We start from the raw sequence: 144179 nt of genomic DNA, 5'->3' as shown, positions 1-144179 counted from the left end.
GACACGGGGTTTCCTTGTGTCCAAATTTTGAACATGCCTTTGGATATCCAATTTCTTTGGTGGTTGGTCCTTAGCATTGGTATGTTATTGAGTATATTTTTCTGCATAAGACTTCTATAATGGTCTGTGAAGGTGAATATCATATGCTTGACCATGTGTATGTGGGACCTCCGGTTTTTGAAACAAGGATGATGGTGATTCAAGCACCATATGTGGTCCTCTATTGCCTCCACTATTAGGCCTCCTTTGATCCATGTTGAGGTGAGGTTGTTGCAAAGGTTTGTTTTCCACTATTTGAGACATGTCAAAATCATGAGGGATCTTGGCTCCACTTTGTGCCATCACTTGTAAGAAGTATTGTCTATCTCTCCTCATTATTTCCTCAACCAATTGATTCAAATGGGGATCCATAATGGAGTCTTCCACTTCTATTGAATGTACAGAAAAGTTTTCCATACTTTCATTGTGTGTATCATTGTTGTTTGTAGTGTCCATGCTCTCAACATTTAGAATGTTTCTATAGGCATCCATGTCAGGTAATGTAGTATGATCAGAATTGAAAAAGACATCATTGTCATACTCATAGGCACTCATGTTTGTGGACTCTTGAATCTCTTTAGCTTCTCTCCTAGATTTTTGAGAACGGGTTTCAACCATGAATTAGGTATTGACCAAAATGTGTGAGACTCGATGAAAATAGAAAAGAGTATGAAAGACCAAGAGTTGGATGGAATGTAAATGAATCTGAGGTGTACTTGCAATGTCCAAAGTGTAAGACCAAGTATGTATGTAGTAGAGTAGGTATGGCTTCCAAAGAGATGATAGCTTCTCTTGATGAGGTAAGTTGACCTTGACTTTAAGACCAAATGAGACCCAAAGGTGATAGACCTTGATGAGGGACCACTTAGCAAAATGTTGTTGTATGTAGTGTGTTGACAAAGTAAGATGAGGACAAGCAAGTGACCTTTTGACTCAAGTTTAGAAAAATGTGAATGTAATGCAAGGTGTAAAGCAATGATGGACTTTGTGAGACCCAAAATAGGTTGAATTCTAGATGAAAATCCAAAGAGATAACCTAGGAAGCTCAAGAATTCTGAAACTGATTGCTCTTGTTTGTTGGACTATAAATTTTTCCAATTTTGAACACAAACGTGCTTGTATACTTCACAGACGTGGCTAAATGATACAAATGCGGTTGACCACTACACAGACGCGTTTCTGAGATTTTGTGAATGTAATTTTTCTTAAGAGAACACAGACGTGTTTCTACCCTTCACAAACATGGTTAAATGACACAGACGCGATTCTATCCAACACAGACGCATTTCTTGAATTTAGTGCAATTTTTCCAATTTGTGAAGTTGTTTTTTGTGACCAATTCTGAATTTTTGACTATTTTTCTGTGACAAGAGGACACAATGTTAATGAAGACTCAATGTTTGCAAGTGTTTAGACTCAAAATGACTCAAAGAAAAGTGTGTTGTTTGATGTAAAATTGTTTTTCACACACTTGAAGACACAAAAGACACAATGTTATGATGTTTGGTCTTGAATGTTTGAATGTTCAAAATAAGACAAGCACAATTTTTATGGTTGGTCAGGACAATAGTTGTTGATCCCACATGGGGTTTCCCCCAAGGCTACTCTATTCAGAGTGGATACTTAGATGCTTGACCCCATTGGCTCCACTCTCGGTACTCACTCCTCTGGGGCAGCCAAGCATCAATCCCCATGAAAACTCCCCGTGATGAACTTTGTATCTCTACTAAGAATCGTATGTGTGTGGGTCGCTCCAGAGGTTCGACCTCCTGACCCAACAACTAGAAGGATTTTGGCCTTCTAAAACAAAAATGTGCTAGTAAGGGCATTCGCTCGTGTGGCCATACATGCAGCACTTTTAGCTCTGTAAATACAGAAGGCTCCCAGCCAGTAGGGGTTACGCCCTACAAATGATCAAATAAATTTGATCAAACAGGTTTATGGGGAGACATAGTGTTGGTATGAACTAATCAGCACACTTTAACCATGGTTTTCACCATGGATACAGTTGTTTATAGTGGTTCAGAAGAGGTGGGTTTTCCTCGCTACCACTTGGGTCGTTCTCTCCTCACTATTAGTCCTAATGACCACATAGGGAGATAGGCCCTCTAGAGATTAAACAAAAAGAGCCTATTGCTCAAGACACTAGTTCAATTTTAGTGCACCAATTGAAGTGTTTGATAATATATGAAAATAAGGCACACAAATGAAGATCAAAAAACCCTTGCTAAGGTCCTGCAACAAAGATTCATTAGTAGTTTGGATTGTTTCAAATGATCACCCCTTCCTACAAGCACACAAGTTAGGTAAATTTTAGATCCAAAAAGACTGTGAAATAGGGTCCTTCAACAAAACGATTTGCTTTCAAGACATGTTGCACCAATTTTGTTAGCTAGATCACAATATGTTAGCTAGAAATAAACTAGATCTGAAATCCAAATGATGAAATAAAGCCTCAAAACTGGATCAAAAATTGAAATGCCAAAATCTGAGACACAAACGCAGTTAAACCTAACGGAGACGCGACAGAAAATCGCAAACCCACCTAAATCTGTCACAGACGTGACTTCTGAACACAAACGTGATTCCCGAACACAGACGCATCCAAAAGCTACATAGACGCAATTTGCCAACAGAGATGCAACCCTGGAATCTGCAAAACAGGATAAAATAATGGTGAACACAGACGTGATTACAAAGGTCACATATGCGGTAGAAAAGCAAAAACGTAGTTCCAGGATGAGCAGACGTGGAAATGTTGAAAGTTTGTTGGAAATGTCAGATCTGCAACTTCAAAAACATAAAATCTACAACAAAAGATGTTAAATTCAAAAAGGGACAAGAGTCCCACCGGGCGTGCCAAAATTTATATGGTGAAAATGGAAACAACAATATTGAAAGACTAAATGGATTCAACCACAAAACCCTAGCCTAACAACAACAAAGATCCACCATAACATATGAAGATTACCTAAGACAATGCAAATCAAATGAAATCACAAAGATTATACCATCACATGTCCAATGGGATTTGGATCTCCATTCTTCCTATCTCCATTGATCTTGCTTGATATATTTTCTCTCAGATTTCATGTGTGCACAAGAGCTCAACAAAGAACGGAAATGTGGTTGCAAGTAGACTTGATCGCATATGAAATTTTGAATGCTAGAGTAGTTGAGGGTTGATAATGAAGGAAGCATCTCCTTATATAGAAGACACTATAAGAAATGGAGGGATAAGATTGAGAGGTGTAAGAGATAAATGGTCGGCTATGATTAGAGGGTAGGTAGAGAAAATAAGAAAATAATGAGAGGGTAGGTAGTGTATGAATTAAGAGATGAATGACATGTGTCATAGGTGGAAAAGGCTAATGAATTAATTAAATAAATAAAGATTTATTTAATTAATAGAGGAAGTGGGATAATTAAATAAATAAGATATTTATTTAATTTAAGAAAAGGATAATTTAAATAAATAAATGTATTTACCTAAATGAGAAATAAGGATAGAAGAGGATAAATGAATTAATTAAATAAATAAAGATTTTTTTTTAATTAATAGAAGAATTAGGCTTAAAATAATTAAATAAATAAAATATTTATTTAATTAGACAGGGCAATTTTAGGTGTCTACAGGTCTAACTTACATTTTTACCATCACATTTTGGATCATATTTTGCACATCTTCCCTTCATTATAGCAAAGGAATAGAAACTCTAAGAGGTATTCCTTGACTCTCTCTTTTCTCTCACAAGAAGCAGTCAAAGTGAAGTATCTCCCTAGTCTCTTTCATATTCCAATGTGTACATGAGAGTGGGATTAGCTCTTAGTCACCCGATTCCCATTTTATGCATCACAATCCTTTGATTTATCCTCTCTTAGGGGCTAAATTATTGTGATAATGTTCTTGTCTTCTTTCGGTGTATCTTACCTTAAAGCAATTTCTCCCGATAAGGCGTACACAATCACTTTAACGTGGGGGCATACACTCCACTCATGATTCTCTCTTTTGATACTTAAAATTACTTAGCAAACTTTGTCTTTGATTTGTAATTTTTGGTGCTTCTTTTCATGAATCATAGTAAGAGAACCTTACTAGTTGTAGTCGTGGTTCTCTCTTTCTCTCATGATCTTCACTTTTACCTTATCATTGAAGTCGTAAGATCCTAAAGTCCATTGGGGGCTTGGTGAATCTTGTCTCCTTGATGTGGTGAAAGTCTTTCAATCTGAATTCCTTGTACTTTACTGGCAGTATTTGTGTAAGCTCATACTCCCGCTAAAGTGGGGGCTAAATGTAACATCCTAAAATTGCACCCCATACAATTTTCAACTGCATTTGGGTCTTCACCTTAGTATTTGTGCCTCTCGGCCTGATCAGAGACCTAAATATGCTCATGCACAACAAAAATAAATTGCAATTCAACATAGCACTTCGCCTGCACCTTGATCCTGCCCCAAAATAGGGTAGGACCAATGCGTGGTGCCCTAGGATAACCTATTGGGAACCTATTTCGGGGTCCCTCCCTTTGTCTCGTCTCAAATTAGAGCGGGAAAATCCCCCCTATGTCGACCCAAGTCAGAAAATCAATCAATTAAACCCACTAGCAAGTATATAAGAGGGATTTCCCCTCTCATTTGACATAACACACAATCATTATCAAGCATCCAAGTATTCAAGAGATCAAGCATTCAAGCATTCAAGAGCAATTGAGCATTTTCAGTCTTCCTTCAAGCACTAGAGAAGCAATAGAGACAATATTTCAAGCATTGAAGAGGAGATCAACATTCTACTTCATGAAACCCTAATTCCATGTGGAGGCAACCAAAACTTCACAAGGAGGTATAAGAATTTCAATTTTATTCAATTCAACATCCCCTCAAGGAGGAGGATTACTACTTTCATTCATTTCATTTACATTACTTCAACCACTTGGTTAATTCCAAAACCAAGGTTTGATCTGAAGACAAACCCTTATTCCCAACGCATTTCCCTTTCTTTCTATGTGCAAGAAATAGGTACGCAGGTGTACTTTTGGAATTAAGATTTATTCACAGAGACGGAAAAACCCTTTTTGACACGTGAAAAGTTCAGAGGACCGATAGGAGGGCGCCCCTGTCCAGACACACGGTCCTTGCAACTTTTGTCGAATTTCCCATAGCAGCTTCGAATCATCTCAAACTTCTCAAATCTAGGTGCACAATTGAATCTCGAATCTGTAGCTCGCCTTTTTCCATATTCTTTCTTCATGTCCAACATTTAGTCTTAATTCAACTTGACAACTTACAAAAGAGGGTTAATTATATTCCAATCTCCTTAGTATTCAATCATTGCATCCTTTGGGATTGGATCTAGTATATTCATCTCCCTCTTTTGAGTGTAAAGTTTCCCCAAGTGAAAAATGAACCTTAGTTAAGTTCCCACCTTTCTCCCAAGTGGCGAATTTGGCTAAGGTTCCCAATTTTCTACTTTACAGTATGTAGAAGCTGAGAGAACAAATCCGGAAGTTCAAGTTTAGACATAAGGAAGTTAATAATCAATTGAAGTAGGCGAATGAAACCATTAAGGATATAATGTTAAAAAATGAGGAGAAAAACAAGATAGAAAAAACCTTGAAGAAAGATTTAATTAAGCTAAAGACTAGAGAATGTGAGAAGCCAGAACAAGAAGTGAAGAAGTTGAAGGCAAAAAGTAAAGTTCTTGAAAGTAGCCAACTTTTGGAAGATTTGATTAACATATAAAAATCTCATTTAGACAAGACTAGACTAGGATTTCAAACCGGTGAATGTTCAAATTAAAATGATAAAGATAAAGGCAAGGAAATCAATGTAAAAGCAAAGAAGAAATCTGAAGATGCAAGCAATACCCAAAATCAGAAATATACTACAAGAAGACTACCAGTTCGTCAATCGAATTCACATAGTTACTCAACATTTAACGGTTATTGTTTTCAATGCAATAAATTTGGTCATAAGGCTACTGATTGTAGAAGCTTTAAATATTACAATTGCAAGAAGTTTGGTCACAAAGTGAATTACTGTAAAGATCATGTTGTGAGTCAGAATTATAATCTTGTTGGAATGAATAGGATGAATATGAACTTTCATGGATATTGTCATCTATAGAATGATTATGGTCACAAAGCTAATCAGTTTAGATTTAGAACACATTTAGCAAATTCAATGCAGAGAAACATCAAATGTTATAAGTGTAAGCAATCCAGACATTATGCTAATCCGTGCAGAAATGAAGTTGGTGTGGAGAAGTCTGGAGAGAAGAATGTAGTGAGGTCTAGTGAATCGAAGAAGAAGGAAATCATGGTATGGATAAAGGAGGTGAACAATGAGAGAAAGCCTGGTGTACCAGAATCTAATGCAAGCACCTCTTCCTCTGGTAACTGAGCTTATTGCTTTGGCTCGGGGGGAGCTTTTCAAAGAAAATCTTTTGTCCCCACTTTTCGAAGTCATTCATGTCGTGGGTTTGACATGACTATGTTTGATATGGAATCTAATAATTCAATGAATATATCGACATCATTGATAAGACACTTTTTGGTGGCAAAACCCTAGAAGGTATTGGCAAGATAAATTTGATTTTTTGAGATCATTTTTCTACTTTATGTAAAGAAAAGAGTCTAAGGAGTGGAGCAGTTCTAATGTCCCCTACCTGATTAACATAATTAATCTATTTCGATATACTAAAATTGATTGAGAGACCAATCATGAAGCCAATCATTGATATTTTGTAATTTATTAGTTATTAACAAGTGCTTATTTATTTTCTTCATTAGCTTATTAATTTCATTACTCATAGTTTTTAATATAGATATTAGACCTGCTACTAGTTCAGTTTTAAGGGAGAAGGGTCTATGTATGTTACCAAAGTCCTTAGAGACGGAATACAATAGGTTCCCTCAAAGTTTACAGATCCAAGCCCTTACCTATCTTGGGTCTATACCCTCAAGGCTTATGGGTCGTTGATCCCCACCCTATCTTGGGACTTAACCTATTGCTTGGATTTAGACTGCCCTCCTTTGGAACATCTCATCCCCATCTTCTTAAACATTGAGAGTAATAACATGATTTAGACTATAAGTATACTAACTTCTCATATGTTATGAATATATATAAAATTAAATATGATTGTCATACATATTGCAATCTATATTAATATTACTATTAAATTTTGCATAAGAACATTATCAGGCATCATATGTTAAGCATACATATTAAGCACATCCTCATGCATACCACCAAGAGCAAGGATGTTATTGCATGTAACTTAATAACAGTTTTGATTTGATTTGATCTGATCTAATCGATGGTGATCTCATTGGATCCTTTTGATTCATTTCCTTTATATCTCTCAATGTGAGGGAGAGGTCACACCGCTTCATCATGTATGCCCTTTGGCAAGAGACACACCCTTTCACCATTAGCACCCTTTGAAAGAGTGCAACTCTTCAATATTTCTGCCTTTTGAAAGGGACACAACCTTTCATAATCAGATTTGCACTTATGATTTTCAAATTGTCCCCCTCTAAAATGAAGTTCTCTTCTCCCTTTTATATCTCATTATTGAGGGAGGCACAACTTTTCCTTCCATGTCTTTTTACCATTCATTAACTTAATTAAATTTAATTAATTATATTTAATTATATTTAATTATATTCTTTTATATCTTAATTTTATTTATTTATTTTTATTATTTTGTATTTTAATTTTACAATTATTATTATTATTAAATTATATTTCAAAGTAGGGACATTGCAGTCCGCCCCTCCCAAATTTGCTTGTCCTCAAGTAATGTCAATTTTAATTTTCTCAAACTAAGTCATCTACCAATATGAATAAAAAACACAAAGCATACACATGAAAAACACAAAGCATACACGTGAATATACATATTGTCAAATTTCTTCTTATTGACTAGAATGATTCATTAATTCATCTTTAGCCTGCAAGATGGCAGGATCATAGCTCTAATACCATTTGTAATGTCCCCTACCTGATTAACATAATTAATATATTTTGATATAGTAAAATTGATTGAGAGACCAATCATGAAGCCAGTCATTGATATTTTTTAATTTATTAGTTATTAACAAGTGCTTATTTATTTTTCTCATTAGCTTATTAATTTCATTATTCATAGTTTTTAATATAGATATCAGACTTGCTACTACTTCAGTTTTAAGGGACAAGGGTCTATGTATGTTACCAAAGTGCTTAGAGACCAAATACAATAGGTTCCCTCAAAGTTTAAAGATCCAAGCCCTTACCTATCTTGGGTCTAGACCCTCAAAGCTTATGGGTCACTGATCCCCACCCTATCTTAGGACTTAACCTATTGCTTGGATTTAGACTACCCCTCTTTGGAACATCTCATCCCCATGTTCTTAAACACTCACAGTAATAACATGATTTAGACTATAAGTATACTAACTTCTCATATGTTATGAATATATATAAAATTAAGTATGATTGTCATACATATTCCAGCCTATATTAATATTACTATTAAATTCTGCATAAGAACATTATCAGGCATCATATGTTAAGCATGCTATATTAAGCACATCCTCATGCATACCACCAAGAGCAAGGATGATACTGCATGTAACTTAATAACAATTTTGGTCTGATTTGATCTGATTTAATTGATGGTGATCGCATTGGATCCTTTTGATTCCTTTCCTTTATATCTCTCAAAGTGAGGGAGAGGTCACACCTCTTCATCATGTATGCCCTTTGGCAAGAGACACACCCTTTCACCATTAGCACCCTTTGAAAGAGTGCAACTATTCAATATTTTTGCCTTTTGAAACGAACACAACCTTTCATAATCAGATCTGCACTTATGATTTTCAAATTGTCCCCCTCTCAAATGAAGTCCTCTGCTCCCTTTTATATCTCATTGTTGAGGGAGGCACAAATTTTCCTTCCATGTCTTTTGACCATTCATTAACTTAATTAAATTTAATTAATTATATTTAATTATATTCTTTTATATCTTAATTTTATTTATTTATTTTTATTATTTTGTATTTTAATTTTACTATTATTATTATTAAATTATATTTCAAAGTAGGGACATTACAGCGGCAGTTAAAGAGTGAGAGCAGAGAAGCAAAGAAAGTAATCATGGAATTGAAGATGATCATCGGAGAATCGAGCAGCAAAGGATTTCAATATTTGGAAAAGGTGGGTTACATGAATTTGACACTAAAAAGATCATAAAGATGGAGAGAATTTTAAATGAAGTAGATTTGCAGAAGGTCAAGGAGTTAGGTCATAAAAGATTGGATTTGTGGAGTGAATTCCCATGGTTTGACAATGAGGATGTGATCAAATTAATCCTAAGTCGAGTGCAGAATGATTGTATCATGTTGGATAAACCCTATCTGATTACAAAGGACATCACTTAAGTTGTCACTAGTCTATGTAAAAAAGAATGCCTGCCTCTGCGAAGCCTGCAGTCGTTGCCCTAGGGCCGCCTGTGTATGCCAACGTCGTGAATGCTGCCTCTGCGAAGCCTGCCACCGCGAAACCTGTCGTCGCGAAGCCTGTAGCTGTTGCCCTAGGGCCGCCTGTGTATGCCACCGCCGTGAAGCCTACTGTCGTTGCCCTTAGGTCGCCTGAGTTTGTCGCCGCCGCTGCCCTAAGGCAGTCTACTGCAGCGAAATCGGCTATCCAGCTCCCTGTACCCCCTTTAACGGCTGGTGAGACTGCTCTACCTAGCTTTGTAGCTATGAATGGGGGCTCTGCGGGGTTCTTGCCTGGTGTTGGGAATGGGGGTTCTACGGGGGTCTCCTCTAAGGTTGGAGATACGGTGCTTTCAACGCCCGCTATTGTTGATCGGGATGCCTGTGGCTTGAGGCCTGTGGCTGCTACTGTATGAAAACCTTTGGTTTGCAAGGTGTTTGAAGATACTGATATGGAGATCATCCACACTTCCTCGGTGTTTGAAGCGCATGGTCTGATTTGCAGGTTTTGGGGTTTCTGCCCAAGCCTTCCTCAACTGCACACTTGGATTTCTCAAAGCTGGGAACTGATCATAAAAGGTTCAGTTGACATCTTTCCTTCTGCCAAGGGTTTTTTCATTGCCAAATTTGAATATGAAGAGGATAGATCAAAAATCTTAGGTATTAATCCTTTCAGCTGGGAAGACAAATTTATTTTGATGGTTAAACCCTGGTTCCCGGGCTTTAACCCATCCATAGATTCATTTAATGAGATTATTATTTGGGTTAGGCTCCCTAACCTTCCCCTTCATCTATGGACGGACTCTCTGCTAGAGGAATTGGGGGATGCTTTAGGTGAATTCTTAACGATTGATAAGGAATATTTCCAGATTTATCACTCTACTTATGCTCGGATTTTGGTTAACATTGATGTCTCTAAAGGGCTTCCAGCTGAGTTAGAAATTGAATCTTCTTTGGGATCTTGGGTCCAACCGCTCGACTTTAAAGGTATCCCCTTTAGATGTCGAAAGTGCTTCCAGACCGAACATGTTGCTGCACGGTGTGAAACAAATAAAAAGAAAAAAGATCTGCTACTTGGTGGAAGGGGGCATCCTCTAAACACTATTTTGTTAAAAAGAAAAGCTTCTCCCAGGTGGTGGCACAGGTTCCTCAGGCTGATGAGCCTTTGGTTGCTGCCTCTGTTCCTCAGGAATGTGTGGATGCTTGCACCCCAGGTTCTTCTTCAGACCCTCCCGCGTCCCAAATTGTTGCTGGATCTTCTGCTATCCCTGCCTCTGTTGTTCCTGCATCTTGGGTTGCTGGATCTTCTGATGTCCCTGCCTCTGTTGTTCCTACATCTCGGGCTGCTGGATCTTTTGCTGTCCCTGCCTCTGTTGTTCCTACCTCTCTGGATGCTGGTTTTGTTCCTCTTGACAATGGGGGATCCTCTCTTCTGGTTCCATCCTCTTGGCAAAAGGCTACTGCTAGGGTTGAGGAGGGATGGATTACTGTTAAAAGTAAAAAATCTAAATTGTCCCAGTCCTCTTTTGATATGACCCTTAGATCCCACAAGGGTAGGACAAATTCTTGATCCTTCTTGGTTGGGTGAGGGCTGCTGGTTTTTTGCAGCCTGTTGGGTTTTGGTGGGGGTATTGTTGTTCTCCTTCTTTTGTTTGGTTATGATGAGTCTTTATTATGTACTGTTTCTCTGAGAGAACTTTCAAGATTATCTTTCAGTTCGGGTTACAGGTCCTTCTAAAACTTGTCTTGTAAAGGGTTTCTAGTCCCTTAAAAACTTGTTTTTCCTTAATCAAAAACAAAGGGAGTGTATTGGTTAAGACAACTATAAAGAACAAGGAAGTTGAAATCCTAATCGACGTGATGAGAGATCAAAGAGTGTTATTGGTCGAAAAAATCATCAATCCTATGGTGAGGCATGTTGTATATGGTATATCTTACAAGATTTATTTTAGGAATAGGGAAGGTTCTACTTCATCTATTGTTGTATATGTTTCACACATGATTGCTATGGAAGATGCAGTATTCGATTTGTGTGAATTATTGAAAAAGCAGTTGTTAGAGAATATCATAATGACAAAAGATCAAGGTTATCCCTTCCAGTTTGGATAGTTGCTTGTATGTTTAGTAATGTATCTTCTAGGATCTTTACCGACAAAAGGAAATGTGTTGCATGGGAATCTCAAGTCTCAATTGCTATACAAATCTATTGGTATCTAAATGGTTTGGAAAGGAGAGAATAAGTTTGTGATGATTACTTTAAGTCATTTCTAGACATGTGATGTATTTGCCCAATATCCCCTGCTACCAGTTTTACTATGGAGGGTATGACCTTAGAAAAGAGGAAGTTGAAGGAGATTGTGTTATCTAGTTCTCCAGATCCTGAGAAGAAGAAGAGTTGAAAAAGGAAGATATAATTGAGTTAGATGATCCGAAGTCCCCAATGGCTAAAGAAGAATTTGAGGTTGCAAATCAAGACAAAGATAATTCAGAGGAAGAAGCAGATAATTTGCAAGATATGATGGAGAAATGTGATGATGCACAGAGAGATCTATCTGAATGCATAAATGAAATGAGAGATTGTATCAATAGTGCCGACAAAGTTTATCGATATTGTTTAAATGGTCAGTTTCTATGGTGAAATTCAAAGAAAAAGTTGAATCTGTTGAAGAAGACTTGAATTATACTAGTAAGTCATTTGATTTTCTAAGCGACAAAGATGGTGATCAAAGGAAGAAGGTGAATTCCTTGCAGTTTGAGTTATTATCCTTGCAAAGGCAAAAGGAAGATTATGTGAGTGTTTTTTGGAAGTTAAGAAAATTGTTGAAGCTACACTAGAACATTTTTCAGTATTGCTTAATGATGTAGTTGAGTATGAACAGAATCCATCTACTCCAAATAGTTTATCTCATGCTACTGATGCGTTGGTTGAATACAGATGTTTATCTGTTAGTACCAAACTAGTTGTGCATTCATGGAAGGTTCTCCTTCCTGAGCTTAAGGAGAAATACAAGCACATCTTTCAGAGGAAAAGAAGTTAAGGAATCTCTTTTTGATACACATTTTTTGTTGGTGTTGGAAATAAGCCACACTCGGACCGATGATGGACTGGTCCTAGAGGGGCCAGTAGCTCAGTGGTAGAGCACTTCAGTAGTGTATGGAAGGTCCTAGATTCGAGTCCTAGCTAGTCCATGTCTCAACATGGCATCAGAGCCAGGTCCAGGCTAGGAGCCCCAAGCACATGAGAGGTGTGGCTTAAGGGGGCGTGTTGGTGTTGGAAATAAGCCACACCCGGAATGATGATGTATTGGTCCAAGAGGGGCTAGTAGCTCAGTGGTAGAGCACTCCAGTAGCGTATGGAAGGTCCTAGGTTCGAGTCCTAGTTGGTCCATGTCTCAACATTTTTGACATTCTTTTGTTGTTTTGATTAAGTAAAAACGGGTTTTTGAAAGGAACCCGAACCTTAATACATATCAAGAGAAAGATAAAGCTTTAAAGAAGAAGAAAATTGTGCCTGATCACCCAAACAAAAAAATTTCCCAACCACAACAAAAAGGGAACTCAAAACACAGAAAGTCGCACAAAGAAAGCTAAAGGATAGCAAAAGGACAGCACAAAGACAAAGACAGAGACAGAGACAGCTAAATATTTTTCATAATATCTTCTGCATAAACTGCCATTTGCTTCATGTTGTCCACAGAGTTTTTCAATTCATCCAGCTCTCGTCCCTTGATATCACCATGATTCTTGGTGTTGGCCCTAGTTCTCTTCTCATGACCCTTTTTCTCCATCTAGTCCTTGTCGCCCTCCTTGTCTTTAATGTTATCAAATATGTTGATCAGAATATTCATATTATCCACAAAGGCCTTAAGAATCTGGAAATTTTGTTCGACAATCCTCTTCATAGTTATGTCGACTCTATTGACCAGGTTGTTCATGGTAGTTTCCAACCCATTCGCCTCTCTATTCCCTTCCATTTCCTTAACCTTCTTTTATGTTTCAATAATTTTACCGACCATGGCCTCAATAGCTTCAGCATTGTTGATAGCAACCACTAATTCTTTAACATTTTCAAAAAGAGGCTTCTCGCCTATCGTAGCTTTTTTTATAACATTAATATCATTCTTCAGTTTGCTGATATCTTTCACAATTTTACTGATAGTTTCACAAAATCCCTTAATACTATCATTATCCCCATGACAGTTGCTAGGATTTCCCATTTTATTCTCTTGGTTCTCATTCTGCAATCCTTGAGTACTCATGTCCTCACCACGATCCACATCTGGAATCTCATCCTCCTCCTTACCTTTCATATTGTCATTTTTATCCTCCTTTGCATCCTCATCGGAAGCAATCAATATCTGCCTTTTTATCTTGTTAGTCCCCCTACAGGTATTCTTGTTCCTCTGGGTTTGTTTTCCCATTCCCTTTCCTTTCTTTTGTTGTTGAATGTATTCTTCTTCTTTTTTTCATCAAAGGCACCCTCTATCCTTGATGTCAAAGAAGGAGAATTAGTAAATGGAGAAATGTGGAGAAAACATAAATAGAGAAATATATGAGTGATATCAGTAAGGGGGAGTTACATGTAGATATGCATGTGGACATGTTTTTGAGATGTTTTGCCATCAATGACAAAGGGGGAGATTGTTAGATTTGTGTTAATAATGTCGTCGATGTCAAACCCGATGATCCGGTTGGACCAGATGTAGTATATTGAGCAGAGCAATGATAATGAATAGATAATGTATGTATTAAGCAGAGCAATGATATTGAATAGATACGGAGCAGTAAGGTATGTATGATCTACTGGAGTTATTTTCGAAAGATCCTTTTCCTCGGAATCTTGTGTTTTGCTTATCATGATTTCTATCTAATTTTCATATCAATTCTGTCAGTTGTGTTTGTTGCTATTTGAATGTTTGTGTTGTATTATGGTTTATGTTTTGGAATCTGTGGCACTTGTATCTTGAAGATAGGAGTTGATGTGCTTGGAGTTTATGCTTATGGGTTTGTATCTATGCGTCCAATAGACCCTTGTTTTGTCTTGATGATTGAGGTGTATGTTTCGGTAATTGAAGTGTGTAAAGGAAGCGTGTAGAAGATTAGTAAAGTTTGACTTGGTTACCTATTTTGATCAGAACGTATTTTGGTAACATGTTGATCCGAGCAATGTATTATTGTATAAATCATTTGTACTTTGCCGACATATTATCTTGGTGTATGTGCTTATCGGTATATATATAGAAGATGTGTGTGTATGTGTGTGGTATTCATCAGAGTGGGTGTATAACAATGTGTCGATTAGAAGAATAAGAAGTGTGTGAGTGACAGAGTTGTGGACAGGAGAGCAGTAGTAGTGCGTGAGTGGTGTGCAGTGTGAATAGTGGAGTATGATGCATGTGTAATAGAGAAGGTGTATGTGTCAAGTCAAAGTGTAGATAGAGTTGTGATAATCCCTTGTCAGATCTGCAGCAAGCAATTGAATTGACAGAGTGTAGACAGTATTGCAGTAATCCCTTACAGGATATACTACAAGCAGTTGAATTGACAAAGTGCAAATAGTGTTGCAATTATCCCTTACTAGATCTACTGCACGCAGTTATAGATAGTGTGGTAAGATCCTTTACCAAATCTGTTGTGAGTTTTTGTAAGTTAATATTTGAGCTTATCTTGGAACTGACTCCATGCATTTGGAGATGTAGAATTCCTTAGTTCACTTGTTTGTATTGCAATGAGCATTCTGGCTGTAAGTCATTTTTGCATTCCAACAGTAAGCCACCCCTTTTGTAAACATCGTGTAACTAGTTATATTATCTTAAGAGTTAATCCTCTTTGTGGTTTTTCCTCTTTGTGTTTTCCACATATAAAAATGTATTGTTCTTTTTGTGGTTATGTTGTTTACTTATTCTACATTTGATGATTCATGTTGATGAGATTAATTGCTACTGTCAAAACATCACTAAAAGTTTTAAAAGTGTGGGAATATTGGTTCCCCCCCTCCCCTCTCAGTATTCTGGTCCATTCAACCATTCAACATCTAGCAATCTCATGAAAAATTTAGTAGCATATTGTATTCTTACTTTCATTGTTATTACCAAGTTTGGGGAGGTGAATTATATTATGATTTTTCTACAAATTATCTTCATAGTTTTTGTTTTCATCATTGTAGAGTCCTAGTTGTCATTGTCTTTGGCACTTGGAATTTCATTTCCCTCTATATCATTTTCATTTACATTTTAGTGAGCTTTCTTTACATTTAGAAATTCTCTTTAATCCTAGACACAATGAGGATAAGAGAAAACACAATATATTTTATCATTTTTTAAAAATTTGCCTAATATAGAGGTTGAAAATTTGAAATAAGGGCTTGACCATTCTTAACAAGCTCCCAAACAACCCCAAAAACAATTTCGTTGTTTCTTGTAGCTACGAATTTCCCCTTTAGGAGAAGATATTCAACTGTATGATATTTTTAACATCTCTCATTTTCTTTCCATTTTTATCATTTTCATTTGAATAGATAAGTTAAATCTCTATTGCTTTTATTTTTATTGGCATTGGTCTTCTTCTTGGTCTTCTCTAGTTCTATTTTTATTTATATTGGACACATTTTTTAAGATAAATTTGATCTTTGGTTGCTTTTAGATATAGACCATAGCACATTACAAAGACATCCACACTACATGCTAGCATCCAATCTTGGGACCTTTATATTTCTTTACCAAGTTCTTGGATGTTGTGCATTTATAATTTTTCTTTCATTGTTTATAAAACAACAATTTCCTTTGTTGTGGTGTTTTATCTTATTTAGAAAACAATAATATTTCAAGGTTAAAAAACATTAGGATTGGGTAGATTAATATACTATGCATGAAATTTTGATAGTAGATTATATTACTTTTTCATAAGGTCTAATTGATCCTAGTGTATTGTTCAAATGATTTCAATAAGATCATGTGATAAAGGAATATAGCCTTTCCTTTTTAAGTTGAATTTCATTCTCTACACCAAGTGCCTACAAAAAAATAAAATTTCTTCGAGCATACAAGATATAACTTATTTTCATGAGATAACTCCCTCTCCTCTTCCACAAAAAACTCCATCATCTAAGTATAAACCAACTCGACTAGAGAGAGCTCCTTCTCCTCGTCTAAGGTTACCATATCTATCTTCAAAAAGAACTCCTCCACTTTCAAAGATATTTCCATCCCTAAGGAACTATTCCTTCTTCTCAAAGTTTTTTTAAATCTCTTTCTCCACTAATGGTCCCTTCTCTACCAAGATGTCACCTTTGCCTCCAATTCCTCCAAGTGACCAACAATCATATAAATAAGCAAGATAAAAGGAGATGCAAAAATAATATATTTAGGACCCGGGTATACAAGAGTAGGGGACATCTCAAAATAAATAATTAGATGTGAATGTACCTCAATGGTTCAATCAAATTATTCAACGCAAGAAGAGGGCGTTTCAACAACCAGTAGATGAAATTTCCTAATTATAATTGATAATCACCATCCCACCTCCTCTAATGAAAGAATAAATTAGATCCATGATCGCTATTGATGCATAAGCATCCTAATATGTTCATATAGAGACTCCATTAAATGAAATTTTGGGAATAGAAATGCAGCCATCTAATTATACAGTCACCACAATTTCATTAGGGAAACCTTTAAGGAAGGAGGTAAAATGTATTGTTTAGTTCATTAGTTGAATGGATGATTAAGAAAATGGAGAAAGATGAAACCACTAAATAGGAATTGAAAATGCATTTACTTATCTAACTTTATTCATTAAAAGTCTAGTCAAAACAACTAATGCTTTCATAGTAGCTTTAGACTTTTAACCAGCTTCATATATTGGGAAACGAATGCCACCATCTAATAGAGTTAAAATTTTGTAGTAAATCATGTGCTTGGATCAATGAGTTATTAGTGTTTTATTATAAAACTACTAAAAAAATAGTAGAATAATGCAACAAATTTAGGATAAGGGAAGATGCAATGAAGATATTAGTAGTATTGGTCAAGAGATAAAATACACTAAAAATTATCTTCCTTATGTTATCGATCTTGCAAATGTGAATTCTTGAAATTTTGGCCACTGAAGAAATTTTAGATGAAAACGATGAATTTCTTCATAAGAGGTGAATAGAGGGATGTAATTTTTACAAAGGCTCTTTTGAAAGGTTGCTAAAATTTAGGCATCGCATTATGCTTTTCAAAACACATCAAATGATATTAATGAATCTACAAATAGGATTGGATGTCACCTATACAATGAACAAAGTACTTTCAATTTAGTGCAAGTTTTGAAGGCTTGATTTCACAATATGTTATAAGGCAAAACACATAGTGGAGCCAATTTTAATTTTTCATATATTTCCTAGTTAATAAGATTATGAATTTCTCGCAAAGAATATGAGATGAATATCTAAGTATAGAAAAAGGCAGGTGATTCCATTTTGAGTAGTTTCATATAAGATATCATTTGTACATGTATATGGTGAAAATTCAACTTGTTGAAAAGTAGTAGTTGATAAATTCTAGTTATAGATAATCAAAGTTTAAGTGTGGGACAAATTGAAGTTGTATATTATATATTTTTTTATTATGTCATAATATATGAATGTGCAAGAAAAGTCAAAATGACTTCACATTCTTTGTATTTTGTATTATCTAACTTTAGGAGGGAATGACTCTTCATATTCCTTAGTCTTAGAAGAATACCATGTATACTTGTAAGAGGCTCATTGTAAAGAGTTTTGCCTTAGTTTAGATCTTTTATTCCTCTTTTGCATTCTTTTTGGTAGAAACCCATCAAATTGAAATGAATACGAGATACACAATTTTGCTCACATATTTATGGGTTTTCATGTTTTAGTTTTTGAATCTTGAATTTTTATTATCTTCATATTTCTATGCATTTAATTCACCAAATATTGATGGGTTCACTGTGTGTTTAAAACTAATACCTACTTTATTTTGAGGTGATTGTGTGTGGTCTTATGAGCACCCATTCATGCTTTGCGAGAATAACAATAATTGAGTATAGCATCCTTTGAAAATCACACCATCTTGTGTTAGGATTGTAGACAAATTATCTAGAGGAGATTGGTTTTAAGTTGCATCTATCACTAAAGAATGGTGTACAAAAAGAAAAACAGCAAATTTGTATTTACTTTTCTTTATCTAATCATTTCTCTTCATCCCTTCTCTTTCCTATTTTTATATATTAGTGTTAGTTTAGTAGCTTAAAGATGAATTTCAAATCTTAAAAGGAAATCAAATTTGATAGATTTGCACATGATCATTCATCTTCTTTGACATAATTTTAATTTTGGAATAAAATTGAAGACTTGTGTCATCTAATAGTGTTTTATTTTCACTAAATGATAATCCTTCCATATGAATGATTCTCAATATTCACAATAGCCCCTTGAATAGACCAACCAAATTTCTCTATAATTGAGAAATTTTCTGTGATATTTGATGAAGAATCTTGAGGCTAGCCACTTCTCAAATAGGGGAACATTTTTTATTACACCTTGTAAGCTTAATATATTTCAAGCATGTTTATGTGTCAAAAATGGCATCAACCCCTACCACCTAACTTAATGTTACTCTTGTTTCTAGGTTTTTCTTCTCTACATCTTTTGGTAGGGTTTCTCCTCTATATTTATCCTGCTCTTTCTATAAAAAAAACTCACTACAATGTACCAATGTTCCTTTTTAATTTTATTTATATATTTTTTTCTTGATTGATTATTCTTTCTACTCATTTTTTTCTACTTGATCATGTGTAATAATGCCTCTATCACATATTTTATGGGTAATTTTAATCATGGAGTTAAATATATATTCTGTATTCTATAATAGAGTAGGCTTATTGGATTTCATTTTTTTCTCCTTCACCTCATACTTCTAAGCTTTATATTTTAATTTGTCTTCAATTAAATACTTATTTGCCCTATAATCCTCAATTTCAAACTTCCTAGTCTATGGTAGTGTGGTTTCTTTCATTTCACACATGCATATATATACATATGTATGTATGTATTAGAATTTGTATGCTTAGATATTATTTTATGTGCATTGACACTATAACATTGTTTTGCATGCATGGATCATGGTCACCTCTAGAGTCTTGGTATACATATTCATGTAGATGTCCAAAATGTGAGATTATATTTGAAAAGAAATAGAATTGAAGATGGGCTAACATAGCATCTTGATAAGGGGTTTCAAGCTTAGCAACAAACAAAATGGACTTAAAAGCATATCTATGGGAGTGGAAGGGGTTTCGAGCTTAGCAACAAACAAAATGGACTTAAAAGCATATCTATGGGAGTGGACGATAAAATGAGCTTCAACTTGCGTTAAAACTTTGTAACATGTCATTTTCAACTCATCAAATAATCACTTTTCCAACTTTTTCTCAATCCTCCATGACATTATATGATTGTCTCAAGTCAATGCCTAGTAACTTCCACCACCTTCACTTTTAGTCATGTCTCTTTTTGTAAAAACTATTTAATAATTACATACACTAGAGGAGAGGACCTCGTAGTTGTGCACCCTAACTTCGCACTTCTCAAAATCCGACGTGGAAATTTCAAATCACTCCAATTTTTTTACAGCAGCATGGAGTTAAATATATATTCTGTATTCTATAATAGAGTAGGCTTATTGGATTTCATTTTTTTCTCCTTCACCTCATACTTCTAAGCTTTATATTTTAATTTGTCTTCAATTAAATACTTATTTGCCCTATAATCCTCAATTTCAAACTTCCTAGTCTATGGTAGTGTGGTTTCTTTCATTTCACACATGCATATATACACATATGTATGTATGTATTAGAATTTGTATGCTTAGATATTATTTTATGTGCATTGACACTATAACATTGTTTTGCATGCATGGATCATGGTCACCTCTAGAGTCTTGGTATACATATTCATGTAGATGTCCAAAATGTGAGATTATATTTGAAAAGAAATAGAATTGAAGATGGGCTAACATAGCATCTTGATAAGGGGTTTCAAGCTTAGCAACAAACAAAATGGACTTAAAAGCATATCTATGGGAGTGGAAGGGGTTCCAAGCTTAGCAACAAACAAAATGGACTTAAAAGCATATCTATGGGAGTGGAAGGGGTTTCAAGCTTAGCAACAAACAAAATGGACTTAAAAGCATATCTATGGGAGTGGACGATAAAATGAGCTTCAACTTGCGTTAAAACTTTGTAACATGTCATTTTCAACTCATCAAATAATCACTTTTCCAACTTTTTCTCAATCCTCCATGACATTATATGATTGTCTCAAGTCAATGCCTAGTAACTTCCACCACCTTCACTTTTAGTCATGTCTCTTTTTGTAAAAACTATTTAATAATTACATACACTAGAGGAGAGGACCTAGTAGTTGTGCACCCTAACTTCGCACTTCTCAAAATCCGACGTGGAAATTTCAAATCACTCCAATTTTTTTACAGCAGCGTACGTGGCAAGTCCCCTGCTTATAACTAAGGTTTCAAGGCCACATCATCAAATATGATGCCACATCAGCATGCTTTTTGTCAAGGTATCCAAAACAGCCCAAAAAAAAAGTGAGACCAATACGTGTGCCAAAGGGCCCCAATACTTGTGCAGCTGATGTGGCATCACATGATTGGTTACTTTTCACAACAAATGGTATATTTCATTCAATTATTGGTACTTATCATACAACTATTGGTGCAATGTTGTACAAAAGTTGGACATTAAATCAACAACTTCTATCACAAGAATTGGAACGCGCTCAACTACTGGGTCCTTTCCCCTACTCGGTAGTAGTATGATTTCGAAAGTTTTGAAGAGCTTATTTCAAGTACCCTTTAATTACTTCTAGTTACTCGTTTCGTACATAATTTATACCTACTGCTTTAGGGAATATTCGTAAGATAGCTAGTTTGCAGGAATTGAGGAGCAAAGCAAGGAAGGATAAGCGACGTAAGAGTTGTTTGTGTGACAACCATTGTTCTATATGACTCCAATTAACGACGATGGCTTACAATATTGCTGATTACAACAGACATTTAGTCACAACCCCTTTCCAAGCTAAAGTTCCACGATATTGGAGTTCACAATTGATATTGCATTGTGTTTGTTTATGTTGCTTGCCTGATTATATTCATTTCCTTCATGCTGATGTAATTTGCAGCACTTAAGAAAACATTATAATTCCCTGATAAGTTGTTATTAGGCATAGCTGTTGGTTTACAATAACTAGTAAATTCGGTCACATGTAAGTTGAAGTCTGGTTTATTGCATTGCAGACCTGTATTGACCGCGTACCCAATGCAACTTCAAAGAAGAAATGTAGATGACATCACATAGCTAAAAAGAATGTCTTTTTCCAACTTCTAGTTTTTGTAGGATGTCGCATTGGGCCAGCATCTGAGTGGAAAGCAAATCCATATTGAATAGTTGCACATATCAAGTTAATTACAAAATTTCTGTACCTTTGAGATTGTGTTGCTTTAGGGCATTCGTAGCCACGGTCCCCTTAATCAAAGTTCTTTGGTCTAAAACAAACTTTAGACATCATAACATTTGCTCATCAATATGACAGATTTTGCCCTCTAAAAATTGGAATTCTATCAAATTCAAAAAAGTCTCACAACATTTCAATTGCATAAATTACCCTAAGTAAAAACTGACTGCAATGGAAGATCACAATTAGAACCTATAAGTTAACTATTATTTATAATAAATAAATAACATAAGGGCGATTAAAAAAGACACGCCAATCAACCCATAAGGAGAAAAAGTTTCAAAAGCCAAATTCGCTACTAAACTCAAGCCCACACCGAGTATTAAAATATTCATTGAACTACTTTTTTCAACCAAAAACATTCAAGTAGTTCCTAAGAAAATCGAAGCCTGTGAATTAACCTTAATGGATTAGTTCTGTTGGCAATTGGGACTTCTGTGTAAAGGTATTAAATTTATGCATAAAATCAAGTGTCAAGTTCGTACATACAACCAAGTGACTTCATACATACAACTTTCTAACTAGAACCTTGTTCCCTTGCAATGAACGGACAAGAGTTCAACTTCTTAAATCTTAGAAGGATTGCTTTGAGCACTCATGCAAATAAACAATATAAATGCAGTTCAAACAACGGCCAAATCAATTGATTTGAAACATCTACTAATAACTATAATTTGTTTTAGGACACAACATTATTGACGAGGTAACAAATGCATTCATAATGAAAAATTGCAAGCTAGGGTGTTCAGGTGCAATTTTTAGAGTTGAGACTTATACAGTATCAAAAACATTGTACTAGACCATCTATATATCTAAGGGTGAGACAGTTGTCTTGGAAAACCAAGTTTCATCCTGCGCCATATAACAGGAAACTTAGATGAATGAATATTTTAAATGCGGCATGCATGAAATTTACATTCTATAAGACACATTTTTTAACTAGGAGACAAGTTTGCATATGCTCCTGTGGTTATTCGATGATAATTGTTGTATTTTTATAGTTCATCACCTTTCTTCTATATTTCTTGAGGGAAACAGGCAAGCAGCAGTGTTACATGATTGTCAAAACTTTACATTTCCGATAACCCTTAAGAATAACAAGTTGGCGGTTCAGATATTTTTGGTATTATCATGGTTATCTCCCATACAGACCTTAATCCAAGCACAGACCAGAAAGCCAATCTTCACTACAAAAATGGATACAAGAATCAAGCGGTACTATAAAGCTATCAAACATTTTGTGAAAAATGGAGACCATTACAAAGTTGCAAACTATCGTCAAATAAAATTCATTAGTTAGTTAAATATGTCAGATAAAAGTAATCCAAACCCTCAAAAAGTTTTAATCTTTAATACCAATCCATTCCACCACAGCCTAATATTTGACGTTGTGTCCTAAAGCAATATCAGGTTACATGGCCCATTTCTCCGATGTAAACTAACATTACTTTGGGACATGACATAATACCTAAGACATTAATACATTATTATAATTACCGAAACCGGTTCTCCAATGCTATTTGATGTTAAACGAACCAAACTAATTAGTTCTTCAGGCTGATTAAATATGTTGAAAAAATGGAATCCAAATCATCTGAAAGTCTTAATCTTTAGAACCAATTTATTCCCCCTCACCTTGTCTTTATTTTTATGCCCTAAAGCAGTGTTAGATTACATGGTCCCACTCTCCCACATTACCTTATATTACTTTAGGACATACATCAAAGTTCAAAGTTCAAACCTAAGACATAATAACACATTATCTTTAATATTGATGAACATGATTGAAAGAGCCCAAATTATGAATACTTCAACTGGTAGTCCAATGATACTTATCTATTAAGCTTGACTTTTATTTTTCAAAAATACACAAAATATACAAATTACAGACCAGAATGGCATTCCAGCGAAACAACTTGACTTAATTTTGTATTAAAAACCAACAACAGACTACTCAAAGCATTATGTTATAGTCCCCTCTAAATTTGTTTCAATGGGAAGAAGACTTAATTGAACATGAGAAGAAAAAATCTGTAAAATATAGCTAGAAGATGGCAAACATTATGTGTTGTAATTAAAGCCAAACTGTGGTGTAATAAAAATAATATACAAAATCTTACATGATTCTTAAGAAAACTAATGGGGATTCTTGGCTGTGCACTCGTAAAGAGTGGTAGTTATTCAAAAGCAATGGCACATAAGAACACATTAGTGCAAACTGTTTAAAATCTTCAAATGCCAAGATTCCACCACAACAGAAACTAGAAAAATCAGCAAACATAACATAAAATTTATCAATAACAACAGAAATTGAAGTCTCAACTCATCGCCAAGCTTCTGCTCGCTCAACCTGCTGATTAATATGGTTTATGACACTTATTCCTTTTGGTTTCTCTGTTGGCTGGAGCATCTGAATCATACACTGAGGGTACTCTTTTCTCACTCCTTTGTTAATCTCTACATTGTTCCTTTGAAATGAATTGTAGATAACTTCATGAATACCAAGAGAGTCACATTCACTTGTGCTTGCTTTCCAATGATTATTTTCAGAATATAACATCTGTGCACCCTTTTTAACACCAAAAACATCCTCTACATCAACTCCCTCTAATTTTGTTCCTCCACTCTTCTTCATTTCATTCCCAGGACTGTCACTTGAACTTAAGTTATCTACCCTGCTGTCAGGGGGAAGTCCACCTTCATCAATGCTGTCCTTCTCATCAAAGGTCAAAAAACTCTCCTCGATATCATCAACTGATCGATTACCAGTGCTATATGATTCAACACTGCCCCGTGCATGTTCATCTTCATCCATGCCATCACTTTCCTCACGGTTTCTGATTGACCCATTGGATACATTACCATGGCCATTGTCATCATGCGGATCTCTACAAGAAGAAGCTGCTATAGGATCAAGTGCAGCCTCTTGTCGTTCTTTCAAGGTTCGTTGAATTAATGTCTTCAGGAAATTCATTACTTGTACAGCATACATCAGAGCTGTTAAGGGGTCAGCCATCTGTAGGCAGACAGATTATAGTGAGCATGTTTATGATAACCATTTCATATTCTTAGAGCTTAAGGATGCCACAATCCCATCAATGAGATTATTAACATGATAATCTAAAGGTATTTACCTGTGTCATGTTGGGTGCAAAGACCATTGCAATGTTCCGTGAATTCATTTTGTTGTACTGCTCTTCTTCCACAACATCTGCCATTAGATTGATAGCCCAGTCTAATAGAGCTGCTTGAGTTGGAGGTAGAAGATTCACAAGTTCAAGGCATTCCTCCTCAGTGTTGCATTGCATCACTTGCTCATGGGTAAGAGAGTCCAACACTCCCCTAGGAAGCTCCCTAAACCATGCCTGCATTTATGGTGAACTAATTAAAACCTTACAAATCCCAAAACACAGGCCAGTAATGCAAACATGTTGCAACAAAATTTCATTAAAAAATGCTGTTATATTCATTATAAATAAAAGCAACATAAACATATAGTTTAAGGATTGCCACAATTAACACCTTGGAATACGTAATTCTTCCATAGTGTACTTTACAAATCTTATACTTTGTTAAAGCATTTCATTGGTTGTAGAGATTATTTTTCTTAAATTAGATGCTGGTATAATGATTTCAGCATTTTGGGTCCCTAACATGTGATTTGTTCTCATTTGATGGTAGCAATATTTTTGCCAATGACATATTGCCAATTATTATTTTTTTAAATATATCAAACTACAGTGCATCTATATAGTTACATGTGCAAACCTGGAACAAGGAATTCAGGAACATAGTTATTCCATTTCTCCCAAGAACAACTCTTAAATCAAATCTGATCCAAATACATTGTGAATGCTAATCGTTTTTGTTTTTCCTCAGCTATGGCTTGAGAAGTCTGAAATTCTAGTCCTTGTTATTGTCTATATGTAACGTGATATGATCTAGAGTGCAATATTGATTCCACTGTAAGAAATGAATTTCTAGATTTATAAATTACCCCCACCTACATTGTTCTTTATTAGTTATGTTATTGCCTTCACTGGACATAGTTCTCATGATGTTTGCATTGCAGTATATGTCATGATAAAATCAACAACTTGCTTGCATTCAATGACATGGCTGAGGATATAAATTGGCCATGATTTGGCTTATGTAAAGATGAAAAGGTTATGTCCAATGACTAACCATCAATTTATGGAATATGGATTGGACAGCCATTTACAACTACATGGGCAGATATATATAATTTCTTGTGTAAAAGTGTTATGACCCTCAAGGGAAATGAAAATGGCATCGCTAGCCTTTATTGACAAACTTGGAGCCTTCAAGTGTGGAGCTGTCAGACTCTCTATGAAGAACAGATTACAAACAAATTAACCAAATAATATTTTAGATAAAATTAAGATTACCCTATGAGAGGATTTTCCATGAGCTTTAAAAACAATGCAGGAGAGTTTTGCAAAGATAATAGTAATTGGATATAATCACTGGAGGTACTAGAACTGATAAATATGCTAACTAGCTTCATAGTGTGCAACATAGAAGCATCAATCCTCAAGAAATCCCAATTTTCGTGAGTTTTTAAAAATCCCCAAACAAAACAATTTGATCCCCGAAAAATCACAATTTTAATCAGCAGCAGTTTTCAACGATGTTCAACAGTTTTTAAGGGTTTAAATCATGAAAATATTGCCTGGAAAACACATTTTCTGTCCACCAACCTGTTGCTAAACCCTAACCGCACAAAATCATTATTTAATCAAATATTTCATTGAATTTTAGCACAAAATTGAGTGCTAGCTGTCATGATGTGGTTCGCCATCAAGATTTGCCAGATTTCATCAGGTCACTGAGGCAAATCGCATGTAGGTGACCTTAAATGGACGTATATTTCTAATAGATGTTAAGGATATTGAAATAGAGACATGGTCTTTGGTATGCTTCTACATTTGATGTTGAGGGCATTAACATGAAATGGTTAAAATATGCAATTTTTTTCTCAATATTCCACACTACTGTCATAGTAATGCATTCCATGTATATAAATCCAAAGACACAATTTAGTAGGAAATAGTAGACAATATATATACTAAGTAAGGCTTCTATCTGAGTTTTTTTGGCATGTCTGAACCTTATAAGAGTACTTTGTCAAAAGCACACATAGTAAGCCAAACTAAACTGAAAAGAAACTCTTATTGGATTGATATCAACCTAAAGAGGTTTGTTTTCTTGGAATTCTTGTGATCCTAGCTACTCAAAAGAATTTTAACAATTTAATTGTCAATAATAATACCAAGGTGGTGTTTAACTTTAGATTATCAAGGTTAGATTGAGACAAACTTCTTTTTCAGATGCTAACGAAGTGTGATAATTTTGAGCTTCAATTTGACATGGGCCATCAAGTATAGTCTAGTGTGAAGCAGAAATATATATATATACATTATGGAAGCAGAAGCAGCATGGCTCCTATTAGAAAGATAAAAATCACCTTGCCGTGCTGAAAAAAAAATGATCTGTAGCAATATTCAAAATGAAGGATTGTTTTTATTATACTTAAATTTCCTATATATTATACAGGTTTAATGCTTTGTTAATTGGTGAAAATCACTGCTTAAATGCATGCCTTGCACTTGTTAGGAAAATACATTCCATTTAGGCTCGTCATATACATTGAGGTTCAAAAGGCCTGCAATAAGTACAATAGCAGTACGTGAATGGTTTAGACATATATAGTGTAGTATTCCATGCATGTTAAATAGGTATCAAGCAAACTAATACATGCCTTGAGAGAAGTCATGCCCTAGTCTCGTGGGCTTATCTTAATCCATCCCAAAGCAGGCATCATATTTTCTCTTTAATGATCAAAATAGATTTTAGCAACAACTGTCCCATCGAAAGGGAATGTTCCTCATGCTTTGATTTTTCATTAAAACTTGAACCGATAATCTCTCAAATTCTCAACTCAAAGTCTATCAATGTTTTTAACTCTATCATCCACTTATATGCAAAATCAAGGAAATTTTACCTGAATATTAATAGCTAAAAATTGTGGCTCAAATAGTTGGTCTCTTCTTTTGTACTAGTAGGTCTTTATTATCTAATGGAAAATTATTTAACACTCCCTTTACTGTTTTACAAATCTAGTAGAATAGTTAACAATGACAAAATTTCAATATCATTTATGGTCTTTTGATATGTAAGATTCTATTTCAAAAGCATTTTCTATTACTCTATCCAAAGCTATTTGATTCAAAACCTATTAAATTGAACTTTGCGATTGCTTCCTTCGTCATATAATTGTTAATACAAAATAGCTTTGGTAAGATAAATGATTGAATGAGAGATAAATGAAGTCTCTCATTCAATCATTTATCATATCCAAAGTTACCCCGAGTTTCAGAGACGGGGACGGCGGGACACGTTTCCAGGACGGCAATTTTTTTTGCCAAATTTGGGGACGGCAAAGGGGACGGCTATATAAAATATAGGAAAAATTTAAAATATATAGGAAAATTTCAAAATTCTAAATGTTCATATGAAAACATGGATAAAGCATGCATATATACATTATATATTCATACGAAAACATGGATATAGCATGTGTATGATACTATGAAAAGTTGAAAACATTTTAGAATGTAAATTCTAAACATACAACATTGTTAATACTCAATAGACAATATCAATATAGAATTATGCATTCATAAAAAAGAATTTCAGTTCATTCACATTGTCAATATGCATATCATAATAGATATTAAACTTTAAAGTATTTCAATCTGCTTTGTGGCTGTCAAAACCCTGCAAATGCCCCCAAAAGTCTCCACCCAAGCGCCAAAACCAGAAACCCCTGTCCTATTTCTGTCAGCTACACAAACACAGCGTTTTTAACTTTTTATTTGTTTGCCGTTGAAAACTTTGTTAAGTTTTCACGATATTCATATCGTTATTTAATATTTTGATATTTGCGTATCATATATGTGCTGTATGTGCTGCGATATATATCATATAGATAAAATCATATATATCATATAGATAAAATCATTTATCATATATATCATATAAAATTATATCGTATATGATATAAATTATACAATTAAATTTTAAGTTTTTAGTTTTACTTTTTAGTTTTTTGTTTTTTATTTTATTTATATCGTATTCATATCGTTATTTAATATTTATATCATATATTAATTTTTAAACAAAGACGTAAGTTAAAAACTTACGTTTTTATATTTTAATTTTATATTTATAATATGAATTAATATTTAATATTTATATTTATAATATGAATTAATCAAAATTTTAAACGTTTGATATATATTATAAAATTAATAATTATTAATTATGAATTTCAATTAATCAATTAAATTAATAAATTTAAAATTTATTTTTAATTAATGTTTATTGTTTTCTTTTAATTTTTTTTATTTTTAATAACAATTTGAATAAATAAAAGGCCAATATTAGAAAAAAAAATTTTAAAATTGAAAATTCCAATTTTTTAATATTTTTTATAGTTTTTAAAGGCCTTAAATATGGGGGACGTCTGGGCGTCCCCGGGACGGATTGGGGACGTCCCAGCCGTCCCCGGGACGTACGGACGTCCCCCAGAACTAGGGCAGGCGTCCCCCCATTTCGGGGACGTCCCCTCAAAAAACAGGCCAATTTGGGGACGGGGGGAAACGTCCCCTGGCCATCCCCAAGTCCCTGAAACGTCCCCGGGACGGGGACGAGGCTTTTCAAGTCGGGGACACGTCCTCGGGTAATGATCATATCGTTAACTATGATAAAATCATCAAGCAATTATTCATCCTTGATAGTGATTCTATATTTGCATATGAGCAATCTATGGATAATCACATATTCATCTATCTAATGAATTATGTATTTAGATGAATAGCAACTAAACATAAATAATGATCACACCGATTAATATATACCGAATTGAATATATATTATATCAGGTTGCATGTTATATTATATCGGGTCGCATATAAAGTATACCATAATATATATCGGGTGGCAATGAATTAGTCACCGATAGTTATCGGTGTGTTAGTCTACACCAATAGTTATCGGTTGTCAAGGATAACACACCAATAACTATCGGTTGTTAGCATTGACAGCCACCGATATACTATCGGTCATTAGCGTTGGGTTAAATACACCGATAAACTTCGGTTGTGATCACCGATAAACTTCGGTTGTGATCACCGATTTGCATTTACCGTAACATGCCTTTGTTAGTATAAACAAAAAGGTACGATCAAGTAATGTCTTCATCGGTCATGACCGATCAAGGCATTGCTTGATCGTGCCTCCTTTGTCATATACTTATAGTAAGTGGCATTCTTGAGATAGGACATAGAAAATATTAAATGCTCCTCTCATCTGCCACAAGCAAGAAGATAGTTAGACATATACAATAAGAACGTAATAATACATATCAGAAAATAGAAATATAACTTGCATATTAAATGTAAATTGAACATCTTTTACATGGTATCAGAGCCAAGTTAAATCGAACCTGAGGTTGTTCAATTTTACGTAAAATTCGAATCAAGTATATATTCAACATCACAATTCTATCAATGGCCAGCACTATCAGATTTGAAGACAGACTTGCAGAAGGTGACGATTTCTCCGCATGGAAATTTAGAATTCAAATGATACTAAAAGATAACAAAGTGAATTCCTGGGTAATCGACAGTGGCTCATCCAGACACATCACAGGATTTAGAGAAGTACTAGACGTTATGAAAGAGGAAAATGATGAAGAGGTAACCATCGGAGATGACTCCACACACCCTGTCAAAGGAGTTGGAAACTGCACCACCAAACTGAAGTCAAGTGTATCATTACAACTTGAAGGAGTGCTATATGTTCCAGGCATTAAGAGGAATCTTGTCTCAATATCAGCACTGGAGGGCAATGGATAGAGAGTGACATTCATGGACAACAAAGTGTTGGCTTGGCCAAAGAACTCATCTATCAAGAAAGCTAGTACAATTGGTCAAAGACAAGGCTACCTATATGAACTATTTACAGAGCCCAATTCAGTCCTAATTCATGAAACTACAGATGCCAATGAAATCTGGCATAGAAGACTAGGCCACCTAAATTTTCGAGCTTTATCATCAATGGGAGACCTTGTCACAGGTCTACCTAAGCTAAAGCAATATCATTCAGGGGCATGCACAGGATGTGCCCTAGGCAAAAATACTAAGGGTGCTTTCCAGAGTAGTACTAGGAAAACAAGTAAAGTCTTAGAGTTAATCCATTCTGATGTATGTGGACCTATGTCTGTAAATTCATTGGGAGAATTTTTGTATTATGTGATATTTGTCGATGACTACTCTAGGAAAACCTGGATCTACTTTCTGAAATGCAAAGAATCAGAAGAGATCCTTAATAGGTTTAAAGAATTCAAATCATTAACAGAAAACTACTCAAGAAACAAAATTAAAACACTTAGAACTGATAATGGGGGGGAATACACATCAGAATTATTTAAAGAGTTTTGTAAAAATGCAGGGATTAAGCGGGAGTTAACAATACCTTACAACCCCCAACAAAATGGGATAGCAGAAAAGAAAAATAGGACAATTGTTGAAGCTGCCAAAGCTATGATTCTTGATCAGAATCTAAATATCAATCTTTGGGCAGAAGCAACCAGCACTGCAGTATACAATCAAAACAGATGTCCTCACTCTCACCTTGAAGACAAGACCCCTGAAGAAGTCTTTACAAAATCAAAACCAGATATAAGCCACCTTAGGATCTTTGGATGTCCAGTATATATTCATGTACCTAAGGAGAAAAGATTAAAATTAGAACCCTCTGGAAAGAGAGGAATCTTTGTAGGATACAGTGAAACCTCCAAAGCCTACAGAATATATATACCCGGCTAAGAGAACATTGAACTAAGTAGGGATGTGATCTTTGAGGAAAACTTAGCCTTCAAAAGAGCCCAAAGCTCTCTAGATCCTGAAATCCATATTCCTAACCCCGGCTTAGAAAGAGATCCTACTCCTGAGCTTCAGAGGGAGAATCCTGAGGAAACTTTGAGTGAAACTTTAGGTCCACCTAGAGAAAACCTCAAGAAAAGACCACTATGGGCCACCAAAACTATAAAAGAAGCTCAGAAGTTTGCTGCTCCCTTAGGAACCTTCAGAGAAAGCAAAAGGCCTAATAAATTTACTAGCTATGTTGCCCTTATGAATGACCTCTCTAAAGTTGAACCAAGCAATGTATCAGATGCACTTCAACATCAAGCATGGAAGGATGCCATGTCTGAAGAGTATCAATCCATTATGAAGAACGATGTTTGGGAGATTGTTTCTAGACCAACCAAGAAATTTGTGGTTTCATCTAAATGGTTGTTCAAAATCAAACATGCTGCAAACAGCAGTATTGAAAAACACAAAGCCAGATTTGTAGCAAGAGGCTTCTCACAAAAGGAAGGAATAGACTATGAAGAAACCTTTGCACCAGTTGCCAGGTATACCTCAGTAAGAGCTGCATTAGCCATTGCAACAGCAAAGGGATGGAAGGTACACCAAATGGACGTTAAGACAGCTTTCCTAAATGGCAAGATCTCAGAAGAAGTCTACTTAGAGCAACCTGAAGGCTTTGAAATTCATGACACAGAGTCTCATGTGTGTAGACTCTAGAAAGCCCTCTATGGGCTCAAACAAGCTCCCAAGGCATGGTATGAAAGAATAGACACCTATCTCTCAGGACTAGGTTTCTCCAAAAATGATGCAGACCCTAATCTCTACTACAAAAGAAATAAAGATGATATGCTAATATTGATTTTATATGTTGATGACTTATTAATCACAGGAAGTAATCAACTTATAAAACAATGCAAAAATGATCTATCTAAAGAATTTGATATGAAGGACTTAGGATTCCTTCATTACTTCCTAGGGTTAGAAGTATGGCAGAATTCTGACAACATCATACTAAACCAAGGAAAGTACACTTTGGATATTTTGAAGAGATTCGGAATGCTAAATTGTAGACCCATGACCTCTCCTATGGAAACCAACTTACATAAACTTAAAGAAGCAGCAGTAGAGTCACAACCCAATGATCCTACTCAATACAGGCAGATGATTGGGTCCCTGATGTATCTGGTAAATACAAGACCAAATATCTGTTATGCAGTCAATGCTCTAAGTCAGTTTATGTGTGAACCAAAGGAGATACACCTGGTTGCAATGAAGCACATTATGAGGTACCTACAAGGTACTCTAAACCTTGGTCTCAAATACAAGAAGGTTGAGATAGACTTGCATGGATTTACAGATTCAAATTGGGCTGGAAGTGTAACAGACAGGAAAAGCACTTCAGGGTGTTGTTTCAGTCTAGGTTCAGCTATGATATCTTGGATCAGCAGGAAGCAGTCTTCTGTAGCTCAAAGTTCCACCGAGGCAGAATACATTGCAGCTTCTATGGCTGCCCGAGAGGCAGTATGGCTCAGGAAGTTGCTTGTAGGACTGTTTGGAGAACCTATGAAACCCATTGTTATACACTGTGACAATCAAAGTTGCATAAAACTTTCAGTAAACCCAGTGATTCATGACAAATCCAAACATATTGAGATTCCCTACCACTATGTGCGAGATATGGTAGATAAGAATGCAATCCAACTAGAATATGTTTGTACAGAAGATCAAACTGCAGACATTCTAACCAAACCCCTTTCCAGAGTGAAGGTTGATCACTTCAGAAAAGGTTTAGGTATGATAGAAAGGTAAATTGCTTTGTAATCTATATTTGCATACCTATAAGATGTTTAATGTGTAAACCTCTTTGTCATGTTAGGACAATTTTTGGATTATATCCCCTGGGTTCACATCTAAGAGGTGACGATCTCTCAAGATAGTGAACACTTGTATGAGGACATTATAAGGTGACGATCTTATAATGTCCAAACTAGTTATCATGTTGGATCTCTGGTATGTCATGGATGTGCCATGATTGTGTTGTGATAAAACATTTGTATAAAGTGTTAGTGCACTTATCACAACTAGGATAAGGTGAGAAATTAAGCTTTCTCATATGATTATCCTTAAGTATTGCGTGTAGGCAATACTGATATCACGTGCTTAGGTGATATCCTATCAATCGCAAGATTGATGGGATGAACTTCAGTATCACGTGTTTAGGTGATACTACATACCAAATGATTAGATGGTATGATTCTCATGAATGACTAAAATGATTACTATCAATTAAATTATGATGCTTGAATATATTGTCTACATTCATCTTAGCTAGCTAAGAGGGAGTGTTAATACATAATAGCTTTGGTAAGATAAATGATTGAATGAGAGATAAATGAAGTCTCTCATTCAATCATTTATCATATCGTTAACTATGATAAAATCATCAAGCAATTATTCATCCTTGATAACGATTCTATATTTGCATATGAGCAATCTATGGATAATCACATATTCATCTATCTAATGAATTATGTATTTAGATGAATAACAACTAAACATAAATAATGATCACACCGATTAATATATACCGAATTGAATATATATTATATCGGCTTGCATATAAAGTATACCATAATATATATCGGGTGGCAATGAATTAATCACCAATAGTTATCGGTGTGTTAGTCTACACCGATAGTTATCGGTTGTCAAGGCTAACACACCGATAACTATCGGCTGTTAGCATTGACAACCACCGATATACTATCCGTCATTAGCGTTGGGTTAAATACACCGATAAATTTCGGTTGTGATCACTGATTTGCATTTACCGTAACACGCCTTTGTTAGTAAAGGAGGCACGATCAAGTATTGTCTTGATCAGTCATGACCGATCAAGGCATTGCTTGATCGTGCCTCCTTTGTCATATACTTATAGTAAGTGGCCTTCTTGAGATAGGACATAGAAAATATTAAATGCTCCTCTCATCTGCCACAAGCAAGAAGATAGTTAGACATATACAATAAGAACGTAATAATACATATCAGAAAATAGATATATAACTTGCATATTGAATGTAAATTGAACATCTTTTACAATAATTTCCCTTTCACACTCTTAATATAATAGCTCTCCTTCACATTGTTCTAGAAATTGCAAATACTATTAAATCACAAATATGAACCAGTTGATTCCCTCCTTGTAATTTATGATGTCTACTCAACAAAGGAAAATTGTATTTTTAATGACTTTTTTGACCCTGAGGATTCTGAGATCATAGAGGCCAGCTTGAATAGTCATGAGGTTGAATGACTTAGGAGAGGCTCTGAACTAGGAGCTTCATCATTAGAACCTGTAGCCCTCTAGCATAGCTCTATTTGTAGTAGCAAGAGTTATTAGCTACATTTGATATTTTGGAACTTTGTGCTTAGTTTTTAGGTTGACATTGTACAAACTAAATTGTAGCTGAAATTTTGTCAACTGTAATCATCTAGTTATTATTTATGCACTATGAAGTATGTTTTGTGCAATGCAACGTAATCAGTGAGATGAATATAAACAACAAAATCCTATTTTTTAAAATTCATGGGTTAAAATCTCTATTTTATTTGCTCTCTATATCTCTATGCTATGGAAATGCCCTCCAATTTCAAAAAAGTAGTAGTTTTAGTCCAGGCATGCTGTGCATACCCAGGCAATTCCAGATAAAAAAATGCAGCACCATGGCAAAATCCAATTTCACAGGGTTTTGCTTTGTTTTTAACCTCTTTTAATTTTATTTTCTTTATTTGTTTTTTGGTTTGTAGATGAGTGGTAACATGTTGACAATGAGTTCTTGGCATGAACAACCAAGCTCCACATCCACAAAAATATCTGCTCCTTCACCAAAACCACCAAAAATAACAGTAAGTGATTACAGAACTGCCCGAGCAGATAATTAGCCACTAGGTCAGCTACAGAACTGCCAGGTCATTAACAAAACTGCTGACTGTTGAATCCCAGTGGTTTCGTCACCAACTCAAAACTGCTGACTGTTGAATCCCAGTGGTTTCGTTACCAACTCAAAACTGCTCATTTGCTGCCCCAGTTCTCTGATCACTGACTTCTCTATAGTTTCAAAACCATCATAAAGCTGCCTTCTACATTAAGGGCCAAGTCATTGTCTTTGAAACCATCACATCATGTTTTGGAGGCAATTTGAAATCTTGACTGAAGGTGGTAACAACTGACCTCTTGGCCATATTTCTCAAATCAGCTTTACAGACCACTTCAAGACAAAGACCTCTGGTGTGACACACGGCAAGACAATTAATTCTTTCTTGAATTCTTCTATTCTATTCCAACGACCAAGTAGGAAGAGATTCTTAATCGACACACAAACACTAAAGTCAGTGGTGTGAAACATTGTAGGGTGTGATCTGATTTACCTCATATTGTGCTTTTAATATCCATAGCTACGTTACCCGGTGATGCATCCCTGGCTTTTTTTTCAGGCGTCCCCGTCCCGGGGACAGGGGACTACTAGGGGACGTCCCCATAAATTCTGCATATTGACAGTGAATTTTGACAATGAATTCTATAAGCAATTTGACTTTGACTCTCAATTTAACACAAATTTGGCATAAAAACTCTGTTATTTCTTATATATTAAGGTTCTATAATGTATATATGTATATGTGCATGCTTTATCCATGTTTTCATATAAATATTTTAAATTTCCCTATATATTTTAGTTTTCCCTATTTTTATATAGCCGTCCCTTTTTCCATCCCCAAAATTAGCAAAAAAAATCACTGTCCCGGAAACGCGTATCCCCGTCCCCTGCTGTCCCCGTCCCAGAAACTCAGGGTAACATAGATCCATAGCTTTCAGTTTTTTCTATTTTCCTTTTTAGATCTTTAGGAGTCAAGTTAAATTCCATTGAGAACTGTTGGGCAAGATATTGTTACGCTAATGTTGTTATCTTTGGTCTGTTAGTTTATAAATATGTTTATTGTACTTTGCACTAATTTTGTTTTTCCTATCATACTTCTTTCACAATGTGTAAGTTCGTGAACAAGCAAATTCATCATGCTTCATTTTATAATGATATATTCATTTTTAACAAAGAAATGTGCTTTTAGCTAGAAAATTATGTAGGTGAAGTATTATCCATATGTATGATTGTGATAATTAGGACGACTGTTCAAGTACGCTCTTGTTTCTATCTCAAAAATTAACATCTTTACTTATACCGAAGGACCCTTGGGAAAGATACAACTTTTTCCTATTGGTAAAAATTTTGAACTCGTTTCCATGTTTTGTGATTTTTTCACATAAAATGCAGTCATGTTTTATGGTCCCAAATTGAATTTCTCACTAAAAATTTATGTACTAATTGTTTTTTATCAGTATGTTGAGGGATATACTGGGAACCCATTTATATATAATATGAGAAAAATAGCCTACAAAAAACTGGATAAAACAGTCAACAAAAGCCACAAAAAAGGGACCTACTTTGTCCCAAAATCTGAATACTCAAAAAGCAATTGCAATATTTCTTTCCAACAAAAATAACTGAAAACTAACAAACCAAACCCATAAAATTTATGCCAGCCTAGCATTCAGAGCACAACAAAAACAACCAAGACCAAGCACTAAGTTAAGCAAATGCTTCTAGCAAAATGAAATATTCAAAACATCAACACAATAGTGAGCATGTAGATAGTTTGCATTTTTCATTATAGTAGCATACACATTCTTCATACTAAAAAGTTGTAGAATGCTTATACTCTCATCACTTGCTTTACACTACATATGGGCATCACAAGTGATTGTAGCATGTGAGTTGATTTCAGCATCACACAGTTGTGGCATGCTATAGGCATAACAACAACTGAAACATGGATATACAGATCTGATTTCAGCATCACAAGTTGTAGCATTCATTTGGGTGTCACAATGATGTAGAAAACTGTATTCAGCATTTATGTGGCATGCTATGAAAAATGGATGATTTTGGCATGACAAATGTCTTGCAGACTTGTACCTCGAATGTTCCACTGTAGCAATGGATTGTAGTAAGGAGAATGAATCTAAAGTGCACATCACTGCCATTGGAGCATGTTGATTAGCATCATAAAGAGATTGTAGCATATACTGATGACAATTTGATTTCAGCCAAACAAATTAGTTTTGACAGCTCACTCTTGACTTACTATACATGGTAAAAGAGAAGCAAAATAAGAGGAGAATAGCAAACCATTCTTTCATTAGAGGAAGGTGCAAGCATACAGATATATATGATCATGGGAAGAACAGCCACTAAGCAACATCACTTGAGGAAAATCACTTCAAGGAAATGATGGGACTCCGAGTCCAATCTTATTTTGGAAGGCAACACATTGGAACAACAAATACACTAACCATTTTCCCAGTTTTTCAATCTGGAAGTCTCAATCATTCATAGTCAAAGCCACTTACCCACAGCCATTCATGGGCTCTTCAATCAACCACTTAGTTCTTTAATTAATTGAATGATCTAGCATGTGTCACAGTCAACCCTTGACCATCCATGGATTCTTCAATCCAGAAGTAACTGCAGTCTATTATATATGTAATTTTTATGCATAATTTGGAATAAACTGGATTCATGTTACATTGAGATTCAGATTCATGTTACAGCAATAGTTGGACTTACATAAATAATTATTGTTACATTCATGTAGAAGTGGTCATCTTGTGTTAGTAAGTTGATTACTCATGTTACAAAACCATGCCAAATCAAGATCATGTTGCTACAAGAGTGAATAAATGCATTAACCACTTTAGGTCAAGCACTCAATCACATAAATGCCACTAAGGCTAGTAGGAGGAATGCCCATATCACCATCTCAAAGGAGCAATGCAATGGTTGACTAGGGAGATTGGTTTAGTCAGTCAGTTCTTACTACGGTGAGGGTTGTTTATAAAGGTTCAGTCTCATTTTTCCCTATTTCTTCAGTCGGGTTATATGTCAGGGTGGTTTAAGAAGGCAATCGATTTGGTTCTCCATGAAGATGAAGGGCCACCACTTATTCATTAAAAGGAGGAAGGGGCAACAGCAACATGATTCCTCAATTGAGAAAGAGAAGGAGACATTTCAGCATCATATGGGTACAAAAATAGGTTTCAAGCATGCTTTCACAAAGGCATGGTTAAATCCTCTTGAACTTTACATGTTAGATGAGAAGGAAGCAAAGCATTACTACCTACCTTCAAAAAAACAATCCCTGGGATGAACAAGGGAAGTAAGAGTGGGGCATAGTATTGTAGAAGCACACATAAGAAAACTGGAAGCCACAAAGAATCTTTGAAGGTTGAGATCAGGGCAAAAAATTAGCACATGCAAAAGGTACCAAGAAGAAAGCGGGAGGAATGCTTTCACATCTCATTACAGACTAAGATTTTTTGAAACCAAATTCCTTCTAAAAAAGTGAGGTATGATCCATAAAGGATCAAAACCATAATTGCGAGATCACAAAAAACAAGTTTACCCTAAAAATCCCATCAAGACATCAAATTTTCTAATTCAAACTAAAAAAATTTCAATCTTACTTGGCAAACTTGCATTTGCACTTCTGCTAGTGGTGGTCGCACTTGTGTTAGTAATAATTTTGCTTGTGCTGGTGATGATTTTGTCATATTGGCAATCACACTTGTCTTAGTGGCTGGCTTAGTTGTAAGAGTGGTATTTACGCTTGTCAATGGTGGCTTTGTTCAACTAAGTTGTAGTTATGCCCAAAGATATCAAGATATTTAGGAATGGTAAACCAATCTTCTCTTACAACTTCTTGACGATTGGGAATTCTTTGATGTTTGAAAGAACATCTCCAGAAAATATTACAAGAGGCCTGGTCAAAATGGGGAGGATGAGTGTAAGTGTATGGATGTATGAGCGTTAGCATCAAGAGAGACGAAGTAATTCATACTCCATGCAATGCTCTTCAGAAAATGTCTATAAGAAGTTTAGGAAAGAGAAAGAGATAGCAGATAGTAGACAAATTAGTACTCCATTGAGCTCTTTATGAATGCCCCATTGTTGAAGGAGGGTAGGTGGTGACAATTTGACACTACAAAGCTAGTAATCCACTAGAGTTTCTAGGGTGAAATCCTTTTGTTATTTGTAGCCGGCTTCTTTCAATGTAGTAATTTTTTAGTATTGTGTTCATTGTTCCATGAATAATTCACATTCTACAGCTTTAAATTAAATCATAGTTCCATGGAGCTTCTAACAGGGGGATGTGGGGACACGAGGACCAGTTTCGAGGATGGGAAACCAAGGGCCTATATTTGGGGACGACGAGGGGGCAGAGGGGGGATGATGGCAAAGCAGCGGTGGGGTGGTAGCACTGTTATACAAATTGAGGTGTATTGAAATCCTCAAGGCAAAATCTGCAATATAACATCTCTATGAGTGCCCCAAGATAGGCAAGCTAATTTTCACAAAACTTAAAGGTTGCAATCAGTATGTAATGGCATGTGCCATATAGCAAGTGACCCAGCGGCATCCCTGCTGGAGGTGGTGGTGCTATGGGAGGGTATTTTCCCCAAGTCCCCAAGTCACGGAAACATCCACATACAGGGGACACATATATTTTTTGGGGGGACGCATCCCCATGGAACACTGAATTGACTTCTAATTCATTGCCATGTGAAGCTAATACAAGTAGCAGTATGAAGCACACTTTTAAGGCTTGCAAACCTATGTCCCATAGGAACGTGTCCCCTGGGTTTTTCCGGCCATTCCCCATAAACAAGACATTTTGGGGACACGGATATGCATTGAAAATGTCCCTGGGCTGTCCCCTATCCAGCAAAGCTGCCCAGAAACATACCCAGCCAGAAAACACAGAAAATTATTAAAAAATTGTTGATTGGAATTTAAAAATTTAAATAATAAAGGGGGTGGAGAAGCCCACAAGTCCCCCACACCCCTTTCAGAACCTTAAAAGAAGCCCTCTTGTTTAGAAAACAAAAATAACAGCAAATAAATAGCAGCAGCAGGCAGCGTTGAGTTAAAAAAATAAACATTTGGTTTTTCATTTGTGAGTTAAAGACCTCAGGTTTGAGGAGTTTCAGAGCAGCAGCACTGATGGAGATGTTTCAGTTTTTTAATTTTCAGAATTTTTATTTATTAAATCTTTCAAAAGAGTTGAAATTTTAAGACAGTTTTGTTTAATTTTCGATTTTGTTTTCTTTTTTCAGTTTGCACTCTGTTATTTTCTTAAACATGAGCATTAGTGAGGGCACTGAAAATAAAAATGTTAACAAGGAACAAACAAGAGCTAGGTGTTCATCAGGGTGTTTTATTTGAATGCCCTTCCATCCTCTTCAAACCCTCTAAAATCTCTTCTACAATTAGTAACAGCTTTACACAAAGGTTAAAAAACATTCAAGGGGGAGTAGAGTTTGATTGTGTCATTTGTGCAACAAAAGTTTCAATGAAGAGCTACACTAAGGTATCTAGTCACCTTTTTAGCATTACAGAGCAAGGGATTAAGATTGGTCCAAAGATAACCATAGCTGAGAAGGCAGAGGTAAAGAAATTGTTTGTGGAAGGCGAAACAAGGTCTAAGGTTCTACCAAGAGAGTCTACAAAATTTCCTATGCCATCCATGGTTGCTACTTGATAGTGATAAGGTTTCTACAAAAGAAAAAAGAAAGACTACTGAGAGGTTGGGAATAATTGCAAAGATGTTGAATGTGCAATCATGATGGTTGCCAAATTTTTCTTTTCCCATGCCATCCATCTCATGTGACATGGTCTCCATATTTTAAACAAATGTTGAAAGATACAAATGTTGTTGGTCACTCATATGGCCCCCTAGATAACATAAACAATGCATCATCATCAATAGTGTATTCTGAAGTAAATTTGTTGATGGGGGACATAAGACAAACTTGGTTGAAAGTAGGCTGCTCTATTATCATGGATGGTAGGCCAATGTTAGACATTGGCCACTCATCAATATAATATTAACATGTCTAGCCAATTCTTATTTTCTTGGAGTTACTGATTGTTCAGGGAAATGCAAGGATGCAAACTTCTATTTTCAGATTTTTAAGGATGCAATAGAGAAGATTAAAGCCTCAAATGTCATACAAGTGGTCACCTTGCACAATAGTGGAGGGTGCTTACATGAACCATTTTTGGACCACATATTGGGATGATGTGTTGTACAATGCATTAAACGACATTGGAAAGTTAGATTAGGTGAAGATAGTTGTATCAAAAGAGAGAGATATACATATGTTCATTTACAACCACAACAATCACTTGCCTTCTTCAAAACTTTTCAAGGAAGGGATACCTCAAACCCATGGACATTGGAAACTAGATATGCCAATATTTACTTTGTTAGAGAGGATGCTTGAGATGCAAGGGCCTCTACGGTTAATAATGTTCAATCCAAAATGGGTAAATTGCTAAAGGTAACACAATATAAGAAAAAAATGTGAAGCAAAAGATCTTCAATGACAATTGATGGTCCGTTGTGAGGAAAGAAAATTCCAATTTTATCATTAAATTATTAATTTATTAATGTTTATGACATGTAAATTATTTTTAAATTTTGGATTAGCATTCCACTCTTTTCTCATTTGAGTCTTAGTCTTCTTTTAAAAATTTTGGTTGCAAATACATTTGCTCCATCTCACCTATTGTGCAGATAATTAGATATACTAATGCAGAATCTCCTAGTCTTGGAGGGATTTAAGTGGCATTTAACAGGTTTCAGCTAATGAAACAATCAATTCATAGCAATAATCCTCATTTGAGATTATATTAGGAGCATATCAAACCCATCATGATGCAACAATGGAACATTATGAACACCTTGCTTCATATGGAAGTCTATGCTCTATACCCCAAGTGGTATACAGCAGGGGTTGGGCAAGTGCCTCCTTGTGATAATGAAGAAGTGAGAGAAGGGTTAATGAAGGCCCTTAGAAAGATGTATCGCATTGAGCAGGCAACTTTAGTTTCTCAATTTTCAAGGTCCAACATATAACAAACTAGAGACAAGGACAAATAGAGCTATATCATCTCAATCCAACCCTATTGGATAGAGGACAAGGCATGGAAAGAATGTAACAAAGTTGAGTATGCTTGCCACTCACCTCCTTTTATAAGTTGTCAATTCCTCTATTGCAGAAAGGAATCAATTCCCATAAAGATTTGAAGGAATAAGCTTATTCTCAATGAGTGGAGAAGTTGGTAGCCATGCAAAGGGCCTTGTAAATGTTGTTTATAACTAGGGAAGATGGGTTCGGATTGCCTTAAGGCAACATCCGAACCCATTTAGGACTGAGTCCTATCTTGAAGGGGTAGCATGCCCCCAAGACAAGTCCGGCCCCATCCTCCACACGACACTAAAAAAGCCTCACGCCACAAATAATATAAATTGGCGCCAAAAGGATTAAGGCCGACCTAGGTCAAAGATCCATATAAATAAAGATAAAGTGCAAACACAATCAATCACTACATTCATTCATGCAATCAGCAAACTAGCTCTGCAAATAAAAGGTGCGAATTTACCCAAGGATTGTGCGAACTTGTCAAAGATTGGGCGAACTTGTCCAAGAGGACATAGGCCTTTTTGGTGCAGACTTGAAGTGCTTAGAAGTGCAGATCTGACATACAAAAAGGATCAGATCTGGAGAAGCAAGCTAAGTATTGTATTTGTGCAATTAAGAGAGAATATATAATCTGACCTGTGGGTCTTTAATGCTGGGTTTTTCCTCCTTGGAGGTTTTCCCAAGGTATTTGTGTTTGTCTCTTGTTTACTTGTTTCATTTCTGAGTTTACTGAATTATGGTGTACTAAAATGTTACAAATCTGATTAACAAACTAGGGCATAATTAAAAGACATAAATCTGATTACTGATCTAGGGCACAAAAAATTAACATGGTATCAGAGCTAAGGTGTCACTAACTTCAGATTTTATAAATCATTTACTACAAATAGTTGCTGTTTGTTTTCAGATTAAAATGTCAGGTTTGAGGGCTGAAGATAGACTTGATGGAGCCCTTGATTTTGCTGCTTGGAAAGTCCGTATTCTATTGATCCTTGAAGAGAATGATCTGCTGAAATTCGTAGAAGAAGAAAGGTTGTCCCCTTCGGAAGATGTTGAAGAGCTGAAGCAGTTCAAGAAAGACTCCCTCAAGGCTAGGAAGATCATAATTGAATCCGTTAAGAATCATCTCGTCACTGTCATATCAAAATTTGCGTCTGCCAGGGAAATGATCAAACACTTGGAAGGGATGTATGAAGTCAACAACCTCAGCAGGGCTCTTGCTCTAAGGCAGCAGCTTCTTCACATGAAAATGAAAGAAGAAGACTCAATCATAGCCTACTTCATGAAGATCAATGAACTAAAGGACAAACTAAGCACTCTTGATTGCCAAATTTTTGATAAAGATCTTGTTATGATTGCATTAAATGGTCTACCTGATGAATGGGAACCATTCATTCGTAGCATTGGTGGAAGAGCTGATCGTCCCAACTTTGAGCGTCTTCAATCTGATTGCAATGAAGAGGAATCTCGAATTGAGGTAAGAAGAAAACTCAAGAACTCTCACAAAGATGATAATCATGTTCTCTTAGCTAAATCTAGGAAAGGTGGACATTGGAAGAAAGAAAAGAGAAGCAAAGATTTTAGATCCTCCTCCTATGATCCAAGGAAGAAGTCAAGAGATTCCTCTCACATTCGTTGCTTCAGATGCAATAAGTATGGTCACTGTGCCAAAGACTGTCAAAATGATCCCAAGGAAAGGGAAGTCAATTTAAATGAAGTTGCCGATCAAAGTGAGGACTATCTTCTTATCTCTGCTCTATCCAGCAATGTTCCTACGAACAATAATACTTGGATAATTGACAGTGGTGCCTCCAGACACATCTCAGGTTTTCGTGAGCATCTTTCAGATCTAATTGAGAAAGACACCAACCTTCATGTGGTAATCGGTGATGACGCTCGATACTCGGTAAAAGGTTCTGGTACTACCTCTTTAAAACTAGATTCTGGTATTTCCTTACAACTCTGTGATATTCTTTTTGTACCTGGTATTAAAAGAAATCTTATTTCCATTTCTGCCTTAGAAGATAAGGGGTTGCATATAGCATTTTCTGAAGGGAAAGTATTTGCTTGGTCTAAGAAATCTAATTTCAAAACTGCTCGTGTTATTGGAAATAGATGTGATAGTTTATACAAGCTTGCAGCTAATCTAATTAAAGCTCTCATCCATGAGGCCCCTGAATCATGTGAGCTATGGCATAGAAGACTTGGACATCTACACTTTCAAGCTCTCCCCACTCTCGGTTAAAAGGTTAAACGTATGCCTAAACTTAGTTTATCTCATGATGATGCTTGTAAAGGTTGTGCAATGGGTAAGAATGTAAAGAATCCTTTTCATAAAAGCGATAGTAGGGCTAAAGAAAAGTTAGAACTTATTCATTCAGATTTATGTGGTCCTATGTCTATAGCATCTCCTAGCGGTTTCCTGTATTATGTTATCTTCATAGATGATTTCTCTAGGAAAACATGGATTTACTTTCTTAAATCTAAAGAGTCTGAAGAAGTCCTAAACAGATTTAAAGAATTTAAAGCCTTAGTTGAAACCACTACAAGAAATCGAATTAAATGTTTAAGGTCTGACAATGGAGGCGAGTACACCTCAGGTAGTTTCTATGACTTATGTGCTAAGGCAAGAATTAAGAGGGAGTTTTGTGTTCCCTACAATCCTCAGCAAAATGGAGTTGCTGAAAGAAAGAACAGGACCATTGTTGAAGCTGCAAGAGCCATGATTCATGATCAAGACCTGCAACCTTTTCTATGGGCGGAAACATCCAAAACAGCAGTTTACATTCAGAATAGATGTCCTCATCGTGCTCTAAAGAATGCAACTCCTAAAGAAGCCTTTACAGGAATCAAACCTGACATCAGTCACCTAAGGATATTCCGGAGCCCGGTGTATGTTCATGTGCCTAAAGAAAAATGAACCAAGTTGGATCCCTCTGGAAAGAAAGGCATCCTAGTGGGATACAATGAATCTTCCAAAGCCTTCAGGGTCTACATTTCAGGTCAAAGGTATGTTGAGGTAAGTAGAGATGTAACTTTTGAAGAAGATATTGCTTTCAAAAGATCTAAAGGTTCATTATCTGACAATAACGATATGGTGATTGAAAATCAAGATTCAATAGTTGATGCTAACCCTGAGATACAGGAGGAGTCCACTCACCTTCCGAATCAGGAAGTTTAGAATGACCCAACAGAACCCATGGTCTCTACCGATATACCTCAGGATATTGTGGTCTGCAAGAAGAGACCACTTTGGGTTAGAAACACAATTTAAGATGCTGAAGGATTTGCTGCTCCCAGAGGAACCTTTAGAGATAGCAGGAGATTCCACAACCACGCCAACTACATTTCTGTGATGTGTAATATCATTGAGTCTGAACCTCACAATGTCGAAGAAGCTATGTCCCATCATGCTTGGAAATCAGCCATGGATGAAGAGTATGGGTCTATCATTAAGAATGATGTCTGGGACATTATACCCAGACCCAAAGGTAAGTCTGTTGTTTCTTCTAAATGGTTGTTTAAAATTAAGCATAATGTTGATGGTAGTATTGAAAAATACAAAGCTAGGTTTGTAGCTCGTGGTTTCTCTCAAAAGGAAGGAATAGATTATGAAGAAACTTTTGCTCCTGTTGCTAGATATACCTCTATTAGATCTATAATAGCTATTGCTGCAGCCAAAGGTTGGGAACTGCATCAAATGGACGTTAAGACAGCCTTCCTCAATGGTGTCATTGAGGAGGAAGTCTATATTGAGCAACCAGAAGGTTATGTAATCCATAAAAGAGATTCTCATGTTTGCAGGTTGAAGAAAGCCTTGTATGGGCTCAAACAGGCTCCTCGTGCTTGGTATGAAAGAATTGATAAGTACTCACTAAGCTTAGGATTTCGTAAGAATGATGTTTATGCTAACATTTACTTAAAGGTTTATAATGATGATATGCTTATTTTGGTTTTGTATGTGGATGATTTATTTCTCACTGGTGAAAATAAACTAATCATGAGATGTAAAAAAGAATTAGCCTCAAAATTTGAAATGAAGGATTTAAGTCTAATGCATTACTTCCTAGGGTTAGAAGTATGGCAAAATTCCAATGAAATTTATCTAAGTCAAGGAAAATATACTATTGATATTCTAAAAAGATTTAGAATGATGGATTGTAAACCCATGCATACTCCTATGGAATCTAACTTAAAGAAATTAAGTGTTTCTGCAGCTAACTCTGATTTTACAGATCCATCTGAATACAGGCAGTTGATTGGATCCTTGATGTATCTAGTTAATACAAGGCCAAATATCTGTTATGCTGTGAATGCCCTCAGTCAGTTCATGAGCTTGCCTAAACTTGTTCACCTGGTGGCTGCCAAGCACATTCTAAGATACCTGCGTGGCACTATTGGTTATGGGCTGAAGTATTCACTTAATACCTCAATCTTCTTGGAAGGCTATTCAGAATCAGATTGGGCAGGAAGTGGCAAGGACAGGAAAAGTACTTCGGGTATCTGCTTCAATTTGGGCTCTGCAGTGATCTCTTGGGCATGTAGAAAGCAATCTTCTGTAGCATTAAGCACTGCAGAAACTGAGTACATTGCAGCATCCGTTGCATCCAGAGAAGCAATGTGGCTTCGCAAACTTCTTGTTGGATTATTTGGTCAAGCTAGTGGTCCTACCACCATTCATTGTGATAATCAAAGTTGTATAAAGATGTCAGTAAATCCTGTGTTCCATGACCGGTCCAAACATGTGGAAACGCACTATCACTTCATTTGGGATATGGTGCAAAGAGGCGTCATTCAGCTAAAGTATATTAGCACAGATGAACAAGTTGCGGATATCCTTACCAAACCCTTATCCAAAGTGAAGTTCGAATACTTCAGAGACAGACTTGGTATTGTGGAAAATGAAACCCTGGTTGAGAGGGAGCTCCAATCTCAGTGACTCTATCTGTTGCGCTTTGATCATTCTTTGCTTGTGTGCAAGAATGAAAAGTATTCAATCTATGCTTGTGTGCTAGATGGAAAATTGTAATTATGTAAAGACCCACTTGTGTATTACACTTTCTATGCTTGTGTGCTAGAACCATCCTATGCTTGTGTGCTAGGTGGAAGATGTAATTCTATGCTTGTGTGCTAGATCCATTCTATGCTTGTGTGCTAGATGGAACTCTAAAGGTTCAGATTATGTATTCTCTTCTTCCCTAGTTAAGAGGGAGTGGTGTTTATAACTAGGGAAGATGGGTTCGGATTGCCTTAAGGCAACCTCTGAACCCATTTAGGACTAGGTCCTATCTTTAAGGGGTAGCATGCCCCCAAGACAAGTCCGGCCCCATCCTCCACGCTACACTAAAAAAGCCTCACGCCACAATAATATAAATTGGCACCAAAAGGATTAAGGCCGACCTAGGTCAAAGATCCATATAAATAAAGATAAAGTGCAAACACAATCAATCACTAAATTCATTCATGCAATCAGCAAACTAGCTCTGCAAATAAAAGGTGCGAATTTACCCAAGGATTGTGTGAACTTGTCAAGGATTGGGCGAACTTGTCCAAGAGGACATAGGCCTTTTTGGTGCAGACTTGAAGTGCTTAAAAGTGCAGATCTGACATACAAAAAGGATCAGATCTGGAGAAGCAAGCTAAGTATTGTATTTGTGCAATTAAGAGAGAATATATAATCTGACCTGTGGGTCTTTAATGTTGGGTTTTTCCTCCTTGGAGGTTTTCCCAGGGTATTTGTGTTTGTCTCTTGTTTACTTGTTTCATTTCTGAGTTTACTCAATTATGGTTTACTAAAATGTTACAAATCTGATTAACAAACTAGGGCATAATTAAAAGACATAAATCTGATTACTGATCTAGGGCACAAAAAATTAACAGTAAATTCAAGATCAGTGGACTCTTGAGTATCAACAGACTCTAACTTCATGGTGGGATGTTGATCCTAAAGATGTCACACAAATTGAAGAGGGAGGAATTGGTTGGGGTTCCATTGAATAAAGCATTCCCTCATATTGATAGTGACTCAAATTCAAACTCTGATTTTGCTTTAGGAAAAGATGAAGTAGAGGCATAGCACCACTAGCTCTAATTGTCTACATTTTGTTATTTCGTACTCGTGGCCTTTTGATCTTTTCATTTTGTTTTATATGCACAATGGTTATGAAAATTCAAATGATTAGACATTGAAATGTTGTTAATTTGTAAGTCAACTAATGTGAATTCTTCATTCAGCTCTAATGATTCATAGTATGGTTATATAATGAATATGGTGAATGCCTTATCGTATGAATATTTTGAATTTTATATATTTTTTAATTTGCCCTATTTTTTAATTGTCAATCCCTATCATCCCCTAAAAAAGGGCCTAGTACATTTGTTGCTTGGTGGAGAAAATGGCCATATGATACACTTTAGACATCATGAATATATTAACAGATCTAGAGGGCTTTCAATAACCCTGGATCCATATTCTTAGAGTTCTAGGCCCTAGAAAAGCTCCCATAAATATATGGATTAGAGCCTTTTATTTGAGCCAAATAAAAGAGATTATCAATGGGTTGATAGAATTGATTCTTCTCTATTGTGTGGAAATTTTGCGTTTTTATTGTTTTTTTGTCCATGATACTAGATAAAATGGTGGAGCTTTTCCATGGCTGGTTTGATTCTTAGAAACAACATATCTGAAGTTTGATATTGTGTTGTCAAAGGACCAGCTTGAGAGGAGGCCAATAGACTACCCAAAGAGTGGACCTAAGGGCCAATGAACCCATATTGGATGATGGATGGACAATCTAAATGGATAAGGGTTGGAAAGGTTGTGGTTAAGTAGTGTTGATAGGGAAAAATAGAAAGCTTAGAGAAAAGAGGTCACTCCAAATGATTACACCAATCAATAAAGAATATGGGTATCCCCATCTTTATTGCATCCATAGGTAAGTAGGATTTCTTTATCAACTATAGGGCATGTGCATTTGGAATCTCAATTAGCTCTCTACTTTAAGAGGTCATTTCTTTATGGCATGTCCACTACTCTAAGGGTGCATAGGAACACATTTTTCAAGGTTTGATAGTGAAGTTAGGAGCTTTTATTAGCATTTCCTTTAGGACATCAAATTTCTTTTATGACTTCCCATTCTCTTCAAAGTATTTTTAGTTTTGTCTTGGCAACTCTTTTTTGGGAGTAAATAATCTCATGATTTTGACAGAGTATGTGAAAATATTGAATCAATTCTTTCATAACATGAAAGCTTATTTTATCTTATACACTAGTTGGTGTTGTCCATTACAAAAAACTTGGATATTTCTTTTAAATTAATTGTAATACCTTTGTCTTATACTTTATAACCACATGTAGCTGGTTTTGCCGAGGAAGTATCATGTTATAGGTTAACTATTCTACACTACTAGTACCCCCTTCAACCAACAAACCTTAAATTGGTGTGTTTGTCTCAAAAATCAAATTCAACCATTCATTGTTGTACAACCTATGTTGCCCTAATGATGAAGATAGGTGTCCTTCATATTGAAGGCCATAAATTCACATCCAGAAGGGAATAGGGTTGTACACTTTGTTGAACAATATATAAGGTAAATGGGGAAACAATCCCCTTGTTGAATGCTTGTGTAAGGATGACCTTATACTCCACACAGGTGTCTTGCTTAATGGTGACTAGTAACTTTACCTTTATGTTTACATCTGAGGTATTCTACTTATTCTATAAATAAGTCACATTTTGATAGCTTGGTACAACTTTTTTCTAAGTGAAACATATTGAGGCACTTCATGCTTTGATCTTCAGTTTTTATAAGCTTTAGTGTATCGTTTGGGAATATGTAGTAAACTTTTTTACGAAAGTTCTAAATGCATTGCTCATCATTCTAATAAAGGGTGCTAGGATGTTAGTAATTTCTAAAAATGTAAAGAATTCATATTGCACCATCTTCTCTTTTGAGGAATGCATTAGCTATATCAATTTCCTTAATTTGAATTTAGTTTCTATTTTGGACAAAGTTGTTGCTCTTAAGAGTGTCAATAAATTTAAATGTTTGAGGTAAATGCTATTTGTTTCTTAAAATGACTTTATTAAGACATTTATGGTTAATACATTTTCTCTTCACATCTTCCTCTTTTTTACTAAGAGGACTGAAGCGCCAAAGATAATTTAAAGACTTTTACATGTGATTTTTCTAATAGCTCTTGGACTTGCCTTTCTACATAGCTAAGTCTTTAAAGCATTTTGACGTTTGACTAGCTATTTGATTTTAGTTTGAGTTAATCAAGAATTTGTTGGAATAGTTGCCTTGATGGCGGGCCATCAAAAAGACAACTTTTGTATTGATCAAACAATGGTTTAAATTGGTTCTTTGAAGATTTTGTTTGTTTGGCTTCATGTGATGAATACTTTACAATAGTAGTTGAATTTCCACATGGAGTTTTATTTTTCTCGCCATTTTTTTCCCTTGTGGAAGTGTTTAAGGAATAAGTTCTTATAGTCATTGTGGTGGTTGTTTGATCAACATCCAGTATTTTCTGGTTACCCTAGATTGAGAGCACTCAACCATTGATTCTACCTAGGTATAATGATATATAAATATGATGAAAAATATCCTTTTGATATCAAGGTCTTGAGCAAAGAAACAAAAATCGCCAGAAAATCGCCAGACTTGCCGAGTCCGAGTCCGAGACATGCTTCCTGAGTCTCTGGGACTCGGACTCGGACTCGTCCAAGCCAGACTCGCCGAGTTGGCAAGTTTGGCAAAAACTCCCCAAACTCGGCGAGTCCCAAGCCTCAAACTCGGCCGTGTTAAGATGCAAAAAAGACCAAAAAAAAATCAGTTTTAAGAGCTTTTTCAAATCCGTTTTTTTGGGTTAATTATCTCCTACCCCTAAAAGTGAACTTCATTTCATTCACTTGCAAAAATAGGAGTAAAGTGAGTTGGGAAGAAAAACAAGGGTGCATAGAAGAAAAACCAACAAGGAGGAAGCTCAAGTTTTCTTCAATTTCTCACATTGGAGCTGCATTGTGTTTGGATTTGGTGCATCAAGAGTTGGATAGGAAGAGTTTGCAGCTCATTTCAAGCTTGTTGTAAGAGGTAAGATTGTTTTTTTGAAGATTATTTTGTTTCTTGTATGCAAAAATTCCATTTTCTATTCATTTATTTTGAAAGTTTTACATTTTCTTCCAAAATCTTTTGTATGTTTGTATGTAGCATGTAGTATGTAGGGTTGTATGTAGGGTTTGTAAATTTTATTTTTTTTAAAGTAGGGTTTGACAAACCCTACAATTTAAAAAAAAAAATTACAAACCCTACTTTAGTTTTTTTGAATGTATGTATTAATTTTATTTTATATTTGTAGTTTTATTGCAGCAAACTTGACTTTATTATTTGTCTCAACTTCAAGTTTCACAAAACTATCCTAAAATGTCTACTTCATCTTCTAGACCCCCCATTAGAAAAGACCCTGCTTGGAAATATCATGAGGATTTTCCAAGGCAAGGAAAGGGGCAAACAAAATGTACATTTTGCAAAACAATATTCCATGGAGGTATATATAGACTGAAATACCATATTTCTAGTGTGCGTGGACATGATGTCGAACCATGCCTAAAAGCAGTCCCTGAGGCCGTACGTGAATGTTATGTAATGGTTGAAGAAATTGAAAGGAAAAAGAAACAAAAGGAGGATCGAGCGGCCATTCGGAGAGAGGCAAATTTAGGAAGAGGGACACAGTTAGGTTGTGTTGGAGGCCCTTCTTCCTTACCTTCATATCGTCCCACTCAGTTTGCTATTGCTGGTGCTTCCGCTTCTACTTCTATAAGTGGCAGTGCCACCGCCACTTCTCATGCTCGTAGCACTAGTAGTTGTAGTGGGAGTGTTAGCATTGGACCTAGGATTCATAAATCTAGGTTGGATACCTTCTTTGTGCCTCGCACTACTCCTAGGTCCCAACAGTCGCTTGAGGGCATGGGTTGGAACAAGGAGGTCCATGATGCTGCTAAAATGGAGTTGGCAGGTTTTGGACCTACAGCAGTATTCCATTCTTTGCAGCCAGGTGAATGTTTTATAACTTTTATGTTTGATTGTTTTAATTTTTATACTTAACTTATCTCATTGAGTTTATTTGCAACAGATCTCCTTATTGGCAAGAAATGGTTGATGCCCTTACCATATGCGGGGCGGGGTTCAAAGCCCCTAGTGAGAGTGATTTGAGCAGACCCATTTTGTCTCAAATGGTGGATGATGTGAAGAAGGATTTAGATGAACAACGCCAGATATGGAGCACTAAAGGTTGCATCATCATGACTGATGGTTGGACGGATAGGAGAAATAGAACTCTCCTTAATTTTCTTGTTTCTTCCGCAAGTGATTGATTAATTTTAGTTTCATATAGTTTTTTATTTTTTATTTTTTATCTAATGGTTTATTGAATGATCATTGACCTAGCTTTATTTTTTTATTTCAGGGGGCATCGTTTTCATCAAGTCCATTGATGCCTCTGCCCATTGCAAGAATGCCACCTACCTATGTGAGTAGATAGAGGAGGTGATTGATGAGGTGGGTGAGGAGAACACGGTACAGGGGGTGACCGACAATGCAGCAAATTATGTTGCTGTGGGTAAACTTTTGATTACAAACTAATTTTGTTTGCAAATTAATTACTATCTTGTAGTTTGTACCTCCATTAATTACAATTTACAATGCAACAAATTATGTTGCTACAGGTAGACTATTGATGGAGAGGCATCCATCTATAGTTTGGACTCCATGTGCTACTCATTGCATTGACCTCATGTTGGAGGATATTGGAGAAATCCCATGGGTCAAGAGATGTATAGAAAGGGCAAGAAATGTGTGCAAATTTGTATATAATCATTCATGGATGTTGGCTCTTATGAGAATACACAGAGCAGAAGGAGTTAGCTCGTCCAGGAATCACAAGATTTGCCACAAACTTCATCACATTGCAGTCCATGCTTAGCTCTAAGTCGGCCTTGAGACCTTCGATTGTTGGTGAGGAGTGGTCTTCCTCATCCTATGCTACCACCCCTACAGGGAAAGATATGGCAGACTGCATTTTTTATGAGCAAGACTTTTGGGTCCCTTGTGATGAGATAGTGAAGGTAATTTTTTTTATAAATTCTACAATTTAACTTCATGTTTTATAACTTATTATATGTATTCTCTTATTTGCTCATTTTTCTAAATTACACAATATTTTCAATTTTGCAGTTTGTTAAGCCCTTGGTGGTTTTGTTGCGAGTTGCGGATGGAGAAAAGCCCGCAATGGGCTATATATATGAGGGCATGGATAGGGCGAAGGAGGGCATCAAATTCGTCTATGGAGGAGATGAGAGCAAGTATGGTCACATTTGGGAGATCATTGATAGGAGATGGCATCATCAGCCTCATAGGCCCATCCATGCAGCAGCCTATTATTTGAATCCGGCATTCCGTTTTATCCCTTCTTTCAAGGCTGATGTGGAGATCCTTAATGGACTATACTCAATCATGGAGAAGATGGGACCTGCTGGTACTACTCAGATAGAGCTTATTCGAGACCTACAGTTGTTCTCAGATGCACAAGGGGAGACCTTCTCTCGTCCTGTCGCCAAAGACGGTAGGACAACTACGATGCCAGGTAAAAATAAATTGTAAGGCTTAATTTTAGTTTTATTGTATATTGTAACATGTTAAATGGGTTCATGAGTGAGACTGATTTTATTTATTTTTCTCATTTCAAACTCAGATCATTGGTGGAGCTTTTTTGGCCCAACAACACCAAATATTCAGAAGTTGGCCATTCGCATCTTGAGCCAACCATGCAGCGCATCAGGTTGTGAGCGCAATTGGAGTATGTTTGAGCACATACACTCCAAGAGGCGCAATAGATTATCTGTGGAAAAGATGAATGATCTCGTCTTTGTTCACTACAACCTTCGCTTGAGAATGAGAAAGAATACATTAGTTGACATCTCTCCTATCATTCTAGATGAGATTGATCTTGAAGCAGAGTGGGCCAATGAGAGTCAGACAGATCCTGAGATTCTTGCGGCTGTATTTAGTGATGATGACACTGATTGGATCGACCAGGTAGATATAGAGGTTGAGGTTGTAGCCATGGCAGAGGAGGAGCAAAGAGCACGAGCAGAGACAGGAAATACTGAGAGCGACACAGTTGTTCTTGATGTTGGTGAGCATGGCATGGTGTCACGGGGAGCGACTATGGCTGCTGAATCATCCAGGACCCACCTTAAACGCCTTTGCAAGGGGCCAGGACGAGAGGGTGCACACTCCTATGAGCCATAGGCTTGTAGTTTTATTTGCCTTTGGTATTTGTGTGGAACATTTGATGATGATCATATGATGACATGGATTTTTTATTCCATGAGTTTTGTAATATTGTATACATTTGACAATATTTATATATTTATGTTTGTTATTTCCTTCAGCTACAATTTGCGTTTATGCTTATGTGATTGATGTATACTTGTGTATGTAATCAAGTGAGCCGAGTTTGATGATGTTATTGCGTCTTTAAGATGTATTCAATAAAGGGTGCATGAAACAAGTTTTAAATCTTTAAAAATCTCTAAATTTCTTGAGTTTTTCACTTTCCAGAGTCCAGCCAAGTCTGGAGCTGAGTCTGACTCCGAGTCCCAAGTCCGAGTCCGATTCGGCCTTGTCGAGTCCGAGCCGAGTCCAAGTCCCATTTCTTTGGTCTTGAGCCATCCCAAGAACCTTGTTTGCATGTCTAGGCATACCCTTCGGGCATCTAAGATGGCAAGGTTTTGCCCTTGCAAAAGGTAAGAGAACCAGCATAGAATAAACATAATCTATAGGCAGAAAAGTAGTCACAAACACAAGTACACAATTTATTTATTTTAAATACCATTTATTTATTTTCAACAATCTCCTCACAACAGCTGCAATTGCAACAGATTTTTCTTCAATGAAAACCTCCATGGACTCCAAATTCAAATACACCATACTTTCTACTTACACCACATGGCTCCCTTCCATGGTCTTTGCTGCTCCCCCCAATTCAAGAGATCTATAGACATTGTTCGCAAATCACTCTTGATGGGAGTACAATCCACATCTGGCTGATCATTGCTTTCCTGCAACAATGTTTTCTCTTTAGGTAATATCTATTACAAATGTGGAAGCAATTGAAGGTGGGAATTGAGTTGTAGGGCAGAGAATAGTCCTATGGTCATAATATATTCAGTTCTTTCCCCAGCTTATATAACGCTATGACCTTGATTTATATGTTTTCTAAATACATTATATACTATAATTATAGATCATAATATATTATATATTATTTACAACCCACATCTGGTTGATGATTGCTTTCCTGCAACAATTTTTTCTCTTTAGGTAATATCTATACAAATGGGGAAGCAATTGACGTTGGAAATGGAGTTGTAGGTCAGAGAATAGTCCCATGGTCATAATATACTCAGTTCTTTCCCCAACTTATATAACACTATGACCTTGATTTATATGTTTTCTAAATACATTATATACTATAATTATAGATCATCATATATTATATATTATTTATAGATGATAACTGATAAATTTGTATAAATATAATTAAATATTATAAAATTATGTTTATTATATTTATATGTTTTTAATATAATATAATATTTATAATTTTTAAATACCTTTATGTAAATATTGTACAGCTGAACCCAGCCATACCAAACCCGGGAAAAAATTCTACCATTACAGCAAACCCATACCCAACCATGTACTCAGACTAGCAACTTAGATTTATTGCTTTGCTCAAACATGCAGTTTCTTGTTGGACTAAACACTGGTTTATTCTAATTTGTGTGGTAGTAGTAAACTCCATTTGAAGTTTGAACTGTTATATTTTTCTGAAGGCACAAAACATGGAAAACGTCATTTGTTCTTCCTTTATTAATAAGGATTGTTGCATAGGCTACTACCACATTTGCCTTGATTGGATGAGGCCTTATAAAGCTTTCCCCAAAAGAGCTAGTAATTGCAGATGTTCTTGTGTAGACCCTCATACAGTATGTTCCTTTAGCAGTCCGTTGCGTTGGATCACAAATGTCGTCAATGGTTTTTCCTTAATTACATTACTCAAACTTGCAAGACCTTATCATCTTCCAAAATGGTTCTTGTGTAGACCCTCATACAGTATGTTCCTTTAGCAGTCCGTTGCGTTGGATCACAAATGTCGTCAATGGTTTTTCCTTAATTACATTACTAAAACTTGCAGGATCTTATCATCTTCCAAAATGGTTCCTCTTTGTTTATCTGCTAGATCCTTTCCTTGTTTGGATTGTCCAATACGTATCCTACTTCTCTCGCTTTATCCCTTATTTGATATCAATCATGAATTTTTAGTTAAACTTTCAATTTCCATTTGTTTTCCAAAGTTGATTATTGTACGTATGAACATGTATAATTACCATGCCATCCACTTTAAAGCTTATTTCACTTAGTACAGAATCTGCTTGCTGCTTCATTTTATTTATTAACATGCCGAAATTGTCTCTGAGAATATTTGGTAAGTCATGTATTTCTTTGATCGTGCCAACGGATCCTGTCTATTTACTCTTGAGTGGCTGTCTTTTGGGGAGGGGGACCTCATCCATGGAGTGCTTAGAAGGAGACATGCCAGTTAAGAAATGGTAAGCTGATCCATACCATTGTCGTAATGGATGAGTCCATTTTATCCATTTAATTTGTTCAGTACCTGTGGACATTTTTAAATATGCTTTGAGGCTGTTGTTTACCAAAGCTACACTTCAGCAAGCATCTGAGCACCTTTAGCATCAGCACTGATTACTTAGAACCCTTTTGCCTTGAGGAGATGAAAGAGAGTAAGGCTTGGAGTGGTAGTTGAATATCTGTATTGAATGGTTCATGGAAGTGACTAGAATTGATTCAACCCATCAATTGTATTCTAGAAATCACTCTTTAACCTTCTTAAAGAAAAATGCAAGTTCAAACACCCTTAAGGGCATATGCTTTGTCCAAACCACTTTTTGCTAACTTCACTATCTTTGGCAAGTTTGCTCAGTTTTAGGGAAAATTTCCCTTACATTGATTAAATTGCATTTGGGGTTGGATTCTAGGCTATAGTGGACACCAAACTACTATCCATAATAATTATAATATGAGATCGTCAACCTCTTCTATCTTCAACTGAAGGTCCTGAAGTTTATTGAGGGTTAAAATTGTGTTATGTCTAAAAGGCCATCACCCTAATGGTAGCTTTGCTAACTTAATCAGTAAAAGGTTGTTAGTCAAAACTAGAAGTACCATTAGCTAGGAGGCAATTTGTTGTGGTCAGCATTCCCTATTTTTTCAAAATTGGCACTGCCCAATATGTTTAAAATTGTTTTTCCCTAAGGCAGCCTTATTACTTCATTTCCTTCTTAAAGCATATGGGTGTCGATTGATGGGGATACAGGTGTCAAGTTTATCTCCTAGCAATTTTTGCTCATTTTAAGGTTATCTGCTCCTTGTTCTTCCCTTTCCACTTTATATTTCACAACTTTGTGGGATGGCATCACATGGAGCCACACTCTAATTTGTTGAAGTTGACAGAAATCTGCCCTTTCCTCTTTGAGTTTTTCATTTGAATCTACAGTCTCCTCAGAGCACACAGGATTGCAATACCAATCAAATCCATGCAATCTTACTTGTTTTGAATTTATTTTTTTTAGAGGTTTCCAAGCATGAGTGAGCTTGTACGATGGTGATGCCTGTCAACACCAGCATCCTTGTCTTGTTTCTTCTATCTGTTTGTGCTTTTTCTTTCTAGCAAGGTCATCTTCTTCCTCCTTTGAGGTGACAGTTTTTGACATTCATTCTACTGATGTCATGTCCCCTTTCTAGAGTGGACATCAGAGACGGAGGAGTTGGCCTATCATTGGAGTCTCGTAGGCTAGCAGAGGTTGATGGGGACTCATTCAGTGCATATAATGATTGGATTTTGGCTTTACAGGCAGTTTGGAGCCAGTTTGGAACAGTGCCTAGATTTTAGGGGGTATCCCTAAATTTTAGGAGGTCGTGACAGTTGCCAGTCGTGAGGTTATTCATGACCTTTTAAATGGTTTCAGTTTCAGGAGATTTGGGTGTGTTTCCTCGTTTCTAGGAGCATCCCTAGATTTTAGGGATGAGACTGCCAGTTGATCCATGATTTCCGACTTCAGTCACAGACAGATGGCAGGTTCCATTTCAGGCTTTTGGAGTCATTTGAGCCTTCTACAGCTATTTGGGATATATTTTTAATATATTTAAATATTTCCTAAGTTAGCGTTTAATTATTTAAATAAGGCTATGTTTATAGCCATTTTGGAGTAATAAGGGGTTTTTGGCCTCATCTGGATGTGTATCCCTTGGTGTAATAGCTTGTTGGAGGGGTCTTGGACTTTTCTAAATATTTCTCTCTTGACTCAGACCCTTTCGGTGAACGGATTTCTTTATATTTGAAAAAAAGGTCATTTTCTATGCACTTGGCAACTTAAAATGAGAAATATAACATTTTAACCCTAAACGCCCCATTGAGTCACTTTTAGGGTTCGAGCTAAGTGGGAAGGTGTTATAAGGAAGTTGAGACCTAATTCTTATTATCTTTTACACATTTTAATCTTGGATTTGAGATTTGGCTCTGGAAGAGCTTTTCAGCATCTGGGACGCCAACCCCAATGCCTTGCCTGTTTGGGACGTAGCCCCCAATACAGTGGTTTGGATTTGTTTGCAGATATTAGCATCTTGGAGATTGTACGGCATTCTTTCTGGAGGTTCAGCAATTCTGACAGAGTTCGGCGTGGGGTTTGGGGTTTCTAAGCAGTTGGGTGTACTTGGCAGCCGTACAGCTGTACCTGGCAGCCACTTTCCTTCCCACGTGCAGCACTTGGAGGGCTGGAATCTTCTGCAACTTCTATCTATTTTTGAAAGAAAATATTAATAAGCAGGAAAAATCAATTTAAAATAATAAAAATTACAGCAGATTAGTAAAAGAGATCCATCAGGGATCTTTCAGTGGTATCAGAGCTTTGATCTTGCCAGCCTGTTGGGTGAAGATCAAGAGTTCTAATTCAGATTTGAGTTTAGTTTGGTTGAAAATCAAATTGGACATCATGACAAGGTTGTTTAGAAATAAACCAGCAGGGAAAGAATTTGAACAAACACCTTCAAGGAGTTCCAGACAATCTAAGGGTACAACTCCTTCAACAAGTACAAGGAGAAGGTCTCCTGCCAAGACATTCAATGATACAGTTATGAACAACTATGATAAGTATTGCTCTCTTCCTAAAAAGATACGTGACCACCTTTCCTTCACACAATTCATTGGTGTACCAGTTGAAGATGACTTGATGTTTTCAAGTCCACGTCATCAACCAAGAACAAAACAAGAGTCAATTGAGAGCAAGGGAAGCAAAGGAAGAGGAGCAGATATGAAGTTTACCAGTGAGATTGGTAGGAAACTATTTGAAGATTTTGAGAGACATGTAGATCCAATTGGTGCCTCTTTGGTTGGTTACAACGCTGTCCCATCATTTTTGGTGGAAGATGTGAAGGAAGAGTTTGTAACTTCAAGCAATACACAAGACATTCATGAGAAGTTTGATGAGTTTTCAGATTGTCCAAAGACTGATTTTGAATCAGCAATTGATGAAGAACATGAGGTTGAAATGGACAACGTAAGTTTGGATTCATTTGTCACACTACTTCCTCTTCTCAACTAGGAAAACCATGAGGAAAGTCAAAATTTAATGGTGTGTAGTGAATCCAAAGATTTGTCACCACGGTATGATCATAATTCTGAAGTCCATAACAGCAGTGACGTAACTTCTCTTCCTCAAGATATGACAGCCTTTGGTCATGAAGAGAATAAAGATTTGCATTCTACATTTGTGGGTGCTTATGGTACAAGCATGGGTTATACTGATGCAAATAATACAACTCACCATAAGTCTGATTTTGTGTACTTTGGGGCAGCTGGTATAAAACATTGCCAAAAGTTGAACGAAGATTGGTTACATAGAGCTGCCCAAGCAAAAACCCTTGCTGCCCAAGCAAGACACCACCTCCAAAGAGTCAAAGAGCGTCACAATCAGTTAGATGACGCAAGGATACAAAGAGAATCATCCATTAGATCTTTATTTCTTCCAAGGGAAGAAAAGGACAGCGAAGATATATTGAATGGAAATAGAAATCAGTTTGATTTTCTGAGTTTGATCAGCAATTCTCCTTCATCTAATGAGTCAAATTTGAAACCTTGCATTGAGAACATTCAAGTTGGGAAGACTAGGTGTGAAGTTTATGAGTTGTTAGGTGGCATTCATAGTGGACCAGCCACTGAAGGTTTATCCATGTTGCAGAACAAAAACATCTACTATTCATTTGTGGACTTGTCACCTCTTTCATATGATAGGGCAGCGATGTACTTATTAATTGGTGACTCAGTTTTCTTAGATGTGACAGTGGGCTATGAAGATCAGCGTGTAAGAGACTATATTTGGTGCATGGCTAAACAATATATTTATTTGGCATCCTCCAATGAAGACATACTAACTTGTGGAGAAATTGGGCAAGTTGCAGCTGCTGATCAAAGGTTTTGGAGAGGTTTCCATCACACTTTGCTTGTTGGAAATTGTCTTATTGATGGGTCCATTTCAACATTGAAGATTGGTGGTATTTATGGTTTCACAATGGCTGTAGAGAGACACGGTATCGAGGATGCCTCTTACTATCATTGTCTCTTCATGACAGCAATTAAGTACAGAATATTAACATATAAATAGCATGAATTACCATGTAAATTATCTAAAGATCACATGCATTCAACTTGATGGGGAGTAGTGACAGATGGCTCTCTTACAAGAGATTGTTAGTGTAGGTTTTTATTTTCTCTCATGTTAGGGAATAATAATTTTTCCTACACACGTCATTAAGCATGCTTAGATTATATTGCAATGGTTAGTATGAGGACACGTGGCATAATCCTACAATCACATATGTCATTCACACCCACATTTGGGTAGTTGAATGTCACACCCTCTTTTGGATTTATTTGCCACCTCCCATTACCATTTCTTTGTCCTTACCTGAGTTGGCATAACCATGTATTTGGCATTTACCAAGTAGGTAAAACTCCCTCCTATTTTGGGCTATTGAAATTATTATTCCTCTTGGATTTATATGGCCATATTTTCTTCCATAAACATCCCTCACCTCTCCCTATGAGAAAGATCACTAGCTCAATTGATTATGAGTCTAGCTCAGTGCTAAGGGAGTGCTGAGTTTTGATCACCTTTGGATTCTTGTCTTGCTTTCCTTCAGGAACATTGATCTTGGGTGGCTTCACAGGTAAATCCAACAGAGATCAAAGAGTCCAAACTGAGGAAGTTTTTCTTCTATCAAGGTGGCAATATTGTGATGCCATAAAGGAGATTCCAGGTTGGGATTTTGTCAAGGGTATGATAACCAAAGATTTAATTCCAAAATTTCATCCATGTTTGTTTCAAACTTTTTCATCATCACTGCCAACAAGGAGCTAACAAAAGCCCTAGGCAGGCATTATATCTAGGAGAAGAATAGAGTAAGCATGGAAGATGTGGTGAATCAAGCAATGCCACTTGTTATTGCATCCCTTCTCGTCATTGATCTAGAAGGCCATGAAATGGAAGCCAATGGAATGGTTCAAGCCATTGAATCAAGGTTGTTGGTACTCACACGAAAGGTGGCAAATATTTAGGGTTTCCTTGGAGGCACAATAGGTTTCTACAGCCACACCATTAATGCATTGGAGCTCTGTGCCCCAAGGAAATTCTCCTCACTCTAGGAGTGTTTCAACACAAAGAAGGCAGAAATGGTCATCAAATTCCTGTATTGATGAGCTAAACTAATACTAATAAAGAGGGAAGATGTGATATATGGTTCCAGTTTCATCAATGTTGATAATCACGTAAGGTTATGGCTTGACCAATCAGCCATTTTTTCTATGGAATTCAATGCCCTATCTACTCAACCATTTTGCCAATGTTCAGTTCTGGCTTGAGCTTTCAACCAATTTGTAAGAGAACATTTATTGTATTTAGTTATACTACTGCCCATCCTCAAGGCAAAACATAGCATGTAAAAATTTTCAATGTAATAGAATGTGTAAGAGCCCTTACCCTCACTTGATTTAGCAAAAGAAAAAAATTTAAAAATTAATATAGGTTGACTTTAGCTAACCCTTGCTTTTAAGCTTTAAAATGGGTGGATTTCAAAATCTCTCGCTATTGCCTCTAAGCTTTGCCTAGTCAACACCATGCATGCTCATAGACTAGTCTGCAGTGCTTTGAATCTCTTATAGGTAAGAATAATCAATCACTAACGTAAAGAAAAATGAATGGTTGCAATTGGGAAGTACTCCATTCCCCTAGATTGATACTCCCAACAAGTTCTACTTTAGGGTGATAGTTGCTATTCCAAACTTCTTATGACAATGCAAAGCACACTAACTACCATATTCCTTCAAGTATTGGGGACGGCAGGATAGCTTTCACAGATAGCAATTTTTTTTTCAGATTTTTGGGACAACTATTTAAATAATATATAAAAGTATATATTTGAATTGTTAATATACAAATAAATTAAGTATACCTAAAAATAACTTAGACAATCTAAAAGAAGCTGAAATTTTATAAACATGATCATCTACATATATTTACTAGAAATGTAAACAGAAGCCCATGCAATATCAGTCTCAAATGGATTAGATCATGATGTCAGTAAGTTTAACACGCTTGGTGTAAGTTTGTCTAGTCTTCTAGACACACAGCATTTAAAACAAAATTAAGTATGAAGCATTCAATGTATCTCCTCCAGAAAACATATTATAAGGATCTCTTCCTTTGGTAGTCAAACACTGACTTAATCTCTCTCTAGAACCAAACTCTCGGCTGGCATTGAACTATACCTTCAAGCCTTGACCACCAATAAGCTGAGATCACAAGCTGCTTTCCATGTAACAGGTCCCAGCTTTCATCAATGGCCGTATTTTGTAATAATTTGTCAATGATGCCCTCCTATCTATATTCTTGCTCTTGTATAGCAAAATGGATGCCAAAGAGTTAGTTTTATAATTTTTTGTGTTTTTCAATTAAGTCCCTGCTTTTTCTTTTACCACTGGGATGCCTTAATGGTACCACAAAAGTTGAGGAACGTCTAGACATTCCCCCAAATGGGAGACATCTGACATCACCTGGACAGACTCTATTGCAGCCCAATGTCCAGGGATAGCAGAGTGATGTTTTGTTCCCTTCCCACAGTCCATCCTCAAGATATCTCCATTTCAGGACATGTGCATAAAAACCAAGGGACACATCCTTGGGTACATTTAAAAATGACAATACAAAAAACACAAAGATGGAATCATTTTGATGTTTGGCCAACATGTGGTTGTGTGGGTGTGCAACATAGAACCATGTGTTTCTCTTGCTTGGAGATAAGATTATGATCTGAATTCGGAACAACTCAGAATAAAACTGAAGTATATCTCAAAAACATCCTAGAACACGAGGATCAATATTGTTATTTTGTCTTGCTGCAATTGCCCTAGAATTTAAGGCCCTTATGAACTCGTCCCTTTCAATTACATCCTTGTATGAAGTCAAAATATTGAATAGCATGCCCAGCATGTGGATATGGTAATAGAGGTCCTCGAAAAAAATATAGTCTATTACTACATCCAAGTCATGATTTGAAAAATCTGAAGTTGTATGTTTGGAGTGAGACATTGAAATGAAGCAGTCAATATCTAAATTATTGAGTATGGTCTTGGAGGTTTCCAAATATTCCAGTACCAGTACTAGTTGGGGTAACTCTTGGGTATGTCTTGAATTTGTCTAATGCCCAACTCAAGATGTACCCAAGCAGAATCCAGGTAACCTGGGTGGTACTCGGGACATATTAGCCTATCAAGAAGACAGCAATAACAAGACAGAAAATTTGAAAAAAATTAAGAGCACAGTAAAAAATTATGAAAAGAATACCTAACTCAGCCATTAACTAATCCATTAGTCATTTCTAACCAATTGCTGATCTGAATGGCTCTTGATGAAGAGTGATATATTTATTTGTGCATGCAGTTCTTGAGTTAAACCATTGACAATTGACTATTTTTAATTTTACTCCTTTGAACAGATAATATAATCCTATATGACTCCCCTCAATTTTAGATTCCCAGACATCATAAAATCTTTACGAGACTAGTGTTTTTTGTACCAGAATCCCCTTGATCAACATGTTAAACTGGGGCTCGTTTAAACATGGTGCACTAACAGATAAAGCTTTCAAGCAATTGGATCTCCTTAACAGCTACACCTGTGCTAAAAAAGCCGGACTTCAGAATATCTGTGATACAAGGCAGTGCATTGGTCCTGGTATTGGATCAATAATCATGCCACGAAGAGTGCCTCTCTCATTCAAATGCCTAAAGGTAAATGAGGATCAGCAGGTTATAAATTCTGAATGCAGTAGGCAGTCAAGCCTTTCGAGCAACTGAAGCTCCTCTTAACAACTACACCTGTGGCAGGAACACTCAACTTTAGAACATCTGTAATAGAAGGCAATGCACTGATGATTCATGATGGCGTTGGAGTAATAATCATGCAGGAAGGAAGGCCTCTCATTTGAAGGCCAAAAAGTAAATGAAGTTCAAATTCTACATGCGATTTGTCAGTGGGAGCAATACTTGCTGTGGAACCATTTTTAAACTAAAACTGATCATCTCCACCTCAGATACATCTTGGGGCAGAAAGCCACATCTAAAGAGAATTACAAATAGGTCTTTAACGTTAAGGCCTTCATTTTAAAACCAACCTACAGAAGAGCAAAAATCCAATGCAGCTAATGTCTTATCTTGAAAAAGTGAGAGATCACCTCTGTCCTTAATTGGTAGTGATAGAAATCTTAGATGAAAGATGTAAGAGATCATTGGCAACAAGATCAGGTCATCAGTACCAAATACACAATCTACAAAAAGAAACATGAGAAACATGGGCACTCTGCATTGGAAGGTTCACACAAGCTAGGGCAAGAATCACATTTTCTTAAGCCCTAATTCCTAATTTAGGAACAGGATTGGATCATCAGTACCACAAACACAATCTACAAAAGGAACGCAGTGAATTTGGGCACTCTGCCACAGAGGGTTTATACACTCTAGTATAACTTCAGGTATTTTTAAGCTTAAATCCTAGTTAAAAGAACCAAATCCTCCAGGAGGTATTTCGCGTCCCCAAAACAGTCACACAATCTCCCTCAAGACCTCATTGAATGAAATGATCCTTCTACTAGAAGGAATTAAAGGACACTCAAAAATGATTATGGATTAATGTTAAGTGTGTCAAGAGAATAGAGAAGAGATATTGCAAGCACCATTGCTGCTCAATCAGAAGCGGGAAAAAATCCTTAAGGATTTCTTACTTGCAGTGTTTTTTGTATTTTGTCTCATATGCAGGTCTTGAGAAGTGGATGATATCTAACATCTCCAGGAAAGTTTCACAGACCGAATGAGTGATAATGAGATATTAAACTGATAGCTGACTGTGAGATCTAGATTGTTTTATTCTGCTGGTAAAGTATTGTTAACAGTTGCTAATGAAAAAATGTGCACACTGTGCATCAGTTTGGACAATGCTAGAGCTGAAGCATTGCTATATAATGAGATTTGTCAATGATAATGACAATGGCCCTGGTAATCTCACAAAACTCTTGGACTGCAAAGAAGGAAAGATTGGACCAAAGTCATTTGAGCCCATGGCTACAAGATCTTTTATCTATTGTTTTATCTATAATAAACTTCCGAGATTGTGAACATTTGAAAGTTACAGATTGTTCGTGTGACTAAGGTGTGTTGAAATCTTATTATCTTTTTTTGTTAAATGAAGCTGAAAACATATATTAAATAAAAAAATATAAGTTACAGAAAATTAGGCCTCAGCTATATGGTTGAGAGGCGGAAAATATTACATCAAAACAAGAAGAAAAAGATGGAACAGCATGGAACCAGTGACTAAAAAGACCAGACAAATAAGTATAGTAATAAATTATAATAAAGCAGAAACAAAGAACTAGCTAAGAGCTCTATTGCATATATCACTGATTGAAAGTTTAAAGAGCACTTCAAAGTGCAGAGGAGCAGTTATATCAAGAAACTGATGAGCAAAGTAGATTTTGCAAAAAAGACCCTATTTCAGACGTGATAAGATCCATTTCAGTCCCAATACATCCAGAAACACTGCTGGAGCCCATCAAAGATGTTGATGTGAATGGTGTTCTTCCCTAACTGGTTTTCCTCTTGGGTCCTTTACACATCTAGTTAGTTAACTTTACTTAAGGCACATTTAGAGTATTTACTTTTTGTGTCTTAAATCATATGATTATGACGAGTGTCATAATCCTATGTTGTCCAATGTCTCACCCTTGTCTATATATACAGGGTTCTGTATGTACTTTTCATCCTATTATATATTGTATGCATTGTACCATTATTGGAGATATAGCATTCTTTATTTCTTCTCTTTTGTGTGGAAGGTTCTTTGGTGTTGCAGAAGATTCCTGCTCCCATGAGTCCTTGAGATGACTTAATAGGCTCTTACTCTAAGTAGGAAGTCCATTCCTTTGAGGGAGATGATGGGTAAAGCAAAATTAAGTTCTGTAAATTGTCGTCTCCTTGCTAGGCCACTGGGAAGACCCTGTATCATGCCTTTTTTTTAGTTTAAGGATTTCAATATATGTTTTATTGCAGGATCTTTGTAAAGCACATCTTCAATAACAGTAAATTTTGTGCTCCTGGTATTGAATACAAGCAGCCAGCAGTTCATTGCCAGCTACCAAGTATAGACTATAGTTTTTCAGGGTCAGCACATTCAGTCATTCTCTTGTATTCCTTGGCAAGGGCATTGATGGTGTTTTCAAGGCTTTTAATCATTTTGGGAATGGCATTTTGTGCTTGCACCGAATCAGGTTAGATGTGTTGAACTTGTGTTAGGCCTTGGAGGAGGATAATTCTTATTTTGAGAATGAGAATGCAATCCTAAAACTCAATGCATCGGTGTATCACCTCCCTATGACCTGAGCTTAAACCAAAAATGGATTTGGAACAGCTTGGTGGGATGGAAACAATGGTGATCTGCGGAACCATCTGAGGGATGTGATATTGATTTGGCACCAGGGTAAGGGAGGATAAGGGAAGCAAGAAGGAAAAAGTGGTGTTAAAAAGGTTGTGGATATGGGGCAGTTGAGATACACTAAAGGTTTTAATTTTTTAAATAAAACAGAATTTTGACAAAAAGTAAATCAGGAGTGTGTACATGGAAGTGGGTAGGATAAGTTGGCTGCACAGTGGGAAAAGAGGAAGAAGGCTCAGATCCTTTCTATGTCTCAATCAACCTGTGTCCCTAGAAGGAAAATATTAGACAACATAACGAGTGTCCAAGAACGTCTCCGCTCTTTGCATGCTCAATAAAGACTGGATCTGGTGATTAAACTCAAAATGTCAAAGCAATTTAATAGATACAGCTGCAATTTACTTTACCAGACTATGAAAACTCTGTGTTTCAATAAGCAGATAATAAAACGGATCACCTTTCTTCCTGGTAATGATTTGGAAACGATGATATATGCCATATTGCATAGAATATTAGGGGGACACCAGTGTAGCTGATCTGCTTGAGCTTTTTCAGGGTGTGGACCAGTTTGATGGCATTAACAGTCTGTAGCATTTTCTGATTTTACCCAGATTCTGCCACCACAGGAAGGAGATCACACCTAATAAGTAACCAAAATTCTTGCTTGAAGTGCCCTATCAGATACCTTATCCTTTTGGAAGGAGAGACATACTTTATGGTTCTTCCTCCAAGGCCAGGCTCATCAGTGTTTGATTTTCCTCTATATTAACTAGCTTGGAGAGATTTTTTAGCAGTTAATCATATTATTGTGTGCAGCCTTGTTTATTGTTCATCCTTTAAGAGGTTGCTGAAATGTCAGCAGATAATTGTCGGATTCAAGTATCGTCTGTGGTATTTGATTGTCGTGATTTTGGTTAAGGACCAATTTGTGGAAATAAATTTGTGATTGAATCTCCTTGCTGGAACCACATCTCATGAAAGTGTTGTCCTCAGTAAGAGGCAACTTTTTGTAACCTTCGGCCAGTTCATGGATGAGTTCTCATTCAGCATTCTCAAGGAATTCTACGAGACCACCTCCCACCTCCTTCATTTGGGATTAAATAAATCACGGTTATTGTTGTTTCCATACAATTTTTGCAAAGATAACCCCAAAGGAAGTCATATTCAAGGCCTTCATTTGTTATATAGAATGTTTAAGGTTACTCATAAATTGGTGCATGGCATGCCCCTTAGTATGGTTGGTTGCATTCAACCATTCTTTAACTTTTCTATGAAAGTTGGAATGAAGGAACCACATTTTCAAATCTGAACCATTTATTCATTGGCATGTTGATCATGTTGTTGGTTTCTCTTATACTACTAATCAGAAATCAGAGACTGTTGGTTCACTAACTCTAGACTTTATGAGTGTGATGCAGTGTAATGTGATCATGTAATGTCCCCACTTTGAAATAGAATTTAATACTAAATGATAATAATAAAATTAAAATATTAAAAATTAAATTAAAATATAAAATAATATAATTAAATAGGATTAATTAAAAATTAGTTAAGTTAATGAGAAGTCAAAAGACATGAAAGGAAAAGAGATGACTCCCTCAACAATGAGATATAAAAGAGCGAAGAGAACCTCATTTGAGAGGGGGATAATTTAAAAATCAGAAGAGCAGATCTGATTTAAATAAGAAGTGCAGATCTGATTATGAAAGGTTGTGTCCCTTTCAAAGAGCAAAACTAATGAAGAGTTACACTCTTTCAAAGGGTGCTAATGGTGAAAGGGTGTGTCTCCTGCCAAAGGGCATACATGATGAAGAGGTGTGAGCTCTCCCTCACATTGAGAGATATAAAGAAAAGGAATCAAAAGCATCTAGTGAGAGCACCATCAATCAGATCAGATCAGAACTGTTATTAAGTTACAGGCAGTAACATCCTTGTATTTGGTGGTATCCGTGTGGATTAAGAAAAAAGAAAGGAATGGGCTAGAGATTAACACAGCACTCGGGAATCAAGAAAAGGCAACGAAGGTATTCAGAGACTGGCATGATATAATACGCTCTCAATATTTTATGACTCTGTTATGACTCTGAAATATATCAAATCTCTCATTCAAACAATTTAATAATTATAATCAATCACAAGTACAACCATAGTCTTGTACCATAAAGAAGGAATAAATACAAATAATAAGGTAACTGAGAAATGATCAATCTGTTAAAATTTCAGCATTCTAACAGTGTATCAGTATATGATCATCATTAGTCATTGACAGAACTAAATGAAAATATTATATATTTTCTCACTTACCATGTATTATGCAAATCAGTTTCATATGAATAGAATCTAGTGCCCTTTCTGATTTAATATTAGTGCTCGGATATTACATATTCAAACTCATCATGGAGGGAAGGATGAGGGATGTAGGAAGAGGGTTAAGGCTGCCAACTAAGTAGGCCACCTTGTTGGATGCCTATGTTGTGCCATCAAAGCCAAGAGAGTCAATGATCCGCTCTTGGGCTTAGTAAGGTTAAGCTGAGAATTCCACTACATTCCCCCCTACCAGACCTACCTTGATAAGTTGGTAGCAACACAAAAGATAAGGCATGGATAGGAAAGTAAGACCAGCATCCTGCTAAGTAGGCCTCCTTGGATGGGGCCTAAGATCTGCCACCAAGGCCAAGAGGGTCAATGTTCCGCTCTTGGGCTTAGTAAGGTTTGGCTGGGTCACTCTTATCATGTCCTATCCCAAACCTAGAATAAGTTTAATATGATTATAGTTAAGCAGAATATTGATTTACATGTTTTAATTGACAGCATTAACAGCTTAATTTGCATATATATATGCACTTGTGTTTTATATGTGATGATTGCAGGGCTTAAAAGTCAAGAAGTTGTTGGAAAGATAATTATCACAAGTAATTCCCTTAACCCTAATCTCCTGAATTTGCGTGTGTAGGGTTTAATTTGAGGCAATTAGAGTAGGGGATATTACAGATCATGATTCTCTCTTAACTTCTCTCCTATGAATGTTTTCCTTTAATCCTGTTACACCAGGTGAAATTTACTTCAGAAAATTCCAAGGTTACCAGGAGATATGGGAGACTGGTACCAATTCAGGTACATCTATTTTTTTAAATTGGAGACAGTGGTACTTGGAGATGCCAATTTTTTTTAATATAATCTAATAATTTATAGAAAATATTGTGACACTGAATGTTCAAAACAAGAATAGTGGTAAAGTTTGACATTAAATTTGAAGTTAAAATATACAAATGACAAGAAGTATATATTTAAGATAAGCAGTTGACAGGTTCGAGTCTAAATGATAAAAGAAATTATTGAATCAAGGCTTCCTTTGGTAGATAGAGTGGTCCATATTCCAAAAGGTCCTTTTCAAAACTATATTTTGCATATTAGGGTTCTTAATTCTTAAAAAATAAAAAGGAACAAAAAGCCTTAACTTTTCATCCCACATAGAGGCCGCCCAATCATCAAAGGATTTCTTCGAGGGGAGAGACTCCTTGTTTAAAAAAAAGCACTTTAACATTTTTAAGCCTTTCCTCTTCCTTTTAACCACATTAATCATTTCAGATATAGGTAAATAACTAGCAGATTCTCAAGGCAAGGATGTTGCTTACCATATTCCTCTCTTCCTTTGGCAAATATTTCACCTTCAAACAAGCCATAGATCTCTTTTCCATTGTAGCTTCTTGTAGAGAAACGTGTAGATTCTTATACCACTGAATAATCCTCTAGTCACACAGCTTAAATGAAAGTTTGCTGAACCCCTGACCTTTAACACCAGTCTCTCTTTCCAAACTCAAACCAGAAAATACTTCATGCCATTCTTTCATTTCTTCCATTTAAAACTGCATTTACTACTGGTTCATGTGCCAAGAGATTAAACAGGTGCACTAAAACAATTACTAAGAAACAAACCACAACAAACACCAATTCCAAACTAAGATTGAGTTGCATTCTCAAGGGCAAGAAAGAACAAAGGAAATTCAAACCTCACCCAACCAAACGCCACCAAACAAGACACAAACATTGACATAAAAGTTCAAATTAAAATCATACTTTCATATATCACTAAGGAAAATTTGGAGAGACTACAACTAGGAGTTAGCGAGATAACGAAAGTTGTCAATCTGACCAATTCATGTGCCAATGGATGTGACTAATTCCCTTCACAAATTCAAAATGACAAGTTCATAGAAATTTCCTTTATGCAGTGGGAGATGTCTTGTTTGTGACAAGAGACGTGAGGAGATGTTGGGAGACCGCGGCTGAAAGTATACGCCTCAGGCAAGGTCTCCAGTACTGGAGATGCGTCCAAGGGGTCGGAGACATGTCTCCTGGCTACACTGGAAAATTCAAGGTCTACAAGGGTCGTGAGAGAAAAATAACCAAGCACGATCAAACTCTGAAGTTGAAGTAGTTGCCCTGTTTTCTTCAGGTGTATTTTGGCTGAGTTACACTTCCGAGAACAAAAAAAATTATTTTTTGATTTTCTGCCCATTTAGTAACCTGCTCTACAGATGATTCTATTGTTTGCATAGGGCATGAAAATGTTAGCATGCATTAATCTTCATGAAATTTGAGGGAAAATAAATACTCTGCCACCAACCATTGGAATGTGGCGTGTGTTTGAACTTTGGTATTCATAACTGGAGGGAACTTATTGACTCGTTGTCTTGTGGTTACAACAGTGTATGAGTTGCTTACCTTCGCCTACTCCATGGTCATGATGTTTCGTAAAGTATCCAAATCTAATTGTTTCTTGCAGCAGAATCATATCATTTTTTTTCATCTTTGTTCTATGATAAAGGTAATGGTGCTTACTAGGGGCACCCATTCCCCTTATGATTCATAAAACTTTAAAAGTATCCACATTTATAAAAAGGAATTAGAGCTGATTCCGTCCTCTTTCAAATCTGTGCACTGGACCTGAAAGTTGTTCCACTGCTATATAATGGTTTCCAGCTTTTATCCAACTTCCCTTTGGCTTAAAGTTTACTGATACGTATCAAGCTATCACTGGAATCAGCTGACAGTTTTCTTTTCTTGAATTAAAGGCCAAGGAGAAGACTATTGGGGATAAGAGCTGCCGATTCTGCCCCCGTGGGTGTTTTTGAGTTTGTTGTTTTTCGATCAGCTTTTGAAGTGTTTTCTATTGAAATAAAAGTTAAAACGAATTTCTGTGTCTGATTTAGCAATTAGACCAAATTGTTCTTTTCTATTATCTTCATTAACACGATATTTGTTCTTTTGTTTACAACTGTTCAGCTCTTGCATAAGCTTTTGTTGTGGCCTTATCTTTTCTTTAATAAGCTCTTTGGAATTTACCTTCTGCTTGATTTGAATCCTATTTAGTACTTATGATTGTCCTTTCATGATTGCGCTGATTAATCTCCCATTTGTGTTGACTGGTTTTTCTTGTGTGGATCAGCAGGTTCTGGCTGACTGTTTTCAGATAGTATCTTCATTTTGTTGTTGCAGATGCACTTTTGCAACAAGGCCGTGATCATAGCAGGGACTGCATCTTAAGAATTTATTCCCATTTCATTCCTTCTAGAGTTTTGTGATTCATAAAGACATATTCTCCCCTCTGGTTTCTTCTTATCTTCAATCTTTTTCAGAGCATATTCTTATTAGCACGCACTTGGAAAAGAGGTAAACCATACCTACACTAGGACCATGCAAGGCACAGCTTCAAAGAGGTTTAAGGCAAGGGATCAATGTTTCATGAACAGTCCAGAATTTTTCATGAATCACGACCCTCATGAAAGATCAGATCATTTTCATATTTGGTGGAGAAAAGGACCATCATGGCATCAAGTACTCCTTTGGCATCATCAAGAGCTCAACTTCTCCGAAAGACTTCTAGTTTTCTTGTACCCAGGAACACAGTTTTACATCTTAAGAAGGTCCCATAGATCTCTTGATCAGAGCTTTTTCTATTAGCATCCACAGTCTTCCTCTATTTCGTTCATGGGAAATTCAACTTTCAAAGATATCCATCCTAATGTACACCCATTCCTTTATTCTAAGGGGTAGATGGGCTCTAGCATTGACCTTTTTGCATGCCATTCTAGAAAAACGCCAAGGCCCTCTTGGCAAATCTAGTTCATATCCAAAGAGAGTGCACAAATACAAGTGGTTGGGTTCGAGAGATCTGAAGTGGGCCTAGATTTGGCCTGGCCTCCTTAGAGGGGCTCATGTGAGCTGATCAGAACTTATAGAGAAGTAGGTAAGGGCAGTTGTGGATCATAGACTAGCAGTGGACATGAAAGAGTAGCAGAAAGCATGAGAGAAATTTTTGGATGCTAATATTAGCCTTCAGGACATGAGAAATTTAACTAAATGCTACAGAAAAGAAATTATTGAGCAAACAGTATGAGTGAACTTCGTAGCATGATTGACAAGGAGATCGAATATGCAAGTATTTCAACAAATATTCTGTTAGCTCTACTTGAACCTTGATATAACTAACGACATCAATGATTCATCTCCATTCTATTCTAAAAATATCTTTACAGTAGCTTCAATTTTCATTTTTACAAAATTTATCAGTGATGGTTCATTTGATTACATTTAATGTGTATTTACTATTTAGCATTTAATTTTAATATTACAATGTTAGAAAATAAATCATTGTATTTCCTTGCCCTTTGCTCCAGGGACTCTGTGTAACCTTGAATATAAAGTTTAAACACAGATATCGAAGTATATATGAATGTGTATGACTATGCATATCATGTTTATAATGCACACTGACATCTATACTTCTGTATATATGTATGTGTATATTCGTTTGTAAATGCATATGCACTAATTTCTTGCAAAGCTGTGAATTGTGGCATTTGATAAGCCTCAGCATGTGTACAATTCTCTTAGCTTTCCTTTCAACTTTGGCAGACAAGCAAAAATGCATCTAGGAAGCTTCTAGATATAATACAATTGTAAGCAAGATATAGTGTACATTTCATGTATGATCAAAACATCTTCCTCAAGGGAAATGCATTTAAAATTTTAAAACCACTAGAACATAATTTTCTGCTCAAAGTTACTGGATATATCCTTTTTGCAGATTCATCGTTACCAGTATCGTTACCTTATTTTCTGGTACATAAGGATGCAAGGAAAAAGGACAAGCATCAGAAGATCTCCACCCCACGTTCCCCAACACCCCCACCTCTCTTCCTCCCCTCCCCAAGCAATCTGTGTTGCAGATAATTGTGTCACAAACAGAAAAGACCCCACCCCAGATGCAAAGAAAGATCAAATATAGGAATTTGATTAGGTTAAACAAAAAAAATTGGGAAAAGCTTCATGCCCTGGGCCATAGAAAGTATATACTAATATTTATTATTGAAAATAGTTACCCTTTTCTTCTCCAGGAGGGGTGGAGCCATCCTCAAGCACCTTGAAAGTGTCAGGTGCTTTCTGGACATCCACAGGCACCTTGACAGAATTGGATACTTGTGGAGGTCCCTCCTGGAGAAAATTTTCCCATTTTTATGAGACCATTTCAATGAATAATCTGATTACATGGTTTACATCCCAACCCTTGGGTTTGGCTACCTATCCCACGTAGCACTGCCAAACAACACCCTGAGCATGCTTGGAGTTTGGTACATAGTGAATATGACTGTTATAACATTCAAGTAATATCCCATCAAAAAGGATTTTAAAAGTAGAGAAATGAAAAATAAACAATTACCAGGGGAATGATCGGGCCTTAATCATTCCACACCCTGCTCATATCAACATTCCAGCAAACAAGTGAAACAGCTTGCATGGAACAAATGAATTTTTTGTACAAATGCAGAAATAGAATTTATTGTGAGTTAATCATGATAAACTCAGGCAAATTAGGAACCATAGAAGAAGCTGTTCAACTTCAAACAATAACTTGTGATTTCCTACATGACTGATTTGGCATGAGAGGAGCCAAGAGGGGCATCCCAGACAGCTAATCATATAAGAAGGATCTCCCTTGATAATGCAATAGTTAATGCCGATATCACCATTAGTAAGGAGAAAATTATGCTTATGGAATTGTGTTCACATCTTTACATTGCAGTCTTTCTGGCTTTCATGCATTCTTCTGCTGTTCGGCTGTCACAGCCACAAATGGAGAGAGAAATGGAATCTGGAAAACCAAACAGAGAAAACAAAAAAGGCAAAGGCTTATGCTTTGATCAAGGAGGACAACCTTCTTGATGCAGATATATTTCTATTTAATCTAGGAGATGAGTGATGGAAGAGGAGCAGTTTGACATAAATCCAGGCCACCAAGAAGCATGGGATATCGAAATTACTAATTTGGAAAATATGGAAGACCATGTGACTTCCTTGTGCATCTCTGTTATCAGCAACTTCATAATTAACTTGGGCCAATTCCTATTATGTGTTAAGCATGGAGACAAAGAACTGATGAATATCAATAATTATGAATGGTATCAATGAGTACATGCAAACAGTAGAAAAAACTGTTGGAGTTAACCAACAACCTGTAGCTGACAGCAAAAGGGATGGAAGCACATGCAACAAACACCAGAGAAGACCTGACAGGACAAGTGGACCATATCCATCAACAAGTCAGTAACAGGAATCCTATGCAGCATTGACCAATGTCTGTCTGGAAGATGGTGACTGAGAACCACCCTCTCCAGGAAGCTCCGTCTTTAGCTATTAATCTAGTCTTGTGGTTTCCAAATATTTTAATATACAGTATCTGCTGGTGTATGAATGCCAAATATAAATATTTCATTTAATTTAAACATTTGGTGAGAACAGCAAACCCCCCATGCTATGAATAATGCAAGAATTTAGAAATGTACATACAGTATCTGCTGTGTATGAATGCCAACTATAAATATTTTACTGAATTCTAGCATTTGTCAGAACTGCAAACCTGCCATGCTATGGAAAAAGCAGGAATTTAGAAATGTAACTATCTATCAAAAACTGTCCTCAATGGATACTTAAGAACAACTGTTCCTGTTCTTAACAGTATGGCATGCAGGAAAAATGGGGATAGCTTTAGCATATCAACAATGCAAACACATACTTTCAATGAAAATTTGCTAATTTTTAAAAGCCAGTTTTTGTTATTTTTCTGATTTTGAAGTAAAAGGAATTATCTGACTTTTCAATGTTATTTTTTAGTTTATACATTGTATGGCATATTTTGCATATATGTTCTACTATAATATGTCCCAGTTAGATTGTACCCTGGGTTTTATAAAGATACATGATTTATATTAGCAACAATACCCATACCGGTATCCATACAACTTGTTGCTTGCTAGAACAAGCTTCCTAACAACTAATATGGTTTTGGTTAGAACATGCTGATCCAACACTAAAGACATTGCAAAACAAGAATATTCAACTAAGATTAACTTATGGGTAGAAATTATACACTTAGCAATAATGAGGAATTGTTAAATGAATTTCAATCGATAGTATCTGCTATATTGAGTTCATAAAATAGGTTGTGGTGATCATGCATTAGCCACATGGAATCTCCATGCAAAATGCTTTAATGGGGGCAAAAGAAGTTTCATATTACTTCGTAAGTCCTTATATTGCAAATTCTAAAGACTAGCATAGTTGGCAGGTAAGTGAAGAATCAGTACCTTGTATTGAACTGTGGACATTTTTATACCAAAAGATTTAAAGCATTCAATTGCACAAAATACAGACAAAATCTAAAAGAGGCAGGCATACCTTTATCAAACCTGCCAAGCAATGAAGATCAATATCATGTGGCACAATCCCTTTGTTTAATTGATTCCTCACATGCTCCTCTTGGCTATTCTCTGCATTTATTCTGAAAATACCTTCTGCCTACAGTGTGACACCAAGCAATTTAACAACTTAGCTTTTCAACATGGGAGAAACAAGATCAATATTATTATATATCACTAGATCCAAGATTAAGGCACATAAATTTAACAGCCACAAATGCAAACCTTTAGGCCTCCTTGAGCATACAACCTCTGCTGCATAAGCAAAAGAATTGTGGGCACACTGTTCCCCTTTGAATCATAGGAACATTGCATTGACTCCGCAGAAACTCCAAAGACACTTGCACTGCAAAGATACAAACAGTGAATACTGATAAGACCTACTGATTTGTGGCTCAGATTCAAGAATCTTTCTTTGGGAGATTAGTGACCAATAGCAATCATCATGACTGGAAATACAAAAAAAAGTGCATAAAGAATTTTCATATCCAAATCGTAAACCACAACAATAGAAGTCAATACTATGACTCATACTAAAGGTTGCAAACATAATTTATTCGCTCAAAAATAAAAATAAGATGGAGGCTGGAAGTATTCTGAGACAGGTGAAAATTTGCTCTTTCATTCCCAATGTTATTTTGCTTCAATGAAGGATAAGGGTTCATATAAATGAATTTTAGAGAAGCCAGATAATTAGGTAACACCTAACTACAAGTAGAACAATATTTTGATGCAAATGGAAGTAACCAAGCATATCTAATGAAGCAAGCTGGAGTTACAACTCAAACTATGGAAGAGGTCATTCTTTACTTCAGGTGCTAACTCATATCATGTAAATGGCTTATAATTTCAGTAACTCCAACTTTAAGTATGAGGTTAAGCAGACACTTGGAGAAAAATGTAGAGAAACGTACATGCAGAAAAATTCATGTGAGGATCTGAACTTTGTGGTGCTTGGGTTTAGTAAAGGAGATTGAGATCCATTTGACCATTTTAGAATTGCCACAAAATGAGGAGATTAGAAACAAACATTTTAGGAACTGCTTTGGCCAGAAAGTGGTTATAAAAGCTATTGATGTTGATGATCATGGGAAATTCTGTACAGACAACATTATGATAGACTATCCATAGTCCACGACTCCACTCTGTAAGTCTCTGTCAGAATAGAAGCGTCCCAAGCTGAGCAGCCAACCATGAGTGTTGCTGGCTTGACTCTATGGAACTCATAGGTTAAAATTTCCTTTCTATTGCACAAAAACTGGCATTCAAAGATTTGACCTATGAATCCCTTCCTTTTGAACCTTGTATCTCCCACACTTCACACCATGCAAATCAATAACTGTTCAAACTGTAGCTGCACTGTTGATTTTTTAAATTAATACACATAAGTTTATAGAAATACATAGACACTATTTTGCATTTACCTTGATTAAAATTAGGGATTTATATACCGTTGATATGAAAAAGGAATTTATATTGTTAATAAATTTTAAGCACCACTAGAAGGTGGCTTATTAAATTGGGGCTTGACATTTAAGCTATCTTTTAGCTTTTTGCTGTGTGCATGTATACCAAATCGGTTTTAGTATTTTATAAAGCAAGCACTTGATGATACTTTATATGCTTTTAGCTTCCAAATTCAACACCCTTCAATATTTGACCTTTTGGCTCTTGCTTGGGAGGCTATTTTTACATCGCTTTGTTAGGGTTTCTATGCATAATTTGACTTTCTTGTACCAAGATTTGATCCTTTATGATGGCTATAATCTTTTTCCTTTGTTCTCGCTAGAGACTACTTTGTCCAATCAGTGATATTACTTTGCAGAGTAAGAAGCAAATACCATCTCATAACCAATAAACCAAATATAAATCCTGAATTAGAGACTAATTAGTAATTTCCTATAATCTGCAAAATCTAACACGGTTAAAAAATGAATTTTAATTTAGCATAATAAAATTAACCACAAATACAGAGATGAAGACAATTGAATAATGAAATTGCATCTAGCATAATAAAATCATCATTTCAAAATGCATTGAACACTCAAAAATTGACAAACTGACAATTTTGATTGTAGAAATTCTTCTGTCAAAAAAACTAATCCACCCCTTCTTACAATATGCATGTCACTTGTTTATTAGGTTTTCCAAAGAAACAACTTCTTAAAGACATTGCATGACAATCCTAAAATCACAAGATCTGTTTTCCTATTTTTAGCCTAGTCACCCTTATGTTACTTTTCTTATTTTGGTGAAGAACATTGCATGACGTTTTCCACTATTTTCCCCAATAAAAATTACAGTTCTTTTATGTTTCATAAATAAAATACCTTTGCTCACTCTATAATTGATTAATTTAAAAAAATTTAATAATGTGCAAAGCCAAAAATAATTAGACCTCCCTTGGCAATCTTGACCAGCTTGATGCTTCAGGTCACTCGATGATGTGTGAAGGCCTAGTAATGAACCCAAATTCCAGTCAAGTGTCTTATCACATTGGGCAACAAAATCAATGTACATTGTATTCCATGAAATCTAACTACAAAACCATGTAATAACCATACTTGAAGTCACGTACCCTAATTTAAATTTCATTGGGTTTTGAATCCAAAATTATAATTGACATTTGATTGTCACAAAATAGGACAATTGCATGTGTTATCACTATTTGCACTAACAATAATAAACTCGCTGAAGTCACTAAAGTGACTTTGTTACAAAAGCAAGCCTTTTCTTCTAATAATCATTTAATATTATTCTAATACCCCCTCTTAAGGCTTACTGCACTAAAACAAAACAAACTAACATAAGGCATATCAAACTAAAAACATGCTGAATCATGAAAACACCATTCTTCAGAAGCTTTACTTTGAAACAAAACATACACCAAAAAACTCCATCAAGCTGCCTCGAACCCTCATAAAAGTCTATAGCTTCTAAACTAAATTACCAAGTTCCCAAATTACCACCTCCCCAAACTACCAAATCACCGATCTTCTGAAAGATTGGACAACAATCCATGCTGAGCCACACTCACAAAGCCCCATCAAGATGTCTCATAACACTCATAAGTGTATGATTCCCAAGACCCACAGACTCCCAAACTTATTGGGCAACCATCCATTCTAACATATGCCACAATGGCTTCCTAACTCTCTTCAAAGAAATAGACTTCTTAAAAATGCATAAAAAGCAACTTCTTCACTATTGTCAACATCCAGAGGATCTTCAACAATGGCTACATTAGCTTCCCTAATCATTCCCTCGAGAACATCATTTGCCTAATTTCTACAGTTCTAAATTGTGTGACCCATTTTCTTGCAATAATAGCATTTTGTCCCCAATTGTCCTTATCATATCTTCTACAATTGGATGAAGTATAATGCTACCTCAATTTGAGAATCATCTTTTGTATCTCCTACAATCGTTCTCTTTTCTTCAACTAGGAGAGCTGAAATCATATCTTCCAAACTTCTAGAATTTAGAAGAAAGTTGACTAAGAGTAAAGATGACGTTGCTGAATTCTGAAGATAAACTATTTAGTTAAATGGCTTTAGCATCCACATCATTCGTTATAGCATTGACTTCTACTAGTTGTCAAAGAAGAGATCTCAGATTGTTCATGTGGCTTGACACAGTAACTTCGTCAATCATCTTGAACTAGAAAAGCCAAAGCTATAAAGAAAATCTAGCATTAAAGGTTTTCACTCCAAAAAAATGCATTTATAATTCTCTCAAATTTCCTTACATGGTTTTGCCAGATCAATATGATGTAACACGGAATTAGAGAGCGCAAGGCCATTAATGACTTTGGCTTTATCATCTCTCCATTGCCATTCCAGTACTTTGCTCACATCTATAGGCAATTTTTCAGTTCCATTTACTATTCCCCATAGGTTCTTGTGCAATAATTGCATCTGATTTTTACTTTCCAAGTCTGAAAATTGAAGGCAGAATATTCATCTAACGGAATTTCATTTCTGAAAAATATAATTGAAAATTTCCACACCCTATCTGCTGGACATATCTTCCACAAAACCTAGCAAATACCTCCAACAAATTGCCTTGAAAATCCATGCCCTTTCTAAACATTGGCACAAACCCTCGCTGCTAGTATGGAAACCCCATTCATAGAATAAACTTGTATTTTCATGAAAGCAAACAAAATTAGCTAAAAAAAACTTTATTTTGCTGTCAATTTTCAAAAAGAACCTTAATTCTTTTTTCCAAAACAACAAGCGCTGAAATAACCAAGGTGCAGCATGACTTGATAAAAAAATTTGTCGCAATTTCTATCTAAAATCCCTTTGCCATTTTGCAAGCAAATCAGACCTGCAAATTTTGTTTAGAAAAATGTTGGCACAATTTCTTGATCTAGACCTGGCCAATGATTCACAAAAAAATGGCACAATTTCTTGATCTCGACCTAGGTAATGATTCTCACAAAAAAATGGCACAATTTTTAAGAGCCTACCACGACTCTGTGCTGATATATGGTGCGACATTTTAGAAACCCTCACAGCCTATCTCGATTTTTCTTTAAAAAGTATCAAGAATTCCCAAAAATATAAACCCATGCAATTTGACCTTCAAACTCTTGAGTCCACTATGCAACAATGACAAAAACTCTTTTTCAAATAATTCCCTACTCTAATACCATGTTGTAAAAACCGATAGAACACAAAATATTAATTTTCTATTGGATATCAGGATACCAATTACAATGAGGTTCATAACCTTATATAAAGTTTAGAGGATACAAACCAAATAAATATGCAAAAGGATAAACATGGCATGACTCCGCCTAAACACCAAAAATATTAAACTCACTTAAGCCACTAAGGTGACTTTATTACAGAAATAAGCCTTATTTTATAATAATCATTTAATATTATTCTAATGGGGGCAACACATATGAACAAGACAAATGCATAAATGTACAAGGAACAAGAAGGCTAGGTGTGGGAATTTTTGTGATTAGGGAGTGGGGGAAAGGCATCCTAGCTGATTTGTCTGACTGGAAAACAAGCATGTGCAACAATGCAGGCCCTTTAATCATGAAACTTTTTAGACACGGTTGGGTATAAGTGACTACTAGGAATTAGCCTTCATGGGGATGTTAGCATTGTCTACCAAATAGTTGGCACACAAATAGGAGTGCTGACATAGCACAACCCTAGAAAGCAAGGTTAGACATGAGATGACATGCGGCAAAAGTCCTATGTGGCATGTGAATGACACAATCAATAAAGTGTTGTATACCAACCCTAGATTATGTAAATAAACCAAGTGCAGATTGTAGTGTTGAGCTGCAAGGCATCAATCTTTAGATGTGGTGGCACTTAAATTAGGTGTCAAATAATGTAATAGACGCTGCTATGATGTCAGTGCTTGGCAATATCTTGCATTGTAAGTAGACCTTAGCAATTTGCTCATAGATGTTTGGGACCCTAACAAAGTTGTTGATGAAGACAACCTAAGGTTCTGCACAAACTTGTACAGCACAATGTATGTGAAGATTTGGAGCAGAGTCTGGTCTGAGTACAAGATTTTGACATGGCACACTCAAGGAGACATAACCACTCTAAGCACCATATGAGATGCTGTCAAAGATGGTGCAAAGGATCAGCACAAAAACTCACTTAAACCTAAGTTGCTGTGCCATGCTAATGCAAGGAAAGCCAATCAAGCTTTGTGCAACTTATAGGTAACTGACTGAAGTGGAAATCAGATAGCGCCAGTCTGAGGGAGCACAGAACCACTAAAGATCACAAGGGTACCACTATGAGGGTGTGTTCTTGAATCACCCCCCTTGCACTTGGATCAATCACATGTCCAGCATTTCGTCTATCTATTATTTCTTTGTCTTTTAATGATATAATCAGTGATCAACTTTTTCAATTCACAATTAAGTCAAAGCTTTTTATTCCTTTAGCATTGGGGGAAGTAATCGAGATCAAACTGGTTTGCGACTCACAATCAGCTCTTGCATTCTCTGTTATTTTGTATGATTAGTTTTCAGTCACTTGCTTCAAGTTTTGGGCACATCTTTAGATTTTGTCAGCTTAGGAGCTGTGCATAGGGTTGGTAGCCTGAAGCGATCGATTTGTTGTTCAGATGAATATAAGGAATCAGCATTTGGATCTCGTTGCAGTTGACAGGGCATTGTTTTCCATATTTTAAGTATGACTTGCTAGTTGAAGGCTCTTCAAAAGATGAAGTTACTTCAGATTTTGCACAGTCAATTGAGGCTATAGCTGATTTGAATGGTGATCCTAATATTTTGGGTTAAGTTGCACCCACACATTGGCTTAATCCAACATTGAAATTCCTACTTGGGGGAGGGAGGAGGTTGTCCGTTGGCAAGGGAGTGATGTGGGGAGAGGCGGAGAGTAGGACTACCCATATGAGCAGAGAAGGCCAGAGGACAAGGGAGAGAATGAGACTGCCTCCTGATCACCCCTTTTTGTATAACAATGGACCATTATTTGTATCATATGTAGATAGGAGTTGGCTTTTATTCATTGATGATTAATCTAAACGTATGTACCACTTTATTTATAGTGAGGTAGAACTATTCATCTAGTTCAATCCAGTCCCTAAACTCAGTCCTGTATGGAATTGCAATATTGTCCATCTCTAAGGCAATGCATAGAGAAGTGATTACGATACTACCTGTTGCTACTTCTAATTGTCCGGCCATTGTGGTGGCGAAGATTCATCTAGTTGCAGGAATTACTCAGGCTTTGGAGAGATGTAAGCATTGATTAGGTGACTCCATTTGATGATGCACCAAAGTTCATTCAGACACCTCCCATCCAAATTGCTAATTCATATGAGAATAAGAAATCTGGTTCTAATTTGGAGGCTCCTTCAATTGTGACTTTTGAGGATATTTCAGGGAAAAAAAGTTGTTCTGAATGATACAGCTAGGGACAAAGGAATCAAAAAGGAGTAGTGGATGCATGATTTCAAATATGTGCAAACTTTGACCAATTCAGCAAATTGCGGTAGCTGCTAAACCTGTCACAAAATGTATGTTAAGTCCATTTTTTCAAGGGGTCCAGTCTGTTAATGTGCCTTACTTTGGCCCTCCAAGGACCAAAATTTGTTTTCAGGGGGATGTAAGAGCGTAACTCCCATCTTGTGTGGTCTCTTTGAGTCATTGATGCTTCTGTATTCAGTTGGGTTATGTATACCTTGTAAGTGTGACTTACCTCCCACCTTTATATCATTCCATTTGAATCATTTTGGTATCATTTTATATTCTACAATAAATATCTATTTACACCACCACATATGGGTGTTTTTTCTTATGATCATGGGTTTGATTATCTGTCTAATTATGAACCTCTGTCATTAATCTCACATTAGATATTGGATGTGATAAATTAATTGCTGTTATTATTTTTTTTCCTTTAATGGGCAAGTGATCCAAAACAGACTGGATATAGCCAGGATATGGCACTGAAGAATCCAAAATGCATCCAAATATGACAGGAAAAAGTGTTGCATTTGATATGTTTCCATAAAGTTTGTGTAATCAGATATGTTGATATTGATATGAATATAGTGCCCCAAACTTCGAAGTATCCAGCAACTTAGAAATGAGCTAATGGAGAAATTTGCCCTAGGGATCATGCTGAAGATCAGCACAGAGTGCTGATATAAAGTCATCGTAAGCTTGAAAAGAAAGGTTTGGGATTTTGGAAACATACATCCAAGCACCCATCTCATGCTTAAGTAGGTCTTTCAGCAGAGTATATGGTTTGAACTCTAAATGACATCTTACATGACAGCAGAACATAGATGTGGGAAGCATAAATATGCAGTTGAAGAACTTTTAAAGGAAGTACCATCTAGAACTTTCTCAAGTGAAATTTGTTTACAATGAGCACAAAACTATGAACCCTAGTCCCCCAAAAGACTATAGCTTGTTTGTGGTTTTTGTGATGTTAGTGATATATATAACATGGTATAGCTCAGTGGATTTCAGTGAGTGGTGGAGAATGCTGAGTTTCACACCAAAGACCCAAGTTCATTTCTCATGGATGACGCACCTTCTAGTGACAGTGGGGACTCCGTAAATGTAATGTCCCCTACTAGGATATAGCCTATTTTCCAATAATTAACACATCTCATCATACTTATTATATTTTATTAAGCATTTGTTAGCTTTAGGGAACAATTAGCATACATCATACAAGGGATAATCAACATAGCCAGGTCTAATCCCTAATCAATCCTAATGATCAATCTTAGCGTAGATTGGGAAGTATCTTTGTTAGGGCACCAGAACCATCCTCCACAAGTAGTGCCTTTGTATGATGTAACATATGCCCATTCCACCACAGGCCTTATCCATTGCCTTTGTATGATGTAGCACATGCCCATTCCATCGCAGGCCTTATCCATTGCCTTTGTATGATGTAGCACATGTCCATTCCACCGCAGGTCTTATCTACCTTGCGAGGTATTGATACCACCTTTCCCTAACAATTCCACATCCAATCCTAGCGTAGGCATTAGCAAAAAAGCAAGGATTAGGCTATGTGTATACTAACTTCTCATGTATTATGAATATATGTGAAATTAAGTATGACTGTCTGTTGTGACGTTTTCGCACATTGCCCCATTACAAATGGGGACCCCCTTTTTTTTTTCTAGGTTAGTGTTTTGGCGTCTTAGGGTTTGTCTCAGGTCTCTAGCCTCTGCACATGAGTCAAGTTTTTCGAAATTTGGAGGAGTCTTCAAAATCAATAAGGAGGAAAAGTGGTCAAATGGACGTTTTGATGCTATAGATGGGCTCAGATGATTCGAAGGAGTAAAATCACAATTTCCCAATGTCAATTCTGACAACTTCCTTTTTAAAGGAATTTTTGCTTTTTGCTTTTTTCTAAATTTAGAAAGTTTTGTTTTTGGCATTTTGGGGCCAATCCAACACCCTGCTTTTTAGGTCCTCTTTTTGCTTTTGGTTATTTTTCTAAAAATAGAAAGTTGCTTTTTGCTTTTTTTGAGATCACAAGTGATCATCACGTAAGGAGAAGAGTCAAGTCAAAGAAAGATGAACTTTCGAATCCAAAGGATGTTTTCTAAAAAGCTAATTGAAGATCACCAAAATTTGGTTAAGTCTAGAATCAAAATCAGGAAATTCCTTGTTCAAATCATGGAGGTCACTTGGAACGAGGAAAATTTTCAATTGAAAATCAGAGCATGGTCAAAATTCCTTGACCTCACTTCAAGTCTGCCCATGCCATGATGAAATCTTCCTTGTGAGCATGGCAAGTCGGCCCAAGGCATGAGGAATCTTCCTTGACACCAAGCAAACTCTGCCCAAGCATACATCAAAAGTTTCCAAAGCAACTTCAGGTCCGCGTAGGGAAAGGTGAAATTCCTCAAGCACATGACAAGTCCGCCCTACCATGTGGAATCAACTCCAAATCAAATGTCAAATCTGCTTAAGGGTGAGTGCTTTGAGAAGAAAGAGTCAGAATTTTGGCTAAGTGTTAAGACATGGAAAGAATTTCCAGCCAAGAGTGAAGTCTGCCTAGGGAGAAGCATAAGATCCTTGAAGAGATATAAAGTCCGCCCTCCCAAAGCATCAAAATTTCTATGCCAAGCTGAAGTCCGCCTAGGCAAGGGGAAAAATTCCTAATCACACATGAACTCTGCCCTTGTGACATGAAACATTCCCTAAGTGCCAGCAAAGTCCGCCTGAGGAGGAAAAAGTGTTGGTGAAAAAAAAAAGATTAAAAAAATTAAATAAATAAATAAATAGAAATTAAAATAAAAATAAAGCAAGGAGGAATTCGCCAAAGTTCAAAAGGCTTCTAGAATCAACCAAAGAAAGAAAATTGGGAATAAGTTTTAAATCAAAAAAACAAAAAAACACAGGGAGAGTTTGATTCAAGGCTAAAACTTGACTACATTCATTGCCTTTGAAAAATTCATTAAAACAAAAAAAACAAGGCAAGCAAATTGGAACTTCCTATAAACATAGACTTTGGGCAATTCATTATTCACAATTTTCCTTCTATCCTCAGGAAGTTCAAACTCTTATTGGCATCTTTCCAAAGTTCTAGGCAAATTAGAAGTGTAATTGCAGATTCACAGCAAGTTCTAAGGGAGAACTCAAGGCATTCAAAGACTAATCAGAAGCTTTCTCTGAGATTTTTCTTCAATTCTTGCAGGTCTGAAGCACTTTCATGACAAAATTCTCAGATTTTGGGCCTCAAAATTCCTTCCCTTATTCTGAAATTCTGATAATCAGACCTGTGCTTAGGTTTTCCACATCAAATTTTTGAATTTCATCAGACGAACAAGGTTGCTTTTTTATGTTTTCTTAATCTTACAAGCAGAAATTCTCTAAATCAGACTTTCTTCCATAATTTCCAGAATTTTCTAAGTCTGATTTTAGCTCCAAGAATTTTTTTCCAAGTTTGACCAGACTTAATTTCATGATTTCAAGAGTTTTTCTGAGTCTGATTTTGATTTTCAGAATCTTTTCAAGGTCTGATTTTCATTCCTAAAGTTCAAAATCAGACTTAATTTCATAATTTCAACAGTTTTTCCAAGTCTGATTTCAATTTCCAAAACGTTCATAAAGTCTAATTTTCATTTGTAAATTCATAATTACACATTAATTCCATACTTTCCGAGTTTACTAACACAGATTTTTCAATTTCAGACTTGATTAAATCTGATTTTGAGTTTAATTTCAAAAATCTAGTCAGAAAATCAGAGTTATTTTTCGAAAATTCGTCAAGTAGACATCAAGTTTATTTCTCTAACTAAGGAATTTTTCATGATTTTCAGGAGATGGATGTCAGCTCAGGAAGAGATTTCCAGAAAGGTGAAGATGACAAAGGAACCGGTTGGAAAGATGATTCGACAATGCACGGAAGGACAACATTCACGCTTCAAGGTGGAATCCAAGGATGAAAGGAACAAAGAAGAATGACTTACAATCCATCAAGACATTCAAGAAGATTAAGTCATACAAGGGCTCTACATAACCTTGGATTTCTTTGGAAATCCAAAATCAAAAGATTCCACACCAAGAGCGATAAGTTCAAGACGCAATGAGAACGAAGAAAATGTTCTAATCATCTTGAATTTCCTTCGGATCAACAGATATTGCTTAAGGCATCAACACTTCTTCATGATGAGGAATCAAATCAACAAGGCAAGTTGAGGTGGCATCCCAGTCATCAATCAACCAATCCAAAGGTTCCAAGTCAGATGCGTCCAGGTGCAATGAACCAGACTCAACAAAAAGCTCCTATTTTCTCATTAGTTATCCAAAGTGTTGTAATTTTCCCATTGACCAAAAGGAGTCCTTTTGCAAGTAACCCTAATTAGGGTTTAATGTTTTAATCTTGGCCATTGATTTTGGATCAATCTGAGCCATTGCTTTGTAATGGGGTGCCTATATAAACCCTCCTCTCATTTGTAAAGGGGAGATTTCTAAGAAATTGTTGTAGTGATACTTCTTAAGTGCTAAGGCATATTCATTGTTCAATTGTTGGTGAATCTTGTCCACTTTTGCAAGTTAGCATGGTTTCTTGGCTCTCAATAGAATAAATTTCATCTCCAAGTTGTTAGATTGAATGAAGGATTTGATAGAATTGCCTGATGTGGAATAGATGTGTTCATACTTTCGATAATTGGATGATTTTCAGTTATCGTGCAAAGTTAGCCTGAACCAGTAAATGAAAACCTAACTTCTATTGCTTTATTCATTGTTCAAGATGTTGGTGAATATGAGTGATATGAAAATCTTGTAAATTCCTTAGAAGATTGCACCGTCCTTGTGTAGTTGTTGAATTTGACGAAACAAGGATTGGTTTTGGATTCCACTTTTTGCAATTTCCGTCTCCAAAACTCATAGGAATAGATTAGGACTAGAATTATCTTCCTAAACCCTCATCCTTTCGCCTTTTTTTTAAGTCTTATAAGAACTTATAGAAAAAAAAGGAAAGTTACTAGTGTTGGGAATCAGCAAAATCCTTCGATTGATTCACTCCTCGAACAATTACATAAGTCACCCTTGAGATTACCAGCATATCACAACGAACCAACTGAGACTATCTGCATGAATTTGGAACCTTGAATCGTCTTTGAGATCACACAGTCCATTTGTTTAGCACATAGAAGATTTTGATCAAGAGCGAATAGGATATCTCTAGGTATTTTCATCTGAGTTGCGCGTGCATAAAAAACACACCAACACTGTCATACATATTGCAGTCTATATTAATATTACTACTAAATTCTGCATAAGAAAATTATCAAGCTTCATATATTAAGCATACATATTCAACACATCCCCATGCATACCACCAAGAACAAAGATGTTACTGCCTATAACTTAATAACAATTCTGATCTGATCTGATCGATGGTGATGTCACTAGAGGCTTTTGATTCCAATCCTTTATCTCCCAATGTGAGGGAGAGGTCACACCTCTTCATCATGTATGCCCTTTGGCAAGAGACACACCCTTTCACCACTAGCACCCTTTTAAAGAATGCAACTCTTCATTATTTCTGCCCTTTGAAAGGGACACAACCTTTCACAATCAGATCTGCACTTCTTATTTAAATCAGATCTGCACATCTGATTCCTAAATTATACCCCTCTCAAATGAGGTTCTCTTCTCCTTTTAAATCTCATATTTGAGGGTGTCTCAACTTTTAATCATATTCTTTTGTATTTCAATTTTAATTTAATTTTTATTCTTTTGCATTTTAGTTTTATTATTATTATAAACTATTGCTAGAAGTATTGTCATTGATGTCAAAGGTACAGTTGTCATTGATGTCAAGAAGATATTCATTATCTTTATAAATGAAATATGTCAAAGAGAGACTAATGATTAGATAACAGAAAGATGATCCAAACACCTCAAAAGAAGATGGACAGATAGATATTGTTAAGAAGCTTGTCATTGCTGTAGAGGTTCATTATCATTGATGTACTCGGGTATTTGTTGACGTGTATTTTGTACACAATCAAACACAGAATAAAATACCCAAGGGTACCTTATCCTCTCTTGAATAAAGCCTCTGATTGCTGAAGATGTTGCGAGAAAGGATCAATCAGGATGACTCCAAGGTTCTTTGATGTAGGGTCTCTACGTGTGGATAAGCACCAGTGGTCGTTGTGAATGCTGTTTCATCAAGGGGCCTTACGTTTCCGTTATTGCAGGAACAGGATTTCCTAAAACTAACAAGTTCTCAAAAAAGGATCAAAAGATAAGGTTTGCAAGAGATGAATTCTAATCTAATCCTAAGAATGACTCAATGTAGGCTAGACTTGGTAAGATTCTACCAATTTCAATATTGCCAAAACATAACAACTCAACTAAAATTGATGCGATCTTCTAAAGTGACTAATGATTTTCCACTTCATCAAGGATCGTAGACACTACCATGAAGGTACATATCAATGGTTCAATGATGATTGGAGGTTTAAGTAATCCAAATATCTCTAGTTGACCACACAAGGCGTTCTTACAATCAGTAAGAAGCTAGTGGTTTGGAACGTGAATCTCACCAAAGATCAAGCCCAACACTTAGTCCTTCAAATTTAAATACTACTTCGACCAAGAATGATTCAAGAAAGTAAGCAACCATGAAAGTAGCCACAAGATTTGCAATAAAACACCATAACTTCAATATTTTATTGATCTCAAAGCCAAAATAGACAACAATTGCTTGAAATTCTCTCTTCAAAACTCAATCTTGCTACAAAATAACTTTCTTCTCTCCAAAAGCTCTAATTCTAATTCTAATATCTCCTTTTCTAATTTTCTAATTACAAAATGAAAATGAATGAGGGTATATATAGCATCCTCAATTACAATGAACGGCCCAGATCAAGAGAAGATCAACGGCTGAGATTCTGACACCTAAACCCTAATTAGGGTTTTATTACAAAAAGTTCCCCTTTTATTGAACAATATTAAATGCATAGCCAAATATTTAATTGGCACAAAAATCTAGGAAACATAGACTAATGATAATTAAGGTGCGACATCATCTATAACAACCTCTCTTCTAGAACCTTGTTCCCTTTCCAATGCTCCTTCTTAGCATATGCAGTGAATCTAGACACAATTCCCTCAATCTCAGCAATAGAAATCTCTGGAAGATTCCTCATTCGTTCCTCCAAGTGGATGACCTAATCGAAAGCCTTGAGAAGAGCTACGTCCCATCCAGGCTCGAGTTCTTTGATTTTCTCAATCAGGAGCATAGTAGCGAACATTTGATCCCTTTGCTCATCTGTGATAACATTCTCATCTTTGCAAAAGATGACCTTGACTTTCTCCTCCAACTCTTGAAGATTCACATCTGTCTCATCTTCAATCCTTCTGCCAAGAATAGAACATAACACCTCAAACACCTTGTCCTGAATTGGATGGATGACCTCCTCAACTTGATTGCATTTGGTACTGACGTCTTCGAAAAGAACTTCCTTCATCTGGAGTAGGGTTGACCACTGGAGTAAATTATGAGCTCCTCCATCCATTATCTTTTCTTGTGCTAGGATCTTCCTTGGTGTTTGCCTAATTACTTGTAGAACAGGAATGACAACATCTCTAGTGTGTGCAAAGGCGGCTACTGTTATCATTAGGTTGTGAATGATCTCAAGGACCTGGATAGCTCGATGGGTAGTCTGCATCATTCTTGTTGCGAACTCAATGGCAACGGTATGGGATTTGTCAATCCAAGAGCTCATAAGCTGGACCAAGCTCTTAACTCTTTCTGCCTCACCGACTGATTCAAGGGGAAGTGCTTGCACAGGAGATACTGCTGGATCCTGACGTCCCAAAGGCTGATTGAGATGGCTAAAGTAGCCTCTCCAAGCACCGACCTCTCGCTCAAGCTTTCTGTTCTTTTCCATTTCTTCTTTAAGCTTGTCTTTAAGTGCCTCAAATGAATCAGTTGCCTCATCCAGTGTCTGCTCGGCTGTGAGTGGACCAAGTTCAAATGTCTCTACATCATACTCTTCTGCAAGGATTTCACCTTCGTACTTGTCCACTGCTGGTGTAGCTATCTGCAACTTCCTGTCTCATCTCTGATCATCTTGGACATCTTGGTAGCCTTCCTTCTCTCTGTTACTCCCTGAGAATTTCCAACAAGGCTCTCTAAGTCAATTACATTATCTTCATCTTCGATCACAATCACCCTTGTTAGCCTCTCCTTTAACCAATCTGGAATGGCGGACCTTGTCTCTCTGACTTGTATCTCTTTAGGCAATGGTTCTTCTTCTCGGAGAGGAGATGTCACTTCATCATTATTCTTGTCTTCATGTAGCTCATTAACTTGAGGAGATTGACTTGATGAACGTTGCTTGCCTTTCTTCATGTTTATCATTCTGGACCATTGATTCCATAGATTCCTCAACTTCAAGTACCCTCTTCTCTTGTCCTTGACTTGTCCTTTTTTCATGTCAGGAAGATGTGCCAGATGAGAGATCTCGATGGGCCTCCTGCTTCTTCTTGGAGGGTTCCCTTTTCTCAGGTCTTTCTTTCCTCTTCGTGCTTCTAGGATGAGGATTGCCTTCGCTTACGCATCTAGGGTGAGGATTGTCTTCATTTGTGCTCCTAGGATGAGGATTGCCTTCACTTGTGCTTGCTCCTCCTTCCCCTGGTCTTTCCTCCAAAGTAAAAGTCATAGGTATGTTCTGTTCTCTTAACTTTTGATGTTGAACATCAACCCATCTGCGAGTACAAGACAAAACTGGAGCCATCAAAGCTTTTAAGTCAAAAACCTCAGGTTCATTCCAATCTATCTTTACTGCTTTGTCTTCTCGGTCATAAGATGATTGGAGATGTCTGCCACTATCCTGAGCTTGATCAGCCACCCTGTAAACTTTGCATTTCCTGATGAGATCCAAAGGTATTCTGGAATGCATCTTTCTTTTCACTTCTAAATCATCTGAGAGATTCATCAAAAAATCCTCTATCTGAAATTCATGCTTGTACTTTCTACCAACTGTTTCTTCTATATATCCATAAGGATCAAAGTTCTCTCTCAAGGCAAAGAATGAAAATGAATATAAGGCCAACTCTTTCTCTGCATCATCCATGGCTAGAGCATTAGGACATACCTCAACTGAATTCCCTAGTATGATAGGCACAGGAATTCCATTTCCATGCCTGTGTCTGAATGCCTTTGCATAAGCTGCCAACTGCCTAGTCACCTCAAGTAACACTATCCTGTCTGTCGGATATCTTGGCAACATATATGGAGGTGAAGGACACCCATGAACTCTAATATATGTAAACTTCTGGAATTGAATAAACCAAGCACCATACCTCTTCACAAGCTCTTGTGCATCTTGAGATATCCGATTGTGAATCCCGCCTTGCAATGTCCTGGTGATGTTCATCGTGAAGGTATCATTAACTAACTTGTAGTTACTTCCAGGTGGATGATGCAAATGAACATAAGATTCACAAACTCTGACTTCCCCGGGCCCTCTTCCGATCACTCCTCTGTGAGGTAGTCCTGCATATTCAAAACTCCTGATCAAGCATATATGATGTACGAGCTCATGTGGAATGACTTGGTAGCCTTCAGTCTTCTCAACTACACGTCCAAGCAATGGCTAATAATTCTAGCCCAATGAATTGTCCCTTTTCCTTGAACTATCACTTGGTTGAAGTAGAACATCCACTTCTCAAAATAGAAGGCTTGAGGAGCCCCGGTAACTTGATTGAGTAAAGTTATCAAATCTCTGTACTCCTCCTGGAAGTCGATCCTATGTGGTGTGTTGGGAATCTTGCTCAGGCGAGGAAGACTTTTGAGTAACCAATTCTTATTGATGATGCTCAAGCAAGTGTCTGGATCATCTTCGTACATGGACCTAGCTCTTTCCAAGCTTTTGTAAATCATATCTTTATGTTCTGGTAAATGGAGAGCTTCACTGATAGCCTCTTCTGAAAGGTAAGCCAAAGTGTTTCCTTCCTTGGACACGATTGATCTTGATTGTGGGTCATAATGGCGGGCACACTCGATCATCAGCGCATGACACTGGACTGCTGGAGGGAAGCCGGCCGCCTTGATAATGCCACTTTCAATTATTCTCCTTGCGACAGGTGATGGCTTTCCAATGTAAGGGACCTCTCGAAACTTCTTCATACTGAAGTTTCCCAAGTTGGTATCTCCAATGTTGCTCCACTTTGACACGATCTTGGTCTCCAATTCTTCATTCCTTTGATCTTCCTTCATGAGAGCTGGACGACTAGTGGATGCTCCTGCCTTTGGGGTCGCCATCTTGACACCTACATAACATTTCATAATGAGTAATATATTTTGCAATTTAAACATATAGAGTAGAAAGGAGATTCAAAGATTTCAATTAGGAAACTTCATGATAAATCTTTGAATTATCATTTCCTAAATATGGCTACGTAATTTGAAATTCAAAATTTCAACAATTTTAAAATTGAGACTAGGATAAATCTCGCCATACCTCTTCTTGAGAACTAACTCTAAAAAACGATGCAAAATAAGGAAATTCGCTAGGAAAAAGGTAGATTGAAGTCCTCTAGCAAAATGCGCTTCCTTATCAACTTCACCACCTTTAGTCTTCAACGCCTTGAGGAAAATTCGCTCCACCTCTAACCTTCAATAAAATTCGCTCCTCTTAAATCAAATTTCGCACTCCTTGTTCTTCCAAATCGCACTTGAATAAATGATTGAATGATGGGTTAAAATGGTTCAACACACCCCCATTATATAGGCGCTCACCATTGCAATTTCCCATAGGCCGACTTGGTGAAAATAGACCAAAATAAACAAAATTTAATAAAAGAAGAGGCCGACTTTATTAAAATATTAAAATAATACCCCATGCGCTCTATCTTTTAAATTTAATTTAATAATAATTAATTTTAAATGCCTTTATAATTAAAAATTTCGATTTTTTTTTTAAGGCTCAAAATTAATTATTAAATGCTATGCGCACTTATTAAATGTCAATTTAATTTTTAAATATTTTGGAGTTTTAGCGAAATTGACATTTAATGTGATTTAGAGGACATTGGCGCCTAGGCATGGTAAAAATATCACTTTGTTAAGAACCTCGCCTTGGTCCCTGAGAGAGGGACAGGAGCGCCCTTTCATTTTTGGCCTTGTATTTCTTGCTTTTCACATTCAAAGTCTCTTCCTGGACGTCCAAAATAGCATTTTTATTGGGAACCTTGAGTTTAATTCATTCCTTCTTTGGAAGGAGTGTGCCTTAAAGCACTTTCGCCCTGGTCCCTTGGTGAGGGACAGGAGTGATCTTACCTTTTGTCCTTGGTCCTTGTCTTCCAAATCGCCAATTCGTGTGGTGGGGTAAGCAATGATCCTTATTGTCCCTTCAGTGCATTTTCAACTCGTTTTCTCAAGACAAAATGAGCTCATCCAAGGATTTTCGCCCTAGTCCTCTAGTGAAGGACAGGAGCGATTTTTACATTTGAGCCCAGGATCGTTGATTTTTGGGGTCAATTCTTTGTCCATCATCTTTTGAAGGACATTTCCCATCTTGTATCGCCTTGTCTTGGCGTGGCTTTGGAGGAAAATGGTTGATTTTATAGAAATCGCCCTGGTCCTCCAGTGAAGGACAGGAGCGATTTTTAGTCCATAGCACAAATTCTTAACCATATCAATATCTAATTACCTCCAAGGCGTAAAACATCATTCCTTATTCCATCTTGAGTTTTGGAAACGAAAGTAGCATTCAAAATGTTAGGCTATTAGGCAAATTTGAAGATTTCGCTCTGGTCCCTTGGTGAGGGACAGGAGCGCCCTAGCCAATTTTCATCAAGTTTTATGGTCCTTGCAACTTCATTCTTCTTTGAAGCATTTTAAATATCATCGCCATCTTGTGCTTTGGCCTGGATTCGTCCAAATTTGGAGGGGAAGACTTGATAATGTGTTTTTCGCCCTGGTCCCTGGGTGAGGGACAGGAGCGCCTAGGCAATTTTGAGCTCACTTATGTTTTGCTAACTTTCCAAAATTATCTTCAATGGATTGATTACGCCTTCCTTCATTCATGTCAAACTTGAAACTTGCTTTTCCTTTGCCAAAAGTTTGTCTTGTGAGAGAATCGCTCTGGTCCCTTGGAGAGGGATAGGAGCTTCCTTTGAAAATCACTCTGGTCCCTTGGAGAGGGACAGGAGCGCCTATTGCAACTTGGGTTGATTCTCTCCTTTGTAGGCCACTCAAGTTATATTCAATGAATAAAACCCACTTCCCTTGACCTCTTCAAATCACAAAATTACTTAGATCTTGCAAGGATAATGCAAATTTGGAATTCAAGCTCCGGTCCTTCAATGAGGGACAAGAGCGCCTTTTGTCCTCAAGGCCAAATCTTTTCACTTTTCATCTCAAATTTCCTTTACTGGGGAAGATATCATCTTTTTACAATCCGTGAACGAGACCCCAAATCCAAAAAGGGGCCAAAAAGGTGTGTTTGAAGAAAATCGCTCTGGTCCCTTGGTGAGGGACAGGAGCCAATTCATCTTTCTAGACAAAAGTTCAACCTTCCATTGCTTTTGACTAAGTCTGGGTGTTCTATCATGTTGATTTCATCCATCATTGTCTCCTTAGCGCTTCAATTTGACCAATCAAGGCCAAGAATGACCTAAGTAAACCATTTCGCCTTGGTCCTTCAGTGGAGGACAGGAGCGATTTGTCTTAATCCTTCAAAATTTATCATTTTCGAGTCTTCAAAATCTTTAAGTTATGTCCAATCACCTCCCCTGGAGACCCTGCACCAAATAGTTAAAGGAAGTTAGAGACAGATATGCACCAAATAACATTTTCGCCTTGGTCCCTAGGAGAGGGACAGGAGTGATTTTGCCTTTATAAGCCAAAATAACCACAATTTAAATCTTCAAATCACTTCATCATGCAGGGTTAGGTCATCTTCAAGGCCAGGAATCAGTTATCTTGCTTCCTTAAGTTTGGTCAAAATTTACCCAGACAAAAAAATGCACAATCCCATCATTAAAATGGTAACAATTAGACCTAACTTGAATTTGCCCTCAAAATCCTGACTGGACCTAACCTGAGACATACTTGACTTCCTGGCAGGCTCATCTTATTTCAAAAATTGCAATCTTCGGGAGGATGCTTAATAATCTTTCAAAATTTGACTGGACTTGGCTTGAAAATATCCAAAAGAAACCCTTAAGGCTTAACCCTAGTCCAAACGACTCACTCACTTATTCAAAACCCTAAAAGCAGAGAGAAGAACAGGCAAAACAGAAGCAAAAAAGAGGGGACCCCCATTTTAATGGGGCGATGTGTGAAATGGTCACAACAGTATTGTAAAAGGAAAATTGGACCAACGAAGAAGATGTTTAGTTGAAGCAGAAAGGGATCGCCTGTAATAGGAGACAATTAAAATAAAGAAAATGTGGCAAACGAACTGCCTTCACGCATCAGTTACATAAAAGATATGTCTATGTTGAAATAACTAATGCAGCAATTACACTTGCACAGTGTTAAGGAATGGAAGTGTAAAGAAGAGACATTATTAATATATAAGGCAGAGATTAATAGATCATAATGGGCAGTCCCTAGAGTTATTAATTATGCAGCAATTAAAAAGTGTAGCGACTTTGTTAAAGAAGAGACATTATTAATTTATGGATAATCTTCCTAACATATGGAGCAGATATCAATTGTAAAATCCAGGGCTTGTAATTGAAGCAAGTAAAACAATTTATGAAGGCTGTGATCTGTTACATTTCTTATGAAAGAAATTAAATATGCGAAGTAATTAATATTATGGATAAAGAATATCCTTGAAACAGCAAGAGATCCGATTTGTTTTTAATGAAAAAGTTAAATAAAAAAAGGTGGCATAAAAGACAAAATTCTTTTGTCTTATTCAGAGAAAAGACAAACCTTATTTTTTTCTCTTATTCAAATTAAAGACAAGGCTGCGATTACATGGTCAGAAATCAGTTTCCAAAAAGCTGTGGTTTATAAGTCTAAAAGGCAGCGATAATAATTAGGAAGTCAAACTAAGTCAAAAAGGAGACAAGTCAGCAAGGACAATTGCCACGTAACTTATGAAAAGAAAAGTTTGTAGTCGACTTTATGAGATGGTCGCAGGTTACAGTCAGTTTGTCAGCAAATTAGAAGGGTGCTTGTATAACATAACGGTTTGTAAGAACAAATAAGTCAACAACTTTTGATGGCAGCGATTCACGGTCAGCAAGGATTGATGGCAGGGATATTCTAAATAAGAAACAAAACATTAATAAAGTTTAAGTGGTGCGATTTGTTTGTTAAATAAAAGGATGTACTTCAAGAGGTGCGACTTATTATATGCAAAGAACATAATAAGTTTTTGATTCAGCAAGCAAAGATAATTGACAAGGTGCAATTTGTTCTTCAAGGTTTATAAACAAAATACAAAGGATGCGATATGAGGAGGTGCAATTAATAAACATATTATGGTACGATTAAGAATAAATGAAGAGGTGCAATTTGTAAAAATATAATGGAGAGATGTATTTGTAATGAAGAGATGTATTTATTCAAAGAGGATTGTTGCTGTTCGATTGAGTATAAGATATCATTTTTGATGAATGATGAAGGTGTGGAGTGAAGTGTAATAATTCTGGAATTATTTTCCAGATAGATTGTGCAGATGCTGGGAAGAAAAATATGCTGATATAAAGGGTAAGATCTTGCAGAGATCAAGAAGAATACTCATACTAAAGAGAAAACAGATTTTGTAAAGACAGTATGACCAGATAAATTGCACATTTGATATGACGGATATGAAGAATTAATAGCAGATTAAGAAGATAATTTTTGTGGCAGATTTGAGAGGAAGATTATTTCAGATTTAGAAGAAGGATCACACTGATTTAGAAGAGAAGATTGTAATAAGTCCTAAAACAGAAATAATGCAGATTTGTGGAGAAAAGATAAAGTTGTGAAAGAAATAAATGCAAATTTGTGAAGGAGAATATATAAAGTTGTGAAAGAAATATATGCAGATTTGTGAAGAATAAAATATGCAATTGAGAAAGGAATATAGGCAGATTTGAAAAGATTGAATTGTCCATCATCCGTTGAAGAAGCAAGAATCAAGGTGGAACCTAGATCTGATTTGGAGGTTGGTGCCTACAAATTCAGATTTGGGAGCACTTCCAGTGGGTTATTGCTCAGAAAAATCAGATTTGGGAGTTGATGCTTCTAGTGGGTTGGTGCTCACAAACAGTGTTAGGGGTTGGTACCTACAAACATTGTAAAAAAAGAAATATATAAAGTATTGATTTGCCGTGGTTTTCTCCCGTAATGGTTTCCATGTGTTCTACTTGTGTTCATATTAGTTAGATCACATATGAATGTTGGCATGCAATGAATATGTTAATGAAGATAAATTATATACTTGTGAATGAAGTTGAAAAAGTTTAAATAGGTAAAATTTATTATTATACTGATTCAACCCCCCACCGCCCCCTCAGTATAACCGTGTGCTCTTCAACCATTAAATTCTATTTCAAAGTGGGGACATTACATTAAGGTAGGGATCAAAAGTATGACAATGCATGGACCAAAGCCCACCCCTATGTTCTGCCAAGGGGATTAACTTGAGGTATTGTAGAGTGTAACCATATTAGGGATCAAAGGCCAAGCCCACGTTCTCTATGAATTCTGCCCCAATGTTTAGCCTGACATTTATTCAAATGGTAAATCATTGGAACTTTCATAGTGGAGACCAATGTTCAAATTCCTTGGAGACATTACATGCTTACAAAAAATCAAATGTTTAATGCTAAATCAGGTAAAATACCACATCCAATTCTAGGTGTGGCATACCCCAATAGACAAGGCCAAGTACAAGTCTTGGGTGAGTTTGATACTTGTTCATGGCCTCTAAGCCAAAGGTCACCCCCCAAGTGAATATATTAATAATTAAACCTATGTTATAGGTTGATTGGGTTTGACCAACCGGTTCAGGTCTGGTTTGGCCTAAATACATGTTTGGATCCGATTCACCTTGGGGGCCACCCAAGCTCGCACATTTTGCTCAGGAGTCCATCCAGGACAAACTCAAGCATATTGCAGCAAATTTAGCGGTGACAGACGCCCAAGTGGTGAATTTCATCATTTATTTTGTACTTTTCGTTTTTTTTAACTTCTAATTTTGACCAAAAAGAAATATTCACTGCCTCAAACCCTCAAACAAAAATATTATTCATCCTTGGGAAACTTAATTCTTGCTTGCCATTGCATGAATAAAGATGAAGATTGATCAACAAACGTTCCAAACTAGTTGGTTTGTTATTCCTATACATTTGCAAGAGTTCATTTGCTGCCAAGGACATTGTAGAGGAAAATTTCTACAAAAGAGGAGGGTTTTTTCAAGTTTTTGGCTTTTTTTCTACATTTGTTTTTACAAATGAACTCTTTTGATTTGTTTTGAAGTTCTTGTTTTTTTTATTCTTCTATGAATCCATAAGATGTGCTCAACTTTTTGGAATGAATTAAGCTTTTTTTTTTAATTTGTTTCAATTCTTTGAATGTGTTGTTTATTGCAAAGTTTTAGGACTCGGACTTGAGACTCAACATGAACTTGGCAAAAAAAAGGGTAGTTTTACCAAAAAGTAAAAAAATTAATGCATTTAGAGAACATAAAAGCCTAATTTGACTATCAATTTGTTATTATTCAAACACTAGAAATGTTATGATCTTCAAACACACAATATTGTAATTTCATAATTAATACTCAATAACTGGTGGGGGTTTGGGACTGGAGACCCTAATTGGTTTGAGGGGCAGCAATGATAAGCTGCACAAGGTGTTAAATGTGAGGAAACCCCAACAATAGAAGGGGTGTGGGGGAAACGAACTTTTGTTTCCCCACAGACCAAAAGTGGGGGTTTTGGGGCTCTACCCCAAAAAATAAATAATGAATGATTGAAAATGGATGAGTTTGAGACAAAATATTTAGGAAAAAAAACTCACTTTTTGCTGTTTTACCATGCCCAAGTGGATCCAAGAGTCCCACCCTAGGACTCAGTGAGTCCCCAACCAAGACTCAGGGTGAATACTTGGCGAGTCCCAAGCCAAGACTCGGGCGAGTACTCGTCGAGACTTAACAGGACTCAACTCATGAGTCCTAAGTGAGTCGACTCACCAAGCGTTAGGACTCGCAAGTCCCCCAAGTCTTGGCAAGTACTCACCAAGTCCTAAAACAAAGGTTTATTGAACATGTTGTCATAAGTATTACAACAGCATCTAATTCTAGCTCCATGGGCTGAAGTCCTCCAAGTCTTGGCAAGTACTCACCAAGTCCTAAAACAAAGGTTTATTGAACACGTTGTCATAAGTATTACAACAGCATCTAATTCTAGCTCCATGGGCTGATCCCACTTCAAAACAGACCTAAACTCTCCCCTTTGGAAATATGTAATGTCCCTTTTTGTAAATTCTTTGGAATCAGGGACTATCAAATCACAGATCAATTGCAAATGACTTCTTCTAATTAAAAATGACTTCTTCTAATTAAAAATCTTATCAAACATGAAATTCCTTAATAAATCTTCTGAGGATGATAATTATGATCTTCTATATAGTTATATCTGATTATACTATTGATATCAATATGATGTTCAAGTATTATTTGATGTGATGAGAGTCTTGATATACGAATCTGCCATGTACAACCTTGAATGATTAAGATGGAGTATCTTGCTGTCTCTGATACTTATTTGAGGATTATGCAATGGAAATCTGATCTGTTTATTACTGTGATCTGCGATTAGGGAGTTATCCCTGCTATTCCTGATATGGCGATGTGCAATATGCTGTGAGCCTTTTCCTTGTTACTTGTAGCAATAATGCCATAATGCTGTTTCTGATTTTGCTATGAATATATGCAAGTGTGATGGTGCTGTTCCAGATTTCTGACTTTGAATATATGCAACCTGAATTCATGCCAATAAGGCTATTGCTCCAAGAGCGATCTAATACTTGAATGTAGATGCAAACAATTCCATGATGCCTCTGACTTGATGTTGGATGCTCCTTTCATACCTTTTATTTCCTAAGATCGTGCCCTTTTGGCATAGCTATTTCTTGAAGAGTCATGTCTTGTCCTTCAATGACCATTGTTTGTTAACATAGAAAATTGTCTTAATGATAATCATTAATGATATCACAAACCTTTAGATAATTGCCGTCCATTGTGATGTCTTTAGTTATAATTACTGTGAACCGATGCTATGTTTGTTAGACTAACAGATCATATAATTGGATTTCCTCTTATGGTAACATTGATATGGATTGCTTAATGCCTTAATTGCTTACTCCTTGGTCAGCGATATGAATTTCTTAGCAATATATATTACCCTTTGAAGCATCGATAATAACCTTGCACAATTGGATCTGGAATTACTAATTAGGATATCAAAGTTGTCACTATTATATTGCTCTACGAATTTCTTACTGTATGTTATAATCCTCCTTTGATGATCAAAATGATAAAGCTTCCTCTCAAATCGATAATAATTGGTGGAAGAGTATGATGATTGTTTGGCCATGTTACTTCTATCTCCATTATCTTCTTTTTGTACGATGGATGTTATAGTGGTGATATTTTACTGTGATAAACAATCCCATACAATCAATCTTATCATTTATTCTTCACTTGATGCTGTAATATCCGCTACTAGGAAGCTGTCGATTTCTGTAACTTAATAACAGTAAAAGTGTTAATGACCAAGAATACCAAAATCCATCCAGCCTGATGTTGGGTAACCAAACTGAAATTTCAAACCATGATTTTGAGGAAAAATCAGCAAACCCTCCAAAACTAAAGATACAAATCATCATTTTTTGTGGAAAAAAAATGGTAAAAAACCCTGAAACGTCGCGCGGTAAAACCCTAAGCATCACGCAGTAAAACATTAGTCATCATGCAGCAAGACACCAAACATCACATGGCAAAACAGCGGACATCATGTGGTAAAACAACAAACCTCACGCGGCAAAATAGCAGACATCACATGCTAAAACAACACTCCCTGATTTTTGAGGAAAAATCAAGCAAAACCCTCCCATGATGTTTTGTGGAGAAAAATCAAAAAGCCCATGCAAGCTTTGCAAATGACAGATAATAATTTTTAAGGAAAAAATTCTAAACCTTGCGAACAATTTTTGAGGAAAAAAAATGTGAAAACCCTGGGACCTGTAGGACGAGGTTTGGCCTAAATCAATCTAATAAAGGTAACGATATTCAGATATCGTGAACATGCACTGTTTCCAGGTGTTGTGGCCGCTGTTGAGCTTTTGATTGTGTTCCAACATGATGTTGGTCAAAGATGCCATCACTAAAATGGAGGTTGAACGAGGTCAACCTAATGAAAGCATGAGATGGAAGAATCTGATTCAAAAATCAGAATAGAAGCAACTACACAAAAAATCTGAAACCCTGGAGGAGAATTCTGGCATGAATTCCAAGGCGCGAATTTCAAGGTTTGGGAGAAACCCAGAAATTAAAAAATTTCTGCAAACTTAAAACAACATAAATAGTGCCCAGAAAACACCAAAATTCCCGACATCCACAAAATTAGCAAAAATTGCAGACTGTTTTTAAATTCCAAGGCAAATTCGTTGGCACAAAATTCAAGGCACAGAAAACAAGGCACCCAGAAAAATATGAGACCAACCCAAAAAATCTTTCGAAAAACCCACCAAGAATCTGAAATCAAAATGCAGATCCGACGACTCAAAAATTGAGGCATGAAAAACGATGCACCCAAAACACTCTGACGACGACCCAGCTGAGATCTTGAAAAACCCACCAAGAATCTGCAACCAAAATAAAATTTCGACTTGAACTAAAGGGTCAAAACCCTAGTCGAAAATTGCAGAAACTCTAGGAAAATTTTCAATCTGCAAAAAAAAACCTCTTGGTTGCAGGGACGAAAACCAGAACCCTAAAAAAAACGTGAACTGCTGCCCAACACAAAGAAATTCGCCCATGAACTAGAAACCCTCGAAACCCTCAAAAAGCCTTCAAAAAAGCAAAATCATTTTTTTATTAAAAAACAATTAAAAAAATCTGGAAAATATTTTAGAAAGAAGGCCATGAATTTTTATTAAAAAATTCGCCAAACTTTAAAGAATCCCATTGACCCGCTCTAATACCATGAAAAATAAATTGAATGAATGATTCAATAATCGGATAATGTATTCAACAATATACAAGCATATATATAGAGATTACAAGACGACGTTCTAAATTGAAAACATGTCGTTTAAAGTGAACTATTAAAAATCTAAACGCTAAATAAAGCTTAAAAGCTAATTAACTAAAAAAGAAAAAGCTAAATGCTAAATAAAGCTTAAAAGCTAATTAACTAAAAAGCTAAATGACCATTAAACAAGGAACTAAATATAGGTGACTAAAATATAATTAAATATTCTAATAATAAACAATCCCACACAATCAATCTTATCATCTATTCTTCACTTGATGCTGTAATATCCACTACTAGGAGGCTGCTGATTCCTGTAACTTAATAACAGTTCTGATCTGATCTGATCGATGGTCATGTCATTGGATGTTTTTGATTCCTTTCCTTTATATCTCTCAATGTGAGGGAGAGGTCACACCTCTTCATTATGGATGCCCTTTTGCCAAGAGAAACAACCTTTCACAATCAGATCTGAATTTCTTATTTAAATCAGTTCTTCACTTGTGATTCCCAAATTATCCCCCTCAAATGAGGTTCTCTTCTCCCTTTTATAGCTCATGTTAGAGAGAGTCGCGTCTTTTCATTCCATGTCTTTGACCATTCATTGACTTGATTAAAATTTGATTATATTTAATTATATTCTTTTACATTTTAATTTTAATTTTATTATTATCATTTATCATTAAATTGTATTTCAAAGTGGATACATTTCAAAATATGTTGAAATAGTACAGCAACTTCCAAGTGGTGGGGTTTATGTTTGGATTTGTAGTGGGTCTGATGTTAGATAGTCAAGCTCATACAGTCGAGTGAAAGGCCATTTATGCCACATTCCTAGATTAGGCATCAAAGCTCACCTAGGCAAAAATGATGCAGCCATTCCAAAAGCACAAGTCATGGCATATATTAATAACCAAGAGAAAGCAGATCATGCAATAGGTCGTAAATCAAATCACTCTTTGTTAAAGAAAGGATCTCTAGGAATGAATCCCCCTCCACCACCTTCTAATCTTCAATCTATCGAGAGCCGCCCATTTTTGTCTACATCTAGAGAACAACCTATGGCCTTTACACATAAAAGATCAAAGGGACCATCAGAAATGGCATTAACAACTCTCAAGGTATTGTTGATCAACACATAGTGAGATGTCTCTATGCTGAATTGGCATTAAATGTTGTTTGCTGACCCAATTAACAACAAATGGTGAAAGCAATTAATAAGTCTCCAAAAGAGTACAAGGGCTCAGGTTTGCGAAGGTGCATAGCACCTTATTGGAAAAAGACGTGATGTTTCCAAAAGAGTCATTGAAACAGATATGATATTTGTGGGCCAAAAAAGTGGTGTTCATTGTTTTTGATGGATGGAAAGATGCAAGAAATCAACCATTGATCAAGGTTATTGCAATGTCCCCTAAAGAGGCAATGTTTTTGAGAGCAATGGATTGTGAAGGAGAGGTGAAGGATGGTGCATTTATTGCTAACATTCTCATGACAGCCATTGAGGAAGTGGACCCTTGAAATGTTGTGCAATTGTAACAAACAATGCCAAAAATTGTAGAGTAGTTGGGTTATTGGTTGAGGAGTGTTATTCACACATATTTTGGACATCTTGTGCTGTCCACTCCCTCAATCTTATGCTACAGAAAACTAGCACCAAAATTGTTGAATCAAACAAGTCTATGCTATGGCCAAAGAGATCCAAATGTTCATCACCAAACACCATACATCACAAGGCATATGTAGAACATTCTCAAAATTGGAGCTATTGAAGGTAAGTTAAATATATTTCACTTTAGTGAAAATTTTAATTGTATTTTAATTTTATTTTGTAGAAATTTTACTTTTTTAATGTTGATTTTTGAACAGGTTGCTGAGACCCATTTTGCCTCCAACACAATTGTCTTGAGATTGTTGCCGGGAATATTACAAGGTTCAATTTCCTCCTGGCCTAGCGCCATCTCGTTCCGTTTCCCATCAGCTGTTCTCTTCGTAGCGTTGTAGGATTTGTTGTCGTCGCTCTTCCTGGGCAATCTCCTCCAGGCGGGCCTGTTGTGCCAGCGCTGCCTGTGCAAGCAACCGGGGGAGGTGATTCATCAACCGGTTTACTGCCGAGCTAACCTCCAGCGCTGTCCACACGACACTTGGTGGGATTTCTGCCTCCGCCGCCTCTCGTCGGACGTAGGTCTGAATGGCTACCTAGAGCAAAATTGAAAATTCTCGCGTTGCCGTGTCTTCTCCTGTGTAAAGTTTTGACCGCGCGTCGTCGGCCTCCGGGTTTACTTCACCAACGGGTAGGCCCATTGTGTCTGTGTGCCATCCGTGTCTTCCGTTCCCGAGTTCGTCTAGGCAGCGGCGCCAAATGTTTGCCCTCTCGGGTAAACGGTTAAATGCAGAAAGTAAATGCACAGAACATAATGGAAATACATTAAATAACCAGTCTCTATATTAATTCAATAGTCCATGTACCTCACGTGCTTATAATCCCGACACACTGCTGATATAAATTGTGGCCGAAAGGCAAAATAAAAATAAAAATAATAAAAGTTTTTTTGTGTACATGGCGTGTGGTTGCTGTGTATGGAAGTGACTTATGCCCAATAGACTAAATAAGGACAAAAATAAAAAGATACAGAGTGACAAATGGGAAGTGGCACAAACCGCGTTGAATCTCAGACAGCAGATAGAACGAAGGCGTAGGCTAAGGCAGCTTGCTGAGGGACGATCGGCCGAGGGGTTGCCCGAAGGGAACCCAGGAGGTGTCATGGAGGTTGCGGAGGCAGAGATAGACGGAGAGAACTACACTGTCTACACTGTTGTAGGGCTGCCAGAAGGAGTCACGGAGGGTGCTAAAGGAGAACTCTACAGTTCGCCAGAATACCACTGTAGGGTAAGAAGCCGCGAAGAGTTGGTGGAACAAACAAGGTGAAGTCTAAACCTAATCGACGCTACCAGAGACTTGCTAAAGAATTTGTCCATTTCAGAGGACAACCGGAGGGAGACAACCAACCGGAGGGAGACACCGGAAGGTGACGATACGACCGAAGGTGCCGAGGGAGCACAAGGGTACCGTACGGGAGGCGATTTGTTTGGTTCGGTGTCAGCAACTTTTTCCGGAGGACCCACGAGTGGAGGTTCAATTGCAGGAGGCGGAGGATCGCCAGGTACAAGCACACAAGGAATTAGAGGAGTGAGACCCAGCGGTGGGATGGCGAGTAAACAAAAATTGCCAAAGTTTACAGGGGAGGGCAAGGAAGACCCCTTACGGCACTGCCGTACATGTGAAACCATTTGGTCCGCCAACGGAGTAACAGACCAGGATGACTGGGTACAGCAGTTCCCAGCCACGTTACGAGGAGTTGCCATAGATTGGTACTCCGATGTGGACAAGCAAAAAGTGGCCACGTGAGCTAATCTACAGAAGGAATTCACGGGGGAGTTTCGGTTGCTCCGTGATGACAATGAAATTGTAACGGAGATATACAGTACCAAACAAGGTACTAAGGAGACAATACGGGCATACAGTCGAAGGCTGAAAGAACTCTTGGGTAAAATGGAAAGCCAACCCGCAGATGGATTGAAGAAACGATGGTTCGTTGAAGGGTTGAAATCCTCCCTACGGAGGAAGATGAAAATTGTACCCCCGACGTCATATGACGACGCTTATAATAGGGCGATGGACTTGGAGAGCGAACACAAAACATCAAAGAAGAAGAAAAGTAATAAATCCTCATCCGAGGATGATGACTCTTCACGGGAAAGCACCAGGGACGACGAGGCTGGCAAACGGGTGCAAGCGCTCCAGAAAGACATGGAGCGAATGAGAAAGGAATTCAAAATAATGAGAAGCACTGGTCGGAACGAAGGGGACATATGGTGCACTGAGTGCAAAGAGGAAGGGCACACAAAGGGTACTTGCCAAAAGAAGGCATTCTGTGAAATTTGCCAAGTGATGGGACACTCCACCAAGGAGTGCCCATACAACATGAAAACTCGAAGTACGCAAATGAACCAGGTGCTGTTCACGGAGCAGGCCACAACATCCGCACCAGCGGATACCGATCAACATACTAACACAACGGCATCATCTGGAGGATACCGGGACAACAGACGCGGCGGTGGAAGGAATAGCAACAATACCAATAACGGAAGCCGTATCCAGTATGATGCCAAGGGCCGGCCAATTATCCAATGTAGGGCCTGTAATCAGTGGGGGCACTTCGCCCGTGATTGCACGAAGGAAGCCACCCCTCAGCACCTCTGCCGTTGGTGTGGGCCAAGTGACCATGAGGACGCAAATTGCCCGCAGGCAGGGGTTAATCTCCTCAACATTGAGAAGGCTGAGAAGACTGGTGAGAAAGAAGTACTGGTGATCACCCGCGCCCAAACGAAAAAAGCCACTTATCCCAACCCCCGTACGGAGAAGGAGAGATTACGGGAGGCAAAGGCCAATATTGAACGTGAGATGACGACCGAATGACGGGACAACGAGGTGGCGAGTACATCATTTCGTATGGAAGCGAAAAATAACATCATTGGGCAAATCTTGCAGATGGAGGTGCCGATAAAGGTAAAAGACCTTCTAGACTCTATGCCACAAATGAGGACTGCCATCCTCACCAATGTGCAAAGCACCGCATTATCGAGTACACCACAGGTAGGGGTTCCCGCCACCACATCGTCGAGTGCACCACAGGTAGGGGTTCCCGCCACCGCATCGTCGAGTGCACCACAAGTAGGGGTTCCCGCCACCGCTACGAAGAGTACACCACAGGTGGAGGTTTCTGTCAGCCCTTCGACTGACCCGATGTTACTAGCCGTGAGCAGTGGTAGACACCCAGTTGTGGTAGAAATGGGTATCCGTGGGACCATTCTAAAGGACACCATTGTGGACGGTGGATCTGGGGTGAATGTACTACCAGAAGAAACATGGAAGCGGTTGGGGAAGCCCACCCTGTGGCCACCCACATTCAACCTGGTGGGAGCGGACCAACACGGCATTAAGCCACTCGGCCTGTTGATGGCCCAGCAAGTGACGATTGGTATGCAACCATTCTTGTTAGATTTCGTGGTTATTCCCTCGAAGAAGAAAGGCTATGACGCCATCCTGGGGAGAGTCGTGTCAAATGTAATGTTATAAGCACGTGAGGTACATGGACTATTGAATTAATATAGAGACTGGTTATTTAATGTATTTCCATTATGTTCTGTGCATTTACTTTCTGCATTTAACCGTTTACCGGAGAGGGCAAACAAAGACAACTTGTGAAGGTTCATGGGGCACTTTCTAACATGGTCATCAGCCCAAATTGGTCTATGTGGAAGCAATCTAGCACTGCAAGGGCATTGAAGATAAAACAATCTATATTGAAGCCCTGAACGCAAACCCAAACCAATACCAAGACCCATAACTTTGTGTTAAACCTATTAGAAAAAAGATATTGTGCTAATGTCTAGCGACTTGAGTGCTATCATAATCTGGTTTTGCCCTTTTCTCATTTTCCAATCACATCCAAAATTAGGACCTGAATATTTATGCAAAGCAGTTTACAGATTTTTTGAAACTATTAGAAACTCAGAGACTGAACTTTGGTAGATACCTAAATCCAGGGCTCACAAATAGCTGTTAGTGCCACATTCTTCCACTGCCAAAACTTTGGTTCCTACACGCTAGATAACTCTCATAAATTCACACCTGGGCAACCTTCAAAAACCATTATCATTTACCTTTAAAATTACTATGAACCTTCTGAAAATCCCCATGTATGTTCCCAAGACTGTTTCTTTTAAGCATTGTGAATGTCAATTGCCATGGACACCTATGCCACCACGGTGCATGAAGATTTCACAGATTTTGTCATCTAAAAATTATTGAAATTTATATGAGTTCAGCATAGTGAAAAATAGTATTATAATTCATTTAGAACTTCAATGATTGATTTTACATTTGATTACAATGGGCTTAACGCAGCTTCTTATTCCAATCACTCAATTAACATCCATACGGGAAACTAATCCCATACAACTACTAACAAACTTTTATTTATGCCCTAAGACTTATTTGTGATTTACTAACCTAAAGACTGAAAGAAAGTAGCACCAATATATCCGGGAGATGCCAAAAGCTACACATTGACTGCTTGCATGCCTATGTTTGCTTTAAAAAGAAATCCAACACTCCTTTTTCATAAAGAATGTATACATAGACAATATAGCATGAACAAAAAGAAACTTGCAATGATGAACTCAAGATCTCTCATCTACCTATATCTTAAAGAAAGTCTCACTCTCCATCTAAAGTCTGATTCTAAATCATGCACCAACCTTTATGTGATTTGCTCGGATGTTAGTCTTAAAGATATTGATTCTAATAAATCAATATAAAATTAAAATTAAAATTGAAGAACCCTTTCAAAAAAAAAAATTGGCACAAGTTTTTCTCACATGAGTTTTTTTTTAATGTAAAATGCAAATGCCTTTAATTTCACATACACAGCGGGAAGACTCTTCCTTATTTGTCATATCATTTTTCCTCCATAGTTAAAGTCATTCCTCATGCAAATATATCTTCTCTTCGGACAAACAAAAACAACATAAAATAGTTAGAATTTTTTTATATTGCTGGCACTGGAAGTAATATTGGAACTGAAAAATGTACATCATCATGCATGAGGAATTTGATGATAAAAGTCCTTGCCCTTTTTTACTTATTTTATTCGCTTTTAGTATTTTATGAAAAGCACTTAACTCGGCTGCTATTTATTACGCTGGCCATAAAATCACCAATGTAACAAAGCTGCTGCCAGAAAAGTGATGATGCAAACCTTTGAATAAAAATCAATTAAAAAAAGCACCAAAATTGACGTGGGCGTAGCTCGATGGTTTTGGCAATAATATTCTTTGAGGCTCTTGTCTCTCCCACAATTTCTCTGATTTCTATGGCTTTCTTCTAACCATGGCTTCCCCATTTCACAGACAGAGATACATTGTCCACTCTGTTCAATAATTGAATTTACATAATTTCAGAACAGAGAAATATGCTATTATTACTCATTCCGGATTTCAATTGATTTTACATTTGATTACAATAGGGGGCTTCACAAGGCCTTCTATTCCAACCACCCAGATAACATCCTTACGGGAAACTATTCTCACAAAAATAACTAATAACAAACTTTTATTTATTCACTAGCACTAATTTATTATTTACTAATCTTACTACTAAAAAAAATGATTTATTCACTAACACTTATTTGTTATTTACTAATACTAACATACCACGATGTAATATAATTCCAAAACATATTCCTCAAAGACCTCTGAATTTTGTCTCTGAAGTTCTGAAAGATTCTCCTGTAGAAATTTCATATTTTATTTTCCCAATACAGTTTGATTGAAAGGAATCCCTTGTGTAATAAACCCTGAGAGATCACATACATTACAAGTGTATAACGGATTCTGGTATTGACTGTTACTAGAAGATACAGAACACTCTAATTTAGATACCCCTCTACTTTGGAAAACACCTCTACTTTGGAAAAGCTTTCAGTTCTGAAAAGCAAGACATCTAGCGTCCAATATAGGCTTCTTTCCAGACAAATGTCCAACCTGGACAGGATGTGTGCCATGTCTTGGGATGTACTGTCATATCCCACAACCAATTAAAGTGAAAAGATAGCATTATCTTAAACACAAAAGTTCAGCTAGACTCCAGGAATTGCCAAATATTGGCAACTGCAAAAAATTACCAGCAGATGGAATTAATGACTTTGAGAAATTATAAACAGTTGTTACAGAAATTATAAACAAGAATTTGAGATTCTCATTCGATATCAGAGCATACAAAAGTAAACCACAGCTTACAACAATATGTACAGAAACAAGTCACAGAATACAATATGTGGGTGCAGGTAGTTAAAGGTAAAAGGGACCCCTTATTTTTTATCAGGTCGTTCAAACAAAATTTGAATAGGAGAAGGCAAGAAAGTCAAAGAACAACCCTCAACTTCATGGCCTCCTAAGACCCACTAATTCCTTACAAGTAGGCAACATTTCTTGCATGGGACTTTGGACGTTAAAAACATCTACTAACAAGGGCAAGCAAGCTTTGAAATCTAAAAAAGTTGTCCTTTTAAAGATTTGATATTGCATCTCCAAGGTGGTTGCATACTGAGCTGACCAAATCCTATCTATCTACAAATAGGTCTCAATACCCTTTCTATCACCATAAATATTGCAGCAGTGCACTAAATACTTCTCTAGGTACCTTTGAAGATGCTTCCTACTGAGATATTATCCTAGTCAAACTCGAGAAACCGAAACAAGCTCCCCCTCTTATTATGCCTTACCATTAAGGTCTTAGCTTTCATGCACAAGACCTGAACATCAAGTGTTGTTCACAATTCTAGTGAGGCAGCCTGCCTCATTTATGATTGTCTTTAATCTAAGTTCTCATTGTTAACTTCTAATATGCACTCTAGATAGATATGACTTTGAATTAACAATATCTTCCTCCTCTCAAGAATATCTTCATGGCAATTCATTATTTTTATATTTCCTCTGCTTCGTTGACCTTTGTTTTTCACACTGACAATGACTTATATCTTGAACTTTGTCTAGAGATTTGCCCTTACACTGGATTGGGTGTCGCTATTCTATTGAGCGACTTCAATTCCTACACCAAGACCTATTAGATGCAATTATAGTTGAGTGATGTCTGTCTTTTGAGCAATTTAAATCCCGCATTGAGACCCATTGTATGCCTAATCATTATTTTTTTGAGGGAAATTGTTGATGGGTATGATCTAGTCACACCATATGGGAGGCACCTTCTCCAATTAGGCGAAACCTATCCACAATCATAATGGGATCCCTTGTTTCCTTGACAGAAACAAATTGACTTGCTTCCATCACTATGAGGGTGCAAATATGGTTGATATGTCATTGCCAGCAAATCATTGATCCCCCACATTCACAATTTCATCAGCTCCTCCTGGCTGATCAAGCTACTTTGACCTTTACCATTCCTATTGCCTCTCCCCATTCTCTACCCCCTCCCTTAGGATAATGTCTCATATTCACCTCACCTCACTTCATTTCGATGCTTGGTATGTCAATACTTATGTAGTCCACTTTTTCCAGCTCACTTCAACTATTATTTCCTCTCCATACGCACACCAAGTATGACTCCTTATCGCATGTCTTTTGGGAGATTGTCCTTAACTCCTTTTCGCATTCAACTCATCACTCCACATCAACACACCATGATCATACTTGTAATGTGAATTGCTGATAATTGAGTGTAAATCTAAGCATAGTAAATTTTTTCTTTGTATTCCATAACCCTCTTCCATGTCCTCCATGCAAAAGAGTTATCTCCACCTTATTTGTTGAAGAATAATTTGTTTCTAGTGCCTCAGCATCTCAATTTTAATTTTTGAATGAATCATAAACATTTCTTTGATGCAGGGTATCCACGTGGAAGGGGCCCATATTTGAAATTCAAATTTCAAATATAATCTTTCATATTCTCTGACTAGCGATAGTGGGATTTATATTTCAGTCTGACAGTTTCAGAATAGTGGAGACCTCCCGTAAGGCTCCATTCTTAGAAAAATTCTGAGAGTGGACTGCAGTTACCTATGGGAGTTAATGTTTTATTTTTCCTTTTGTTTAGTTTTTGGTGTGTGGAGGCTTCTAGAGGGGGCTGCATAGCATTCAAGGCAGCAGTTAAAAGTTTAATTGGGGAGTAGTATTTTTGGGAGGGTTTTATTTTTCTGGAGCAGATAGGCAGAAATCCCAGATTTTGGGAAAGGAAAGAGTTTTGGAAAGGGGAAGAATGATAGAGTTGTTTTTGGAGGTTTTTGGTTATGAGGGTAGAAAATAAGGCATAATAGTTGCAGGTCTAAGGAAAGCTTTGGATTTGGGTTGAGTGTTTGTTTTGGAAAGCCAAGAGGCTGACCCCCTTTCTTAAGTAAACTCATTCATACTGCAATAAGAATATTTCTGATATTGTTGCATTAGTTGGTGTCCCAAAATTTGTTTTCTTTTCTGTTTTGTTTTGAATCAGGTTTGCAAAGGTATTGAAGGTTGTTGCAGGTGTTGGTGTGAAAGATTCACCCTTCTGTGGCATCATTCTTCATCATATTCGTGGAGTTCATCATCTGTTAACATTGATATTTGTACATCACTCAAAGTTCAGACATTGCTTAGTAAAAATGGCAACCTTGATTCAATTGCAAGAGGAGCATCTTAACTTTGTTTTCTTATGGAGTACCAATACTCAACATAGGTGTAAAATGATATATATTCCTCTTAGCATATACATTCCTAACCTCTTAAAAATCACATATATTCTTGGTTACACCTTTGGCACATGAAATTCAATGATAAGTATCATTCCACAGTCTCATTTAAATTTAGAAAAAATGGTTATTTATAATCTGTTCCTAATATGATGTAAGGAAATTACATGTCTTATTCCACATTTATTTTAAGTCAAGAATCCAAAATAACTTGACACAATCATGGTCCACTCATCAAATGTAAAGTGAATATGCCTCAACCAAGTATTTACGAGACATAGCTCAATTTTGAGGACATAAAGCTTATATGCCTCAGCTAAATCTTTACTAGTCATTGATCAATTGTGAGGACATAAAGTGAATATGCCTCAGCTAAGATCTTACTAGGTAAGTTTGAGAGACAATAACTCACCTGCAAATGTTCTATGTATAATTTATACCTTACCATTCATAAAATAAAATATATCTTTTGGGTCATAACCCAGCAGAGAAGATTTATGTCAGAATCAAACCCAGAAGATGGAAATGAAATTATGAAAACCAATAAGCCATAGGATGGTACAAGCATACCATGCCAGGAGTTCCTACCTCGCTACTTCATATATGATTGCATCAGATAAAATATTTCTCACAATAATCGAAGATCATCACCACGCCTAATATCCATGTACTCTAATCAGTGTACCATTGGTCCTGAAAGAGCCACTAAGCTATCAATAGTCATATGCTAAAAGCAAATTCATGGGTTGGATAAAGTTTCCCTTGTTGAGTCAGGCTCTTAATTCTTCTAAGTTTCGAAAGGACTCAATCAAAGATTTAGGAGGTTCACTAGGTCCTGGCATAGCCAGCATACTTACCAGGCAAATGTGACTTAATTTTACAGAAAAGGGACCTTTCCCACTTTTCAATAAGACTACAAAAGCGCAGTCCTTTACAAAATCCATCTGCCAAAATCTTTATAACACAGCACCAAGCTCTCACTGGTGTTGTCTGCAGAAGGCAAAATGGAAGCTAAGAAACTATTGTACTATAGCACGATGAAGCTCGATTTCTTTTGAGGATTCAGATCAAAAAATGGGGCGGGACTTCAACAGCAATTAACCATCCTAAATGGGGACACTAAATCACTATGGGTAGGACACCCATCAAGTTCTCATCTTATGATGGATCGAATATCATTTAAGTAACACTGAAAAGATGTTGCAATTTCTTTATTTTGCCCATAAACGCATCAGGTTTATGGTCGGATCGCCAAAAACGTCATTCTTTTTTTGCTTGGTAAAATCTTGGATGAGATTGTGGGGGCAGATTGTAACATGAATGCAGTATGCCTAAACCACATACTTCAATTTTGTAAACATGGCTGCACCTCATAATAATTGTTGCCCAACATCCTCACCTCATAACATGAATGTACTTTATAATTGTTGCCCAACGTCCTCACCACATTTCTACAGGAATGACGGGCAACCTTATATTTGTCAGGAGATTTGAACCTCCCCCATTACTGTTTCACCATAACTTCTTGGACTGTAGTTCAAATACAATTCAACTCACACTGGAAGGTGCTCGCATTTTACTCGTTTATGCAAGACACATCAAGCTCATTCTTAGGCATGCCAGTATAATTCAAGTTAGATAAGGTGTTAATGCAGTTGCATCACCGTTTTGTCTGGCAGCCATCAAGTCTATTCTGTTTGGGTGGCATTCAAAAGAAGTTTCCTTGCCAAAAGCAGGGCAAAAGCCATTCCCTGAAGTTAACAAACAGCTTAGAGTCTCCAACCCTAAACAATCCACATCATTCCAGGATTTGCAATCTTCCAAACAAATCAAATTCAAAAGAAGAAAATTAATGAAAAAAAAAAAACACTTCGGAACCCAAAACATTCATACCTGGCACTAGGAACTCTTCTGGGAACCTCAAGCTCAAACTCCACAGGCAATCCGAGAAAGCCATTAAAACGATCAAAAGTGACATGGGCAACATGCCTGACATTTGTAGGCCAACTGATCTCCATCGAACAGGAAGAAGAATCCTCCCTATCAGCTCTGCAGGTCACCAAGGACTTTCTGAAGGCAGCCAAGAGAAGGGCGAGCACAGACAGCTGAGCTCTGTTCTGATCCTCTTCCTTGTTGTGCTGCTCTAACCTCTCACCTGCCCTCCTAAGCCTACGGTCCTGTGAGATAAGAGGCGAAGTAGTATTCACCGCCGTCTCATCGTCATCTGAAGGGGGCTGAGAGGTTGAAGAGTTGGAAGAGGAGTACTCAGGCGAGTAGTGTTTTGAAGGAAGAACCTCTGTCATGTTTAGTGGGACAATAACATAGACACCCAAAAAGTTAAAAACAAATATTTGTTTACAAAATGGGCAAAATTAGTTGGCCTGAATTACAGAGAAAGGGCATTTTCATGATGTAAAATGGAGGCCTGTAGAGCCCCATCAGTTGCTTGAGTACCAAGGAGCCATAATAAGAAAAGAGTTAATGTGACGACATGTTTTTGCGATCTTCTTGGATTTGAGGATTTGGTTTGCTTGTGGGTGAAGTAGTAGTTGTTTGTTATGATGGGATTTGGGGGCGGAATTCAAGTAGAACTGCAATTGAATTTAGATAGATGGATGGATTACTGATTCTCAATGGTTGCGGTGATTGTGACACTGGTGAATCATCAAAACTAATGATGTCATGTGATTATTGGTTGTATGCTTGTTTTTTATGCCATACACACTTATGCACACGGAATGCGATATGGTGGGGCTCCTTTTTTGGGTGGGATATCTCTACGGTAACTCTGCAATTTTCTGTACTACTTGTGACGTAGCGTTGGGGTCAAATTGAATGATACAAAAACCCCCCTTCTTTTCTCACTAAATGTTGTTTGTGGGTTGAATTCAAATCTACATGATGGCTTTGCTTACAATTTAAATATTCAGTATTGGTAGAGGAGAAAAGTATACATTTGTTCTTATTATTCTTTTCTTTTCATTTTATATTTTGATATCTAATTTTATATTAATTTAGGATGGATTTTATATATGATTTTATCTCTTAAAATTAATTATATGCATAATTGTATCTTTTTTTATCTCATTAATCAATCTTTCTAGAAAATATGATATTGTGTGGATTTGTGAAGCAGTCACCGGTGAGGAAGGACCTCGAGGAGATCAGTCCAACCAATCAGCAAGAGTAAACACAACGGAATCACACAAATATGATGGAGGCAATGCATAACAGATAGTTTTATTGCATGATAGTTAATTACATCCAACCGGTAACAACCGGGTTACAACATATCGGCACACAGGCCTGGTAGAATAGGTCATATCGAGACCTTGAATCGAAAGATCTATCTTCAAGGCACAGTCTATCTATCTAATACTCCTTGATTCTCTGATTGGTTGATTACATTTTAAAGCATGATTACATATATATATATATATATATATATATATATATATATATATATATATATATATATATATATATATATATATATATATATATATATATATATATATATATATATATATATATATATATATATATATATATATATATATCCAAAGGATCTGGTCGGCCCAAAAAGGATCAAAACCCGAAGAGCAAGACCTAACGTGCAAAATGAATAAGGTCGGCCTCCGCCGAGAGATTCCTCTGGAAAATCCAAAGGATGAAACGCAGAAGTCGGCCACATGCCAAGCAACATCGAGATCAACATCCAAGGCTCCGCAAGCTTCGGAATGGGTTCTGGTAGATCACTAGAATAGGTCGCAAGCAACCAGTAACAAAGGAACAATCGGTAACAAGAAACTATCAAAGAAACCGGTAGCGATATCTTGTCGGAAAGTGATCCAAATGAGATGCGGTTAGAAAGCAAGTAGGGTGATCAAGTCTTCAAGTAGAATCCAACTCCACATGAATCGGTGAGCCAAAACTGGGACACACAGAAAGGAAAACTAAAACTGCAAACAGAAAAGAAAATGTTTTTGGTTGATGCAAGATTGTTGTGAATCAGGGATGCTCCTGCATCAATTTGTATGTCTAATCATTCGAATTGAGCACATATATTTAAAGATAAACTCTAAGACATAATATAATTACCTAGTCTTGAGATTAAAACCATTTAAGATCAATCATCCAATAAAGATCAAAGAAAAGGAAAATTAGAGCTTCTCAAGTACACTACATTTAATATAATACACTTAGAAATATTACAACAAGGTATTTTGCATCTTGAACCTTGTAATAGCGATGAGAAGATTGACTCAATTGAAAAGAATCGTGACACTTCAACTCTTTTATAGCAAATCTTCAAAGGCACTTCTTAGCACCACATTTTGTTTGCTAGCAAAGGCCATCTAGTGTTGATGCAAAACCTAACAAATGATGAAATCATGTAATGCATAATTGTCCACAAACTAAATTGTGGGTGTAATTTAATCTCGAACAATCTCATATCATAGAGTAGGGTTAATTTTACAAATCCAATCATTAAGTGCAATATATAGACAAATCTATAACATCAACGAATATTTAATTAAGAGATAAGCAATTTTCTAAATCTTTTTTCATGTACCATTCACAACTTCATATTGATTTAAAATCTTATTATTATTAATTATTTATCATTCTATTAGATCACTAAGTTAACTATTGAGGGAGTTTTATTTCCCTTACATTATATCCCCTCCTTATCTTTAAGAGAGTTGCAAGATTATCACTAATATATTGAAGTGATATCTAAAGTTTTAAGATTCCTTAAGTTATTTTTTTCAAAATATGTCCAAGAGATGAGGCTATTTACTTGATTTATATAAAATAGAAGATAAAGATAAATATTGTTTGATGAAAGTTGAATGTTTATTGTAGTATTTCTCATTGTTACCCTATTATTTGTTTTGAACAAAATAATGTGTATTTAATTTTGTTTCCCTCATTCGGTTTGATTTGTCTTTAGTCATGCACCTTTTGAACCTGTATGCTTCACCTTTTCTGCTCCATTGAACCCGTTGGTCAAACCTGCGTATAGGTTCAAGGTTCAAAGTTCATCTAGTGCCTTTGTGTGGGTCGCGCTTGTGTAATGTTGTTAAGTGAGCGAACGTGAATGTGTTAAGTTGGTCTTGAACTTGAACTTTGAACCATTTCTAAATCGGTTCAAGGTTCAAAGTTCAAAGTTTTCCTTGATGTTTGTTAAGGGTCTTCGCTCGTTCCTGATGTTGTGTTGAGCCGCAAGTTGAGAGTTCTTTTCTTTTTCTAAGGATTGAACTTGAACCATTGAACTCCTTGTGAGATAGTTCAAAGTTCAAAGGTTCATTTCAAGTTTGGCCCCGAGGACATTAATAACACTAAAGGTGGCACAGAAAAAGGAATATTCTCAACATCTTATAATTTAAAATTTTAATTTGGAAAGAAATCATGAAAACGTAAACCATTTGTGCAGAGTTGATGTGTAATTAAGAAAGTTGTCAAGTTCCCATCAAATCATTGGTTATCTCACATGTTTGAATGAATCATTATGAGGCATGTGTAGATGTTACTCAGTTTTTTTCTGCTTCTTAACATGTGAATTCTCAAATTGTGAAAGTAGTAGTTGTTATTGTTGAAGGAGCGAAAGATGCCAAAGGTAATTTCAACTCCATACTTCTGAGGGTTTCACAGATTTCATGGTGGTAATAGGTGAGTTTTGATAATTTCCCTCCGCTGTGTTACGCTCAGAAAATCAGTCAGTTTAGGAAAAATTTTTGTTTTGGAATAGAATTTTGTCCTGTTTAGGAACTGTTTGATAAATGTAAAAGCGGCCATTATGAGGTTGACTCTTCCAAAGCTTGGTCGCACATCATGCCTAGTTAGTATATTTCTCGAGCTGGGTGACACTTCTTTAGCTCAAGCTAAGGAGATTTCTTAGAAAGAGCTAAAAACCCTGGGGCAGATTCGATGATGGAAAGAATAGTTAGAAGTGGCCTGATTGAAGTTGTTGCTTTCCCAACTGTCACTCCTTATCCAAAACTAGTAATAGCATGTATGTGTTGGCATATGCACACTCCAATGAGACATTATATGTGATTGAAGGTTTTGTCATTGATAGCAACCTTACAATCCTATGGCACCGGCAAGGCATTACACCGACAAGATAGTTCACCGGCATCAGTAGAACACATTCTACACTGGCACTCAGAACACTGGCACCGGCACAGAGAAAGGAAGCATACCGATAACTGGAGAAGTAGAAAAACCATTGCTTAAGGAAATGTAGACACAAACAGACCTACCAGAGGTCAATACAAGCTTGGTTACTTCCACCGACGATACTCAAAATGTAGGTTCCTCATCACCAAGCTACAAATCAACTAATGTGACTGAAGTACTCTTAGATTCAATTAAAAAGATAACAGATTGCAGCTCACAAGCTTATAAGGCAATAGATGACACAATACCAATTTTGAAGGTGATTGCTCCTAACTGTAATATAGACAATAAAGATTCTTTAGGACAACTTGATACCTTGTGTAAATATATCACAGAAAACATTGAGAAAATAAAGAAAGAGACATTAAAGGATAAATTGGAAATTGAAAAACAAAGATTCTTTGATGAGCAGATAAAGAAGTGTACTAGGGATTTTGACACACTTCTACCGGAACTCTGTAACTTATTGAAAGAGTACAAAACTATGTACAAAGACACATGTAAGACAAACTTTTTGACTGTAGATATAGGTAATAAAATAAGTAAGGTACAAGATGAAATCAATAAACTTGCTGATAATTTTGTTAACTCACTTGATACATTATCAGTTTTTGAGCAAAAGATAACAAATTTTGAGGAAGAATTACTTAAACTAGAAAGAGAAAAGGAGAGAATAGTGAATAAGGCAAAGCATCTGAGATTAAAACTGAGTGCAAGATTGGACTATCTAGCATCATTGCGGAAGGAAACATCTGAGGCACTGATATAGGGACAGAAGACACCGGCAGAGCATTTGCAGCATCTCACCGGTACAGCTAAAAGAACAGAGACAACAATAAGAGATAGTAAAAAGTTTATGGAGAGTATAAACTTGATTTTGGCGGATCTATTTCAAATTGTAACTACCCAGTTACAAGGTTGAAACTACAAACTCTACTAACATCTTGACAACCTTTGTCATTGATGCCAAAGGGGGAGTAGTGGTATGAGAAAATTCAAATATCACAGGAATCATATGCTCAGGGGGAGCACACATTTTTGGTAACATTTTTGGACTTCACATTTTTTGATACACTTTTGAAATTTCTCATGAGTGTTGCCATCAATGCCAAAGGGGGAGATTGTTGGCATGTGCACACTCCAATGAGACATTGTATGTGATTGAAGGTTTTGTCATTGATGCAACCTTACAATCCTATGGCACCGGCAAGGCATTTCACTGGCATTAGCAGAACACATTCTACACTGGCACTCAGAACACCGGTACCAACATAGAGAAAGGAAGCATACCGGCACAGAGGCCGACAGGATTTTTGTTATATTATATTTTGTTTATTATTTGAAAAACTTTGTAAGCCAACTTGATATCACTGTAAAATGACTCTTATATATAAAAGAGATCATTGTAGACATTTAGTAAGCAAGTTAAGGAAGTGTAGTAAGCGAAGAAAAAGATTAGGCAGACCTATTATGCGAAATATAGGTTAAGGGGTATATGTAAAGAACAAAGTAGAAACCGGTACTGAATCTGGCATTGAAGATGCTATTGTAAAGCAGTACAAGTTATTGGATTTGTATAATCCACATTGTAAGTTAGTGAGACTTCCCATTTGAGCAGTGAGCTCTAGGCACTTGGCCTCCCTGCATGTGCAGGCCCCTATTGTAAGTAATATTCTCTTATTGGCCAGTAAGTGAATATTGTGGGTCACAAATCCCACTGAGGTTTTTCCCACACCGGGTTTCCTCGTTAAATCATTATGTTATGGTGTGATTTTCATGTGGTTTCTTTCATTTCTGTTTATTGCATTATTTCTTGCATACTGGTACACTGTTACAATATGTTCTGCATGTTTTAAGTTGAGAAATTCTAATTACCGGTTAGATACTGATTCACCCCCCCCCCCTCTCAGTATCTGTGAGTTTCCTAACAGTATGAAGAGATATGATGCTGATAGCATGTGTATTAGGACCAGCAGTGGTGAACTATTAGTGGAAATTAACAGAGAAACGGTGATGGCTGCAATGGGAATCCCTCATAAAGAGTCATACAAAGACTGGTCAATTGGAACCTCGTGCATTTTTCTCTGAGAAGAAAAGCACATATAGAAGCGTCATTGCAAGGAATTGGCTTCTAAAGGTTCAGAAAGGGGGGTCCTGGTTACCCAAACCTCTTACCAGAGAGCATTTCAACACAAAGGTGTGAGACATTGTAATATTGTTAAACAGACTCAAAGGGAACTCACACTCTTTCTATTGGGAGGATTGGATATACTTCTATATTCAGGTGTTGTTAACTAGTGAGAAATACCTTGACTGGGTGCAGGTTATTGCCGAAAGACTCCATGAGGGTTCGAGCAACTTTGTTGGAATGTCTAGTTTTTACATGTCCTCATATTTATTTTATATATTGGCTTGTACTAGAGAATGGTCGGGGTTGCATAATGAGCCTTGGGTGGACGGCATGAAGATTTATGATTATTACCCTTACCTACAACAATAGAGACATGCAAAAAATTTCACAAGGTGGAATGATGTCTTTCCAGGAAGGCTTGCCTTTGAATTACAGGGAGAAATAAATAAAAGAATGTCAGTCGAGGCCATGGACCTAGTTAGTATATGTGGAAGCTACTTTATCCAGTTTCCCAGGTTTACTTACATTAGAGTGGGGGCCTTTGAAGGTGAACCATTCAAATTGCCCAGGTATGCCTTTGACAGTCATTTGCTTATTGAGGTTTGCATGCAGTTAACCCACATTGACAAAAGATTAGGGACAAAGGGTAAATTCAAGGTTGCCTTCCCGATTGAACTTGGTTACTATAGTTGTAAATATGTATCTGATGCCTTGAACCTAGAATTAGAGTTCAAGAAAATGAATTTGCGGCCCTACATTGCCAGACGAAAATTTGATAGTAGGGGATATGTTGTAGAACATCTTAATGTTGATGACCATTTTTCCCACGAACCTCAATTAGAAGATTACTAGGAAAATTGTTGTGATGAGTTTGAAGTGAGGAGGAGATTGTGGTCAAGATTTACTCTGCAACAGGTAGTTACAATGAGGTTGTTCGTTAATGTGTCTGGAGTACAAGAAGAGGAAGGGGAAGATGTATTGGATCCCAAATTCAATGAAAGGGTTCAAGGGCAACCTATTCCTGAAATTGAATAGGATAGAAGAGAAGAAGAAAATATTCAAGCCAAATCCTTCAATGTCATAAGAAGAACGGAGAAGTGGTTAAGAGACCAAAAATTTAGAAAGGAGTCGATTATCACTCCTAATGAATTAACAACTAGTCCACTTGCTACAACACAGATTCTCACTTCCTCCTCTAACAAAATTGTTAATGTTGCAGGTGACACAAGGCTTACTATTGGAGAGGCTCAAACTAGAAGATCAAAGAGGTCCCCATTAAGTTCTTCAGCAGTTCAAGTTACTCATTCAAGGAGCAAAAAGAAGAGCAGAGGACCAGTGGTGGGTCAAATTGTTGTGGACTTGGATTCAGGCGAAGAAACCCAGGTGATCATGGATCGACAAGTGTTAAGTAACCCTTCAGTGCAGGATATGGATGCAAGGAAAGAACCTGAAGAAGATCTAAATCCGATACACTATGGTTGTTATCAATGCATCAGATGATCATCGCCAAAAGAAACTTCTAGTACTTCTCAATGGCTTGGAGCTTCAATTGGAAAGAAATGCAACATTGTCCCTATTACAATTCCCATGAAGGATATGGTAAGAAAGTGCCTTGGGAAAATATTTAAACCCAAGAAGCTCAAAACACATGCAATGACGGAAGTTGATGATGAAATAGGTCATTGGGTAGCGGAAGTAGATAAGCCCATCTCAGATAGAGATCCAGAAAAAGCCACTGAGAATGATTTTATTGTTGAGAAGATCAACCTGGGAGTTGCTTCAAGGTTGTAGATGCCAAACATTTAGAATCCTCTACAAAGAGAATGATATCCATGACTTGGAAAGATGAGAAGGATAAATGAGAGTTGAAACAAGTTGTTACCCAGATGGCAGAGTATATTAACTCCATACATCACCCGAGTCCTCGGCCCCTAACATAGATGACATTGTCCTTTGATCCCAAATCACCATTGAATCAAAAATTGTTAGATCAAGTCCAGAGGAGCCGCATGATAGCTGAAGTTTTTGATGAATGGCTTGATTCTATAGTGTAGCAAGGCACAAACTATATTGCTAGCCTGATCAAGGTATATGATAACGCCATAATTGTGAGTAAAGAGTTAGAACTGGAAGCTACCGCATGGGAAAAAGAAAGAACTAAATGGGTAGCAGTTTTGGTGCAGATGACTAATGTGCATAAATTTGGCGTTATAAAATTTCTAACTGAGAAGCTAGAGGAAAACCGTGCTATATGTTTCAAGAAAGAATGTTGAATGGAGAAATTATATCATTAAACAGGGTCATGAAGAATTTGTCAAGCTACTAAAAGGATTAAAAGAACTAATTGATACGATGCAAAAAAATCTAAAATGCATCGACATACAACTCTTGAAAGAGGATGAATAGATGATTGAACCAGTGGCGAATATAGTCAAAACCTTTATAGAAAGGGTACAGCTTGTTAAGGAGATGAAGTCTCTAACTACATATGACTTTTCCAAAGTGGCAAGAATAGAATCCATGTTAGCAGTTTGCTTCAATCACTTGGAAGCGCATAAAATTAAAGTTATGCAGGTGAACATGGACAAAGAAGGTTGGAAGCAGTGCATCCTACACATTGGACTCCTGCACTATCAGGTTATCCTGAATTTCTCAACAATGCATCTGGAGTGGCGAAATGTGTGTGGTGTCACGAAAAAATAGTACAAATCAACATTCTCTTCTGCCATGATGGAGTCTTGATTGGTTTATGGATGAGTTGTCATCCTGTCTGTGGCCGTTGTTCATTTAAGTTTTGTCGAGTTCAAAGCAAACAATTTCTTTTTAACTCTAGGGTAGAATTTAAGAGTTTAGGGTTATTTTTAAATGAACTATTGGCTTGGAGGCTATAAATGTAACTAAGCAAGCTTTGTTTAAGGTCCGAAAAACTTTGATTTGAAGGAGCAAACTTAATCTTCGTATTCCAATGTAGACAATTGATATATGAATCGAATGATATATTTTGTATGATCTTCAAATCTGTGCGTTTGAATGATAGAGCAATCTCTGTTGGGATGTATGCTTGTGTACAAAATATTTTACTTCATTGTTAGTTCTTCATAAGTCTGTGAATTCATTGTTTAAGAGAATTAGTGGTACATTGTTATTTAAATGAGTTTAAATGATTCTGGTCCCCCTTGTCCGGTGAGGCATGAGCGAGTATCGATCAAAATTTATGCTACATTGAATATGCTTCGTGAAATAGGTTTTACATTGAATTGAAATGCTCAAGGTTTAAGTCTGTGAGCTTCACATTTATTTTAATTATCTTGTAGCATTCTTATTGTGTTGAAAATTGAATGTGAATGCCTTTCTCACTTTCTGGTGAAAAGTATGTCTCTTTCTAAGTTATTTGCATAAAATTTCATTGAAAATCTTACGAGGAGTTTCACTCTTATGAAGAGGGTAAACTGAAACTCGGTTCACCCAACTATTGGTTCATTTGCTTTTTCATGAAGGGTATGTATGAGTCATCATTTTAAAATATATAAATATTAAAGGAAAGGCAAATCTGTTTACCAATAGATTTTTGGTGACTTTGTTGGGGAGTCGAATAATAAGATTGGTCACCTAGTTACAGGATACAAAGAACTGTCTTGTGAACTTTTAAGAGTCTATCTAATTCTATCAAAAAATTTCATTGTGAATAGGCTAGAGCCAAGAAGGTATACTAGGTCTCAGAGGCGTGAAGGAGTAGTTGTATATGTCTTTCAAGAATTACAAAGCCTAAACTTTCAATCATCCTTTTCACTTAAGAGACAAGCAAGAAGTAGACCTCCTTCTCCATCCCGTTCATTCCTTGTATCTCCAATCTGTCAAGCCTTAACCTTGCATGGTGTTACCTTACCTAGTGTAATCAACCCAACACCTCTTAATATCATTCTTTCAATGGCAGCCAATAATCCTTGGGGGGGCGCAGTAGGTCCATTGAACCTTGGTCTGAATTTGAATGCTTTACCTAAAGGAGAAAGGGATCATTTGCCTAAATTTAATGGTGATGGGAAGGTCACGGTTGATGAACATTTGAATGCATTTAATGTTACATGTGGTATAATATTTGTCCAGCATGAAGATGTTGCAGTCAGGTTGTTTGTACAAACATTAACTGAAGTCATTGCAGATTGGTTTTATCATTTGCCAAATAGTGTAATAACAAACTAGCAAGATTTGAAAACAAGATTTGACGCTAGGTTCAAAGTAGCAGAAGATAAGAATTCCCTTTTGGCCCAATTAGCTCAATTAAAAAAGGAGATTCCTGAATCTATGAGGGATTTCATGGCTAGGTTTGATAAAATTGTTCATAAAATTCCTGCCAATCAAAAACCTTCAGATGATAATTTGAAATGTTTCTTTATAAATTCTATGCCCTCAAAGACAAGTTTCTTGATTTGCAGATAGAGAGTTGCAACTCTGAATGATGTTAAAACACTTGTTGTTAAGTTAGAAGATGACTTGATTACTGCAAGAAAATGGGAGAGAGAAGTGCAGGTGGTTAATTCTCAACCCTCTACTTCTTCAGACCCTATAATTCAAAGACTGATGAATGATGTCATAACACTCAAAAGACAGTTACCCAAGGCTAGTACGTCTTACCCACAACCTTATCAAGACATACCAAGGAGGATTACAAATCAATATATGGGAACTAGGAATAAAGCCTTACAATTGCCTCCGACTCAACAAAGACTAGCAATTGAAGCTCCACCACATAAGAGGAATATGTGTGTTTTTCATCTTATTGATGATCATGATAGCAATTCTTGTCCAGAGATGGTGCAGTATGCACAAATGATAAATACAAGAGAGGCCATAAGTGAACTTGGTCCTGAAGAAGAAGTCCATGGGCAACCTAGTGACTCTGGAATACACTTCCTCGAGTATGAATCAGATTCAGATAGAGGAGGTGATATATTGGTAACCCTTGGAGATCCTTCTTGTGCCATCCTCACTAGAGGTCAGTGTCAATCTAAAAATATAGGTACCATAACCTTTCCCAAAATTGTAGCTAAAGGTAAAGAACCTTTGAACCATAACTTAGAGAATGGTTCAAGAGTTCAAGAGGTTCAGATGTTGAAGCGTGCTGACCCTGATTCTTCTTTTGATATTGTTGAATTTTGTAAGGCATCGAAAATTTAGATTTCTCCTGCTGAATATCTTAGGTTGAATCCTAAAGAGGTAGATAAATTGATTAAATATGTTCAAGGGGAAACAACTCAGTTGCAATACACCAACACACCATTGATTAATCTTGAGTCTTCATAGGATGAAAAGGACACCAGGTCTATAGAGTTGTCTAGAATTGTTCTAAAGACATTAGCTAATGAGCCAATTGGATCACCATTAGTACCTGACCAAAAGCCCAAGCCATTCTATGTGTCCTTATTTATCAATAGGTTTAAACTTAATAATTGTATTATTGATTATGAGGCCTCTGATAATATTATGTCATCTACAGTGGCTAAAGCACTAGGCCTTTCACTCACTAAAACATTTGGTAAATGCTATTCAATGGATTCAAAACAAATTCCTTTACTAGGTCCAATCAAGGATGCGCAAGTTGCTCTGGCGGTACATCCTGGCAAAAGAGTGAAGTTGACTATTTTAGTTGTTGATATTCCCACAAGTTATGGAATGTCGTTAAGCAGGACCTTTTGTTAGGATTTGGGAGGAGAAATTAAAATGGATTGGTCTAAGGCAATAATTCCCATTGGTAAACAAAAATTTGCTCTTCAACCTGAACCAAAGTCCAAGTACACTGTTTTTCCCTCTGATGACCCAAAATCATAAATATTGTATCATGAATGTGATTTTGGTAATTATTTTCTCTTCTCTGATGATAAGGAAGGTACACTAGAAGTTGAAGTGTATCTTATTGCAGGCTTGTGGGAGATGGAATTTGATGGTAGTTGTGCATTGGTTGGATCTGATGCTGGAGTGGTGCTCATTTCCCCATGAGGTGAAAAGATTCATTTTTCTTTAAAACTAGAATTTAAGAACACTAATAACACCGCAAAATATGAGGCATTATTGTTAGGAATAGAGCAAGCTAGGAAAAGGAGAATCAAATTGTTGTGTGCCAAAGGTGATGCGGAATTAATTGTTAAATAGGTACAAGGTCTCTTCTCGGTAAAGAATGAAAGGCTTGTTGATTCAAGTAGAATCGATCAGATAAAACTATATACCTATCTATTTACATCAAATGAAGAAAGACGGTAATGCAGATATATATTTCATATGAATGATTTATATATCGAACTTCTTCATTATCGAATTGCAATCAAATACATGTCCAAAACATTACCGATATATAATCGGGTTATAGTAGAATTGACCTGAATTAGTTATCAGGCTTGTTTTCTTTGATACCGATTCATTATCGGGTGTGTTTATATCGATATATTATCATTTACAATGGCACCGATTAGTTATCATAGACACCGAATGGATCGGTTGACATTTGGAAGAGTCATGACCAAGTGACATCTTGGTCGGACATGTCTAAAAGACATGTCCGATCAAGGTGCCACTTGATCGTGACTACCTTACTATATATGCATCATTCAAAAGAAAGGGGATGACATTGAAATCGAAACATGTTCATCCTCCATACTTGCAACAAAAGAAAGATCTTCAATATTATTACTATTCTTGTTACAATATTAAAGATAACAATATTATTGTCATAGTCATAATACTAAAATCTTAAATACACCATCTTGCATATAACTTGTTCATTAAATTGGAAATTGCAATAACATTTACATGGTATCAGAGCCAGGTTATCGAACCTGAGGCTATTCAATTTTGTGGAAAATTTAAGAACTAGTTTATATCAAGCATCCTATTTCTCTAATGGCCAATGCTATGATATTCGAAGATAGACTTGGTGTGGGTGATGATTTCTCCACATGGAAGTTCAGAATCAAGATGATTCTAAGGGAGAGAAAAGTCAATCAAGATGATTCTAAGGGAGAGAAAAGTCAAAACTTTTAGCAAGACTGAATCTACGGAACCAGAGACCAAACCTGACAAAGCATCATGGATAGAAGGAAATGAAAAAGCAATCAATATTATTGTTGATGGGGTGAAAAATAACATAATGCCCATTATAAAGAAACATGAAATGACTTTTGAAATTTTTAAAGCACTTGTGAACACATTTGAGATATCAAATGCAAGTCAAACTTTGGCCTTGAAGCGAGAAATCAATCATATAACCATGAACAAAGGAGAGATAGTAAACGCCTACTTCATGAGGATCTCAACTCTAAGAGATGAACTAGCAATCCTAGGATATGAGATCCAAAGCAAAGAGTTAACACTCATTGCTCTAGATGGGTTACCTAGTGCATGGGAAATATTTGTCCAAGGCATCAGTGCAAGGGACAAATATCCTGAGTTTGAAAGACTAAGAGTGACTGTCTCCGAGAGGAATCTAGACTGAATAAGAAAGGAATTAAACATAAGAATATAGATGAAGACCTACAAGTCCTAAACACTAACTCCACCAAGCAAAACAAGAAAAGGCAGTTTAGGAAGAGAAAAGGTCGTCAAGGCAAGAACACTTCAAAGAAGGACTTATCTCACATCCAATGTTACAGATGTGATCAGTTTGGACACTATGTTGCAAAGTGCCCGAAAAGAACCAAACAACATGCTACATTTGCCAAAGCAGGAAAGACTAAAGGGGAAGATGACTCCGAAAAATATGTACTCTACTCAGCACTCACAAGCCAAGCTTCTAACAAGATCAACTCATGGGTGATTGACAATGGTTCATCCAGGCACATCACAGGGTTTAGAGAAGTACTTGACTCTGTGACAAAGGAGAGTGATGAGGAAGTAACCATCGGAGATGACTCCACACATCCAATCAAAGGAATGGGAACCTGCACCATCAAATTGAAGACAGGCATATCCTTGCGGCTCGAAGGAGTACTATATGTCCCTAGCATCAAAAGGAATCTAGTCTCTATATCGGCACTGGAAGATAACGGATACATAGTGACATTCATGGACAACAGAGTATTGGCTTGGCCAAAGAACTCTTCCATCAAGAAGGCAAAGACCATTAGACAGAGACAGGGCTATTTGTATGAGTTGTGCACAGAACCCAACCTAGCCCTAATCCATGAAGCCACTAATGCAAATGAAGTTTGACATAGAAGATTAGGCCATCTGAATTTTATGGCTTTATCTTCAATGGGAAACCTTGTCACAGGTCTACCCAAGTTAAAGCAAGATCATTCAAGGGCATGCAAAGGATGTGCCCTAGGTAAAAATACCAAGGGTACATTCCAAAATAGTACTAGGAAAACTAGTAAAGTTCTAGAGTTAGTTCATTCTGATGTATGCAGACCTATGTCCGTACCCTCTCTAGGGGGATTCTTGTATTATGTAATATTTGTTGATGACTACTCTAGGAAGACTTGGATCTACTTTCTGAAATGTAAGGAATCAGAAGAGATCCTCTCTAGGTTTAAAGAATTTAAATCACTAACTGAAAACTACTCAGAAAACAAAGTTAAATCCTTAAGAACTGACAATGGGGGAGAATACACATCAGATTCATTTAAAAAAATTTGTAGAGATAATGGGATTAAGAGGGAGCTTACTATACCTTATAACCCCCAACAAAATGGGGTAGCTGAAAGGAAAAATAGAACTATAGTCGAAGCTGCCAAGGCCATGATTCTAGATCAAAACCTTAACACAAATCTTTGGACAGAAGCATCCAACATCGTTGTATATATACAGAACAGATGCCCACACTCCCATCTTGAAGATAAAATTCCTAAGGAAGTATTCACTAAAATTAAGTCAGATATCAACCACCTTAGGATATTTGGGTGTCCTGTCTATATCCATGTACCTAAAGAAAAAAAACTAAAACTAGAGCCTTCTGGAAAAAGAGGAATGCTTGTAGGATATAGTGAAACCTCCAAAGCTTACATAATCTATGTACCTGGTCAAAGAAATATTGAGCTAAGTAGGGATGTAATCTTTGAGGAGGACTTAGCCTTCAAAAGAGCTCAAAGCTCCATAGAACCTGAAATCTATGTCCCTACTTCTAACTTAGATGAAGATCCTGATCCTGAGTTTTAGAGGGAGAATCTAGATGAAACTGAAACTGAAAATGAACACTCACCTAGAAATCTCAAGAAAAGACCACTATGGGCCACCAAAATAGTAGAAGAAGCTCAGAGGTTTGCTGCTCCTTCAGGAACCTTTAGAGAAAGCAAAAAGCCTAATAAATTTACTAGCTATGTTGCTCTTATGAATGATCTATCTAAAAATCAACCTGACAATGTAATTGATGCCCTTAAACATTAAGTATGGAAGGATGCTATGTCTGAAGAGTATCAATCCATAATGAAAAATGATGTATGGGAGATTGTTCCTAGGCCAACTAAGAAATCTGTTGTTTCTTCTAAATGACTTTTTAAGATTAAACATGTAGCAGACGACAGTATTGAAAAACATAAGGCAAGATTTGTAGCCAGAGGGTTCTCTCAAAAGGAAGGAATAAACTATGAAGAAACATTTTCTCCCGTAGCTAGATATACCTTAGTAAGGACTGTGCTAGCCATTGTAGTAGCAAAGGGATGGAAGGTACATCAAATGGATGTAAATACAACTTTTCTTAATGGAGAGATCTCTGAAGAAGTATACCTAGAGCAACCTGAAGGGTTTGAGATTCATCATGTAGAGTCTCATGTGTGTAGACTCAAGAAAGCTCTATATGGGCTTAAACAGGCTCCCAGGGCCTGGTATGAAAGAATTGACACATATCTATCAAAACTAGGCTTCTCTAAAAATGATGCAGATCCTAATCTCTACTACAAACATAACAAAGGTGATATGCTAATATTGATTTTATACGTTGATGACTTATTAATCACAGGAGAAGATCACCTTATAGATCAATGCAAGAAAGATCTATCCAAAGAATTTGATATGAAGGACTTGGGATTCCTTCATTATTTCCTAGGGTTGGAAGTATGGCAGAATTCTGATAACATTGTTCTAAACCAAGACAAGTATACCTTGGACATCCTGAAGAGATTTGGAATGCTAAACTGTAGACCCATGACCGCTCCAATGGAAACCAATCTTCATAAACTTAAAGAAGCAGTAGCAGAATCACCTTCTACTGACCCCACTCTATATAGGTAGATGATTGGGTCTCTTATGTACCTGGTAAATACAAGGCAAGATATCTGCTATGCAATGAATGCTTTGAGTCAGTTTATGTGTGAGCCAAAAGAGATACACCTGGTTGCAGTAAAACACATTATGAGATATTTACAAGGCACCTTAAATCTTGGTCTCAAGTATGATATAGTTGATCTTAATCTACACGGATTCACAGATTTAGATTGGGCTGGAAGTGTGACTGACAGGAAAAGCACCTCTGGGTGTTGCTTCAGTTTGGGATTAGCCATGATATCCTGGATCAGCAAAAAGCAGTCTTCTATAGCGTAAAGTTCCACCGAGGCCGAATACATTGCGGCCTCCATGGCTGCTCGAGAAGCAGTGTGGCTTAGAAAGTTACTTGTGGGATTGTTTGGTGATCCTATGAAACCTACTATTATCCATTGTGACAATCAAATTTGCATAAAACTTTCAGTGAATCCAGTGTTCCATGATAGATCCAAGCCTATTGAGATTCCATACCATTACATGCAAGATATGGTAGACAAAAATGTGATCCAATTGGAGTATGTGAATACAGGAGACCAGACTGCAGATATTCTGACCAAACCCCTTTCCAGAGTGAAGGTTGATCACTTCAGAAAAGGTTTGGGTATGATAGAAAGGTAATATGTTTTGTAACCTATACTTGCATATCAATAAGATTTTTAATATGTAAACTTCTTTGTCATTTTAGGACTTCTATGGGTGTAACCCCCTATGTTCATATTCAAGAATTAATGACTTCTCAAATATTGTACACTTGTATGGGAACATCATAAGGTGACGATCTTATGATGTTCAAACCAGTTATCGTGATAGGATCTCTGGTATGTCATGGATGTACCATGATTGTGTTGTGATATTACATTTGAAATAGAATGCTAGTGCACTTATCACAACTTGGATATGTTGAAAATTTAATTATTTTCATATGATTATCCTTAAGTATTGCGTGTGTAGGCAATATTGATATCACGTGCTTAGGTGATATCATGTCATTACAATATGACTAACCCCTTGTATCACGTGTTTAGGTGATACTTCATATTTGAATGGTATAATCCTATATAGAGTAAGATTATGAAACCTCATAAGGAATCCTGACCATCATAAGAAATGAGATGATAGATATGGTAACTTTATCTTCCCTAGCTAAGAGGGAGTGTTGATTCAAGTAGCATCGATAAGATAAAACCGTATACCTATCTATTTACATCAAATGAAGAAAGACGGTAATGCAGATATATATTTCATATGAATGATTTATATATCGAACCTCTTCATTATCTAATTGCAATCAAATACATGTCCAAAACATTACTGATATATAATCGGGTTATATTAGAATTGACCCGAATTAGTTATCGGGGTTGTTTTCTTTGATACCGATTCATTATCGAGTGTGTTTATATCAATCTGTTATCATTTACAATGGCACTGATTAGTTATCATAGACACCGAATGGATCGGTTGACATTTGGAATAGTTACGACCAAGTGACATCTTGGTCGGACATGTCTAAAAGACATGTCCGATCAAGGTGCCACTTGATCGTGACTACCTTACTATATATGCATCATTCAAAAGAAAGGGGATGACATTGAAATCGATACATGTTCATCCTCCATACCTACAGCAAAAGAAAGATCTTCAATATTATTACTATTCTTGTTACAATATTGAAGACAACAATATTATTGTCATAGTCATAATACCAAAATATTAAATACACCATCTTGCATATAACTTGTTCATTAAATTGGAAATTACAATAACATTTACAAGGATTAGACATTATAGAAACAGAGTCTGGGATGAGATTGAATATTTTGATGCTTTCTCAATTGAAGCTATTCTTAGAGATCAACATTCCCAGGCAAATTCTTTAGCAGTGTCAGCATCCTTGTTGCTCCCACATCCTGACTTTGGTGCAAACGTTTACAGGATTGAAGTTGTATATCGTCCTAATGTATGTAACAATTCAAATTTCTGGCAAGTGTTTGGAAATGATAAACACATAAACCGATTCTTGCAAAATGTTGAAATATTTGCCTCCTCTTTCTTTGAAGGTTCTGAGAATGAATGTAATGAAATTTGTCCAGATATAGAGGGAAGCCTTAAAAAGGAATTTTTTCAATTGAAGGGAAATCGAATTCCAAAAGGCCCTGTATCCTTAGAACACCTCTTTGATCGCAATGATAGGTATGTTAAAGAAAATGTTTCTTAAACCCCTAATACATCGGAATAATGTAAAAAGATTAATTTAGGTGATGAAAACAACCCAAAGATGGTCAATTTAGGCAGGTGTTGTAGTCCTAAGGAAAGACATTTGTTTGTTAAATTGCTACAAAAGTATTTAGATGTTTTTGCCTGGTCTTATGAGGATTAGAAAGACTTCAGAAATGGTTAGTTTCAACATCATATTCCCCTCCAGCCTGGAGTAGCTCCTTTCAAACAAAATTAAGAAATTATAATCCCAAGGTTGCAAATGTTATTTTTAAAGAAATAGATAAGATACTTCAGGCAAGGATCATCTATCCTATTTATCATTCTACATGGGTGGCCAATATCATTCTGGTTCACAAGAAGAATGGAGAAATAAGGATTTGTGTGGATTTTTGAAACTTGAATCAGGCTTGTTTAAAAGATAATTATCCATTGCCAGCGATGGATCATATTTTCCAAACTGTTGTCGGATCAAAAATGATGTCGACGCTTTATGGTTTCTCTGTTTATAACCAAATAAGTGTAGCAAAAGAAGACTAGCATAAAATGACCTTCACAACCGCTTGGGGAACTTTCACCTACAATCGAATGCCTTTTGCCCTAATAAATGCGGGAGAAACTTTTCAAAGAGCGATGAACCTCTCATTCTGTCACCTCATTGGTAAGACTATAGTCATCTATCTTGATGATTTGATAGTTTTCTCTAAAAGAAGGGAAAATCACCTAAGAGATTTGGAGACTGTGTTACAAAGATGCAGAGACCATGGTATTTCTCTCAACCCGAAGAAGTTAGTTTTCTATGTTACAGAGGGAAAGTTACTAGGACATATAGTTTCACAAGATGGTATCAAGATAGATCTTGATCGGGTAAAAGTCATTCAACAGTTAAGTCTTCCATCAGACAAAATCGGTGTCAAGTCCTTCTTTGGGCAAGTGAGTTTCCTCAAGAGGTTCATGCCAGACTTTGTTGAAATTACCAAACACATTGTAGGAATGATGAGTGAGAAGCAGGTTTTCAAGTGGAAGGAAGAAGCAAAAAGAGCCTTTGAAGAGGTAAAAGAAACAATTGCTCATGCTCCAACATTAATAAATCATGATTTTAAGAAAGATTTTATCATGTATTGTTATGCTTCTGAACACACAATGTCTGGTATTCTTTTGCAAAAGAATGAGCTGAATGAAGAAGTCCCTATTGCATTCATGAGTATTCCACTCAAAAAGCATGAACCAAATTACTCATTGGTAGAAAAGAAGGCCTTTACAGTTTTTAAAGTTGTAAAGTATTTAAGGTATTATGTTCTGCATTCCCATTCAATTGTCTTTGTACCAAATCCTATTGTGAAAAGTATTTTGACTTAGCAAGAGGTAGGAATGAATAATAGAGCGACTTGGGTTTCAAAGGTTTAGGAGTTTGATCTAGATATCCGATCAACCAAATTAGTTCGGGGGCAAGGATTATTTTGTTTGATAGTTGAAAACAAGGAAGAGGTAGACAAACTCCCACTAACTTTATTTGTTAGTTTGCAAGATGAGTGGTTCAATGATGTGGCTCATTACTTGACTTATGGAGAATGCCTTGAGCATTTAACTGCAAAAGAAAAAAGAAATTTGAGATTAAAGACGGTTAAATATGTGATTGTTGATGATATCCTATATAAAAAAGGTTTGGATGGGTTGTTCTTAAGGTGTGTTCACAAAAAACAACAGGCGAGACTTTTACAAGTTTTTCATAATGAGGCATGCGAAGGACACTATTCATCCACTGTAATAGTATTCAAAATCCTCAGGTGTTGTTACTACTAGCCAGGAATGTTTAAAGATGCATATAAATGGGTTGCAGGCTGCGAGAAATGCAAATTAATTTTCAAGAAGACCTCAATTAGTTGCATTGCCATTAAGACCGATAATCATAGATGAACCCTTCAAGCAGTGAGGATTAGATTTTGTTGGTCCATTGAATCCTCCGTCAAGTGTCGGTCATACCCATATCCTCACAGCTATGAATTATTTTATGAAGAGGGTAGAAGCAGTCCGTGTCAGGAAGACTACTTCATAAATTGTTTGTACCTTCTTGAAAGAAAATATCATGACTAGATTTGGTGTACCCCAGAAAATTGTAACCGATAATGCCCCAAATTTCTCTTCTGAAGAACTCAGCTTGTTTTGTTATGATCATGGCTTTACTTATCTCATTCTTCAGATTACTATCCACAAGGAAATGGCTAGGCCGAATCCAGTAATAAGAATCTGATTTCTATAATGCGAAAGTTGGTCGCTAAGAATGCAAAGGATTGGCATAGAAGGTTATATGAAGTGCTATGGGCAGACGGGACCTCACCCAAAAGGGCCATAGGTATGACACCTTTTGAATTGGTATATGGATTTGAAGCTTAGCTGTCCTTGCCTCTGGAATTATCATCTGCTAGGTTGCAGAAAGTAATAAAAGATGAGTTCTTTCAAAGTGCTCTGGAAAAGAGAATTGTGTACCTTTCAAAAATTGAAGAGGAGAGATAGGAATTGGTAGAACACATCACTGCTCATCAGGCAAGGGTTAAAATAAATTTTGATCGTAGAGCCAGACCATGACAGTTCATGCCAGGAGATCAAGTTTTACTATGGGACAAACGCAGAGAACCAAAAGGAGCTCTTAATAAATTTGATTCTTTGTGGAAAGGACCATTCACGATCACGCAGGTATTGGGTCCTAACTGATTCAAACTTGAATATCCTAATGGAGTTTCACTACCCCTGTCTTATAATGGGCATGATTTGAAGTTGTATTAGTTGTAAGTAGATCTTTTTTTGCTCTATACTTAAGTTTTTGTTGCATTGTTTGTTTTTCTTGTTGTGTCTTTGTTGTGTTCGAACCTTTGTCCTTTCCCGCTTGCATGCGAAACCAGAGACTCTAAGTTCCTTTCTTGGTCCTTTTCAATCTTGGTCCCCAATTAGAGCCGATGTTACCCCATTATTTGTTTTGAACAAAATAATGTGTATTTAAGTTTGTTTCCCTCATTCAATTTGATTTGTCTTTAGTCATGCACCTTTTGAACCTTTATGCTTCACCTTTTCTACTCCATTGAACCCGTCGGTCAAACCTGTGTATAGGTTCAAGGTTCAAAGTTCATCCGGTGCCTTTGCATGGTTGGTGACTTTATAATATTATTAAGCGAGAAAACGTGAATGTGTTAAGTTGGTCTTGAACTTGAACTTTGAACCATTTATAAATCGGTTCAAGGTTCAAGGTTCAAAGTCTTCCTTTATGTTTGTTAAGGGTCTTCGCTCGTTCCCGATGTTGTGTTGAACCACAAGTTGAGAGTTCTTTTCTTTTTCTTTGGATTGAACTTGAACCATTGAACTCCTTGTGAGATGGTTCAAAGTTCAAAGGTTCATTCCAAGTTTGGCCCCGAGGACATTAATAACACTAAAGGTGGTGCGGAAAAAGGAATATTGTCGACATCTGATAATTTAAAATTTAAAATTTGGAAAGAAATCATGAAAAAGTAAAACATTTGTGCGAAGTTAATGTGTAATTAAGAAAGTTGTCATGCTCCCATCAAATCATTGGTTATCTCACACATTTGAATAAATCATTATGAGGCGTATGTAGATGTTACTCAGTTTTTTTCGCTTCTTAACATGTGAATTCTCAAATTGTGAAAGTAGTAGTTGTTATTGTCGAAGGAGTGAAAGATGTCGAAGGTAATTTCAACTCCATACTTCTGAGGGTTTCACAGATTTCATGTGGTAACAAGAGAGTTTTAATAATTTCCCTCCACTGTGTTACTAGCTCAGAAAATCAGTCAATGTAGGAAAATTCTTTGTTTTGGAATAGAATTTTGTCCTGTTAAGGAACTATTTGATAAATGTAAAAGCGACCATTATGAGGCTGACTCTTCCAAATATTGGTTGCACATCATGCCTAGTTAGTATACTTCCAGAGCTGGGTGACACTTCTTTAGCCCAAGCTGACTTAGGAGATTTCTTAGAAAGAGCTAAAAACCCTAGGGTAGATTCGATGATGGAAATAATAGTTAGAAGTGGCCTGATTGAAGCTGCTCCTTTCCCAACTGTCGCTCCTTGTCTAGATCTAGTAATAGCATGTATGAACAGATATGATGCTGATAGCAGGTGCATTAGGACCAGCAGTGGTGAACTGTTAGTGGAAATTAACATAGAAACGGTGATGGTTGCAATGGGAATCCCTCATAAAGAGTTGTACGAAGACTGGTCAATTGGAACCTCATATGCATTTTTCTCTGAGAATAAAAGCACATATAGAAGCGTCATTGCAAGGAATTGACTTCTAAAGGTTCAGAAAGGGGGGTCCCGGTTACCCAAGCCTCTTACTAGAGAGCAATTCATCACAGAGGTGCGAGACATTGTAATGTTGTTAAACAAACTCAAAGGGAACTCACACTCTTTCTATTGGGAGGATTGGATGTACTTCTATATTTAGGTGTTGTTAGCTAGTGAGAAATACCTTGACTAGGCATAGGTTATTGCCGAAAGACTCCATGAGGGTTAGAGCAACTTTGTTGGAATGTCTAGTTTTTACATGTTCTCATATTTATTTTATATATTGGCTTGTACTAGAGAATGGTCGGGGTTACATAATGAGCCTTGGGTGGACGGCATGAAGATTTATGATTATTACCCTTACCTACAACAATAGAGACATGCAAAAAATTTCACAAGGTGGAATGATGTCTTTGGAGGAAGGCTTGCCTTTGAATTACAGGGAGAAATAAATAAAAGAATGTCAGTCGAGGCCATGGACCTAGTTAGTATATGTGGAAGCTACTTTATCCAGTTTCCCAGGTTTACTTACATTAGAGTGGGGGGCTTTGAAGGTGAACCATTCAAATTGCCCAGGTATACCTTTGACAATTATGTGCTTATTGAGGTTTGGAGGCAGTTAGCCCACATTGACAAAAGGTTAGGGACAAAGGGTAAATCTGAGGTTGCTTTCCCAATTAAACTTGGTTACTACAGTTGTGAATCTGTATCTGATGCCTTGAACCTAGAATTAGAGTTCAAGAAAATGAATTTGCAGCCCTACATTGCTAGGCAAAAATTTGACAGTAGGGGATATGCTATAGAACATCTTAATGTTGATGACCATTTTTCCCATGAACCTCAATTAGAAGATTACTGGGAAAATTGTTGTGATGAGTTTGAAGTGAGGAGGAGATTGTGGATAAGATTTACTATGCAATAGGTGGTTACAATGAGGTTGTCCATTAATGTGTTTGGAGTACAAGAAGAGGAAGGGGAAGATGTATTGGATCCCAAATTCAATGAAAGGGTTCAAGGGAAACCTATTCCTGAAATTGACTAGGATAGAAGAGAAGAAGAAAATATTCAAGCCAAATCCTTTAATATCATAAGAAGAATGAAGAAATGGTTAAGAGACTGAAAATTTAGAAAGGAGTCGATTATCACTCCTAATGAATTAATAGCTAGTCCACTTTCTACAACACAGATTCCCACTTCCTCCTCTAACAAAATTGTTAATGTTGCGGGTGACATAAGGCTTACTATTGGAGAGGTTCAAACCATAAGATCAAAGAGGTCCCCATTAAGTTCTTCAGCAGTTCGAGTTACTCGTTCAAGGAACAAAAAGAAGAGCAAAGGACCATTGGCGGATCAAATTGTTGTGGACTTGGATTTAGGCGATGAAACCCAGGTGATCATGGATCAACAAGCGTTAAGTAACCCTTCAGTGCAGGATACAGATGCAAGGAAAGAACCTGAAGAAGATCCAAATATGACGAACTATGACTGTTGTCAACCCATCGAATGATCAGACACCACTACCAAAAGAAACTTCCAGTACTTCTCGATGTCTTGGAGCTTCAATTGGAAAGAAACATGACATTGTCCCTATTACAATTCCCATGGAGGGTATGGTAAGCAAGTTCCTTGGGAAAATATCTAAATCCAAGAAGCTCAAAATATAGGCAATGATGGAAGTTGATGATGAAACATGTCATTGGGTAGCGGAAGTAGCTAAGCCCATCTCAAATAGAGATCCAGAAAAATCCACTGAGAATGATTTTATTGTTGAGAAGATCGACCTGGGAGTTGCTTCAAGGGATGTAGATGCAAAATATTTAGAATCGTCTACAAAGAGAATGATATCTAGGACTTGGAAAGATGAGAAGGATAAACGGGAGTTGAAACAAGTTGTTACCTTGATGGTAGAGTATATTAATGCCATACATCACCCGAGTCCTCAACCCTTGACACAGATTAACATTGTCCTTTGATCCCAAATCACCAGTGACTCAAAAATTGTTAGATCAAGTCCAGAGGAGCTGCATGGTAGCTGAATTTTTTGATGAGTGGCTTGATTCTATAGTGCAGTAGGTCACGAACTATATTACTAGCCTGATCAAGGTATATAATAACGTCATAATTGTGAGTAAAGAGTTGGAACTGGAAGCTACCGCATGGGAAAAGGAAAGAACTAAATGGGTAGCAATCTTGGCACAGATGAATGATGTGCAAAAATTTGGCATTATGAAATTTCTAACTAAGAAGCCAATTGAAAACCTGGATGACAACGTGTTGTATTTTTCAAGAAAGAATGTTGAATGGAGAAATTCTATCATTAAACAGGGTCATGAAGAATTTGTCAAGCTACTAAAAGGATTAAAAGAACTAATTGATACGATGCTGAAAGATCTAAAATGCATCGACATAAAACTCTTGAAGGAGGATGGACAAACAATTGAACCAGTGGTGGATATGGTCAAAACCTTTAAAGAAAGGGTGCAACTTGTTAAGGAGATGAAGTCTCTAGCTACAGATGACTTTTCCAAAGTGGCAAGGATAAAATCCATGTTAGCATTCTACTTCGATCACTTGGTAGCACATAAAATGAAAGTTATGTTGGTGAACATGGACAAAGAAGTTTGGAAGCAACAAATCCTACACATTGGACGCCCACACTATCAGGTTATCCTAAATTTCTCAGCAACGCATCGGGAGTGGTGAAATGTGTGTGGTGCCATGACAAAATAGGACAAATTAGCAGTCTCTTCTTCCATGATGGAGTCTTGATCAATTTATGGATGAGCTATCATCCTCTATATGGTCGTTTTTCATTTAAGGTTTATCCAGTTCAAAGCAAATAGTTTCTTTTTAACTCTAGGGTAGAGTTTAAGAGTTTAGGGTTATTTTCAAATGAACTATTGGCCTGGAGGCTATAAATATAATTAAGCAAGCTTTGTTTAAGGTCCAAAAAACTTTGATTTGAAGGAGAAGACTTAATCTTCGTATTTCACTGTAGACATTTGATATATGAGTGGAATGATATATTTTGTATGATCTTCAAATCTGTGCGTTTGAATGATAGAGCAATCTCTATTGGGATGTATGCTTGTGTACATAATATTTTACTTCATTGTCAGTTCTTCATAAGTATGTGAATTCATTGTTTAAGAGAATTAGTGGTACATTGTTATTTAAATGAGTTTAAATGATTCTAGTCCCCCTAATCCGGTGAGGCATGAGCGAGTATCGATCAACATTTATGCTACATTGAATATGCTTCGTGAAATAAGTTTTACATTGAATTGAAATGCTCAAGGTTTAAGTCTGTGAGCTTCACATTTATTCTAATTATCTTGTAGCATTCTTATTGTTTTGACAATTGAATGTGGATGCCTTTCTCGCTTTTTGGTGAAAAGTGTCTCTTTCTGAGTTATTTGCATAAAATTTCATTGAAAATCTTATGAGGAGTTGCACTCTTATGTAGAGGGTACCCAATTGTTGGTTCATTTTCTTTTTCATGAAGGGTATGCATGA

General features: G+C 36.7%; 1 protein-coding gene across 1 annotated transcript; it reads right to left on the bottom strand.

Moving 5' to 3' along the window:
- Nucleotides 1–24133: 24133 nt before the first annotated feature.
- LOC131068504 (rho GTPase-activating protein 5) lies at nt 24134–118175 on the bottom strand. The gene is made up of 5 exons (XM_058003693.2): nt 117482–118175; nt 78284–78404; nt 78039–78158; nt 25194–25424; nt 24134–25075 (listed from the first exon to the last, which is right to left on the bottom strand). The coding sequence occupies exons 1-5, from the start codon at nt 117889–117891 to the stop codon at nt 24383–24385; spliced, it is 1575 nt and encodes a 524-aa protein (XP_057859676.2). The 5' UTR covers nt 117892–118175; the 3' UTR covers nt 24134–24382.
- Nucleotides 118176–144179: the final 26004 nt, after the last annotated feature.

This window comes from Cryptomeria japonica, chromosome 11 (genome assembly GCF_030272615.1).
Source record: "Cryptomeria japonica chromosome 11, Sugi_1.0, whole genome shotgun sequence".
Lineage (NCBI taxonomy): Eukaryota > Viridiplantae > Streptophyta > Pinopsida > Cupressales > Cupressaceae > Cryptomeria > Cryptomeria japonica.
This window is presented reverse-complemented; position numbering and strand designations above follow the sequence as displayed.

Coding starts and splice junctions, on each gene's coding strand:
- LOC131068504 (XM_058003693.2), bottom strand. CDS start 117,891: ATGACAGAGGTTCTTCCTTCAAAACACTACTCGCCTGAGTACTCCTCT. Junction 25,425..78,038: donor GCTTGGCAGGTTTGATAAAG/GTATGCCTGCCT, acceptor CCATAAATGCAG/GCATGGTTTAGGGAGCTTCC. Junction 25,076..25,193: donor TTGCACCCAACATGACACAG/GTAAATACCTTT, acceptor GTCTGCCTACAG/ATGGCTGACCCCTTAACAGC.